At 47.1% G+C, this 142,133-nt stretch overlaps 5 protein-coding genes and 1 long non-coding RNA gene across 10 annotated transcripts; 3 read left to right on the forward strand and 3 right to left on the reverse strand.

Annotated features, from left to right (window-relative positions):
- Positions 1–15,125: 15,125 nt before the first annotated feature.
- LOC113613971 (C-reactive protein-like) lies at positions 15,126–18,210 on the reverse strand. The gene is given in 4 exon segments (XM_027095156.1): positions 15,126–17,687; positions 17,766–17,836; positions 17,839–17,958; positions 18,165–18,210. Coding segments are annotated over 4 exon segments (459 nt in total). The 3' UTR covers positions 15,126–17,465.
- Positions 18,211–52,374: 34,164 nt separating this feature from the next.
- LOC113613872 (uncharacterized) lies at positions 52,375–58,505 on the reverse strand. The gene is made up of 3 exons (XR_003430399.1): positions 58,395–58,505; positions 57,300–57,406; positions 52,375–52,418 (listed from the first exon to the last, which is right to left on the reverse strand). It is a non-coding gene; the product is annotated as an uncharacterized LOC113613872 (long non-coding RNA).
- DUSP23 (dual specificity phosphatase 23) lies at positions 58,033–59,625 on the forward strand. Its single transcript, XM_027094935.1, has 3 exons — positions 58,033–58,192; positions 58,279–58,547; positions 59,198–59,625. The coding sequence occupies exons 2-3, from the start codon at positions 58,281–58,283 to the stop codon at positions 59,381–59,383; spliced, it is 453 nt and encodes a 150-aa protein (XP_026950736.1). The 5' UTR covers positions 58,033–58,192; positions 58,279–58,280; the 3' UTR covers positions 59,384–59,625.
- An 18,424-nt stretch (positions 59,626–78,049) lies between these two features.
- Positions 78,050–93,396, forward strand: FCRL6 (Fc receptor like 6). Its single transcript, XM_027095157.1, has 10 exons — positions 78,050–78,080; positions 82,980–83,000; positions 84,627–84,958; positions 85,451–85,734; positions 85,779–85,826; positions 85,867–86,060; positions 86,459–86,558; positions 86,632–86,687; positions 90,334–90,399; positions 93,049–93,396. Exons 1-10 carry the CDS (start codon positions 78,050–78,052, stop codon positions 93,243–93,245), a joined length of 1,329 nt encoding a protein of 442 aa, XP_026950958.1. The 3' UTR covers positions 93,246–93,396.
- A 7,629-nt stretch (positions 93,397–101,025) lies between these two features.
- SLAMF8 (SLAM family member 8) lies at positions 101,026–110,331 on the forward strand. Of its 3 annotated transcripts, XM_027095260.1 has the most exons (7): positions 101,026–101,142; positions 101,472–101,648; positions 104,464–104,790; positions 107,768–108,073; positions 108,155–108,259; positions 108,948–109,083; positions 110,001–110,331. In XM_027095260.1, exons 2-7 carry the CDS (start codon positions 101,609–101,611, stop codon positions 110,029–110,031), a joined length of 945 nt encoding a protein of 314 aa, XP_026951061.1. In that variant the 5' UTR covers positions 101,026–101,142; positions 101,472–101,608; the 3' UTR covers positions 110,032–110,331. The 3 variants fall into 3 exon arrangements, with proteins under 3 accessions (XP_026951061.1, XP_026951063.1, XP_026951062.1); XM_027095262.1 differs by lacking the exon at positions 108,948–109,083 and having other exon boundaries at positions 101,028–101,142; XM_027095261.1 differs by lacking the exon at positions 101,026–101,142 and having other exon boundaries at positions 101,399–101,648.
- An 11,784-nt stretch (positions 110,332–122,115) lies between these two features.
- On the reverse strand, positions 122,116–134,542 carry VSIG8 (V-set and immunoglobulin domain containing 8). 3 transcript variants are annotated; one of them, XM_027094992.1, is made up of 8 exons: positions 134,369–134,540; positions 130,557–130,732; positions 129,799–130,000; positions 129,457–129,675; positions 128,585–128,710; positions 128,072–128,249; positions 122,793–122,892; positions 122,116–122,444 (listed from the first exon to the last, which is right to left on the reverse strand). In XM_027094992.1, the coding sequence occupies exons 1-8, from the start codon at positions 134,415–134,417 to the stop codon at positions 122,418–122,420; spliced, it is 1,077 nt and encodes a 358-aa protein (XP_026950793.1). In that variant the 5' UTR covers positions 134,418–134,540; the 3' UTR covers positions 122,116–122,417. The 3 variants fall into 3 exon arrangements, with proteins under 3 accessions (XP_026950793.1, XP_026950792.1, XP_026950791.1); XM_027094991.1 differs by having other exon boundaries at positions 122,116–122,892; positions 134,369–134,542; XM_027094990.1 differs by lacking the exons at positions 122,116–122,444; positions 122,793–122,892 and adding an exon at positions 126,719–127,171 and having other exon boundaries at positions 134,369–134,539.
- Positions 134,543–142,133: the final 7,591 nt, after the last annotated feature.

Genomic DNA, 142,133 nt, shown 5'->3' on the forward strand with positions numbered 1-142,133 from the left:
TGGGGAATCAATATTCCTAATACAATATTCATAAATTTATCCTCCTAATATTCTGAACTTAATTTTTGGCAAATCAGACTCTTCACTTGCTGTCAACCCAGACCACTTCCACCAAATTGTATTTCGGTGGTATATAATGAACCTATGTTTAGGAATATCATACAAAACAGCCTAATAATAATAATAGCAGATAACTGTTTTGAGAGCTTACTATGTGCCGGCACTACCTTAAGGGCTCTATATGCATGATCTTATTTGATCCTTTCAACAACTCTTTGAACTAATTACTATTATTTCTCCCCACTTTATAGATGAGATAACTGAGACATACAGAGGGTTATGTTACCTAAAGCCCCATAGCCAGTAGGTTGTAAAGTCAGGATTTAAACCTAGGCAAGCTGATTCCAGAACCTCTATGCTTAACTAGTCTACTATATGCCTTCCCTAAAGTAACTGCTTGATGTATAATCACAGGGAACCCCATCCTTCATACATGGATGTGACCTCTGTGGAATAACTTCAACAGCTCACTTAGTACTGAAAGGCCAAGATGAAGGACACCTCTGGAAGGAACCAGCAGCCATCATCCTTGAGGGGTCCTTTTCTACCAGGGACTCAAGCAGCCAGGAAAAGTGCATTCCAGCCATTAAACCTAAAAGCAGATTCTTGGATCTCAATGATCTTTAGTTTCTGTTCCTCAAATTGGAGTAATGATAGAGTGAGAATTCTTTTTAATTGAAATATAGTTGCAGTACAATATTATATGTTACAGGTGTATGATGTGGTGACTCACAATGTTTAAAGGTTATACTCCATTTATAGTTATTATAAAATATTGGCTACATTCCCCATGTTGTACAGTATATCTTTGTAGCTTATTTTGTATATAATAGTTTGTACCTCTTACTCTATCAAGTGAGAGTTTTAAACCCCCATAACTGACCTCACATGAATTACCAGCTATCAAAAGAGGGGCTGTGCTCGTCAGAGAGAATCCCTATAGGAGGTTAGAGGGCCATAGGTACGCTATTGCAGAAGAGGTAATGGTCATTCTGAACTCACAGGAACTTGGTTTCAGAGGATCTTTAGAAAAGTTAGTCTCCACTTCAAATGCAAGCATCAGACAACAGCTCAGACTCGCTAATATAAATAGAGGCTTTATTGGTTCGTGAACTTGGGAAGTCCAGCTATCCCCCTAGATGTCTGCATTTCAAAAAGACGGCTCCTGGGGCTTCCCTGGTGGGGCAGTGGTTGAGAGTCCGCCTGCCGATGCAGGGGACACGGGTTCGTGCCCCAGTCCGGGAAGATCCCACGTGCCGCGGAGTGGCTGGGCCCGTGAGCCATGGCCGCTGAGCCTGCGCATCCGGAGCCTGTGCTCTGCAGCGGGAGAGGCCACAACAGTGAGAGGCCCGCGTACCGCAAAAAAGAAAAAAAAAAAAAAAAAACTAGGGCAGAAGCATTAAGGCTGCAGAGAAGGGGAGAGATTTGAGAAGCAGGTCAGCAGGAAAGTTGATAGGAATGAAAAACTGATAAAATTTGAAGCTATAGAGAGCAGTGTTCAAAGATATTTAGCTAATTCTCTTATGGCAAACGCTCTGTGAATGAGGTCAAGGTGGCTTGATTGTTAGTACATGGACCAGTTGGTTTCACTTACTCAGTGGTCAAACACTACAATTTTAACCTTGGTAGGCATCTAAGAAAGATGATCCCAAGGTCAAGAAAAATTGTGCACATAGATTGGTACAGCCGCAGCATCTCTGTTAGGAAAATGAGAGAAAGTTCATACTCTATTATTTATGGGCAATGGCATCACCTTCTTGAAAGGCAGCCTATTGCAGAGCCTGACACAGAGTTGGAGCTCAGTAGTGTTGTGGGGTAATAGATGAAGAAATAATGAGGGAATGTAGGAAGGAACTGCAGGTTAAAAAGGCTAGATGCTAAATGTAATCAATGGTGGACAGAACTCAAGCACAAATATCTTCTTCCCATCTGAATTCCTACAAATGATAGAGAACATTTTTAAAAGAATAAAAGAAAGAGTTCCATGGGCAGAAAGAAATGTGGGAGATATCTGAAAGACAAAAAACAGGTAAATCACATAGATAGAAGAAAAGTATAACCCAAAATATATGCTGGGGAGGGCTGTTCTGAAAATTTGAGGTGTTTCTGAGAGCACTCCAAAGTAAAGGACAATGGAAGCAAGTGGTAGAACAAAGTAGTGGAGAGATTGGTTGAGTCACTGTCACCATCCCTTGCCTTCTTAGTCAAGCATTAAGTATCAGAGGTCATTGACCTCAACCTGGGCAATGAGAATACTTTTACCTGGGAAGTAAGGCATCCATGAGGCTGGAGACACCTACAAGGAAACTCTAAACTCCCACATCCAGAAGAGAAATTACTGGTACACCTTGACAGCACTTCTTGCTCATTCCTCAAAATCCCTGGAGACAAGCTACAGAAAACAGTAACAGCATCTACAGACAAGCTGGAAGAATTAACGCCATGAAAATGGGGCACCCCATTCCACAAGCATAGGAACACTCACCTTAGGAAACAGAATTTAAGAGCAGTTGAGAAGTTATTTGTTGAGAAATATAATTAAGACACTCAGAGCAGGGCTCCCCTGGTGGCACAGTGGTTAAGAATCCACCTGCCAATGCAAGGGACGCAGATTTGAGCCCTGGTCCAGGAAGGTCCCACATGCCATGGAGCAACTAAGCCCATGTGCTACGACTACTGAGCCTGCACTCTAGAGCCCGTGAGCCACAACTACTGAAGTCCACACACCTAGAGCCCGTGCTCCACAACAAGAGAAGCCACCACAATGAGAAGCCTGCACACCACAACAAAGAGTAGCACCCACTCGCCACAACTGGAGAAAGCCTGCACGCAGCAACGAAGACCCAACGCAGCCAAATAATAAATAAATAAGATAAATTAAAATAAAAATAAAAGTACAATTAAAAAAATATATACTCAGAGCATATAAAGCATAGATGGAAAGAAAGAAGAAAGAAAGGAAGGAAGGAAGGAAGGAAGGAAGGAAGGAAGAAACAAAGAAAGAAAGAAAGAAAGAAAGAAAGAAAGAAAGAAAGAAAGAAAAAGAAAGAAAGAAAGAAAGAAAGCAGACTGGAGGGAGGGAGGGAGGAAGGGAGAGAGGGAGGAAGGGAGAGAGGGAGGAAGGGAGAAAACTATGATGAAAAAGATAGAGAATTTTGAAGAAGAGAAAGCTACCTGACTTATTTTAACAAGTTAACATGACAACCCAAATAAAAATAGTTCAAGAAAAGAAAATGAGAAGTTAATCTCATCTATGAACATAGATGCAAAAACCTTACATAAAATTTATGCAAGCCAAATTAAACTACATAAAAAATGTTTTAGGGTTTCCCTGGTGGCACAGTGGTTAAGAATCCACCTGCCAATGCAGGGGACATGGGTTCGAACCCTGGTCTGGGAATATACCACATGCCGCAGAGCAACTAAGCCCATGTGCCACAGCTACTGAGCCTGTGCTCTAGAGCCTGCGAGCCACAATTACTGAAACCTGCGTGCCACAACTACTGAAATCTGTGCACCTAGGGCCTGTGCTCTGCAACAAGAGAAGCCACCACAATGAGAAGGCCATGCACCTCAATGAAGGGTAGACCCACTCGCCACAACTAAAAAAGCCCACACAACAACAAAGACCCAACGCAGCCAAAAATAAATAAATAAATTTTAAAAATTTAAAAGAAAGTTTTAAACATCATGACTAAGTAGAGTTGGTAAGCAAACAAGAGCAAATGGCAAATATTCCCGCTTGCTGAAGCACCATTTACTGGGGACACTCACCATCACAGCTGTGCGCTCATAAACAATCACGTTCTAGAGCAATGCTCAGAGACCTAATAGGGCAAAACACCAGACTCTAAAGAGGGACCCCCTACCCTTGGGTTGTAAGGCTGCATGATTAGAGAAGTACTGGCTTCTCCCCTGTGCAATAAGAGTCAGTGACACAATGGCAATATGGCATGACAACTGAGCATTCATGGCTGGGGTGGGCCTCGCTTTTCCCCTGGTGTGGTTGGGGGCTGAGGTCCAAGCCTTGTAGTCGTAGCTAAACAACTCTAACTCAAGCTTAGAAAGGATGAGCCATATATACATTCACGGTGAGACCATGCTGGTATGACTGAAAGGTAGGTGTTCAAGCCTTGCAGCTGACAAGGATTGGTGCCTGAGTTGTTTCCATGGGGATTTACATTGGCCAGCACCTTTTCTGGGTAGCCAGCTGCAGAGGGTCATCTTGAACACGGTAAAATAATTAACACTTACCTCTCAGAGGTTTTCTTCAGAAATTCAGGGATAGTTTGAAATTAGGACAACCAATCAATATAATTTATACCACCTTGACAGACTTAAATGATGACATCATAAGATTATTTCAATAGATACCAGAAAATTTAGAAAAAATATAATTTATCCATCATAAGTAAGAGTAAAAAGAGTAGATACTAAAAACCTAGAGCAAATATCACTCTTAAAAATGAAATTTTAGAAGCCTCCCTTTAGGGTCAGTGACATGACAAGTTGCCTACTATCAACTTACTGCACTGTCCAATACAAAGCAGCAAGACAAAAAAAAAAAAGTGATCTGATGATCAGAAAAGAAAGATGTACAGTGATTTACACATATGATTGTTTATATTTAAAATCCTGCAAAACCTGCACATAAACTATTAGAATCAATAGGAGTTCAACATTTGTGCTGATACAGGATAACCATGAAATGCATTAAAAATGGTTCCCACAGCAAAAATCAATTAGAAAATATGACTTATAAAAGACCCCGTCACAATAACAATAAAACCCATACAATAACTGGAAGTAAGCACAATGGAAATGTGCAACTCTTTTATTTAAAAAATTATAAAATATTATTCAAGGACATAAAAATGAATAAATTGATAGTTAAATTATACCCATCAATTAACCCAATACCATGATGGTGCCAATGCTCCCCAAATTACTGTATATGTTCCATTAAATATGTTCATGTACTATGACCCAATAATACTTCTAGGAACATAACCTATAAAAACTTTCTCAGAGACATGTGCAAGGAAATTTTTTGCAGCATTGCTTGTAATTGGGGAAAAAAATAGAAGGAATCCAAATGTCCACCAGTTGGGAAATGCATATTCATATGAAGAAGCGGTATACGTCAGTTAAAAAGGATGAAATAGATAAGTATACACTCTTCTCTGCAAAAAATAGAAGTGTCTGGCTGCAAATTAGGACATATATGATTGGTAACTGAAAGAACAGTGTCAGAATAATATAGAAGTTATATCCATTCGTATGCCATCTTCCCTAACAGGTTAATGTTGTGAAGCAATAAAGACCACACTTTCTCACCATTAAAGAAAATACTTAGTAAGATATGGAGATCTTAATGAAAAGGCTGCAAGTTCTTTCTAAGTGCCATTAGTGCATGCAGTAGATGGTTTAGTGGCTTCAAAAATTGCCGTGCATTTCATAGCATTAAGCTATATTGTGGTGCTGCTTGTGCTGATGAACAAGCTGCCGAGATATTTCTCTTCAACCTTTAAAAACAACCATTTTTGATGATTAAAACTACACTAGGGATCAGATTTTAAATTTTGATGAAGTCAACATCTATTGGAGGTGATTGCCCTCAAAATATGCATCTAAAAGGAGGTTGTGTGAGTACTGGGCTGAAGGCTGCAAGAGCGTGGCTAATTGTGAGACTGGTGAAAGTGTATGAAAAGCCTTCACCATGCTAATAATTTGATTGGGATTGTTACTGTTCATGTCAGTGCTCTGGTGTGTTAGTGTATAGGTTTTTCCTTTTTTTTTCTTTTTAACATCTTTGTTCTTTACAATGTTGTGTTAGTTGCTGCTGTATAACAAAGTGTATCGGCTATACATATACATATATCCCCCCATATCTCCTCCCTCTTGTGTCTCCCTCCCACCCTCCCTATCCCACCCCTCTAGGTGATCACAAAGCACCGAGCTGATCTCCCTGTGCTAGGCAGCTGCTTCCCACTACCTATCTATTTTACATCTGGTAGTGTATGTATGTCCATGCCACTCTCTCACTTCAGCCCAGCTAACCCTTCCCCCTCCCTGTGTCCTCAAGTCCATTCTCTATGTCTGTGTCTTTATTCCTGTCCTGACCCTAGGTTCTTCAGAACCATTTTTTTCTTTATTTTTTTAGAGTCCATGTATAATATGTTAGCATACAGTATTTGTTTTTCTCTTTCTGACTTATTTCACTCTGTATGACAGATTCTAGGTCCAACCACCTCACTACAAATAACTCAATTTCGTTTCTTTTTATGGCTGACTAATATTCCATTGTATATATGTGCCACATCTTCTTTAACCATTCATCTGTCGATGGACACTTAGGTTGCTTCCATGTCCTGGCTACTGCAAATAGAGCTGAAATGAACATTGTAGTACATGAGTCTTTTTGAATGGTTTTCTCATGGTATATGCCCAGTAGGGGGATTGCTGGGTCATATGGTACTTCTATTTTTACTTTTTTAAGGATTTTTTTTTGATTTTTTTGATTTTTTTTGATTTTTTTTGATTTCTCTTTGATTTCTCTCATGATCTCTTGGTTGTTTAGTAGTGTGTAGTTTAACCTCCATGTATTTGTATTTTTTACAGATTTTTTTTCCTGTAATTGATACCTAGTCTCTTAGGGTTGTGGTCAGAAAAGATACTTGATATGATTTCAGTTTTCTTAAATTTACCAAGGCTTGATTTGTGACCCACGATATGATCTATCCTGGGTAATGTTCCATAAGCACTTGAGAAGATAGTGTATTCTGTTGTTTTTGGATGGAATGTCCTATAAATATCAATTAAGTTCCTCTTGTTTAATGTATCATTTAAAGCATGTGTTTCCTTATTCATTTTCATTTTGGATGATGTGTCCATTGGTGAAAGTGGAGTGTTAAAGTCCCCTACTATGATTGTGTTACTGTCAATTTCCCCTTTTATGGCTGTTAACATTTGCCTTATGTATTGAGGTGCTCCTCTGTTGGGTGCATAAATATTTACAATTTTTATATCTTCTTCTTGGTTTGATCCCTTGATCATTATGTAGTGTCCTTCTTTGTCTCTTGTAATAGTCTTTATTTTAAAGTCTATTTTTTCTGATATGAAAATTGCTGTTCCAGCTTTCTTTTGATTTCCATATGCATGCAATATCTTTTTCCATCCTCTCACTTTTAGTCTGTTTGTGTCCCTAGGTCTGAAGTGGGTCTCTTGTGGACAGCATATATATGGGTCTTTTTTTTGTATCCATTCAGCCAGTCTATGTCTTTTGGTTGGAGCATTTAAGCCATTTACATTCAGGTAGTTATTGATATATATGTTCTTATTACCATTTTCTTAATTATTTTGGGTTTGTTATTGTAGGTCTTTTCCTTCTCTTGTGTTTCCTGCCTAGACAAGTTCCCTTAGCAGTTGTTATAAAGCTGGCTTGGTGGTCCTGAATTCTCTTAGCTTTTGCTTGTCTGCAAAGGTTATAATTTCTCTGTCAAATGTGAATGAGATCCTTGCTGGGTAGAGTAATCTTGGTTGTAGGTTTTTCCCTTTCATCACTTTAAATATGTCCTGCCACTCCCTTCTGGCTTGCAGAGTTTCTGCTGAAAGACCAGCTGTTAACCTTATGGGGATTCCCTTGTACGTTATTGGTCGTTTTTCCCTTGCTGCTTCTAATATTTTTTCTTTGTATTTAATTTTTGACAGTTTGATTAATATGTGTCTTGGCATGTTTCTCCTAGGATTTATCCAGTATGGGACTCTGCACTTCCTGGACTTGATGGACTATTTCCTTTCCCATATTAGGGAAGTTTTCAACTATAGTCTCTTCAAATATTTTCTCAGTCCCTTTCTTTTTCTCTTCTTCTTCTGGGACCCTTATAATTTGAATGTTGGTGCATTTAATATTGGCCCAGAGGTCTCTGAGACTGTCCTCAAATCTTTTCATTCTTTTTTCTTTATTCTGCTCTGTGGTAGTTATTTCCACTATTTTATATTCCAGGTCACTTATCTGCTCTTCTGCCTCAGTTATTCTGCTATTGATTCCTTCTAGAGAATTTTTAATTTCATTTATTATGTTGTTCATCATTGTTTGTTGTTCTTTAGTTCTTCTAGGTCATTGTTAAATGTTGTATTTTCTCCATTTTATTTCCAAAATTTTGGATCATCTTTATTTTTTTTTTTTTAATATCTTTATTGGAGTATAATTGCTTTACAATGGTATGTTAGTTTCAGCTTCACAACAAAATGAATCAGTTATATATATACATATGTTCCCATATCTCTTCCCGCTTGCGTCTCCCTCCCTCCCACCCTCCCTATCCCACCCCTCCAGGCGGTCACAAAGCACCGAGCTGATCTCCCTGTGCTATGCGGCTGCTTCCCACTAGCTATCTACCTTACGTTTGGTAGTGTATATATGTCCATGCCTCTTTATCGCTTTGTCACCGTTTACACTTCCCCCTCCCCATAGCCTCAAGTCCATTCTCTAGTAAGTCTGTGTCTTTATTCCTGTTTCACCCCTAGGTTTTTCATGACATTTTTTTTTTTAAATTCCATATATATGTGTTAGCATACGGTATTTGTCTCTCTCTTTCTGACTTACTTCACTCTGTATGACAGACTCTAGGTCTATCCACCTCATTACAAATATTCTTTCTGACCCACCTCCTAGAGTAATGGAAATAAAAACAAGAGTAAACAAATGGGACCTAATGAAACTTAAAAGCTTTTGCGCAGCAAAGGAAACCATAAAGAAGACCAAAAGACAACCCTCAGAATGGGAGAAAATATTTGCAAATGAAGCAACTGACAAAGGATTGATCTCCAAAATTTATAAGCAGCTCATGCAGCTTAATAACAAAAAAACGAACAACCCAATCCAAAAATGGGCAGAAGACCTAAATAGACATTTCTCCAAAGAAGATATACAGAGTGCCAACAAACACATGAGAGAATGCTCAACATCACTAATCATGAGAGAAATGCAAATCAAAACTACAATGAGATATCATCTCACACCAGTCAGAATGGCCATCATCAAAAAATCTAGAAACAATAAATGCTGGAGAGGGTGTGGAGAAAAGGGAACCCTCTTACACTGTTGGTGGGAATGTAAATTGATAACAGCCACTGTGGAGAACAGTATGGAGGTTCCTTAAAAAGCTACAAATAGAACTACCATATGACCCAGCAATCCCACTACTGGGCATATACCCTGAGAAAACCATAATTCAAAAAGAGTCATGTACCAAAATGTTCATTGCAGCTCTATTTACAATAGCCCAGAGATGGAAACAACCTAAGTGTCCATCATTGGATGAATGGATAAAGAAGATGTGGCACATATATACAATGGAATATTACTCAGCCATAAAAAGAGACGAAATTGAGCTATTTGTAATGAGGTGGATAGACCTGGATCATCTTTAGTATCATTACTCTGAATTATTTTTCAGATAGACTACCTATTTCCTCTTCTTATTGGTCTGGTGGTTTTTTACCTTGCTCCTTCATCAGCTATGTGTCTCTCTGTCTTCTCATTTTCCTTAACTTACTGTGTTTAGGGTTTCCTTTTGCAGTCTGCAGGCTTGTCATTCCCATTGTTTTTGGTGTCTTCCCCCAGTGGCTAAGGTTGGTTCAGTGAGTTGTGTAGGCTTCCTGGTGGGGCAGGCTGGTGTCTGTGTTCTGGTGGATGAGGCTGGATCTTGTCTTTCTGGTGGGCAGGACTGCATCCGGTGGTGTGTTTTGGGGTGCTGTGACCTTATTATGATTTTAGGGTGCCTCTCTGCTGATGAGTGGGGTTCTGTTCCTGTCTTGTTAGTTGTTTGGCATAGTGTGTCCAGCACTGTAGCTTGTTGGTCATTGAGTGGAGCTGGGTCTTAGCATTGAGGTGGAGATCTCTGGGAGAGCTTTTGCCATTATATATTACATGGAGCCAGGAGGTCTCTCATGGACCAGTGTCCTGAACTCGGCTCTCTCACCTCAGAGGCACAGGCCTGACACCCGGCTGGAGCACAAAGACCCTGTCAGCCACATGGCTCAGAAGAAAAGGGAGAAAGAAGAAAGAAGGAAGGAAAAAATAAGAAGATAAAATAAAGTTATTAAAATAAAAAAAAAATTAAATAAAGAGAAAAAAATGAAAAAAGAAAAGAAATAAGAGAGTAACCAAACCAAAAAACAAACCCACCAGTGATAACAAGTGCTAAAAAATATATTAAAAAAAAAAATTGGCAGACAGAACCCTAGGACAAATGGTAAAAGTAAAGCTATGCAGACAAAATCACACAAAGAAGCATACACATACACACTCACAAAAAGAGAAAAAATGAAAAAAATATATATATATATATTTACAAACAAGGAAGAGAGCAACCAAATCAATAAACAAATTTACCAATGAAAATAAACTCTAAATACTAAACTAAGATAAGCATAAGACCAGAAACAACTTAGATGCAGAAAAGAAAACCCAAGTTTACAGTTGCTCCCAATGTCCACCGCCTCAATCTTGATATGATTCGTTGTCTATTCAGCTATTCCACAGATGCAGGGTACATCAAGTTGACTGTGGAGATTTAATCCGCTGCTCCTGAGGCTGCTGGGAGACATTTCCCTTTCTCTTCCTTGTTCGCACAGCTCCTGGGGTTCAGCTTTGGATTTGGCCCTGCCTCGGCCTGTAGGTTGCCTGAGGGTGTCTGTTCTTCGCTCAGACAGGCCGGAGTTAAAGGAGCAGCTGATTCGGGGGCTCTGGCTCACTCAGGCCGGGGGGAGGGCGGGGTACGGATGTGGGACGAGCCTGCGGTGGCAGAGGCTGGTGTGATGTTGCAATAGCCTGAGGCGCACCATGTGTTCTCCTGGGGAAGTTGTCCCTGGATCACCACACAGGCTTCTTGGTGGCTGCAGCAGCAGCCTTAGCGTTTCATGACAGTCTCTGGTGTCTGTGCTGACAGCCGCAGCTCGCGTCCGTCTCTGGAGCTCATTTAGGCGGTGCTCTGAATCCCCTGTCCTCGTGCACCCCCAAACAATTGTCTCTTGCCTCTTAGGCAGTTCCATACTTTTTCCTGGACTCCCTCACAGTTAGCTGTGGCGCACTAGCCCCTTCAAGCTTTGTTCATGCAGCCAACCCCAGTCCTCTCCCTGGGATCTGACCTCCAAAGCCCAAGCCTCAGCTCCCAGTCCAACCCTGTACCGGAGGGTAGCAGACAAGCCTCTCAGGCTGGTGAGTGCTTGTCGGCACCAATCCTCTATGCGGGAATCTCTCTGCTTTGCCTTCTGTACCCCTGTTGCTGCACTCTCCTCTGTGGCTCCGAAGCTTCCCCTCCGCCACCCCCCCAACTCCGCCAGTGAAGGCGCTTAGTAGTGTGTGGAAACCTTTCCTCCTTCACAGCTCCCTCCCAGAGTTGCAGGTCCCGTCCCTATTCTTTTGTCTCTGTTTTTTCTTTTTTCTTTTGCCCTACCCAGGCACTTGGGGAGGTTCTTGCCTTTTGGGAGGTCTGAGGTCTTCTGCCAGCGTTCGGTAAGTGTTCTGTAGGAGTTGTTCCACATGTAGATGTATTTCTGATGTATTTGTGGGAAAGAAAGTGATCTCCGTGTCTTACTCCTCTGCCATCTTGAAGGTCTCCCATGCATAGGTTTTGAGTGGTCTGTCCCTAATTATCTATGGTCTAGTTATCCCACAGCCCTGCTATTTTTAGTGCACAATTATGCTGAACATGAGGATTTTCAGAAATGCACATATCACATTATAGCAAAAAAAAAGCCTGTATTTCAAAAGGGCTGACTCTTAAGACAAAGTTTAATAAAAAAGGCAAGTTATAAAAGCTACTTAAATGATATCTATTACTCAGCTTTTAGAATTCAAGATATTATATAATGTATATAAATATCTACATATGTATTGTGTTTATAAAGTATTTTTTAATAAATCATTTATGCTAAAACCCCACAACTCCAGTCTAATAAGGAGGGAAACATAAGATAACCTCAAATTGAGGGACTTCCTACGAAATACCTGACCAGTACTCTTCAGAACTGTCAAGGTTGTGAAACACAAGGAAAGACCCAGAAAATTGTCACAGACCAGTGAGGCTTAGGACACATGATGACTAAAGGTAACGTCATGTCCTGGATGGAATCCTTGAACAGAAAAAGGACATTAGTATAAAAACCAGGGAAATCTGAATGAAAACTGGAGTTCAATTTATAGTAATGGACCAATGCTGATTTTCTTAGTTTTGACAAATGTACCACTGTAATTCAAGATGTTAAAATTAGAGGAAATTGGGTAAAGGGCATAAAGGAACTCTCTGCCTTATTTTCGCAACTTATCTATAAATATAAAATTATTTCAAAATTAAAAGTTTATTTTAAAAATGTCAACTTATTGAAAAAATATGTAAGAAAGACAGCACTGGGACAGAGGGTAAAGTTTTCTTTAAATTATTTGAGTTTTAGTTTTAAAAATTCTGATGCAAATTTCCAGTTCTTGGTAAGATCATTTCTCAAAATAAAAAATATAATTTAGAAAAAAACCCAGAATATTTTTAAGTTAAAAATAACCAGTAGAAGAATGTATATACATACAACTTCCAAAAAACTCAAGAGAGAAAATGTAAGTGTTGAGGTATAAGGATGCTTATAAATTCTACTCTCCTTTCCAATGGAGTTTTGAAACAATTGAGAGAAATTAAGAAGGCAGACAGAGTTCAAAGCATTGACTTTAAAACTGAAGGGGCTGGGGGACTTGGTTGGTGAAGATGACTTAATACCAATCCCCAGATATAAAAAGCTTTACTCACCCAGTCCCAGGTGGTGCTAGACCAGACAGATTACTCTTCATAGGTGAAGAGTATTTACTGTCAAAGTCACCAAATTGCTGAGAGTAGACCCAAACAAGTCCTATTTGCAGACAGGTAGGTCCCAACACACACACACACACACACACACACACACACACACACACACACACACACACGGAGGGGAGAGAAAAGGACTGACATACATATGCTCAGTTCCTTATCCCAAAGTCAATAATAGGAGAAGTCATTCCTTTCAGAGTAAATGACAGATATACTGCTGGTAAACTGGTTATCTGGAACAAAAAGCCCTGATTTGTAGTGTTTGCTGGTTCTATGCTTTAAATACTCCCACTAGGGCTGATTTCAAACTACCAATGTGATGTCACTGAATGCAGAGTTGGGAAGAAGTGTACCAAGCCTGTGTTAGCCAGCTTCAGGACATGACTGTCTTCTCCCCTGGAGATGAATGAGGATAAGGGAAGTGAGGTCAGGGACATTCCTCTAATGCTGCTTTCATCCTGTGGAAGGAAACATCAGGAATGGGGAGCGAATATTTCATTCAAAAATACCTCTATCTTTTGTTCTTTTAATCTAAAATGGCTCAATTAATATACCTGTGACCAGCCAGAGATGTAACTATCCCCAGTGCTCCTTCATAAATTCTCCTATGACTGCTGGCAGAATAAATAGTCAGAATAATAGAATAATTAAATTAACTCTGAGGCCATGCTACAACCAAGTCTAAAATTAACTCCCTACTGTTCCCAGTTCAAATTATTTCTAGTCATATCATCCAAATATGGTTCCATCAAATGTTCTGCAATGAAATTAAATGACAGTATTAATGTGTTTCAGTAATAATTGCCCACAACATATAATGCCCCAAATCTAAATACAAAACTCTTCATCATTAAATTTCCAGGGAGAGATTAAAGTCTAAAAATTACATTCCCTCGTAAGTAAAGTCCAAAGTCAAATTTTCTCACCTTGTGAGTTAAAAATCCAAAGAAATTAGCCTTTAAATTCATTCTCCCCAGCTTCTAATTCTGCTTTGTCTCAGCCAGCATCACACTGCAGAGACATATTCCCTCAGCATCTGCAGCCTGGGCTTCTTCCACCAAGAGGAGCATGGCTCCTACAAGCCCTGCAAAGTTGAATGAGCTCTTTCTTTAAACAGTTCAAAGAGTTCAACAGAGCACACAAGATTACCACAGCATTGACTCCCACCTACAAAATGTAGAAAACAAGCTACTACCACAGCTACTAAATCAGATATCCCAGACAAAATTATTTTCTCCAAACCCAGGACTCAATGTTGCCAAAGGCAATAATAGAAACCTGTAATGGTTGAGAGAATGAAAATAGTTGAAGAAAATTTTGGTTTAGCTTCACAAGACACAAGTGAACTGATGTCGATTGTCCTGAGTCAATATATAAACTCATTTGGGAGCAATCCCTTGAGAGATTAATCTGAAGTCCATGGATTTACCCCTGCTGGGAGAGAATTCTACTTCTGCTCACTCTGACAGCAGCACTGGGGACATTGGAAACCTTTTGAACAGTTTAGTAATCTAGGATGTTGGCAATGCCCATCACCATGTCTCATTTGATACATCTTCCTTTCTGTTTCTGTGTGATCAAATACTCTTGATTCCCATCCACCCCTTTGAGTCTTATGTTTTTGACATCTCCTGTTTCTGACACCCCCTGGGAGCTCCCACCTAATTGCACAGCCTCAGAAGTACATTCAGGGCAGGAATGTTTGGTTCTGGGCCCCAGAAGCTGCTGCCATGGCCTCTTCCTGAAGAACTGTTCAGGCTGGTAAAGTACATTTGGGAAAGGTCTCTCTCCTGTCCTCCCTTTTGTTTCATCTTGGTCATCACCCTAAGCAGATCTCTGAACTGAAATGGTTGTTGATGCTTCTGAATCTCAGCCCGTGGGGCCAAATACACTACTTAAGAAATCACTTTGGGGCTTCCCTGGTGGCTCAGTGGTTAAGAATCTGCCTGCCAATGCAGGGGACACGGGTTCGATCCCTGGTCCAGGAAGATCCCACATGCCGTGGAGCAACTAAGCCCATGTGCCACAATTACTGAGCCTGTGCTCTACAGCCAGTGAGCCACGACTACTGAGCCAGCGAGCCACAACTACTGGGCCCTCATGCCACAACTACTGAAGCCCATGCACCTAGAGCCTGTGCTCTGCAACAAGAGAAGCTACGCAATGAGAAGCCCGCGCACCACAACGAAGAGTAGCCCCCGCTCGCCACAACTAGAGAAAGCCCGCGTGCAGCAGCAAAGACTCAACACAGCCAAAACTAAATAAATTTTTAAAAAATCACTTCATGAGCTTTCGATGCTCCAGGCCATCTCTGAACAGCATACTTTCTGCCACATCACTTTCTTATGTAATTAACAAAGCCAGAGCCAACTTTGGAGGGGATGATGTGACTTAGGTAAAAAATAAATAATAAAATATACTTGCTATTCAAATGTAGTTTCAATATAGTACCACCTAGTACCCCTTTTCAACCAGACTGCCACTCCTAAGCCCCTTGAATACAGAAATTCCAGCACCACCACCACTGGTCTTTAGTACACTCTGTTCAGCTACAGATCTTGCTTTGGGACAAGAACTAATTCAGGTGTGACTGGTAAGTGAGGGAATGATATCAGTGTAATATAGATGTTGCATCGTTGTTTTTTCTCAGCCAGTTACTATTTTCCACCACCAAGTAACAGCAGCTATCACAAAGTACACCAACACAAGGGAATACAGCAAACTGGAGGAATGCGGAACCAAATATTCTTCCTGGGTCCACCTGGGCATGTGCTCTGTCTTAGAAGTACCTTCTGTGCTGTCTCTCATCTTGATGCATTTTGCCTTTATCTCCACTACTCAACCTTTACTTATACACCTCTCTATCAAGTTAGATTTATCTGGGTTTTTTTAAGGTAAAGTCCACTATTTGGTTATTGTAACTTGATATATGAATGATAATAGTTTTATTGAAATAGTCACTGTTTTGGACATTGAGCCAATTACATCATTGCATAAGTTTTTGATGTTATGCCCTAAACCATATTTCCCCCCATAATCCCTATTACTTTTTAGGATATAATTCTAAAGAACAAATTTTCTCCATGATATATTGTATTACAGCATAAATGTCAACATTGAGAAATATTCACAGAGAGATTGAATATCATATGAGATCATTTATATGGGATTTTCTATTTTTAAGATTGGGCCAAATACTTAAACCAAATTCTGACAATGTAGAAAGTCTATACAGGGAAAAAAAAAAAAAAGTTTGGGCTCCTGGAAATCAGCAACAAACAGCTGTTCACCTGAAACCTGCTAATTTAAGTCTCTTGATGATAGAAAATTATGAAGAAACTGTGTAGGGGTCTTCAGTAAAGACTTTTCCAGTAGCAGGTAGCATGAATCTGAAAGGATTTACTGAAAGCACTTTTATCAGGAATAAGAACCAGGAATCCAGGAAATTCTCTCTCTCCACCTTTCAACTCTGCTCAAACTGAAGGAGAATCTCTCACTCTTAATTCAAAAGTATGAATAGAGAAATAATCCACCTAGTCCAGTTTGGGTCAGGAGATCACCATTGGTCCAAATCAAATGTAGTCAGTGATTTAAGAGCGCGTAGTGGAAACACAGTTGCCAAAACCCACCCTTGGGGGTGGAGTGGAGGCTTAGTTATGGGAAGAAAGGGGCTGAGACCAACGTCAGAATACATCTACTATGTAGGGAATCAGAAGACCTGCATTTCATTTCCACTCTGAGCTAGACTATTACTTTTGCAGCCATTCCTTTCCTCTCTAGGTCCTCAAACTCTGTGCCATAAGGGCTTTGGTCTAAAGCATCCCTTTTCAAATTGTGTTACTTGGAAAGAAGGTCTCTGGGAAAAAATTAGGGATTTCACCCACAGCTAACACCTTCCAAAAAATAGTGAAGATTTAAACAGCTTAAAAAGATATACATTGCTTCTACCAGTTTTTGTTTGTTGTTGTTGTTTATTTTTGAGGGGGGGGTGTTACCATAAAGTCTTATTTGGTCTCAAGTTTTCAAAAGAAATGTATGAAAACCATGATTCCATGTGGTCTCTAAGGTACCTCTAAGCTCAAAATCTTCCTCAGTTCTGATCCCCAGTGATTACTGCTTCAATAGGCTGCCTACTAACAAACACTCCCGTCAGGTGATGGTGCATTGAAGAGGGCCAGGGGATTCCCCGGCGGTCCAGCGGTTAGGACTCTGTGCTTTCACTGCTAAGGGTGTGGGTTCAATCCCTGGTCGGGGAATTAAGATCCCACAAGCCGTGGGGGTGTGGGGGGAGGGAGAGCAGTCCCAACACAGCTTAAGCAAGGTTCCAAAACGTTCAGCAAACAAACACTGAAGAGCCTGACACATGGGGAGAGAGAGGTTTAATCTCCGAGGTTTGCCCTTCAGGACATGAACATTGAGAGGATCTGAAAGAACCTTGGAGCCACACCCGGGGCTTGGTGAACACTTCGCCATGCACCTCAGCCATTGGTGCCCTCCAAGGTCAGGACATTAGGACTGAAAGTCTCACTATGATAGACACTGTTAATCTCCACTGGTGACAGCACAGTCCCACAAGTTCACATCTCCAACATCTCCCACCAAAGACTGATTATCAAAGTTACCGCCAAAGGAATCCTGCTTCTGCCCCTGCAAATGCTTCCCTTTGTCCCCATAGAGAATCCCTTCCTTCTCCAGACTCCTCCTCACTGTGGGATTCCCATCCTCCCAGAGCTCTGCAATCCCTGGGGCAGACTCCCAGCCCACCTAGAGGTGCTTTGGACCAGGAGAGCTCTACGGGATCTTGAAAAATGTATCAGAACCACCCACAAACCCACTACACACTTCAATCTTTTCTTTAAAGAGGAGGACCTCATTTTCTTGCTCCAGGTTGTTATATGCCTAGAGACTATATCATGGGTGAGGTTAGCATAGAATCTATCATAATCTGTGTGCCAGGCCTTGATGGGCTCCACCTCCAGTGCAGCAAAGGAATCATGTGACTCGATGGGGAACACAAAGGCTACCCTTCCCCTCTCTGTTGGAGAGAAAAGGAGATACAGGAAAGAAGTTAGACAACCTGGAACACAAAGATCTCTTCTCTCACTTCTCCATAAAATTAGGAGACCACATATCTCACTCTCTCCCTTAACCCTCCTCCATGCTAAGAGTTCCCTGGACCAGCTTTGAGCAACCTCAGTTCCCTCAGGCCAGACCACAGGCACAGCCTTCACCAAACTCTACCTTCCTGAGCAAAGAACACTGAGGGTTGATGAGCACCAGGAAACATGGCAACAGCTTCACCACGTCTGCTCACCGTGCCGGCTGAGTACAATCAGGTCTTGAGGACACGTTCATGGAGAGGATGTGGGAGGCTGATGTCCAGGGCCTTGATGACTCAGATGCCACCTCTCAAGACCTACTCCTTTCTGGGCTTATATCCACAGCATGGGGGGCCATCAATGTTGGTGTGTGAATGATTTCCCAGACTCGCCCCCTTGGGACCAGGAGTCAGGGCTCCAGGGCTAAAGGTAGCAGAATCATTCCAAAAAAGGGACATCGATTAGGGTTGCATTGTGCTGGAGTTCCAACTCAGAAAATGATTGGAAACCTGGGTAATTAGGGGAAGCCAGTTGTGTCTTCCCAGGCTTGGCTACACTCTGCCCATGTGGCCCCTCTTGGAGGCCCAGGGAGGGAAAAACTGAGCCAAAAGGAATAAAGTTTTCACTTCCATTTTATGGAATAGACATGTCTCCCTTCACCAAGGGCTGTGACAGGGGCAACCTGGATACAGACCCTGCAGAGGTGTGGAAGGGAACGATTACTAGTGCAAAGAATGCTTCAAAGCTGCATTATAGGGCCAAGATTCGAAGCTTTATCAGAAAAGGAAGGAAAATCATCCTCAGCAGGGAAGTCTATGTGGGTTACATATTAGAGATTCCTGTGACTGCAGAGGTCCTGTTCCAAGAGGTACAGATTCAAAGTCAAGGAAGGCGAAATGTATTGGGATGGGACAAAAGGATGTCTCTGTCTCCATATTATGGTCTGAGTTCCCACCCTGCTCCCCATTTCTCCACTTCTAGGTCTCCAGGGAACAACCTGAACAGAGAGCCCATGCTTCAGGGGGAAACACAATTGAACAACAGAGCTAGAAAGAACTTTAGAGATTATCCAGCCCCTACACCTCAGAGATATTGGGTGACTTGTCTGAAACCACACAGCCTGGTGTTCCTTACTGGTCCAATGCTATTGCCCTTCCCCTGTCCTACTGGGAGGACCTGGAAGGGCAGAAACCCTGTCCATATTCAGGCCAGGAGCCAGGAACGGTGGTGATGGGACCTCCTTGGGAATGTTCACTGATGAATAGCAGACTTGAAAGTACCCTTGTTGTGCAACCACCTTGCCCAAAGCTCTTCCTTTATAATTGAGGACGCTAAGGTCCCAACAGCTCTTACATCCCTCTCATGAGCTCTATGGATTCAGCTTGTTTCATCTGTTCTTTGTTGTCCTAAATCATAAATAAAACCCAGAAAAGAGTCAGGGTTGTCTTAAAGCAAAAGACAAGGTTTATTGTTTGCAAGGTTTGCAAACAGGGGATATGTGCCCAACGTACATCCCTGGAGGGTGAAAGAGGTGAGGGATTTTCAGAAGCAAAACCTGCAGAAGTCACAGCTGGGGGACTTGCAAAGGGGACTGGATGGCCCTTGCAGCCTGACTGCAAGTGCTCAGCCTGACTGCAAGTCTTCTGTGATTGGCTGTCACTGGAGCTTCTCGTTGGGGGCTTTTCCAGGTAGGACCCTTAGCGGAATCAGAAGTCCTTATAGTTGTTTGTCTGTGGTTTTTCTAAGAACACAAAGTATGTGATTGAACGCCAGATCTGTCATGACTGCCTGGTTCCATTTTACTTTGGGTCCCTGTTAGCCACACTGGGTCCATTTTCTATGTTCCTTCCACAGGGGATACCTCTTATTTCTACTTTTCCTTAGGGGATTATTTTATTTTTACTTCTTCAAAGACCTACTCAGTCTCTTGGGCTTCTCGCTTGATTTGCTACAGAATCAATGTCTCTCAACAGTTCTACTCCATTTATTTGCTATTCCTCCTCCATGTAAATTTACAGACCTTTTGCTTTAGGTTTTGTTTTTCTTTGCTACCATAAACAGTAATGAAACAGATGCAAGGAAATAAAAATAACTAACATGAGACGTTGGATGAAATCTGATAAAGCACTCATAGAAAAAGTTATCTAGATTCTTTCCAGGTTCATCCTTTGCAGGTGTTGTTCTTTAGAGTTTTATGAGTTAGTCTGCACTCACCAATAAAGTCACTTCATCTCTGGCTACAGGACTCAAGAATCATCTTACCTCTCTTCACAGGGACAGGACTACGTACCTGTGGGCCAGCTACTACAGTTTCCAGGAGATTCTTAGACCACAATGTTAAATATAAGGTACACACACACACAGATTTAGTGTTAAGTCTGTTCAGCATGAAGTTCAGGCCACACTGTTGGTAATTTCTACTGAAGGCCACAGTGGTAAATTTTGTAAACTAGTTTGTTTCACTCAAGACCCACATCCTAGCTTACCTTCCTAACCTATCCTACTTGGAAAGCTAAAAGCTACATTTCCCAGATCATTTGCTGCTAAGGTTCCCCATGTGACATAAGCTTCGCCAAGCAGTAACACTCACAATTTGGATGCACGAAGACTTTCCAAGGGAATCGACTTGCAAATCCTCAACTTCCATGTAAGTCTTTCCTGGAACCGAGCCCTCTGAGCACACATTTGTTCTTGAGGCATCTCATAGGCTGTCCTTTCCTACCTCCTGTTTCACATTTACAAATGAAAAGCACAGACTGATTGACTTTTAAGGTGTACGTCTTTCTCCTTCTTCACATGTATGCACAAAGTTTAGTCATGATGTCTAATAAAGTTAATGGAATGATTTCTGATATTAATACATGGCTCTAACTTACCTCCAAAAGCCAAACCCCAGAATTTGATACATGTGTTCACACGTATTTGCAGAAGAAATACCATGCCTTTTACGGCATTGTTTCATAAAATCTTAGCTTCACACTACATTAGGTTATTACAAATTAAGTAACGAGAACGAGCACAATTGATATGTTATCTGATTTTTATAATTTATTATATATAATTTTTATTAAAATGGATAAGCATATTCACTCTATATCATTTTAATCTGAACCTTACTGATTTGAGTAATCTATATCACAAGATTCTTTCCATAATTTATTTCTTATGTTTTTATAATAGTCTTAGGAAATATAAATCTAAGTAGTTAGATGTATTCCATGAAAATATATAATTACTCATAAACAAAAGGTACATTGTATTGACATATAAAATTAGAATTTGATTGTATATTTATTTGGTTGTATGTTCTAATGGAAAATCTTGTGATGCAAATTTTCCAATATCTGAATAAATTAATATTATTTAAACTCTGAAGTAAAATTTCACCCTTTTATATAAAAATATTTTAATTGGATGTTGTGATGGGTTGAATTGTGTCCCTCTAAAAGATAAATATTGAAGTCCTAACACCTCAGTATCTCAGAATGTGATTTTATTGGGAAATAGGGTTGTTGCAGATGTAATTAGTTACATTAGGATGGGATCATACTGAAGTAGAATGAGCCCCCATTCAATACGACTGGTGTCCTTATAGGAAGACGGCAATATGAAGATAGAGACACATAGGGAGGACGCCCTGTGACAAAACACAGAGATTGGAGGGATGCAGCTGCAAACTAAGGAACACCAAGGACTGCTGGCAAATCACCAAACTTGGGAAGAGGCAAAGGATTCCCTTGCAGGTTTCAGAGGAATCATAGCCCTGCTGACACCTTGATTTCAGATTTCTAGCCTCCAGAACTGTTAACCAGTAAATTTCTGTTGTTTTAAGCCCTCCAGGTCATGGTACTTTGTTACAGCACCCCTAGGAAGCTAATACAGATGTGTTTTATACAAATGTGATTTCCATTTTGAATTGTACTGTTGCTTTCTAGTAAAAGAAGTCTATATCATTTAAATTTTTTAAAATTTGCCAGTCTGTGGCTAAGGAAGAATCAGAGTGTTGAAGAAATCAGACTGAGGATTTCCTTGGACATATTAAACCAACAGTTTGGGGGTTTTTATAAGAGACCAAAGCTCTGACAAAACACAACAGAAGTTTTTCAATGAATATTCCAAGAACTACCAAAGATGAACTAAAAGCAAAACACCAAAACTAAACATAATAAATCTTACATATACCATGAATTTCTTCCTAAAAACAGTTCTGCATTGTGATCATCATAAAAAAAAAATTGTAAAACAATAGTATGAAAAATATCTCTAATGCAATGTGCAATAATAATTTACAGAACGTTCAGACTTTAAAATTAAACCAGTTAATTTTTTGTGAAGGAAGCTAAGGGCACTGGTAAAATTATCACTAAGCTTAACATTTAAACATGCTTGGCTTGGAGAGCATCATCAGAATTAGCATTGCTCATTAGGTCACTATTTTTCTAGTGAAAAATAGCAAATCTTACATAAACGTGGAAAAGGTTATAATACCTGGTTCACCTTTGATAGGTAGATAGATTTTACATACCAAGTCTGTCACTGCCATTAAATCAATTCCTATCTGACATTATTGTAATTTGTATAGCGAATGAAATTACTGAATAATAATAGTAATAATAATAATAGTGATAATAGAAAACAGTTCTGCAACTCTGTTCTACTATAGCTACAGTTCTACTATATGCCATACACTATTCTAAGTGCATTCCCATATTAACACAATTAGTCCTCACAATTCAGGGTAGGTACATTATCCCCATTTTACAGATGAGGAAACTGAGGCACTGAGAAATTGTTCACCGGATTATGGTAAAGATTGTGATAGACAGATTTCCCATGCCTTTCAGATAGGAAAATCCACAGGTGTTTTCAGTTAATAAATTGTGTACACTTTTACGGAGAAGAAAATGCATGCACAGGGTGACCAGTGATACTATTTTTAAAATTTAGAAACTTTTATTCACATTGATTCAGCTTATACTAGGGACATAAGGGTCTCTAAGAACAAAACTATTGTCCCAGCCAGCTTGCTGGGTCTGTGACCTGCCCTTAGAAGGGCCCCATATTATGAGAGCCAGTGCTGGCTTTAAGGCTCTGATGGTCCCATCTTGAAATATTTGATTTTTTGAACAAGGGGCCCCACATTTTCACTTTGCACTGGGCCCTGCAAATTATGTAACTGGTCCTGATTGTTACAATGACTACAAAGAAATTGTTTTATGTATTTTTTTATCCATGCTTTAAAATTTGCTTTAGCTTGAGAACATGATTTTATTAATAAACAAGTTTTGGTTGCAAAAAAATGGAGTTCTGACTTGCAGGGAGTATTGGATGTTGCTATTTAAATTGTAAATATTGTAAAATCAAGGGAGTTAAGCCTGTATCTTTTTAAATTGATGTGTGAGGAAATGGGATCATCTTATCCCCAGCTAGTCGCTGCATTTAGAAGTGAGCTGGTTGTCATGGGGATACATAATAGCATGTTTATTTGGATTGAATATGAAGTCATACTTTTTCTGACAGAAAAGAAGTTGATTCGGCTGAATGGTCTGACAATGGATCATGGCTCTGTTCATTAGATAACATAAACACATGTCTCAGTTTGCTCAGGCGGTTATTTACGCCTGTTGTCCTGGCATGATAATTAGTAGCCCACCATCATTAGGTCTGATGGCAGATCATTTCCATAAATTAACTGAGTTAAATTTCCAGAGCCAATATCTTTTACCCCCCCCCAAAAGTGCATCATAAATGTATGTTATCAAAATATTATAAAATTAATATTCAAAATATTCTAAACCTTTCTAAGTATATCAAGTAAAACAGACACTTCTAAAAGGCAATAGATAAAATGAAGTGTCATTGATAAGTCTTAATAAGTCTTTCCTGTGTAATTCAGAGAAATTGAAAATTAAGAAACAAATCCTTTTGCAAGGTAGGTTTAAATTTTTTTTTTGTTTTCAACAAACTTAAGGATAATGTAATCAGCTTATAGAGCATCGTGTGTCATTTTTATGATAGAGAATTTGTGATTTGCATATAGCTTGGAAGGAGTTCAAAGGATTAAGCCAACGTGCAAGTATAAAACTTGTTCTGAGCTCATCTATTTATGTGAACAAGATTTCTCAAAGAGTACATTTTAGAAGGTGGGCGTGGGGGGTAGAACTGATGTTGAAACCAGCTCATCATTGCTGTAAGTAATATTTATATTCAGATATATAAACTATTTGGGGGAAAAAAAGAATAAACTAGTCAGTGAACATTTGATTAGGAAAAAAATATTTACGTAGTCTTAAGTGACCTCTCCCCAAAATACTTACTATAATAATTACAAAGACTGTAAGTAACTCTACAGGGGAGATACCTGGTTGACATCACATTAGTTAAGTGATCAAAGTTTTCAGCACTAGTAATGGACAAATTCAAATTGTGTACTCATGACTACATGAAGTGAGGGGGGGAAAATGCCTATTCGGCGATATTACTGCCAAAAAAAAAATCTAATTCTAATCATGAGGAAACAAATAACAAAACCCAATAGGAGGACATTGTACGAAGTAATTAGCTTGTAACCTGCAAAAGTGCCAATGCCTTGAAAGTGCAAAGAACTCTTTCAGACTAAAGCGACCTGACAGTTAAAAGTGATGTGAGATCTAGACTGGATCCTTTTGCTATAAAAAGGACACATTTGGAACAATTGGTGAAATTTGAAGAGGCTCTGAGGATAGAATGGCAGTACAGTATCAATGCTAGTTTCTTGGTTTTGATGGCTGTATAGTTATAGAGGAGAATGTCTTTGTAGGAATTATACAGTAAAGAATGGGGGGGCAGGTAATAGGGCTTTACGTTGGCAACTTACTCTCAAATGGTTGGAAAAACAAAAAGTTCTTTGTATTAGTTTGGGGATTGGGGGAAGAACCACCTTCAATGGACCCCATGTTAACTCAGAGAAAAAACAAAGTTCTTCAAATGACCAGTAAGTCCATCCATGACCAACCCCTCTCCTCTACTTGAACCTCATCTCACACAAGGTCCCCTTTATGCACTTGGCTCCAGCCACACAGGCTTTCTTGCTTTTCCTCAAACACATCAGTCACACTCCCACCTTAAGACCTTTGCCTTGGCTGTTCCCTCTGCCTGAAATGCTCTTCCCCCAGAATTCTACCTAGCCAGCTCCTCATCTCCTTCAAGACTCCTTCAAATGTCATCTTTTCAGTGGGGCTTGCTAGAACCACCTTACATTAAAAGACAAAAAAAAAAGAGTCTAACATCCTACACTCTTAATTTCCAAGCCCTGCTCTAGTTGTTTTGGGTTTTTTGTTTTGTTTTGCTTTGTTTTGTTTTTTTCAGAGCACTATCCCCTTCTAAATATCAGGCAATATCATTGTATATTATGTTTATTATTCATTGCCCGCATCTCCCACTAGAATGTAAGCTCCATGGGAAGAGAGATTTTTGTTTTGTTTACTGATTTATCCCAAATTCTTAGGACAGTGTCTTGCACATAAATATTCATGGAATAAATGAAAGAATTTCCATTTCTGGGTGAAGATTAAGATATATTTGAAATAATACCTTGTAGTTTTTAATGGTTTTAATTTCTCAAAATAAAAAAAAAGAGATTAAAAAAAGAGGAAGTAAAGAGTAGGACTTCCATTTCCGGCAACATAACAGACTTAAAAAGCTTTAAATATAAAAGCTTTAGAAATTCTGGGTAAAATATAACAAACATACTTTAAAATGCACAGTTGAACTACAAAAAAAGCAAAGGAAGTCTGAAGAGACAAGATAAAAAGAAGAAGAAAAGTCAGAGCACAAGATACTAAGGGTGTATGGTTATCTTAGTTGCCCAAATCTTGGCTTCAGGGACAGGAGACAACACTATTTGTACACAGCTGTGGAACAGGAACTGAGACCACCCCCTCACCCTCCACCCACACCGTACACACAAGTACACATAATGCCAAGATCAACTTAGGTCTACATCTTCACTGAAATAGTTACAGAAACAGGAAAGCATAAGCCATACGTTTTTTAAAAATTTAGCCTTGGTTAGAAAAGAAAGACCAAAGGCAAAGACTGGAAGCCTCAATTAACAATTACTAATGAAGAATCTTTTAAAGGGGGACATGGCAGGGTAGGGTGTTGACCCCAGTGGTTTCAGAAGTCAGGCATAACTAGACATCACATTTCATTAGACTAGGAAAAGGAGAGTAAATCTTTATGTACTTCCTGCCATAAAATGTAATCTCCCCACTCAAAACTTGAGGTAAATGGAGTAAGCTTCTATTCCTTAAAAACCAATGGAAGGACTTCCCTGATGGTGCAGTGGTTAAGAATCCGCCTGCTAATGCAGGGGACATGGGTTCGATCCCTGGTCTGGGAAGATCCCACATGCCGCAGAGCAACTAGGCCCGTGCGCCACAACTACTTAGCCTGTGCTCTAGAGCCCGTGAGCCACAACTACTGAGCCCACGTGCCACAACTACTGAAGCCTGCATGCCTAGAGCCCATGCTCTGCAACAAGAGAAGCCACTGCAATGAGAAGCCCATGCAGTGCAACAAAGAGTAGCCCCCTCTCACCGCAACTAGAGAAAGCCCGTGCACAGCAACGAAGACCCAACGCAGGCAATAAAAAAAAAAGAAAGAAAACCAATGGAGCCCAGAAACTAAGGAAGTGCTCAAAATCAATAAATAATAACCCACAATGATAAGGGTATATCAAAGGGACACAGGAGCCAACTGAAAGCTGGAACGATTTGGCCAACAAAAGAAACTAACATTGGATTATAGTCCAAAGTATAAAATAAATATCTATGAGTCCCATATTGAGATAAGTAAATGATTGAGTAAATAAATATGCAGGAAGAAACCAAGATCTCATGCTGAAGAATTCCAAATCATTTTATATACATACTCCACCCTCAAGGAGGGGGGAGTAAGAAAGGAGGAGGAGGGTAACCCCCCCCTTAAGTGTGGGCTGCAAAAAGGGTGCAAGTGTGGAGGCAGCGTGGGGAGAGTAACTTTATGGTGGAGAAACCTGACAACCACTACCTCTGAGAGTTGGTGAAAGTCAACATCACAGCCACAGATCATGTCCATAGTTTGTACTCTTGATAGAACGTGATTTTCCCTGTCCCACTTTGCCTACTGTCTCACATGTGCTTCCTCAGTCACCTGACAAATAAACCATCTGCACCCAACCTCGTGTCTCAGGGTCTACTTTTGGAGAGAACAAAACAAGGACACCCATCATTATGAGATTGGTTAAAGAATATAAAAAAGAATGCATATATATGTATAACTGAATCACTTTGCTGTACAGTAGAAATTAACACATTATAAATCAACTATACTTCAATAAAAAAAACTTACAAAACAAAACAAAAAAATGGAGATTGGTTAAATAAACTATGGTACAGCCATATAATAACATATTATAATTTAAAATAGTGAGTTGTTAGATCTATATGTGTTGATACGAAAAATCTCAAGAAAATTTCATAAAATATTATTTTCATTCTATAAATGAATACAAATAATACATGCATATGTGCTAGCGTATGAATAATCATTTTTTGGATGTTTTACATAAGAAAATTAACAATGATTACTTCTGAATAGTGGAACTTCTCATGTGCTATTGTTGTGCTAGCAAAGTGACTCTCTGCTTTTAAAAAAAAGCCCTAATTTATAGAATTGCTGACCTCCTTGGTGTAAATATTCCCATCGTGACTGATTTCAAGTTGCCAATGACTTCACAACAGGGTCACCATAATTCCTGAATAACAGTCCATTCTCGTGAGCTAGTAGGGGTCAGCTCTAACACATCACTGGGTGAGAACATACACTATTTTATAACTTTACATGCTAGGTGAATTTATTTAAATCACATCTTGAAGTATATTTTATTTAAAAACAGAAGAAGAAAACTGCTGAACTTCATTGCTAAGTTTTCCATTTCCAGTTCTTGGTTACGCATAGCCTTGGAAATAAGCCCAGGTTCACATTCCTGGGTCGCAAGGGAAATCGGTCAGTGGAGATCAAGATGAAGGAAATGTGCCCTTCCTATTATTTTCCTTTCTGGGCTTTCGTAAATCCCATGTTAGTGAACAAAAACATAATACATTTTTTAAAAGATAAACATGCTACGTGGGCTCCTCTCGGTACCTCCCGCACCCTTTAGTTTATTAGGATAGAAGACACTAGACGTTGGGACAATAAACAGAAAGAGGAACGAAGAGTACTGGGAAGTGTGAACAGGGACATTATTGCTTATTCATGCATTTTTGTGACCCTGATAGTTTCTTAAATCTAATTCAGAGCCAGAGCCATTTTCTCTTAGAATGGCTACAACTGCCAGATAGTAAATCAAGTCATTCTTGAATCTGCCCTAACCCTCCTATTGTTATTTATCAAAAGAATGTCTTCTTCCTGATTACAAAAGATTCAGTAGAAAAGAGCATTTAATTAGAAATCAAGAAACCTGCCTTACCATCCTAACACAGAGACTATTGTGCTATAAAAGCTTGAACAAATCACTTAACTTCTCTGGGTCTCAGTATCCTCACCTATAAAATAAGAGCCTTGAATTGTAAGGTGTCTGAGACCCTCTTTGGTTTTCAAAATCCTACAATTCTATTATTTCTGGTGACCAAACACTCTTAAAGAAGCTGATTCCTCTCAAGGACTCACTAAGACCCTCTGAAGTGTTCTTGGGTCAGAGGGAGAAAAGGAAGAGCCAGCCCCTCAGTGTGGACGCCAGTGGGATGGCACCGGACCCTGAGACAGAAGTGGGAGGAGCCATTTCCAGCAGCACCAGAAGGACCCGGTCCTTTGGGAGGACCAGGGCCCAGGACCACAGCTGGGAACACTGCCGTGTATCTCCTACATCAGCGCAGGCCAGTCCAGGATGTTAGGACTAAAGTCCCCACCACCATGGCCAGTGTTAATCCCTTCAGGGACAAAAATGATTCCATCTTTGTATCTCCTTTATCTCCCTCCAAAGACTGGTTCTTAACAAAGTCCCACCAAAGGAACCCTGCTCCTGCTCTAAGATCATCTTTGCCTCTGTCTCCTCAAAATGTTCTTTCTGGGACTTCCCTGGTGGCGCAGTGGTTAAGAATCTGCCTGCCAATGCAGGGGACATGGGTTCAAGCCCTGGTCCGGGAAGATCCCACATGCTGCTGAGCAACTAAGCCTGTGAGCCACAGCTACTGAGCCTGCACTCTAGAGCCCACGAGCCACAACTACTGAGCCCACGTGCTGCAACTATTGAAGCCCGCGTGCCTTGAGCCCATGCTCCGCAACAAGAGAAGCCACCGCAACGAGAAGCCCATGCACTGCGATGAAGAGTAACACTTGCTGGCCGCAACTAGAGAAAGCCTGTGCGCAGCAGCGAAGACCCAACACAGCCAAAAATAGATAAATAAATTTATTTTTTAAAAAAATTCTGAAACAAATAATGTTCTTTCTTCAGAATCTTCCTCACTAGAGGGTTTTTATTTGTACAGAACTCAACAAAATCTGAGCTTGGCTCTGAGTCACATAGATGTAAAATAAGGACACAGGAGGGATCCTTGTGACTCTTGGCAGGGACACACACATACACACACACATTCCTTTTAGATAGTATACCTAAAAGGGATGACATTATGACCGTGGTCTCTAGAGGCAGAGGGGAGAGCTAACTCTAGCTTACAGTGAGAGCAGAGAGGACTCAGACACTGGGAAGAGCCAATGGAAGCTTCATCAACTGTAGTTTAAAACCTCATAAGTATTAGCTGACTCTTTCAAAAGCTTAAAATCCATTCCCCTGAGGTTTGTGGGAGAAACAAAACAGTGAAGGAAAGTAATTTTCTCTAAGAGCAAGGGCCTCACTCTGTCACTAGGATTATTAGGGAGACCAAATCCCTAACAATAATCACAGAGCTCTTCGTGTCGCTTCTCAGAGCATAAAATGCCTTTCAGCACATCACCTAATCTGATTTTCACAACAAGCTGGGAGTTACTGTTGTCATGGGAAAAGACATGAGGAGGAGCTTCAGGAGGCCTGGACTCTGCCACTGATTAGCTCGTGTCCTTTTTTTCTTTTTTTAATTTTTATTTTATATTGGAGTATAGTTGATTAACAATGTTGTGTTCATTTCAGGTGTAAAGCAAAGTGATCCAGTTATACATGTATCTATTCTTTTTCAAGTTCTTTTCCTATTTAGGTTATTACAGAATATTGAGCAGAGTTCCATGTGCTATACAGTAGGTTCTTGTTGGTTATCTATTCTAAATATAGCCGTGTGTCTATGTCAATCCCAAGTAATCCCAAGTGAGTTACTTGTCCTAGGGGCATGTTTTGGCCTTCATTCTACAGATGAGGAAACAGAAGCTCTGATGGGATAAGTACTTGTCCCTACCAACAAGTAACAACAGGGACAGATTGGAAAGCATGAAGGCCTGAAGCAACACCTTCTTTGTTATGTGTCATTAACATGAAAATAATATCCAGAGGTTGAGATGGGCAGGGTGGGCAGAAAGTAGGACTCCTGAGGTTGAGGAGATAGGAAATCCATCATCAAAAAATTAACCTGCAAGAGGGAAGAGATATGGGAACATATGTATATGTATAACTGATTCACTTTGTTATAAAGCAGAAACCAACACACCATTGTAAAGCAATTATACCCCAATAAAGATGTAAAAAAAAACAAATTGACATGGGTTATTTTTCTAAGAAATGACTGTGTGAATACCAGCCCCAGTGGAATCTATAAAGAGCAAAATGAGGGGGTGACCATGACTCAGAAATGCGACTACCCCGACCCCTAAATCTGAGGGATGACCTTGAGGCTTCCAAACAGTCATAGGCCTGCCAGTCACAGCCAGTTGTCAAGGGTCTCATGAAAGGGGTCTTGTAGGTGCAGCCTCTAGTCCTTCTGGGTACCTGACTAGTTAAGAACAGAGGCCTAGAAGTGTAGAGTCCAGACCCTCAATAACTACTTGTTTAAAATAATCTCTTTTCACTTTTATACTACGCATACTGCTTTAAAGTTTTAAGTCATGATTCCTAGTTCTGATGGAACAGGCAAAGGTGTAACATTATTACACCAAGGTAACCACTTCCTGTCTCGAGATTTCAATCCCACCCTCCTCAATCTTACTCTTTAGAGCCTGAAGAGTCCTTGGTGGAAAATTCATTCACCTGAATACTTGGCCTCTCAGAGGACCCCTCCCACCGCTCCACCATGCTAAAGCCTGGGGAAGGGGCTTTTGCCAAAAGAAAAAGGAGGAACGGAACCAGAGCAAGAGTTTCACCACAGCCAATCCCCAAGGACTCTGATAGTCACTGAGACAGCAGAGGTGGGAATGAGCCAGGGCCACTGTTTTGCACCCCTGCAGGGGGCACCATTCACATGGTATCCCTTTATTGGGCCGCACTGGTACAGGCCCATCCTTCTCCTTCCTGCTTTCCTCTTGTGATCTCCCTATCTTGAGTTTTATTTCTTCTGGTTTTTTAGGGGGAAAGGGGCAAGGCAAGGTAAAGAAATTAATGTGCATTTTTTCTCCAATATAGCCCTTTGGGAAGTGTAGTGGGTGTGACTCAGCTTTACGCTAGGAAATCATAAAGTTTGCCCTTGAGGGTACCACCCTAGCCTCTGTGATGCAGAAGTAAGGCTATGACATGATTTGGTGCTGACTCAGAACAGGAAGGGCCATTGATCTCAAATCTCTCTGCACCACTTAACTATTGGTGTTAGTACAACTATGTTGTACTGGTTAACCTCTCTCCATTAAGATTTATAGAAAGAGACATACATACCTCAGAGATTCTTGTCCATTCTGCTTTATGCAACTGGACAAGTCAAAAGGAAAATGCAGGGGGTCATCTAGGCATTAAAAAAAAGACAGCTGTTCCACTTATGCATCATAGTCAAATGATAATATACAGAGTACACATTGACCAAGGGGGACGGTAAGTTTATGCATAGTCAGCGTGAGCCCAGAAGAATGGTGAGGGGTTGTGTCAGTAAGAACTGCCTTCAGCAGAAGTAACAGAGACCCAGATACAGTGGTTTATGCGAAACTAAGGGTTCACTTTCTCACGTAAAAGAAATGAAAAGATAGAAGGCCCAGACATGATACTGTAGTTTCACAAAGGTATCAAGGACCCAGGTATCCTCTAACTTACAAACAAACCATTCTCATTAGATAGCTTCTATTCTCAAAGTCACAAGACAACTGATGAGATCCGACCATTATATCTGTTTTCAAAACTGGGGGAAAAAATATAAAGACTAAGGGCAAAAGATTATGCCCCAGCATTCTGTCCCCTTTCAAGAAGCCTTCCCAGGAGTCCTACCCAAAAAGTTTTGTTTAAGTCTCCCTGGTCAGACTCAGTTACGTAATCAAATGTTAACTGCAAGGGAGGCTGAGAAATGTGGTCTCCTAGCTGCACACAGCACCACCTTGAATAGAACCAGGGTTTATTTCTCGGAAAAAATGGGAATATAGGTATTGAGTGGGCAAAAAGGAAGACCTTTCACAGCAATGTATAATCTGTGTGAAGTCAGCCAGCTGTTAGTGTGATCTCATCTGATCGCAGTGTAGGGTGGATGTCAAATCACTGAGATGGTGAAGCGTGTGTGTGGTTGGTGTGAGCTTAGTAGGTCAGTGAGAAACGTACAGAGTCAGGTGTGAGATTAACAATGGGGTGAGCAGTATATAATCTGTGTGGGCTCAGCGAGATGGTGAGTGCTGTGTACAGTTGGTGTGAGTTCCGACAGTTATAGTTAACGTCTGTTTGGCCTATATTGAGGAACCATCACTAAAGTCTTTATTCCCATTTTGCAGCTTTTTGAGAGCATCAGTCCATAAAAACTACTCAGCAAGAGCAGGGAAATGTGGGAACCCTGCTGTCCTTATGGAGGCCATGCCTACCCCTCTAACTATATCAGTGGTTTGTAATCAGGGTCTGCCTTCACTGGGACAGATGTTACATTAACAGGTACAAGTGGCCCCTCTTGTCAGGTCCAAGCAGGCTCCACTTTTCTATTGTCCTTCTACAGCCAAGTCTCCTCAGGTTATTCATACATCATAGTGGGCAGGTTTACACACATTGACCCAAAGCCTGAACTGCTAACAAATTACCTTGACATGTTGATTGCTTGACTTATCTCACCCTGGAGGCCTCCAGAGTCCTCCTTCACATCACCAGAAACACTTCCAATTACTGCACTGGTTTATCAGAGACTGTTTTCTTGGTGTTCCTATTCTGCTCTCCGCTACCTTGGCTGTCTGAGTGATAGATCCTTTGAGTTTTTGCTTCATCCCTCTTAGAACGGCCCCTGCTTATCTCTGTCTCTGTTTCTGTAGGATGTGTTTTATTGCTACACGGACTTGGATTGTGGCCTCTATTGCATCATCCAGGACTAATTGTCATTCAAGCGACTCTAGAACACCTATAGGTGTCCTCTGTAAAGAAAGATTTCCAGAAACAGAATGACAAACATCATACTTTATCAAACCTCTTGAGTTACACAATAGGAGGAAATATTTACTTGGGATTTCAAAGGACAGCAGAGAATTTCAACATAAACCAGGAATAGTGCTCTGTTTTTGATCCAGTCAATGCCAGATAGATGACGGGAAAGGACAACTGATGTGTCATGGGATTGCCAAGCACTGTCCCAAATCCTTCCTGAGGTCAGCATTCCCAGCCCCACCAAACCCTACAGCTCAAAAAGCAGCTACAAGTACAGGGTAAAGTATGACATTGTGGAAAACTACTTTAAGAGACACACCCAAAATTGCTTGATTTTGGTTAGAAATGTGGTTGATAACATGCCCTTAAAATTATCATGAACTCTAAGAGATGACATTGACTCATCAACTTATCTGTCATAGTCAGTTATAATTTTAGAAATAAGCTTAATGTGAATTCTTAAAAACAGTCATCTAAAAGAATTCCTATTTGAGAGCCCATCATACCTTCATTTGCAAATGTTTCAATGTATTTCCAGAAAATGGTGAGAAATTAATCTTGGGTTCGTTTGTCCAAGAAATTACCCATGGTTATATACTCTCAATAAGCCTGCAAGACAAAATACCAGAGCTTTGCTGGGATCAGATATTAAGCTTTGTTTCCCACCCAAGGACCTTGATTTGGGTTAGTTATCTTGGATGGGAAATTCTCCTTCCTTTAACAATATCCTATTGAGATAAGTTGGGATTTTACACAGGTAAAGTTATTTCAAAAATCTAGGCTCTGTGGGGAAACTGACTTTTGTTCACTTTTAGAATGACGGAGGAGCAGTAGAAATGATCACCCATGAACTCTATCAAATATCCTGCATCACAGGAATGGATCTGGTCTTCCCTGGAGACGTGGACTGACCCTAATTTCAGGACACCTCAGGAACTCAATAAAACTTGGAACAGTATGTTACAATTTATAGAGGCACAGCTAACTCAACAACTGGAAAGAATAACAATGATTGCCCCTTGATTACAAAAGATTTCTTCTGTTCAAGTATTCTTTGAACTCTTATAACATGTAAAAGCAACCCCATGATCGAAAAGACCATGAGATTCGTGCCAGATGCTGGATGATGATGCGAGATTATCAACTCCTTCCGCCGTCCTCTTGTTCACCTGGCTGCTCAATGAGATTGAATCTCCCTACTGAGTCAGAACTGGTGCTGATGAGGATTATCAGAGCCAGGGTGGGAAGCCAGGCAGAAAACAAGTCTAAGAATCACAGGTAGGGGCTTGGGATGGGAAAAGCCAATAGGACTCAAGCCAAATGAACAGTCAGGAATCAGGTGCATATCAGGAGTCAAGATTAAGTATGTAGGTAAAAAACCAAGCCAGCAGTTAGGAATCTGGAAACCCACAGGCACTAGGGTCAGGCAATACAAGTCAAAGGACCAGAAACCAATAAAAAGTTGTGACAGCAGATTAAGGGGCATCATCACAATGGCCCTTAATCTGGAGCTGCGGCACCTGCTGTTTCAGGGAAGAAGGCTCTTACCCCAGTTCTCCGAGAGCAATCCAAGACGTGACCATTCTGGGTTGTATAGGTGGAAGCAGAGGACCCATGTGAAAAGGAACGGAGTCAAATGACAGAAGTATAGTGTTTGGAATCATACCGAAAGACACATCATGACACCTCTGTGCACTGCCTGACGAAGGTCTGAACTTGAAGGCAGTAATTAGCCACCTATGTTGTATCAGGATTTGGCAGCATACTGACCAGGAATAGCCATTAGGGGTCAGGGAAAAAGTGGAAATTGAGAAATTTCACATTGACACTTTCCCAACTCCCGGTCAGTTCTGTTTTCCCATTTCCTGGCGACCTCCCCTGCTGGTTTTCAAGTACCAAGCAATTCCACACTGCCCATCTGTGGTCCAAATCCTTCCTTGGAGGTATGGCACTCAGATTTCTCCATTTCCTCAAAGTGTTCCAAGTTTTAAAAAAAAATGCTTTTTTAAAACAAAATTTGGAAGGCATATCACAGATGCTAAAAGGAAAGCAGGTGTAAAGTAACTCTAACTGAGGTACAAATGATGACTATGCTTAGCACTCCTAAAGGTATGATAATTTGAGGGAAGAACTAATTAATACAAAAGAACTTCTACAGCTCTGTCCCTAGCACTCTAGATGAATAGGGGTTTTAAAAGACCCTGCCTCTCTTCTTTTTTTCTTTCTTTCTTTTTTTTTTTTTTTTTTTTGCGGTATGCGGGTCTCTCACTGTTGTGGCCTCTCCCGTTGCGGAGCACAGGCTCCGGACGCGCAGGCTCAGCAGCCATGGCTCACGGGCCCAGCAGCTCCGCGACACGTGGGATCTTCCCGGACCGGGGCACAAACCCGTGTCCGCTGCATCGGCAGGCGGACTCTCAACCACTGCGCCACCAGGGAAGCCCCCTGCCTCTCTTCTTAAAAAATTACTTAAGCATATGACTTGAATTACAGCTTTTTTAAAATGTCGGTTTTCCTTCACAATAAAAAAAAAAAAAACCTTATTAATCAAGACTTCTAAGAACTCTGTTTAAAAGTGATAACTGATTCATCTCCCTTATCTCACTTTTTAATCAGATATCGTTGTAGGAATAAATACAATTTGAATTTTAATGATTTTCCAAAAACAATACTTGATCATATTAAAAAGTTCAGACATTTCTGTTTTTTATGACAAGAGAGAAACTCTTACTCTGTGCGCTGCACGGTGGGAAGAACGTCAACTCAGTATTGTCTTGGCAATCCATCCTCAACCCTGGTCTCCGTCTCCTCACAGAGATAATAATATATGCTTTGCAGCGTTCTTGTGAAGATTCAAAATAATGCATGTGAAAGATCTAGCACAGAACCTGGCACATCGCTGGTGTTGGATGAATAGTAGCAATTGTTAATATTAGCTCAGTTATCTAAGGAGTGCCCAATCGTCTTTCACTGTAAACACATTTCTACCTAGTGAAAAGGAGAGAGCATGTAGGAGGAAAAGCATTCAGTTATAGCAGGAGAAATTCCTGTAAGATCCAGAAAACTGGGTACCAATCCCAGCTTTGTCACCAGTTATCTGTGTAAGTCTTTGCAAGACACTGAACTTCTCTGGGCAAGGGATTTGAACTACATCATAACTTTGGTCACTTCCAGATCTAGGGGGTCTCTAACACTAACTGATTACCTTCCCAGGCAGAGAGAAGGCTGGCAAAATTTTTCCCTGTCTGGGGACAGCATATCCCTAGATGATCAGATGTTGGCCCAAGGGACCTCTGCGTCCACTCTTCCAACTACAGTTCCCAACCTTGTCTCTCATCCTCGGACCTTTTTCCTCAAACGCACAAATAGTTTTAGATTCCTAAGACCAAATGTAAACCTTTCCACTGATACATGTTCACCCTGAGATTTAGGATAATTTGCTTAAGTTACCTGGGCCTCAGTTTTCTCTTCTGCAAAAGTAGAAGAGTGATATACACCTCATCGAGTTTTTGGGAGGATTAGATGAGATACCGTATATGAAAATGATTTATAGGCTGTACAGTTTTGTGCAAAGTCAATATGGCAACTATGATTATTGGTGGTTTAACACCTTTGGAAGCATTTTATGGAAAGCACCCCAAGAACCTGGAATCTGAGTCAGAACACTTGTGAGTCATCCACCTGGGCTGCTGTCCTTCTGGGGTTTTATAGACCCCAAAGAATCCAGCAGAATGGCATTGAATTTTGCTGTAATCAGATATTGACTTTGGTTTTCCTAATCAAGAAAAGAGGTTTGGGCCTTCCCTGGTGGCACAGTGGTTAAGAATCTGCCTGCCAATGCAGGGCACACGGGTTCGAGCCCTGGCCCGGGAAGATCCTACATGCTGCAGAGCAGCTAGGCCCGTGAGCCACAACTACTGAGCCTGTGCTCTAGAGCCCACAAGCCAAACTGCTGAGCCCGCATGCCACAACTACTGGATCTCGTGCACCTAGGGCCCGTGCTCCACAACAAGAGAAGCCACTGAAACAACAAAGAGCCGCAACTAGAGGAAGCCCGTACACAGCAACAAAGACCTAGCGCAGCCAAAAATAAATAAATAAATTCAAAAAAAAAAAGAAAAGAAAAGAGGTTTGTTTAAACTTTCACTTACAGGCAAGTGGCAGGATCTTGTTTTAATGGTCTGGAAAAGTTTTCGCCCCATTAGCAATTTCCTACCCATGTCACCTGGGATTTTCCTATTTCAAGAGGCAATTGTGGAATTTCAGGAGAGCCGCCTGTTACTAATTGTAACAAATCAATCAAACTCTGGAAAGAACTGCAGCTCTGTCCCTACAGAGATCCACTCTGTAGCTTTGCTGGGCTTACTGTCAACAGAATACCAGGCTCCTATGATCATACGAGGCTGCAAGAAATGTAAGGCAGTCTAAGAAGAAGCTGAGCATGTTTCTGGGTTCCTCCCAAGTGTCCTGAAATGCCCCTGTTTGCAGGGCTGAGCAATGGTGTAGAATCTCTTCCAGTATTTTCTCTTCCATACTGAAGTCTAAAAGCAATTTGTTGTTAAAAGGTTTTAAGCAGTTACCTCAGAACATAGTCCCAAGTGTTGAGTTTTCTAAGCAGTCAGCTACATGGAAACTTATATCAGCATTAGTCTCTCTTCCTGAGTTGATACCATCCACACGTACAGGTCACATGCCCCTGGACAGGGCTGGTACCACAAACAGAAGAGTAAGCAGGTACTCACATAGTATAATTTGAGATGTGTCACAGCCCCCTTCCAAAAATATCTTCCCCACCAAATGCCACATAGACTAGAATTCCCAGCATTGAACTCACTGCTGCTAGACTGCTCCATCTTCCACCCCATCCTCGCTCCAATGTCTGCACATATGAATCACATCCGTCTCTCCAGGCCTAGCTTAGTATCACTCTTTCGTGACACCTTCTATGAACCTCCACTTGGAAGTGATGTCTCATTCCTCTGAACATTTACAAAGTTTAATTTGTACCTCTTTTATGATGTACAGCTGACCCTTGAACAACATGGGTTTGAACTGCATGGGTCCACTTGTATGTGAATTTTTTTCAATAGTAAACACTACAGTACTACACGATCCACAGTTGGTTGAATACATGAATGTGGAACTGTGGATATAAGGGATTGTGTATGTGGAGGGCTGACTATAAATTATAAGTGGATTTTTTTGCTGTGCAGAGAGCCTGCAACCCTAATCCCCAGTTGTTCAAGGGTCAAATGTTTTTTTTTTAACTTTATTTTATTTATTTATTTATTTATTTTGGCTGCACCACCATGGCTTGCAGGATCTTAATTCCCCAATCAGAGATCAAACCTGGGTCACCTGCAGTGGAAGCGCAGCGTCCTAACCACTGGACCACCAGGGAAGTCCCCAAATGTATATCACTTTATGTTTAAACACATGTACTATCCCCACCAGGCATATCTTGAGAGTCAACCCCTGAGCAAGGTCTTACTTATCTTTGTACCACTATCCCATCCCCAGAGTAAAGAACCAACATCTGACCAGCGGGTGCCATGTGGGAGAATGGACGGTAAGATGCACCTTCACCTGGGCTGAAATTTTGCTACTCACTAGCTCTGTATCCCTCATAGCTAGAAGTTACTTTACTTCTCAGGGCCTTATTTCCTTCCTGAAAATAAGGCCATTTGAGAGTCACACAATTCCAGCACTCTTCCGGCCATCATTATCAATCTACTGGATGATCTTGTAGCTCACATTGATTCAGCAAAGACCCAACATTACTAACACTCACTTTTTTGAAGTGGTTTGATAATATATAGACTGCATTGGGGTTTTAAAAAGAAAAAAAGGTAAGGGAATAGTAGGATGAGGGCAAAGCAAAAGTACAGTCCTATTTAGTTACAAAGGTGGGGAATGAATTCAGCTTTGAGTTTCTAGCAACCAAAGCAAAAAGGTATTAAAGTAAAAGATTTTAGTTGTTCAGGAAGGTGCAGCTCTTCCTGATATTAAGATCCACGAGAAAAAAAAAATCCACGAGAAACTGATGTTGTAGACTTTGTCCTCAAAACAACCCCACAATGAGTTGTTTAAGGAGTTTAATAGAACTGTTTTCTGTTGCACTGTTTCCTACCAAGACTGTTCCAGTTACCTCTTGCCGCGCAACAACCTCAAAATAGTGACTTAAAATGATAGTGATCATTTATTACTATCTCACTGGGGACTGACTGGAGTCGGCTAAGCAGTTCTCTAAGCTGGGGGCTGGAATAGCTGGTCCTCTTCAGATAGCTGTAGGTGGTCTCTCCACGTGACTTCAGGATGGTAGCATGAGAGCAGCCAGAATCCTTATGTAGGAGCTCAGGCTGAGAAGGAGAGAGCCAGGCAGGGTGTATCGCCTATCATAAACCAGCCTCCAAAGTCATGTAGTATCAGTTCTTCCACATTCTATTTGCCAGAAGCAAGTCACCAAAGCTGGCCCACATTCAAGGGAAGGGTAATTCGTATCCATGTTCTTGGAGGAATGTCCAAGAATATGAAAACATGTTTTAAAACCACCATAAATGACAAAATAGAAATTTGTGATTCGATAAATGCTATTCTTTTGAAAGCCAAAGAATAGTCAGACTTGACCCAGGGATAAAATCTAGAATGTGTAGAGTGGTGCTGCCCAAGATGGTAGCCCTTGGCCTAAATGGCTATTTAAATAAATAAATAAATTGATTGAATTATTTAGTTATTTTAGTGAGTCATTGAGTTTATTTTGAATTTTTTGATTTTCTCAAAAAATACATCTGGAAGTTGAAATAGAAAGAAAGCAGCAAAGCGTTTAAGCAGTGCTAAAATCATTTCTGAAATCAGATACTCAAAACATGTGGTGTAATTTTACTCTTGTCAATTTTAGCCATGATTAGTGAAAAACAAATTATTTGTAAATGCTGATTGTAGTACTTCTTTAAGAGGATTATTATAAGGATTAATTGAGATAGAGCAGAGCCTGGCACATTGTAAATTCTTTTATTTTTTTTGTCAGTTTTAATTTTATGTTGCTCCCCTTAGGGTACTTTTTTTAAATCGAAGTATAGTTGATTTTCTTTTATTTATTTATTTATTTTGACCACACCGCGCGGTTTGCAGGAACTTAGTTCCCCAACCAGGGATTGAACCCACACCCTCAGCAGTGAAAGCACGCAGAGTCCTAACCAGTGGACTGCCAGGGAATTCCCAAAGTATAGATGATTTTAAATTTAAATTAATTGAAATTAAATTAAAAATTTTAAATGCCATTCTTCAGTCTTGACAGCCATATTTTAAATTTTAATAGCCACACATGGCTAGTGACTATTACATTGTACAGCACAATGATAGAACATTTCCATCATTGCAGAAAGTTCTATTGGACAGTGTTGATCTAGAATAATGAAAGAACTGTATATTCTTTAGCTGTGGATCAGAACTGCTCACCCATCTAATTAAGCTCTTGGTAGGCACTGGGCAACAGAAATGTCCAAATTTTAACATTTGACAAGAGTATGAGCTGCATGAAATCTGTCATGCTAATGAAGGAGAGTCCCATACACCTTCACAATCAACAGGGCAGGAGATATTTCACTTCCTTTAAAGTAAATAAAGACTCCTAACCAAGACCCAAATAGCTGGCTACCCCAACCTCCATGTGGGGATTTTCAGTGAAGGATCTACCAGCAAGACTAAAATTTTCCTCAAGATGGTTTCTAAAAACTGTTTCCTAAAAACTGTTGAGGGAAAGAAAGATAAAAATCAAAGTTACAAAGTTACAAAGTTACAAAGTTACAAAGTTAATTACCTCACTCTTTCATTCAACCAGAATTTACTGAACAGGCATGGACGCTACACCTTGTATCTGAAAACATTTTCAAAATAGATTTCGCCAATCTCCTGGGCCCCAGAAACAAATATCAGTAATGCAGCCAAGAAACATCTACTTTTAAGTAGCATAATTTTCTAGTGAAACCACCGGAGAAAAATGGTTGCAAAATGACCCTTAAGTAGCTGAGAAAGTTGGCTGGCAATATACAAACATTAGATATAAGGCATTTAGATTGAATATACTCTCTGCCAAAAGTGATGATTTGGGATTTAGAAAAGTTGAATTCAAGCCACTCTGTTTTCCAGTAAGATAGAGAGGCCATTTCTGGTTAGTGACAATAAAATTATATCACCAGCATAGAAAATAGTTATTTTTATACTTTTCATAATAGGGGTATATGCAGCTAGGACATGCACAAATTGTTTCAAATCATTAAGAAACAAATTAAAAAGAAAGGTTGGAGGAAGCAGAAGCAGAACACAGTCTCATTTTCTAAAGACTGAAATTATTATCTGATCTGTTAGGAGACTGTTCTCATGACTATTTGCTGTGGTCGAAAGTTCAGGTTGAACATGAACATTAGTTATCAGATCTTGCACCCCAGCTGTGTTGAATGTCTTCTGTTTCAACTTCTCCATCCCTTCTCCACACTTCTCCCCACTGCTCTGTGCTGCCAGAAGGCTGAACTGTATGGGCTGCATCAACAAGCTCCCTTTCCCTCTCACTTCTAGAGGAGTTCAGCCAATGGGAGGCACTGGCAGGAGATGAGAGGATAAGAAGATAGAAAGGTTAGCCTTATCTGTCCCCCTAGTTTCTTCCCTGCCTGGCCACCATGGGTTGGTTTCATTCCCGAAACAAAGGCTATATCTAATGTCAGGCACCCCTCTCCATATAGCTGTACTCTTCGAATTCCAGTAAGCCCTCACTTCCTTTGATCATTCAGGCTTGTGAGTTGCAATGTTTCCAAGGTACTATACCAACCTTTGTAGGTTTTCCTCAACCTTGCCCATACCTTTGCATATAGGTCCTTTCTTAACTTCTCTTTTGTTATTCGGTTTGTATGGACATCTCTTTCCTTACAAGCCCTGACTGATACACCAGTCCATTACTAGTTTTTATGGACAAAGACCAAAACAAGATCAATTACATTTATAAGCCATCTTTTCTTTTTTTTTTTCTTTCTTTTTTTTTATTTAGCGGTACGCGGGCCTCTCACTGTTGTGGCCTCTCCCATTGCGGAGCACAGGCTCCGGACGCGCAGGCTCAGCGGCCATGGCTCACAGGCCCAGCCGCTCTGCGGCATGTGGGATCCTCCCGGACCGGGGCACGAACCCGTGTCCCCTACATCGGCAGGTGGACTCTCAAGCACTGCACCACCAGGGAAGCCCTATAAGCCATCTTAAATCTATTCTTGACAGATTTTTCCAACACATGATAGCATGGTTAATAATGGAATATTTTACCTAAGCCCAACCTGTTCTTCATAGAAAATATTAGAAAAAATTCAGAACTGTAATTTATGAAAGACAAAACGAGCACAACATTTATACGAAAAGCCCACCAAAATAATTGCTCTATGATTTGATAGAGAAATACTGTCTTTTTTAAAAAAAGCAGGGGAAGGAAGACTTCAACCAGATAAAATTAATGAGAGTAAACAAATTAGCTCCCAATCAAAGCAGAATTTGAGCAGTTCTGGTAGTGAAAAGTCTTCAGAAAACACTTTGTAATTAAAGTACTACATGAGGAAGTATAACCAGAATCTAATTGGTGAAGAGACTTGCTCTCCCAAAGATTAGTGCAATCATTCTTGAGTTAAAGGCCTTGCAGCTGCCCTACCCAGCACCACCATGGTGCAGTGAATGAACAAAATCCTCACAATCAGGCAGAACTGCTTTCAAACCTTTCCAAGTCAAATCATTTATAAAGTAGGGAAAACAGTATCTCCATTGTAGGGTAGTTGGGACGATCATATAGAAAAATACATATTAAATACCTAGCACGGCGTCTGATGCATTAAAGTTGCTCAACAAATGGAAATTCAAAAACGAAACCAACAAAAGGAAACCAAAGACTTATAACCCAAGATCAGCCTGAAAATCAGCAAGTGGATCAGGAAAAAAAAAATTAAAAATGGGAAGAACTAGGTTGTTGATAATGTATCCACCCACCCACCCCCAGTCTCCCGTGTACCATGAATATTTTGAGGACCTTTGTAATGGATGAACTCCCTTCTCAAAGGGACTGTAGGGAATAGTCACCTAAGGACTATTCTCATTCCCTGTCCTGAAAGAGCTTCTACCTTTTTTCTTCTTCCACCATTTTATGTTTTGAGGTTAACTTTTTTTTTCCCAGTGTACCATAGTGATCATTTCTTGCTATCACAAACTATCCTGGAGGCCAGCAGAGTTCAAATGGGTACTAGACTGAAGTAGGCAACTCACTAGTAGTTGTGGTGCCCTTCCAATTGCCCAGGAGTTCCTCTGTTACCTTGTTTTAGAAATGTCCTAAATGTAGCACCCAACTGGGTTCTCTTCTTCAGTTTTTGAGACCATACCATCTGAGTGATGAAACATTGCCTTTGCCTGGGTTGACAACATCCTTGACCCAAAAGAAAGATCATCATTTTCTCACAAAAAGCATATCTTCCTTTGTATGCCTTGGGTTATGTCAGAGACAGGTTACTGACTCTACTTCTGGATGGAATTCATATTTTAAGAGCAATTTGTAAGACAAAGAGGTACTTCAACAGGACCCTAGGAAATGGGAGTAAGAACAGATTATTTTGACAAGTGAGAGAGGAAGAGTATTCCAAAGACTGAGCCAGTGCACAATGTGTTACAAAAATCAATGAAAGCACATATGAAAGAACCCTGAAGACAGATCAATTCAGAAATTCTGTCCTATCACTGGAGTTGGCTTACAGATCCCTAACCCTGCAATCATAGACCCAATTTTCCCAGTTTTCCTAATCCTGGAGTTGCTGTTCCATGATCCCAAGGCCAAGGTCCCAGTGAATTCCTCAGTGAAATGCTGCATGGTGAACAAAGTGAACTCAAGTAGAAAGGAATCAACATATAATGAACACCTACCATGTGCCAGGCATTGCATAGCATATTTTTATACATATTATCTCAGTTAATCCTGATAGTAATAGCATAAAATAGACAATATAATCCTATTTCACAGGTACAGAAACAAAGACTCTGAGAAGTTAGGTAACTTGCCCAAAGTTCAGTTTTAGAACCGCAATTGCACCAACTCTCCCTGTTTCAGAACCCATTCTCATTTCTCTATTCTACCACATGTTCATCAAGGACTTCATCCATTATTCAGCATCTTTACATACAGGTGAGAAGATAATGTGTTACATACCTATAACACATTATCTTCATTCCATCATCAGTTCTTCAACTTGTACACAAAGCTATCGAGAGAGCATCAATGACTTTCAGAAATCCATGTAACACAATGTCACCCTCCTTTTCTACAATTTACTAGATATAACTGGATGCTTAGTAACAGACACCTGTACTGGCCATCTATTGCTGCATAATAAACCATCCCTTGGGGCTTCCCTGGTGGCGCAGTGGTTGAGAGTCCGCCTGCCGATGCAGGGGACACGGGTTCGTGCCCCGGTCCGGCAAGATCCCACATGCCACAGAGCAGCTGGGCCCGTGAGCCATGGCCACTGAGCCTGCGCGTCCAGAGCCTGTGCTCCACAACAGGAAAGGCCACAAGAGTGAGAGGCCCGTGTACCGCAAAAAAAAAAAAAAAAAAAAAAAAAACACATCCCGAAATTAGTGGCTTAAAACAACAATTTATTATATCACATGATTCTGTGAATATTGGGACCATTCTTTATTGGTCTTGCCTGGACCCACTGATGAAGCCACATTTAGCTGATGGATTGGTTGGGTACAGGGTTAAATTGGGACAATATGAGGCGACAGGGCCACTCTCTCCATGTGGTCTTTCATCAGACTTCTTCACAGCATGGTGATCTCAGGGCAGCTTCCAACAGGACAAGGCCCAGTGCAAAAGCACTTTTCAAGCCTCTACTTGCATCACATGTGCTGATGTCCCATTGAGCAAAGCAAGTCTTATGGCCAAGCATAGAGTCATTGTATACCCAGGGGCATGGACACCATAGGACATAATATATTGAGGGTTATTACTATAACGAGGTACCACAGTCTTCTCCCTGGCCCTAGTGATTCACATTCCTCTTCTTTGAAACTATCAAGAGCCCATCCAATCATGGCATCAAACTACAAGTCCAGGATCTCCTGATCTGGCTCAGGTCCAGATGTGGTTGAGGCTCCTCAAGGGCAATTCCTCATGCAGCTTCTCAGGTGTGGTTTCTCACCATTCAGGGACTCATGGACAGAAAAAACAACTTATCTGCTCTACACATACCCAGCATACAACTGTGAGAATGGAATACCCAATAGGCACTCCCATTTATAAGGGGGAGGAACAGGGAGCCACATAGCAGCCACTGGTCCATAGCAATTCTGAAATCCAGCCAGACAAATGTTGCAGAGCCTCCTACTCTGAGTATGGGAAATGGTTCTTTGCTAGAGTCTAGTTCTATTCACTGGAAGTGGTTAGCTCTGCCCTCTGAAACGGTCTTCTTTTTCAATAAGAAATAGCCTTTGTTTGCAGCTGAGTAACTTTCTCAGCTTGCTTCCTGCATGCTTTGGTCTAAACTGGCCCAGTTCCCTTATAAACTTTGTGGACTTCCCACACACCAGGTTATAGTTCATTTCATTAGACAAAAGCTACACTAACAATTATTTTTAAGATGGGCCTCTACTTTGGTCAGCATGTCAAGGTGCTATGGGAAAAATGCCCTTAAGATTCCTAGAAGCCCTTTTATCTAGCTAAGAGAGTCTGGTAGACACCATTTAAAATCTTACTGTGGTCTTCACAGAGTCTTATAGCCACACTCCTGATTTGATCTGTATCCTGAGGCCATTTCTTACTTTGAGAATTTTTTGCATGTTGAAGAGACTGGAAATGTGAAATGGTTTCATTTCCCAGCTCAGCATATCCTGGACCCTCCATATGTACTTTAAATTCTTCTTACAAATGGAGCAGTTCTTTCTTTAGTTTCTCTCTCCTCATATTCTATTATATATAACTTTTAAAAAGTTAATTGACCCCCTCAGCATTCTAAGTGGAAATCTTAAGCCACATCCACAACTTGATTAAGTACATTTTCTGTCTTCCAATTACTGGAGGTGACAGTGTTGCCAGTTGTGTCACTATTATATACTATGCGGTGCCCTTTATCAGCCTCCAGGAACAGTTTCCTCTCAGGTCTTCCAGTCTCCACCAGCACTCTACTTGCTGTCCTTTTAACCTCTGCCAGACCCTCAGTCCCAAAGCCAATGCTACATAGTTTCGGTTTTTAATACAGCAACGTGCCACTTCTGCATATCAATTTTTATATCAGTTTTCCATCTCTGTAGCAAACTCTTCCAAAACTTACTGACCTCATGATTATCACTATTCCATGTTAGCTGGATCATTCTTCTGCTGGTCATGTCTTGGGTCACTGATGCAACTGCATTCAGCTGGGAGGGTTGCCCTTGGTTACTGGACTTAACTGGCCTCTCCTACCACATAGTATTTAATTCTGGGCTTCTTCCTTGCATGGTGGTCTCAGGGTTCTAGGAGGACAAGCCTCAATGTGCAAGTGCTTATCAAATCTCTGCCTCCATCACATTTGTTTATGTCCATTGGCCAAAGCAAGTCACGTGGCTGAGCCCAATGTCAATGCAATAGAAGAATGTATAAGGGTGTGGATACTGGTAGGTATGATTCATTGGGGTCATGGTTATAACAATCTTCTACAGCACTAAAATGTAAGTTTTGGGTTTTTCTCTGTATCTTCATTCAAGTGTATAGCCCAATATATTTTGTTTACCTAGGCATATCTGGTATATATTAGTTTAACTGAATTGAAGAGGCACAGAGTTTTAGAAACAAAAGGACCAGAAAGGCTAAGACTGCTATATCCTTGGAGATCAAAATACTATAAAACAAAGCTAACCACTAAAAGAAATTTCTTCCCACCATCTTTCCACATTCTTGTGAATCAAATATATTTCTGCCCAAAGATAGTCTTTAGAGTGTCATGAATTTCAAATAAATAACGTTCACTCATTAATTTTGTCTCTATTATGGTCATAAGCAATCCCAGAAATAAATTATATATGTATTTGAAAATTTTCTGATCCCAAACAACTGTGTGAACATCAGAATAATCACATAGTGTATATTCCTCAGTGTTTGCACAAGAGAAAAGGAATTGAAGAGAAGTATTGGCATTTCAAACCCAGTATTTGAATTTTGCTTAGATCAGACATGAAACTTGATTTGTCTTTCTCATCTGTCTTTCTCATCCCTGGGGGGATACAGGTATATTGAGTTTTTTACTAAAATAAAGAGAATCAGGAATGTGTTTTAATGGCCTCAAAAGTTCTCTTCCCATCAATCATTTTCTCCAGAAGAGGTTGGGGTTTTTCATCAATAGTAGTGGGTTGGGCTTCCCTGGTGGTGCAGTGGTTGAGAGTCCACCTGCCGATGCAGGGGACGCAGATTTGTGCCCCGGCCCGGGAGGATCCCGCGTGCCGTGGAGCGGCTGGGCCCGTGGGCCATGGCCGCTGGGCCTGCGCGTCCGGAGCCTGTGCTCCGCAGCGGGAGAGGCCACAACGGTGTGAGGATGCACTGAGACTTTTATTTGCATGTGGTGGTTTTCTGTTCTGTTTCATTTGTTTGCTTGCTGGCTTGTTACACTATTTAACCCTCTGCCTAAGTTTCCAGTCCTAGCACTGCAAATGATGTTCCTACCCCAATCTAGGGCACGGCGGGAGGAATTCTTGAGCCTATTCTTTGGGACCAGATGGGGTCACTAAAGCATTCCAAGCTGAGGGCAGAGAGGAATGGATATCCTTTTTAGTCTCCAGTTGAAACACCTACTACCAATTAGTCCTGATAAGCACATAGAGCCTACTGTGATGATGATGACAAGAGCCAGCGTTTATTGATCTCTCACTGTGCCAAGCGCTGTTCAAAGCACTTTACATGGATTAACTCATTTAATCCTCACAACCCTATGAGGTAGGTGTTATGACTATCTCTTTATAGAGGAGGGCACTGAGGTGTAAAGCAATTTATTCGGGGTTATATAGCTTTAAATGGCTGAGTCGGGATTTGAACCCACCATCAACTCTATTGCTTCAGAGAATCTGGTCTCATGCAGAGCTCAAAATTCCTTCCTGTATCTAGGACCTTGGGACTGTACCTTCAGCACCAAGTCACTGACATTTATACATGTATGATGTTAGTTGATCTATCTTTCTGATGATTCGCACAAGCTGTTAACAGAAAGGCAATTATAGAAGCCTCTGGCCAGTCATATAAGGCCAGTGAATCTCAGCCTAGGTTCTTTTATCCTTGACTGTCTGGGCATCTACATTCTCCTGGAACTTGAATGGGATTGGTACCCATACCACTATCTCTGAAGATACCTCACGGCCTCCAATCCCACAGAGCTGGAACTCTCATGAGACGTGTACCCTCCTCAGCCTCCAACACTATGTCCTGAGGACACACAGTCAATCAAAATCTGTTTCCTGAGGATCTACCACATGCCAGGTTCCATGGTAGGCACAGAATATAGACCTGCATACGAGGAGCTTTCGGCCCCCTTAGCCCTGACTTCCAATTTGAGAAACACGATTAATTTGGGGGAAATACCAACCTGGAAGTAATTAGAGGGGATGTTTTAGAAACAGTCTAACTAAACCACCTTTCTGGTCCCTTCCAACCCCACCCCCATCTTCTTGATGTCTCTCTAAGGCAAGCATTTATTAGTTTCATTTCAACACACACACTTGTACCTGTAATTACTATATAATGTCTGTTTACTTTTTTAAATGAAAATTAATTTAAATTAATCTTGTTTTGTGAATTTCAAGGCACCCCCTGAGATAAATGAAGACACTCCAGGGTGTCATCAAACCAGTGCTGGGAATCCTTGCTCTAAAAAGTAGAGAAACAAGGAGCTTCAAGGAGCCAGAGGGGAGAAATGTATATAGATATAAAGATAGAGAGCACATAGTAAAGAGAGAGTTTTATATGTATATTATTCACTTACACACACACACACACACACACACACACACACACACAAATATGTATGAAAGGTGGTGCACCAAAATGTAGTTATCTTTAGGTGAATTATCTGCTGTAAACTTAGCATCAATGCCCCTCACTATTAAGACCTCTGTACCACAGAGGAGATGCTGGGAACAATATTTCCAAAACAGAGAAGCTATTCTTTTCCAGAGATAACAAATGCATAAGCAGATGAGAGGTTCAAAACAGCCTTGGGATTCCCCACATTAGTGCTGCAGACTGAGATAATTGGTGGGAATTTTCCAGAAGTTCTTGAGCTTTACAGTGGAGTGGCTTCCAGGCAAGGTCTTTGAGAGTCTGTCACTTAGATATCATGGGCTAAAATCCCCTGGGACCCTTGCTACAACAGTCCATCTAACAGGTGTGTAAGCCTCTAATTTCTTTTATCACTTCCCTTCATACTTGAAAAACAGAGTGTCTTCTTTGAACACTAATATAAATAGGTAATAGGTAATCATTTTTTTCTTTTTGTGTGTATATATGTTAACGATTTTAAAATAAAAATATGATATTTGTATAACAAATCAATAACTGCTTTCAAATATTTTCAATATATGATGTAATAAATGTTTTCATAGAGATGCTACAGAAGCACGATACACAACATAAATTGTAAGGGCACAGGAAAGGCTTCCTAGAGAGAGTGCTGTGTTCCAAACTGAATCTTGAGGGAGGTGAGGAGTTGCTGCAGGGTAAAGGTAAGAACAGGACAGGTAACGGGAATAGCACGTGCAAGGGCATGAGAGAGGGCTCTGCTCTTTGCTTTGTGTGATGGAGACACACATTGTTGCAGAGGAATGAGGTAAGATGAGGCTGAAGAGAGAAGCAAGAGGCCTCATCCTGGAGGGCTTTTTATGCCAGTCTACAAATGTTGGGTTTTTTTTTTTTTTCTTGAAGGCAATAAGGAAGAGCTGGGAAAGTAAGGTCTGTGTTCTATGAAAGGCATCGTAGCTGCATAGAGGGGAAATGTGTAAAGGCAGGAATAATGGGGGCCAGTCCGCAGAGCCACGGAGGTGATGGGTCCTAAGGAGATTGCAGAAGGATGGGATCTGGGTGGGAGGAATTTCTGTTGGGGGGTCGAGGGGATGTGACGGGAGGCGGTCCAATGGTTCCTTCTCCTCTTCCCAAAACTGGAGGGAGGCTGGCACACTTCAATTGAAGGATGATAAATCAGGTAATTTCAGTTATGGTTGGAACGTACTTAAAGGTGGAGAGAGTGGAAAGTGATGTTTCAAGAGTTCCTCCAGAAAGGAAATCTGGGAGCCAAGCCCTTCCTTGGAACAAAAACAGGAAATTCACAACGTACATGTAAGCATATTTTTCTTGGATAGCTTCCTGACCAGCAGGTAAAGCAGTAGATTGTTCCAACCAGGGACAGTCGGGTGTTTGTAATTGACCTCAGGCATTTACCCAGGCCAGTTAGGTCTCTTTGAGGCTTCTCACTGTGCTCCTCTGCCTACAGCCCTGCTCAGCCAAAGACACCTGGAGATATCAGGCACCACCTCCTGTGATCAGGCTGTGTTTTAGGTGCTACCAATGACTGTCCAGCAAAGGGAAAACAGAGCTGCAGGACAAAGTTTTTACAGCAGGACTTCTCAGGCATAGGTGTGCATGTGAACCACCTGGGATCCCAAAGGTCTGGGATGGGGTCTGAGATTCTGCATTTCTCACAAGCTCCCAGGTGATGCGATGCTGCTCAACTGTGGACCATACTTTGAGAAGCACTGGTCTAAAGGTGGTTGGAGGATAAGCCAGGAGGTTGGGGAGGTGCCTAGAGGGAATGAGATAGTGACAATTCCTGCGCTCCATTGATTCACTGTATTTGTTGCATCTGCCCTGGAAAACGGGACCTGTGTGGTCTAGAGTTTTGAAGACTGGAAGACTTAAAGGGGAAAAGAGACAAGAAATAAGACCGCCTTTTAGAAAGCTCAAAGCTCTAGTATTGCAACCAGCATATTAAAAATAAGAAAATAAAGCAAGTAAATAAGGCATCTGTATTAGTTTTTTATTACTGTGTATTACTGTGTAACCAATTGCCACAAACTTATTGGCTACAAAAATACCCATTTATTATCTCACAGTTCTGTAGGTCAGAAGTCCAGTTACAGGTTAGCCGGATCCTCTGCTCAGGGTCTCATCAGGCTGAAATGAAGATGCCACCTAGGCTGCAACTCTCATCGGAGGCCCCAGGTCCTCCTCCAAGCTCATTCATTTGGCAGAATTCACTTCCTTGCAGTTGTAGGACTGAAGCTTCTGCTTTCTTAGTAGCTGTCAACTGGTAATCACTCTCCACTCCAAGGGCCACCTTACTGAGTGGCCCCCTTTTGCCGTGTAACATGACATAATCATGGGAGTGATAGCCCCTCATCAAAGGGTATATAGCCCCTCATCAAAGAGTATAGGTCATTTGGGCCTATCTTAGAATTCCACTAAGAGTGAAGTAAGTCAGAAAGAGAAAAACAAATACCGTATACTAATGCACATATGTGGAATCTAAGAAAACGGTACTGATGAACCTAGTGGCAGGGCAGGAATAAAGACGCAGATGTAGAGAATGGACTTGAGGACACAGGAGGGGAAGGGGAAGCTGGGATGAAGTGAGAGAGTAGAACTGACATATACACACTACCAAATGTAAAATGGATGGCTAGTGGGAAGTGGCTGCATAGCACAGGGAGATCAGCTTGTTACTTTGTGACGACCTACAGGGGTGGGATAGGGAGGGTGGGAGGGAGGCTCAAGAGGGAGGGGATATGGGGATATATGTATACATATAGCTGGTTCACTTTGTTGTACAGCAGAAACTAACACAACACTGTGAAGCAATTATACTCCAATAAAGATGTGAAAAAGAAAATTCAAAGGGAGAACTCCTAAAAAAAAAAAAAATTCCACTAACCACAGCATCCTATGATAATACTTCACATTAGAGATATATCAACATAAGTGTAATTTCTTCATTTGTTCCCATCTGGCTCTAAATCATCCTATGATGATGGTGATAGCAGAAGTAGCTTCCATTTGTGAGCACCAATTACGTGCCAGCACTTTGCTACTCACTTTACATATTCCTAGCTTATTTAACCCTATCAATAATCCTTAATAATCTATATCATTATAGACATCTGAAACAGAGACTTAGAAATTTAAAGTAACTTGGGCCAGGTCACACAGTGCAGTGACCCAGAGATATCTGATAGTGTGGATTGAGTCTTAGTCTGGACCAACTGAGTAACTCAATGAGGTGAGTTTCCTCACCCAGAAATGGAGAGGTTAAACCCGAAGATCTCTGAGGTCCTTTCCAATTTTTACAATTATGCAGTGAAAATTGCAATGCCAAGATTTTCAGTAATTTTTTTCCTTTCGGATCCAAGGCAAAGCAAAGTTTGTAGCAGCATGAATGTTAGAAGCGAGATAGTTCACCAAAACTGTTCTCATCGCAAAGGTGTCTCTTACCTAACTGAAACCAAAGCTCCCAAGTCCATCTCCAGCACCAGCTCCCCTAATCATAGCTTCCAGTATAAGGCACCACCCCCTAACATCCTAACGGGAAGTCTCAATGTGCCCCTGGAATGGTCTAAAGAAAAAACGTAATATTAAGTGCCAAGAAGGTGATAGAATTGTCAGAAGTACAAGAAATCAACTAGTAAATTGTGAGCAATCAGTCATGGTATGTTCTGTAACAGTATACAAATCACAAATACAAAAAAAAAAAAAAAAAGAGAGAGAGCGCGAGTGAAACAAGGAAAAGCTATCAGGCTGTCAGTGCCATCTTGTGGAAAGACCTATATTAAAATGTCCAAGGTAACCTGACCACACCCCAGATCATGTCAAAGCCTCTACACTTGACACCAATGTGCATCCATTAACAGCAGGATAGCATCACCATTTGTTTGTAGGCAATGGTGCTGATGGGTAGAGGGTCCATTCTGGTTGCTTGCCTCCTGTGCCATGGCCAGTTATTAAATCATTTGTATATCGTCCCTAACTACACAAATACCACATCAAACCCCGGACCTCCCACACCACTAACACCCAAAACCCACACCCAAACTATTCTGCTTGGTTCCTCTACACAGCATGGTTCTCCAGATGTGGAAACTTTGCACTGACCTATCTCAACACCTTATCCCCCAAAAACACACACGCACACTTAGACTACAACTGCTTATAACTTTTTCTTTGAAAAATAAACTTGATATTATTTCGCTTCTTAAGTTTATTAGAAATTATTTCTCTTCTTTCCTTTTATCTGAATATTCCCATCTGTATTGTTTTCCTATTTGCTGCATGAGAAATTCCCCCTAAATTTGATGGCTTAAAATAATCAATATTTATTATCTCATACTTTCCGTGGGTAAGAAATTCAAGGGAGGACTAGCTGGGTGATTCTGGCTCAGGGAACCTGTGAGGTTATTGTCAAGATGTTGGGCAGGTCATCTAAGGTCTTGATGGGGCCAGAGGATCCACTTCCAAAACAGCAAGTTCTCGTACGTGATGCTGGTATGAAGCCTCCCCCCACGGATCTCTCATTAGACTCCTTGAGTGTCCTCCTAATATGGCAGCTGGCTTCTCCCACAAAAGGGCAAGTCAAAACCATACTGTCTTTTGTGAGTTAACCTAAGAAGTCACACACCATCATGTCCACAATATTCTACTTGTTACACAAGCCAGGCCTATCAATGTGGAAAAGACATGAGGTGGTCTTTGAGGTTGGCTACCACACCATCCCTTCTGTAACCCAATTTCCAGATCATTAGGTCCCAGGTGTGAAATGTGTTTAGACAAAAGATCCTAACATTTAAGACACTGAGAGCTCTGACTACAGTCCAAGGGCCACAGGAACCCAAACCCAAGCAATCCTCTGCCTTGGTGGGACACAGGGACCTACTTGGAGAAAGGAATCTCTGTCTCTGGTTTCACCTCCAACTGCCACTAGCATCAAGCCCTCAAGGAACTGGGGGCCTCAACATCAAAGAGAATTAGGTCAAAACAGTCTTATCAGCTGGGGAAGGGGAGCTCAGTATTTCACAATATGGGCCGAGAACAAAAGGGAACGAAGACCACTGTCCTCATAAGACTTTTCCGGTGGTTCCAACCCGAGCTTATCTTTCCCCCACTGACTTCTCTTGTGCTTATTATTTTTACTGCACAATTAACTTTTCAATATATATGATCTGATTGTCTTTGATGAGTAATTTAGTACTTTACTATATATTATGAGAACAATTACTTTTGAGTCTAAATCCGCCCCCAGCATGTTGTAAATTCCTTGAAGTCAGGGAAATTAAGCTTATCACTCAGCCCACTGTCAGTGTCAACAGATTGTTCTCCAGGAAAATATCTCCCTCAACACACTTACATACACACAAGATCAAACACACGCACACAACAGGAGCAGGGCTCTGCAAAGAGCAAGGCTTATTTTTCCCTTTTTACAAAACAGTAATTAGACTTAGCCAGAATCATACTGACACAGTCATTCTCTCCTTAAAAGCACACACATGTAAAAAGTACATCTCAAGAAGGTGCTACACCACACTCAAATAGTCCTCAAACTCATGCAATTAAAAAGACACACAGGGCTTCCCTGGTGGCACAGTGGTTGAGAGTCCGCCTGCCGATGCAGGGGACACGGGTTCGTGCCCTGGTCCGGGAAGATCCCACATGCCGCGGAGCGGCTGGGCCTGTGAGCCATGGCCGCTGAGCCTGCGGGTCCGGAGCCTGTGCTCCACAGCGGGAGAGGCCACAACAGTGAGAGGCCCGCGTACCGCAAAAAAAAAAAAAAAAAAGACACTCAAACACCCCAGAAGGAAGAAAGATTTCCTTCTGGCCCATCAACAACAAGAGGCCACCGGCTGCAGCCAATGAAGAACCGTCACAGCCCTCCTCAATTCTTCCTTTCCTCTATAAAAGCAAGCCCCTCTCCTCTGTTCCCAGAACCTGTTTATGGTTTGCCATAGTTTGCTTGTCCCGAATTGCAATTCTCTACTATTCCTGAGTAAACTCACCTTGCTGGTGGAAAAAAAAAAAAAAAAAGACACATAAACACACATTGTCACATAGTCCTGGAGACTCTCCTACACTCCCAGAAATGTACCTTCACAGTCTGGCCTATGCATTCTACTTATTTTTTCATTCATTTAACAATTTTGAGCACTGGGTATCAGTCTCTGTATTAGATGTGTGAAATCTGAAGATGGAATGATGCCTTCTTGGCTCTGACACAGATAACCCCAATCCAATAAACTAACTGCTATACTACGAGTACATATTTATATAAAATGAGATGGGAGTACGGAGATTAAATCTTACTGAAGGTCAGGTAACACGGAAGAGAAAGGAAAAGAAGCTCAGTGTTGCATGAGGTTGAGGGCTACGTGCGGGGAGCTGACATTGTTTAGTTGCCGGGATCCTAGCCAGGAAACCATCAGAAAGGAATTTTTCTTTCAACGTGAGGCCCCCTGGGCCCAAGACAGAAAATTAAATAATATTCTTGACAATGGGACACAGACCAAGGCAGGGACCCCTTCACCTGGGACCTGTTGGAAGCCAGAGGCAGAGCAGTAAAGAGGGAGGAATTCCTACAAAGGAAGCCCAGGTGGGTTGATGGATGCACTTCAACCCCTGCAGAGACCCACACGGGAATCTCTGTCTCCCCCCGCGAAACGTCTTCTTTCTGAAGAAGATGGGCTTTGAACTGGATCTCAAGGAGGCAAGGAAGGGGCATAGGGTAGTGGAGAGAGATGTGGGAAGTTTTCCCCTTATGAGTGAGGGAGCAAAGAAAGGACAGCAAGGAAAAGGGACTGAGAAAAATTCAACCTGAAAGGAGCAAGTGCTGGAGTCTTGTCTCCAGAGGCAGTGCAGCCAGAAATCCTGAGCAAGGGATCGAGAGGAGTTGCTGGGAGGGGAGAAGGGGTGACTGGTGGCTGAAGGGCACAACAGAAATAAATTGGGATGGGCTAGAAAGAGTCATAGGGAGTTGTGTGGGAAATGGGAGTGCAGACAGGAAGGGCTTAATCAGGGCTGTGATTGTACAGAAGAAAGGGAAAGGGTAGATTTGGCAGCTCCTGGAACCTGGGGAGAGTAGGCAGAGGCGATGCTTCAGAGCTGCCTGGGTAAACGGTAAGTGCATTTTCCACAGGGTCAGAACAGGCTTTGATCTTTGGAGGAAGAAAAATTCCTTTTCATTTTGCTGGAACCAAATGTGTGTGTCAGGGGTAGATGGGAACAGAAGGAGGGAAGTACATCTTCATGACTAGGTACCCCGGGCTTGGTATGAGAGAGACCTTGGCTCAACCAGCCCAGCTACTTACTAGCTATGTGTGCTTGGCTAAGTTAACCAACTTCTTTAAGCCTCAGATTACGCATGTGCAAAAGAGATATAAAAATACCTTCCCAATGTGGCTCTTCCAGAAAGCACCTGGCACAGGGCCTGGTACATAAGCAAATTCAATAAGGGTTAACTATTTCATAATTATAATTAGTCTGATCACTAGAAGCACATTGTTCAAATGAGGATATGAACCAGTCAGATCACAGTTAAGACACTGTATTCAGATCTAGTTCCCCACCTGCTATGAATGACACAGAGAAACTCTAGCCTCCCCAGGGAAGGGTGACTCACAGAACCTGAGAATCAGGAAATATGAAGAAAAATTAACAAATCCTGCAACTGTTTAACCCAGCTGAGGGACATGAGGATGGCTAGGTAAAAAGGCAGTAACCTTCTATTTAACTTTAGAATACAATACCGTTTTGTTAAAGATTCTGGAGCCAGGCTGTTTGGTTTCAAACCCCCCTGCCATCAGTCATCTCTTGGTCAAGTTCCTGAACCTCTCCAGAGCTTCAGTTTTCTCATCTATAAGATAGTTATATAGATTACCCACCTCGTAAGATTATTGTGGCAATTAAATCAGTTTGAAAAATACCTGGCACATAGTAAATGCTCAATTTGTTAATTCTTATATTGTTGTTGGTGGTGGTGCTTTTGTTGTTGTTATTATTATTACATTATTACTCCCCCGGGTACGATTTCAGGGCACCAGATGGCAGAAACGCTGGGGTTTTTTTTAATAATTTCAGCAGTGGAAAAACAAGAATAGTCCCCTGTACAGTGGCGATTCCCACTTACTGGATGAGTTCAAAAAGTCACTGATAATGACTTAGAGTTATTGTAGAGAAGATCCCTCCCCCAAGCCGTATGTAGATTTGCCATCTCTTAAACCCTTGGGCATCCATTGTGAAGAAAGTTAAGACAAGGCCAGGCCCTTGGGCAGCAGGGGCAGTTGGCCAGTGATGCAATAACTCCCACCGACCGCCAGGGAGCAGCAGAGCTCGACCCGGGGTTGCTTCAGCCACAGAAAAGAATTTTTAATTCCTTCTAGGTGTTCTGTCTTGGCTGTTTGCGTGGTCCACCAATCCCCGTGCACACGGCTGCAGTAATCCCGCCCATTATTGACTATCCAACCAATCAACGAGTGTTCTGCTTGGGGCCGGACCAGAACGCTCCGACGGTCACTAGGAGCCGGGAGTTGGGTGTTCTAGCCCCGCCCCCAGGCGGCTCGGCCAATCCCCTGAGGCGGAGCAGGATGACACCCAGGATGTGTCCCGAAGACCAAGTGGCTCCAGGAGGCGCCAGTGCTAGGTAGGTGGAAGGTTACCCGGCCCGGGGGCGGAGCGGGACGGGCCGGCCTCGCCCCCGGTGACCCGCTGTTCTGTGCCCTCCGTCAGCCATGGGCGTGCAGCCCCCCAACTTCTCGTGGGTGCTCCCCGGCCGGCTGGCGGGGTTGGCCCTGCCCCGGCTCCCCGCCCACTACCAGTTCCTGCTGGACCAGGGTGTGCGGCACCTGGTGTCACTGACGGAGCGCGGGCCCCCGCACAGCGACAGCTGCCCCGGCCTCACTCTGCACCGACTGCGCATCCCAGACTTCTGCTCGCCGGGCCCAGAGCAGATCGACCGCTTCGTGAAGATTGTCGACGAGGCCAACGCCAGGGGAGAGGTCAGTGGGCGGGGTTAGCCCCGGGGGGGTGGGACTTGGGAGGGGTCAGCGGGGACACGCGGAGCTGGGGAGGGCGGGGCCAGGAATAACTTAGCTGGGTTCCGGGAGAAAGACTGGGGGAAGAGGGTGGGGCCAGGAGACCATCTCAACCAGAACAGAAAGCCAAAGCGGGGCGGAGGCGGTGGGGTGGGGGGTGGGGGGGGCGGAGGCGGGGGGGCGGGCGGAGGCGGGGGGCAAGGGGGAGGAGTATGAAGAGGGCCCAGCAGTGTGAATTGGGCTCGAGGAAAGGCAACGAAGAACCAGCTGATGTTGAGTTGAAAAGGAGAAAGGGTGAACGTACTTGGGAGAGATGGGGGTTGAAGTCAGGGGGTACTGAGCAGTCTCCAGAGCAAGGTTCTGTCCAAATGTAATGGAGCCACATTTTAAAAAGGTAAACAAGAAGCAGGAGAAATTCATCTTGATAATATAATTTAACCCAGTAACTCCAAAATATCATTTCAACATATAAGCAATATAAAATAAATTCTTAACCAGATATTTATATTTTTCATTGTCCTACATCTTTAAAACCTGGTTGTATTTTACAAGTGAGGGTCAGGAGAGTGTTGGGAGGGCGTTGAGCTCCTCCCCACCAAGCTCCCCCTTCGCAGGCGGTGGGAGTGCACTGTGCCCTGGGCTTTGGCCGCACGGGTACCATGCTGGCTTGTTACCTGGTGAAGGAGCGGGGCCTGGCTGCAGGGGACGCCATCGCTGAGATCCGGCGCCTTCGACCCGGCTCCATCGAGACGTATGAGCAAGAGAAGGCGGTCTTCCAGTTCTACCAGCAAAGGAAATAAGGGACCTCAGCACTCTTCTGCCAGGCCCCCCACCGCCCTGACCTGTGTATTAGATGGGGCCAGAGATGCGAAAGTGAACTCAAAGTGCTAAGCCCTCCAGCGGTCAAAAGACAGAAGTAGCCCTTCCCTGCAGGCAGGTCCTGGTAGGAGGATGGCTGGAGCAGCACCAATGTGGGGTGTCCCTCTGCCACTGCCTTGAATAAATAAAGAACCAGCTCACATTGCATAGCACTTTAAGTTTACAAAGTGCTCCCACACTTCGTGACTTCTTTTGCGCCTCACAATAGCCCCATAATAAAGGGAAGGCAGAAGGGCCATCCCTTCTTTGGATGAGGCGGCCAAGGCTCAGAAAGGCGCAAGGTTACACTTCCGGAAAGTGGAAGTATGGGCTAGGACTACAGCACACATTTTCAGCCTTTTAAAGATGCTGAAACTCTTATGTATCTGATCTCTGATAATATTTGATGTGTCTTCTGGGGAGCTGGTCAATGAAAAGGAAACAAATCCCTGGCAGCCCAAGGTCTCTGATGCTCGCAGGCCAGGAGGGCCCCTGTGGACACAGCCCCTCAGTCCAGGCCCGCATGCCCCACGTGTGTCATCCCTTTAGCCCTCTTACGACAGAGGCGGCCTGGATGCTGTGCTCACAGATAATCACTGTCTCCATCTCCCAGGGGCTGGGTGCCTTTCCCCAGCCTCAGGCTGCTCCGCTCACCTGTGACCTCCAGCCCATTATGCTGCCCCACAGCATGAGGCTGAGGAATGCCAGAACCCAGCCTCTCTGGGCAGGTATGCAGAGGATATTTGATGATTAAATGAAGACATTCAGGGCTTCGAACCTTGGCCATGTTTCTCAGATGTTACCTTCACTTCCCCATTGGATGCCATGCCACCAGCACCACCACCACACCTGCAGCTTCGAGAGATAGGATGAATGGGATAGACTAGCCAGGTGGACTCTTTTTGCTATAACTCCTGCCTGAATTCCTGTCCGCTCTTCTGTAATGGCAGGCCAGGATGGATAAGGTAGAAATTCATCATGAAATGTGTACTGAATGCCGGTATACCAGGCTTTGTTAGACGCAGAGGCCCTGCAGCTGAAGGGGACATGATTCACAGCCTTCTGGAGGCGGGGAGCCCGACAGAGTCCAACCACATAGAATAGGTACCATGGCAGACATGCATTCCACATCCAATGGAGACATGGAGGGAGGAGGCAAGGGTCCCCCTGCAGACCCCAGCCTTTGTAGCCCAGGCCACCACCAGCTCCAGGCCACCCACTCCTCACTGCATCTTCCTTCCTCTGCCGCCCACGCAACTCAACCTCCCTCCGACCCTCTTAGACAAAAGGAGTATGAGCCAGAGTCTTGCCATTCTAGCAGCGAGAGAAAGACTGTAAAGTGCCCTTGCCGCCCCCGCCTCCTTTCCTCTGTGTGTTGAATCTGGATAATCAGTTCCTTCATTCTGTTCCCTTGGTCCCCACCCAGTTTACCCAGGTGAGGGCATCTCTCAAAGAGAAGAACCTACAGTTCCAAGCATTCAGGCTAAAACAGAGGAGTGAGAAGTAGCAGAAGAGGGGAAGCACTGAAGCCCTTACCCTCTGCTCATCAAAGTCCCCTCTGCCCTGCCCACCCACCCACTCCTCCCACAACAGCATGACCCATTCTGTTTCCTGATGCAAACCAGAGCCTCTTCCAAAGGAGTATTTTGATTGTGTGTGTGTGTGTGTGTGTGTGCGTGTTTGTGTGTACACGCGAAGGTGGTGGGGCAGGAAGGGTATGAACAGCCCACTTCCTGGATCCCTTCCCTCCAATTACCAGGATGCGGGGAGAGAAGAGGCAGGCTTGAAGCTGCACCCCGGAGTTCTGTCTCTGATCCCAACCCGCTGGGGTCACACAACCGTTCGTCACGTTGTCTGACCCTCCATTCCTATCTTAACTCCATCCCCCCACATCCTCTGCCCTGCAGGAGAGGAACCTGCCCTTCTCTTTCTCCCAACCGTCTTTCAAAGGAGAGGAAAAATTTTTCTAACTCCATTAAAACCCTGTGTGCAGCCTCCATCCCCCTAATTTCAGCAGGTCTCCTCTGCCTCAAGAGTTCCTCAGGGAAATAAACATACAATTATGTGCTTAAGGAAATTGGTTTGTTTGGGGTTTTTTTTGCGGTACGCGGGCCTCTGACTGTTGTGGCCTCTCCCGTTGCGGAGCACAGGCTCCAGACGCGCAGGCTCAGCGGCCATGGCTCAGGGGCCCAACCGCTCCACGGCATGTGGGACCCTCCCGGACCGGGGCACGACCCCGCGTCCCCTGCATCGGCAGGCGGTCTCTCAACCACTGCGCCACCAGGGAAGCCCAGGAAATTGGTTTTTAAATAAGTAAGAGTTGACTTGAAATGAAAAACTCTGCGCTTGGCCTTCCATCTACTTTGAGAGGTTAGCCTGAGTCTCTCTTTGGGCTCATTCCCACCCCACCCCCAATTTTTTGCCTTCGCACCACACCCTCTTCTGTATATGGCCACCAAAGAGGGATTGCAGGCTAGCTGTGACCCTTCCCCATTCTACCCCACACTGAGATGACAGGTGAGAGGAGCAAGCCGCTTCCATTGACAGAGAACCTCCGCATCGCATCAGACCAGGCTTGCTCAACGCCAGCACTACTGACACTAGGGTCTGGGTAGCTCTGCTGTGGGGGCCATTCTGTGCTCTGTAAGGTAGTTAGCAGGATCCCTGACATCTACCCATTAGATGCCAGTAGCATACCCCCCCAAAAAATGTGACAACCAAAAGTGTCCTGGGACATTGCCAGACATCCCCTGGGAGGACAAAATTGGTCCCAGTTGAAAACCACTTCATCAGACCAACAAGCGCCACATGCGACCATAGGCTTTCATTTCCTATGGGAGTAGAGGTGGGAGCATACGTGGGGATTTCTCCTGTGGACGCACACATCCTCATAGGGGAGAAAGGGCCAATCGAACCCCATCACACACCGTTACCTTTTCAAGCAGTGTCTGGTACCTGTCCCCAGTCCCTCTCCTCTCCCCAGGCTGGGTTTCCAAGAGGGTGATAGACACCATTAACTTTCTACACGCAGGAGGGCTTTATTCTCAGTGAGTTGCTGGTGGGCATAGCTGTAATGTCAGCTTCCACCCCCATGTTTTTAAAGTTTCATTCATGTTTATTCTCTGACATGTGACCTGAGTTCCCTGCTGAATAGAGGCTTTTCTGTGTTTAAAACATCCCCTTATCACTTGGGTTCTGCCCTCGTCACCTCTTGGGTCCCTCTCCCAGAAAACTGTTCTGATGCGGAAGCAACTGGAGTCAGGATAGGAGGAGCCCTTCTTTGAGACCATGCCTCCCTGGCCTGGTTCCCCACCTCCACTTCAGCGGCAGCACGCCTGGACTGGGGTCCGCTTGCTCTCTGGGCTGCAAGCTCCGTGACTGCCTCCCGGGCCACGTGTCCCAGCACACAGCTTCCCGCCGCAGAGATAGGGCTACATCCTGCGCACTCCCTGTGGCTCCTCGCACCTCTCTTGGAGCTGTGCTTTGTCATCACCCTTATAGGGCGGCTCGTCACTGGCTAAGAGGTCTGGTCCTCATGCAGACCCTCTCCATCTGTCCCCCATGATCCCCCAGATCAGGTCTTCCCAGGGCCGTGATGAACATGTCACCCGGGGCAGGGATTTGATCCAAACCATAAGCCATTTCCCAGAATGAACTGCCCTCAGCTGCCAAGCTTCACATCAAACCTGCTATCTGTATCTTGCCGTTCTTTCTAAGAAACTAATTTGGTCTCACAGGATCGCCTTGTCACAAGACAATATCAGTTACCACTAATGCATTTCATGCTTTGCTGTGACTGTACTTTGCTTGCTTATATCATCATTTATGAAGTGCCTACCATATAGCAGGTGTTTTACATACATTGCACTGTATCAGTTTATCCTTAGAGTCACTCTGCAAGTCAAGTCTTTTCCCCTTTGTGCAGATGAAGGGACTGAGGTTTAGAGACCAGTAACTTGCCCAACACCTCACACTTGCAGTGTACGAGCTTCATACGCTTGTAGTAAAGGAGCTGGGATCAAACCCAAGTGGTGACTCCAGACTCATTCTCCTTCCACCAGACGTCGCACCTGCCAAGACCTCCCCCTAGTTCCAGTTACACGGGGGTCTGTCTTCATGATCAGAGCTTTACCTCGAGGGCCATTTTATCAGCACAGCCTCCGCCATCCATTCTCTTCATCATCTTAGGAAGCCAAAGAACAGCGCTGCATCTGACCCTGAAGCCGGCAGCACCTGAGTTACGGGCTGCCGTTTAAAATGCCGCCCAAGCATTGAAGGCCAACGTAGTAAAGCTGATTCCTTAGGGCACGTCTGTCACATCCACTAGTACCTAATTCAGAGCACGTGGATGTCCTCACCCAGCCTGACAATCTTGAGGCACATGTGACTGGCATCGAGCCCTCGAAAATGTCTTTTTATGTCAGAGGACTTACTAAACACCTTAACGTCCTTTCTGGTTGTGTTGTTGTTGTTTGAGCCCTTAATGCATGCCAGGCACTGTGCCAAGCGCTTTATAGGCATTACCTCATCGAGTCTTCAACCCTATGAACAAGGTCTTCTTATAATGACCAGTGCACAGATGAGTAAACTGAGGCCCAGAGAGTTTAAATAACACCCAAAGTTACATAGCTAGAACAGGATTCAAACTTAGGTCTGTGTTTGAGTATAAACTGCCTTCCCTCTTGGGAACAGAAAGAAGAGAGTTCGTTGTAATTAGAAATTGCATAACAGCATCTTGTGTTCTCCAGAATCGAGGCACTTGGCTTACGGGGCCATCAGTGTGGCTCTGAGATCACACGGCTACCCCACCCCCTGCTGCTGCCCCAGGCCTCGGGAGCACCGCTCTGACTTGGGAGTGTTGGGCCGCAGGTACAGCCATCATCCCTAACAGGCTTCTGCCGCAAGCCTCCTGCACCATCAAAAATATAGGCCCCTGTGGATTTAGAAATGAGTTACATAAGTACTTCTTCCATTACTTTAAAAGTTTTCTCCGGCTATTAAGGATTCAAGGCACACTCTTGAGAAGGCAGCATGCTTGTCCAAGCAAGCAGAAATTTGAGAAACACTTTGGTGCCCGTCCATGCCTGAAGCTGATGACTTATTTGCAACCTTGATAACTGAGTCCTTTGTGCCAACAAATGGCTTAACTCGCTTCAACCACTCTCTCACCCTATTTTTCCCTTGACTTATTCTGTCACCATGGATATGTGATCATGAAACAGATGGGTGATGTCACCTCTGAGTTTTCATTATGTGGGATTCAGTATGGAAAACAGTTCTGGTTTTTTTTTTTCCCCCAAGCTGTTATAATAAACACACCACTGTTTCTTCTTTACCAATATATATTGAGTGGTAACTGCTCCGAACCCAAGGTGGGTCATACAGGAGATAATGGGTGCAGCCATCCGGACAGGTGACACTGCTCATCTCCTCCAGTAGGTTTAATGTGCCCTTGGGCTCACCCCAACCCCACACCAAGCAAATTCACTGATTGGCATGTTTTCTGTAGGTACCTTTTGTGAGATCTAGCCAGGGCTGGATGCAGCCTAGGGCCATGGAATAGAATGAAATAAAGTAACCACGTTGGAATCAAGCCCACAGGCAGAACCATGTCATTCTCCATCATGATCTATAGGTTCTGAGGAATCCAGTCTCTTTCTCCATCTCTTTCATCACCTCAGTTGTTCCCCTCCGCCCACAGCCTTTGTTCTCTCTGCTCTACCTGTGTTGGGAGTCCCCAGGACCACCCTTGGTTGTGATGATTTGCTAGAGGGACTCACAGAAAAGCTGGTATCCTCTCCATTATGGTTTAATGCAGTGAAAGGATACAAATTACAGTCCGCAAAGGAGAAAGGCACATGGGGCAGAGTCCAGGAGAAACCAGGTGGGAGCTTCCGGTTACGCACTCTGAGTGGAGTTGCATGGACAGTGCTTAATTCTCCCAGCGGCAATGTGTGACAACACGTAAGAAATATTGCCAACCAGGGTAGTTCACCTGGGCTGTGGTGTCCAGGGTGTTTGTTGAGGGTCATCATGTATCATGTAGTCAACACCTGTATAACTGACCTTATCTCCTCAGTCTCCAGCCCCAACAGAGGTCAAATTGATATGGAAGGCCCCAAACAGCCTCAGCATATAAAAACAAGGATTCACTATGTCCCTCTGTTAGCATAGACTATCTGACCTGGCCCAAGGTCTCAGATATACAAAGGCATTCTTATCAGGCAGGATATTCCAAGAGCTCGGAGGTCATCTTGCAGGAGTTGGTCCAGGGGCAGTCCTGAAGACCTTCGGAATGTATAAGTTTGGGGCAACCCACGCCAGCTGAATTAACCCTTTCCTGCATGTTACCAGATGCTTTGTGCTCTCTCTGCATGACAGTCTGGACCCATCCTATTCCCTTTGCCTGAAATGATTTGTTCCCCAGCTCTGCCTAGCTCCCAACTTCTACCCCTACTATTGGTCTCAGTTTAACATCATTTCCTGGGGAATGGCGTCCAAACATCTCCACATATACTCATACATATTACCAAAGCATCTGTCCTTCTACTTTGCTGCCCTCTGCTCACTTATAATAATTCACGCAGTTGTTTAATTTTTCTCTTTCCTACTAGAGTCTAAGGACTGTGCCCATACCCACAGCGTCCAGCACAATGCTTGGCACGTGGGTGCTCAATAAGCATGTGGCAACTGACTAGTTGACATGCCGTCACCTGCCTGGGTATCTGCACATAGATGAAGAAATGGGAAGAAAAGAATAAACTTCGGAGTTGTATAATATACTGGGGAATACATTACACATGTACACCCCTAAGTGTGCGTGCAAAGATGGACACATACAATTAGAAAAGGTGCACTGTATAAATAGTTAATGATGGAGTGATTAAAGAGATAAGAGGAGTGCACCTAGTAGAATTCACAAAGTCGAACCTTCAGTGAGATGTGGAGGGTGTGGTCAGATAGCCTAAAGGGATATACAAATTTGGATGTTATTAAAAATACGAATGTTATACGTCAGGTCCACATAGGGAGGCTTAGAGAGAGAGACGGGCAAGATGAATGGGTGGCAGTGAGGGAGAGGGAAATATGTAGGGAGTCAGCTGGCATGGAGGAGGGCAAAACCTCATCCAGTGGTAGCAGAAAACACATGGTCAGATTAAGGCAGCGAAAGGGCAGCAGAACCTCACACCAATGGGATCGTATCTGGTTCAAAGTGTGGAGTCACCACTGGCTTCTGAGCAGAAGACATGTCACTAGATTCCATTTTTCTTAAGTTACACAGTGACAGATTGGCCCCATTACTTAGCAGCAGTACAGTGCTTTATGGTTTAACATTGCCAGTGAGAGACAAGGTCTTACCGTGGCTGATTTTTAAGACTTCTCAGAAGAGAAGGGTTAAGTAAGAACCTGTCCCTGCTTGCTGGAAGTTAATGACTTTAATGCTTTGCAAAAGAAAGTAAAAGGGTTGTTAAGTCAGAGTGCTCATTCTCTGGGCCTGCAGGTTATGATTTTTTAATGCTTTTCAAATGGGAAAGGATCTCAAGTGCGTGTCATCCCTACATGCTAGAAATATGGGCCTTTCCAACGGCAGCTGGCAGTGGCTCCTGCACACCCACTGTTCTAGCTGATCCACTGGTGTCACATGTTACATCTTGGGCTGTTGATCCAATTCAAAGGCCTACAGGGGTGGTGACTCCCGGTGCTACATTCAGCCCAGCGGCCCAGTATTTTTCCCTATTGTCCCAAGGCCAAGGGGTACCCTGTGAGTTCAAACTTTCCTCCTCAGTTGCACCCCTGCTCCCCAGCCCTCTCTCCCATTACATCTTTCCCCTTACCTCTGAACTTGTCTTCTTTTCTCCAAATAGTGGTCAATTTGTCAAATACAGAGGAGCCAAACAGACCCAAAGGCATATTCTCCTGTAAGTGGAGGGCATGGTGTGTGCGCAGGAGGGGTAGTGCCAGGGACGCCAAAGACAGCTCCCACCACGGGAACATGCAGGGTCCTCAGAGGCGTCAAGGCTGCTACAAATGCCAGAGCACCCTGGGTCCCAGGCTCTCCTGGCTGGCACTCTCCAGCTGCAGACCTGGAGAATAACAGACCCACGTGGGCGCCCAGAGAGCCCTCTCCCACCCCTCACAGGAGGCTTCAGAGCTCAAGGTGGGACTGGGTGGGGAGGGTGCCCTGGGTCTCCAACGTTGCTCTTCAGTCCCGAGGTCCTGGATCTGGCACGTGTATTCAAAACCTTCCAGGACAGGAAGGAGGCTGGAAATACGTGGAGAGGTCCAGACCCATTCAGGAGTCAGGCTGCCCCCTTGAGAGCTTAAGAGTGACCCTCAACCCACCCCAACCTACTTCTGCTAATCTGATAACCTGGAAGCCACAAAGGAAGTCAATTGATGGCGGAAGGTGAGGGGATAGTCAGAAAGGAATTAGGGCAATGCAAATTAGCACAAGAAGATATGATTTGATATACATCAGGTGGGACGCACATATACACCAAATCTCAAGACACCAAGGTTGGCGAAGCTAAGGGGAAATGAAAACTCTCAAATTTGCTGAGGGATGTATAAAATGGAACAATAGCCTTAGAGAGTAATATGCTGAGCTCACCTGAAAATTCAGCCACTTCACTTTTATATGTATATTCTGGGCAAAGTCTGCATGTGAGCAACCTAGAAACGTGTATGAGGCTGTTCATTTATTCATTAACTCAACACAAGTTTACTGAGCAACTTGTTTGTGCCAGGCATACTTCTAGGGACTCAAAAGTAAGCATGAACAAAACAAAAATCTCTTGTGAAGTGTGTATGCAGCATTGCTTAAATAGCCAAAAGCTGAAAACAACCTAAAAATATATTGTTAGGAGAACAGATAAACACTGAACCAGATAGACAGGCATCAGGGTAGATTTATCTTGGAAACAATGTTGTGTGCGTAGGAAAGAAACCTGCAGGAGTATTAGGTACAGAATAGCATTTGTGTAAATGAAAACAAACAATACTATACATTGTTTATGGATACATACGTTATACAAATAAATGGTTTGGATATCAACCAAACTCAGGATCTTAACTGCCACCTGGAAGGCAGGGAGGTGAAAGAATAGGAGAATTTCAAGTGTAACTGGAATGTTTTGTTTCTTAAAAAGAAAACATCTGAAGCAAACATATAGGTTAAAATGTTAGCATTCTATATTTTCCATGTTAGGTATACAGATGTTTCTTTTAACAACCTAGGTCCTTTTTTGGTTTTAATTCAAGATGGAGAAGTTTTTGTTTTGTACTGCTTTCAAATTTTGGAAAAGATTTGGAGGAGAGGAGTATTAAGGCCACATCTCCCAGCGACCCAGGGGCTGGAGCCTGCCCTAAATGCACCTCTGGGATCTCATCCTCAACAATGACTACCTGCGGGGCCAAGGGACCACGAACTAGCGAAAAGAAGAACTGCGTCCAGCAGCTCTCGGCACGGCCGCCCAGAATCACAGCGAGCTGCGCGGCGCCCCCTGGAGGCCCGTCCGAGCTCGGCACCTCTGTAGGTGAGAATAAGGAGCTCCGGAAATGCCCCCGCTGCGGTGGGAGTGGAAACTCTTCAACCTCTTTGAAGAGCAATCTGGCACTATCTAGTACAGTTGGAGAGACAAGTACGCTATTATTCAGAAATTCCGATTTTAAGGTTTCACCTTAGAGAAACTCTCAAATATGTGTCCAAGGAGACGTGTACAGATGTTCTTTGCAGCAGTGTTTATGATGGTCAAAAATTGAAAACGGCACCGTTATCGATCTTGAGGAGAATAACTCAAGTTAGATGTACGTATCCAGTGAAATACTATGCCACCGTGGACATGACAGCCAGAGCCACCTGTGTGAGTGTGGATCCATCCATCTCACAAAGCATGCTGAGGAACTGGGTGAGTTACAGAATCCTCCCACAATAAAACTACTGGCATAAAACGTAACTATGCAAACAATGCTATGTATTGTTGGTGGATACACACACATGTAATGAAAGTATAAAAACAACATGGGAATGACAAATACCAAATTCAGGAATTACTTCTGGGAAAGAAGGGAGGAAAATAGAATTGGGAAGGAATCCAGAGGTGGGGTGTCTTCATTGTGTACTACTTTATTCCTTTAAGAAAGACAATAGCTGAAGCAAATATGACATTTTAGAATTAAATAGAGCTGAGTGGTGGGTACCCAGGTGTTTCTTATGTTATCTGTTATGCATTCCTTTCTTTCTTTCTTTCTTTCTTTCTTTCTCTTGATAATCAGGTGTACTGAGGTATAATTTACATACAATAAAATTTTACTTTTCTGAATGTTTAATATTATACACACACACACACACACACACACACACACACACACACACACACCAGAGAGAGTGAAGGCAGAGGTGGGGTGGGGTCAGAGTCTCTGAGGCAAAGGAAACAGCAGAGGAAGGCTGCATGGAGGGAGGAGCTGTGGTCGTTAGCAGAACTGAAGGATCATCCACAGCAATGTGAGAGAAGTGGGTGGTTTCAAAGGAAGCCGGAAAGAGAGGTAGGGCGCCCCCTGCTGGGCATTATAAAAAGGGCTATGTTTTATTCTCAGCGCAATGGAGAGAGACATTGGAAGTTTTAAGCCAAGGAGTGTTTACGCTGGGTCTGTTTATCTTCTGTGTAGGTCATATCTCTGTGTCAAATGCATGGGAGGGCAAGAGCAGAGGTGGGGAAAAGAATTAAGAGGCTTCCACAGTAATGGAGGCAAAAGATATCAGAAGATCCACTATAATGGTGGCAGTAAAGATGGGGAGAATCAGGTGGATTCGAGATATATTTTGGAAAGGAACCAATAGAATTGGGTAATAGATTAGCTGTGAGGAATGACTCTGAAGTTTCTATCTGAGTAGCTAGTGGTGATGCTTATTGAGATGAGAAAACATGGGGAGGAGGGGAGGGACAGTGGAAGGGTAGTTTGTTCCCACCAAGGAGAAGGATGAAGGATTTTATTTGGGTACGTTAAGTCTGAGATATTTGTGAATTACCCCAGTGGAGGAGGACAGCCAACGGTTGTATATTCCAGGTCGAAGTCTACCAGAGAGGTCGGGTCAGGTCAGGATTTCGTGTTGCTCTCCACTATTTAAAGCCGTGGGACTAGGGAGACAGTGTAACCAGTGAAGAGAAGTGATGGGAAGGGGAAGGGAGGGGACCCCAGGACTGAACTCTGAGGACCCCTATGTTCAGTGTCAGGTTGAAGAGAAGGACCCAGCAAACAGACTAAGAAGGAGAGGCCAGAGAGGTAGGAGGATGATCCAGGAGAGGGGGATGAGATGGATGCCAAGAAAGAAAAGTTGCTTCAAGAGGGAAGCAGCTCGACTGTTGGAAATGCTGCTGAGTAGCCAGATGACCAGAGGGCAAGGAACGGTCTTTGGGGCTGGCCACACAGGAGTCATTGTGACTGTGACAGAAGTAGGTCAGTGGTACAGTGGTGGCCGAAGCCAGATCATCGGAGACTGAGGAGTGAGTAGGGATTGCAGAAGAGGAGACGGGGAGTGTGGGCGACTCTTTTGACAAGCTTGGCAGTAAAGGGAGGAGACAACTGGGTGGAAGCTGAAGGAGACGCAGAAGACAGAGGGCAATGTTTGTTTGTTTTGAGATGATATTTGCACATGTCCATATGCAGATGAAAAGAACCCAGTGGAGAGAGAAATTGGTGGTGGGAGGACCGCATGGAGTGAATGCAGGGAAGACAGGAACGAGAGTGAAATCCAAGCTGCACAGTGAATGCAGCTGAGCCAGGATCCTAACTCAGATCTGTCCGACTCCAAACACCATGCTCTTTCCCAGATACCTCATTGCCTCTTTTTAGTTTTTATTTGCTCACGGGCATCCAATTCCCAGGGTCCAGTGCACTGAATCCTTTACCACCACCTTCTCTAAGTACACAAGTCAACAGTCTTCCCATTTCCATCTGGGCTCTGTGTCTACGCAGGGAACTGGAGGAGAAAATAAGCAAACTGAAGAAAATGTAATCTGACCTATCTTATGCATTCTGGTTAAATCCATGAAATAGATTATATTTGACAGTGGTAAACAGACAACCCCAAAAACCCAATTTATTGCTTTAATTATATATGCTTTTCTTCTTCAATCTCCAGGGAAGAAGGTGCCTCCTTCCATTTTCAGCCACTTCTATGGAGCCATTGCCTAATTCTAAGACTGCTTTTGGTGACCACAGGCTTCTAGGCTGCCCTATCTGAACCACAGCTGAAAAAAACTTTAACATGTTACTTAGGAAAATATATGCAAGGAGGAATGTAATGGGTGTGTATACAATCAAAAGGAAGGAAATACAGAGGGGATGCAGCAGTGATTCAAAGAAACACAGATTAAATGGAAGCCCCCCCACCAAAGAAATTGACGATCTCCCATTGCCAGGAAGGAAGGAATAGAAGTACTGAATTATTTGGATACTAGGCTAACTCAGAGACAGCCAAGCACCTTAGGTAGGGCAATCCCACCCTAAGACCCACTTATTTATGAATAAGAGAATGGAAGCGGGGGTGAGAGGACCTGAAGAAGGGCAGATCAGGTGACAATTCAGCAGCCCTCCAGCTGGGCTATTACTGGGCATAAGCAGGACCAGTAAGAGGGGAGCCTCTGCTGTATCTCAGTCTCCATCCCACACATGTCTGTTGAACCAGGCACTGAATGCACAGCAAAGAACAAGACAAACTTGCCCCATGCCCTCTGAGAGCTTGCAGTCCTGTGGAGGGAATGCACACAAGAGGCGTTTACAATGCCGGATGGGCGTGCTAAATGCTGAGACAGATGTATGTGCCCCTCAGCCGGCCTGGGCTGGGGGATGGGGAGTGGTCAGGAAAAAGCGTCCATAGGAATGGTTATGTAAACTGAAATCTAAGACACAACTGGGATTCAGGCAGACTGGCAGTGGGGAAATGATAAACAACAGAAATACAAAGCATGCACACATGCACGATACCAGTTATCCAAAAGGGTCATAGCATGGGAAAGTTTGGGGCAAATCAGAGTCGTGACACCCAGCAGGGTGTCTTGCACAGCGGGGTGGTGAGTGGCGTTGCCAGCTAACACAGGAAACACCAGAAGAGGACCAGGTTCGAAGGCAGGGGCTGGGTTCAGTCTCGACAGTTGAGCTTATGAAGCCTCTGAGACCTTACCAGAGCTCTCTGGTAAGCAGTTTCATATCTTTTTAAAAAAAATTTTATTGGAGTATAGTTGACCTACAATGTTGTGTTAGTTTCAGGCATACAGCAAAGTGAATCAATTATACTTATACATATATCCCCTCTTTTTAGCTTCTTTTCCCACATAGGCCATTACAGAGTATTGAGTACTGTTCCCTGTGCTATACAGTAGGTCCTTATTGGTTATCTATTTTATATATAGTAGTGTTTATATGTCCATCCCAATCTCCCAATGTATCCCTCCCCCAGCAGTTTCATATCTTAAATGCAAGCTTATGACCTTCATTAGAATGACAAATATGGGAGTCTGCGTTAGAAGTGATCATTTAAACCGTGGGCACAGATGAGACTATTGAGTGAGAGACTGTAAAGTGAACAGAGAACAGGGCTTGGGACTGAGGTCAGAAGGACTTCTTCAAAGACCCTGGGGGAGGGAGCAGAGCCTGCTGAGAGTGGGGAGGAAAAACAGGAGAGGTTTCCTGGTGTCCCAGTGTTTAGGGAAGGAGGGAGTAATCAGCAGTAACAATGTGAGCATGAAATCAAACAGAGTGTGAACAAAACCCCACCCACTGGATATGCTGCAGACATGAAGGAGGCAGAAGCCAAATTGGAGCGGGTTGAGGGGTGATTGAGAGGGGAGCAAATGGAGACTGGGGGATGGCAGAATGCACGTCAGTGCTTCCCAAACCCTTTCACTTTGTGGACATATAGAAAATTATATATTTTTTATATTTATTTTATTTATTTATTTTTGGCCGTGTTGGGTCTTCGTTGCTGCGCGAGGGCTTTCTCTAGTTGCAGCGAGCGGGGGCTACTCTTCATTGTGGTGCGTAAGCTTCTCATTGCGGTGGCTTCTCTTGTTGCGGAGCACGAGCTCTAGGCACGGGGGCTTCAGTCGCAGGCTCTAGAGCACAGGCTCAGTAGTTGTGGCGCACGGGCTTAGTTGCTCCGCAGCATTTAGGACCTTCCTGGACCAGAGCTTGAACCCATGTCCCCTGCATTGGCAGGCGGATTCTTAACCACTGCGCCACCAGGAAAGACCTAGAAAATTATATTTAAATGGAACTTTGGATAATTGAGCAAGGCTGCTCCCCGCTGGAAGTGTGGCCCCACCCAGCTGCCCTGAGGGCTGAGAAGATCAATGTAACACCTGTAACCATTTGAGATACACCAGTGAGTCTTAGAACACCAACTGGGAAGCACCGCCATATTCTACTCTTTGAAGTAGAGTGACTGTAAATGGGGCTTATGGTGAGTGTGGAGTCAAGAGAAGGGCTGCTGGCATGGTTTGGTTTGGTTTGGTTTGAAGACAAAAGAGACTTGAGCATCTTCCAGAAAGATCCAGTTGAGATGGTGTGACCGTACTCACAGGAGAGAAAAGTTCACGTAACATTGGTGGTACAAGGCTCCTGAGAAGATATAAGTGTAGACCCCAATTTCAGGTGGAAGGATGAGTGTACAAGATATTGTGTGCGCAGAAGTGTAATCCTCTCCACAATACTAGAAATCAAGGTCATTATTACCTTGTTAGAGATTTAAAATCTGTGATTAAGCGACCCCTCCCACCCCCCATCCTCCACTTATTAGGCAGCAGAGCCAGAATTAGAACCCAACTCTTTGACTCCAGAACTCCTAACAATTATACTTTGCTGTATCTTGAAGCTCTTACTATGCTAGGCCTGGAGACACAACGATAAATTAGACTTGGCTCTTGGCTTTGGGGAGATCACAAACTGGAATTAGAGAAAGACAATAAAACAAATACAATATAGTGTGATGAAATAGGATAATGGAGGCATGAAAAAAAATGGTTTAAAAGGCACAAAGATGGGCTTCCCTGGTGGCGCAGTGGTTGAGAGTCCACCTGCCGATGCAGGGGACACGGGTTTGTGCCCCGGTCCAGGAAGATCCCACATGCCTGCAGAGTGGCTGGGCCCATGAGCCATGGCCGCTGAGCCTGCGCGTACTGAGCCTGTGCTCCGCAAGGGGAGAGGCCACAACAGTGAGAGGCCCGTGTACCGCAAAAAAAAAAAAAAACCACAAAGACCATACTGAGTGTATGCCTGTCTCCTCCTAAGCTCCTAGGGGCACAGATGGACTGGGCATTGAGCAAGAGCTAAAAAATAAAAAATAAAGCTTGATGGATAAGTGGGTAGGTGGACAGAGAATGACCTTTCGCTATTGATAAAGATGATCTCACTAGGCAATTGTCCATGTAACCACAGGGGATTGCTGCAGACCTGACACAAACTTTCCCATTGGCCCTTCCAAGTTCTCTCCAGGTCTCTAGGAGGGAGAGGAGAGGAGGTTGATCAGATGCCTCATAGTACAGCCAGGCCCAGAGCTTCATTCCCAGTCTGGCTCCATCTTCACTGGACTCCTGGTCTTTACAGCTCCTGTCCTAAATTCTAGGCTTTTGATAAATCTCCTCAGTTCTCTCTTTCGAACCTAATTCAGAGAAATAATGTCAAGTCTTTCCCTAGGCCTCCAGTCCCAGCTAGGGATGTGGCTCCAATCCCAGCAGGCTTCATGGCCGAGTACTTTATACAATTTACTTCACCTCTTTGGGCCTTTCCAGTACAAACTAAGGTTGAGAGGAAGGCTCTGGTAGCTCAAGGCTTCCGCACTCTTTTCCTTACAACAGTAGCTAATCATCAAGCGCTTCCCACTTGCCAGTCATTATGCTACGCTTGCGATATTCAAGGCATCCACGAGCCACATGTAGCTATTTAAATTTATTTTTACTTTTTAATTTAATTTTTATTTTATATTGGAGTATAGTTGATTTACTAGCTATTTAAATTGAAATTAAGTAAAATTAAAAACAAAATTTCAGTCTCACTAGGCAACCACAGGTAGCTACGTGTGGCTAGTAACTACTGAACTGGACAGCCCAGAGAACATCACCACCATCGCAGAAAGTTCTAGACAGCATTGTCTAAGTGTTTCTCAAGGTTTTATCTCCTTTAAACTTCCTAACACCCCTATGACGCAGGAGTAATTGTTTGTCCACTTTAGAACTAAGGATTCTGCGGTACAGAGAGGTTAAAAACTTCACCAAGCTCTCAGCCTATTAGTACCCAGAGCAAGGATTTAAGCTCAGGTGGGTGGTTCTGGGGCCCACCATGCTGTCTCCACACCCAGAGCTGCCCCTAACCCCTGCTATCTACCCTGCCCTTCCTTCTTACCTCCTAGGGGTGGGGCTGAATCTTCCCATTCCCCAGAAGCCATTGTCCCTTACCACTGCTCTCCTGCCAGCTCACCCTGAGGAATGAGGGGCCCTGGGCTTCAAGCCCCTTCTGGCTGAGAACCCCCCCCTCTGTTACCCTCCCCACCCCCTTTTAGCCTCTTATTTCCCTTAAAGTATTAGTATTATGGGTTTTAATCCCGCCAGCCCATCCCCGCCTTGATTCAAGGTGAGCCTGGGTCTGGGAAGAATCCTAACCTGGGAGCAGCCCTACTTCCCTCGGGTGACCTTCGTCCCCAAGAAATGATGTGCAGCCATTTCAGCTCAGAGAACCAACTTCACTAACACCTCTGAAGGTACAACCAAATCTTACTCTGCAGGGGTACAGCGAGAAGTGGGGGAGGCTTCATGCACTCAAGCTGCCGGAACCCAGTGAAAGCGGAAGCAGCCAGGGGCCGAGGCTTCAAGGGTTCTGCCTGCAAAGCACCTCGAGTGCTTGCAAGCTAGACTGTTTGTGGTTGCCCCATCTCCTACCTTAGCTGTAGCCCACGTTACCCTCTAGACCTGCAGCTGAACAAAGTTAAAGACAACTAGAGTCAGGAGATCTGTTGGAAAGAGAACAAGAGAGGAAAATGTATAAGTGTTAACATTGAGCTGAGCCAACAAGATATTCGATTCCTACTTTACTTCCTCACTCCTTTTACCTCACTCCCAATCAACGGAGTCTCAAAAGAATTGCCTGGCAGTGCCAGATTGGTTTCCCATTTCCACTGAATCAGAGAATCTCGGGCAAGAAAACTTAGAAAATTCACCCTGTCTGTTCCTGCTTTCAGCAGTAAGCACAGCAAATTCCAGACTACAGTATATGAAACTTCTCACCCAAAGACTTCCAGGAGCAACCTTACTGTCAGAAAGTGCTTCCTGGTATGTTACCCACCTCTCCATGCTTCACCTTAAATTCACATGTTCAGTCCTCAGAGGATGTGTGGGTTGGGGAGATGGCCTCCTTCTTTGTTGAGAGACCAGTAGTTTCCAGTTTTCAATCTGATGCTGCTATGAACATTCTTGCACCTGTCTTTTGGTGCCCACACGCGTGCATATACGTAGCAGTGAAAACGCTCAGTCATCAGGCATCTATATGTTCAGTTTTAGTAGATTCTGCCACACAGTTCTCCAAAGTGGTTGTACCAGTTTATGTTCCCTGTGGAAGTGTACGCAAGTTCTAGTTGCTTCACATCCTCACCAGCACTTGGTTGTCTATAGTTTTGGCCATTCTTATGGGGGTTGTGGTGGTATCTCACTGCAGTTTAAGTTTGCATTTCCACAGTGATTTATGAAGTCAAGTTCCTTATCCTGTGTTTATTGGGTGCTTGGATATCTGCTTTTGTAAAGTACCTATCCAAAATATTGCCCATTTTTCTAGTGGGTGGTCTGTCTTTTTCTAACTGACTTGTAGAAATTCTTATATTCTGGGTACGAGTCCTTTGTCAGCCATATGTATTGAAAATACCTTGCCACCCTGTGGCTTGTCTGTTCACTCTCCTAATGGTGTCTTTTAATGAATGGTTCTTCTCAAAATAATAACCTGACAGTCTTAAAGCCTCAGATTCAGAACCTCCAGCCCCATTCTACCCCAACCTCATCAATCCCTGATTCTCTCCTGAGCTCACAGTCCTGTGAACTCTTTTCACGATTCCACTTCTCTGCCTCATTGCAGTGTCCAGACACATTTCTCCTTGAAGAAGAGGGTACCTTGGAGAACTAGAGGTCACTCGGGGTGGGGAGTGGATGATCTTAGTGTTTCTAGAGCTGTGCTACCTTCCAGACTAAGTGATGCTGAGGCCAAGCAAATCCTGGCAGTGTCTGGGTCTTTCCACAGCCCTGTCCCACCCTAGTTCCTAGCATAAGCTTTTTCAAACCACAGAGAGAGCATCCAAAAGTGCTTGCTTGTCGCTTACCTGACTCCTTTATGCCTTACGGTCAAGAAAATTCATTGGTTGTAACACTCCTTCTACCAAAGAAGAAATACCATTTGAGCTTTTAAAGTTTCTTCCCCACTTCCCGTATTTAGATTATCAAGCACTAACACCACCCATGTCAGAGGGGGTCACCCACCCACCCCTGTGCCTGTGGCCTAGATGCTGTCCCTCCCAGTCTCACCCCGGCCTTCAGTCTGCCCCGGGTTCCCTCCTCCACACCAGGCCAGGCCCCATGCTGCTCTGGACAGTTGCGCTGCTCTTCAGTAAGTCACCAAGCGCCAGCATCCTCTTCTGGGCACCAAAGACTGTGAGTCGTTCCTAAGACGCGAAGTTCCTTATTTCACCTTTCCTAGTTCAAGTGGGTTTATGGCTGGAGCTTGAGACAAGTGCGTGCACATGGGCATGGCTGAGAGTGATGGGGATGAGAGTGATGGGCATGGAGACGTAGGGGAGTCCTGGTGTTTCCTATCCCATTTTCCTGGCTCCTGGAAGGGCAACCCTTCGATGTATCAGAGCTAATTTAGGGAGGCAGAAAATCACATGCTGAGACCCAATGACACTTTTACCCTGTGAAATCGGGTTAAAATATCCATCAGGGCTATTCTGAAAGGAAAACGATATTATAGAAGGGAAGGAGGCTGCCAGAATGTAAGAGAAGAGATCGGGGAAATGGGAAAAAAGCAATTCCGTGCATTTCTGTCAGCAACAGGAGCAAAACATGGGGTTTTATAAGGAGATACGTTTTTATGAAGCCTCAGCTTTTTTTTTTTTTTTTTTTGCGGTACGCGAGCCTCTCACTGTCGTGCCCTCTCCCGTTGCGGAGCACAGGCTCCGGACGCGCAGGCTCAGCAACCATGGCTCACGGGCCCAGCCGCTCCGCGGCATGTGGGATCTTCCCAGACCAGGGCACGAACCCGTGTCCCCTGCATCGGCAGGCAGACTCTCAACCACAGCCCCGAAGCCTCAGCTTTTTCTTAGAACCAGTCACCAGTGACTGGGTTTCACACCTGGTCAAGAGGTTTATGCTCTAAGTGTCCAAAGCCCCCTTCAAACTGACCATTCTTCTTCTGCCTACACCCTCTCTCTATTGTGGAGGGTGGCGGGGGTGTTCTGATTTGGGTCTGACTGGTCCATGGGGACCGATATGAAGGTTCAATTCCATTCTTCTGAATCTATACCACTCTCCTTGCTCTGAGCACCCCCGGGCCAGTCGCCCCTGCCAGTGACTGCAGGGACTGGTCTCCAGGCAGAGGATTGTTGTGGGGTGAGTTCCTCGGCTCCCCCAGGCTCAGCCCAGGCTCGGCCCGGGCTCAGCTCAGGCTCAGCTCAGGCTCAGCTCAGGCTCCCCCAGGCTCAGCCCAGGCTCAGCTCAGGCTCTGCCCAGGCTCGGCTCAGGCTCAGCTCAGGCTCGGCCCAGGCTCGGCTCAGGTTCCTCCAGGCTCGGCTCAGGCTCGGCTCAGGCTCAGCCCAGGCTCGGCCCAGGCTCGGTTCAGGCTCATCTACTGTCCCCCTGCTACACTTAAAAGGAACAAGTCTGAGCACATAGTGCTTTACGGTTTCTGAGTTGATTCACTTTTTGTTTTAAACTTGGTCCCAGAAGTTTGTTTGTTTTCATTGAACCAGAAAAGCAAAACCATTCCTAAATACACTTGCTTCCTAGACAGAGTTTGTGGGCATTTATCCCCTGGGAAGAAAATACCTGTTTCACTCAGGGCTCTTCCTTCCCCAACATCACCGTGTTGCCCTGTGTGTTCTATGAATGGCCGTTTGGACAAGTGAGAAGGTCAGTGCTCACGTTAGTGCAGGGACAGGATGGCCTTGTGCCCGGATACACCCCAGAGGAGAGGTTGCCAAGGGCAAATCACTTCCTTGTGGAAGGAACAGCCCTTGGACTTGACTAGATAAAGTCTAAGAGTTTCCCAGCGTGTACCCCAGGATCTGGATGGGAGAGAGCAAAGGAAGAGGGAGGGAGAGTCAGTGACGGGCTGACTAGTGGACAGAGTATGGGGAACCCAGGCAGGACTGAGTCACACCTGAGGCTCAGGACCCCAGAAAGCCAGCCTAAGATTCAGACCCCACGGCTAAGTGTGTAGGAACGGAGTTACCGTAAAGGTAAAGCTGCTATTTCCTCTCAGATGTGGACAGAGAGACAGAGAAAACAAGACACTGAATACCTGCTTTGTAGTACATACATTATCTCATCTAACCTTCAGGACGTTATAGGGCAGGTTTTTTTTTTTTTATCTCTATTAAACAGTTGAGGAAACTGAGGTTCAAAAATGTTTAAGAAACTTGCCTAGAATTACGCTGCTAACAAGAGCACAATTACCCTGGTAACAATGCAAACCCAAGTTCATATGATGTCAAACCCCGTGCTTTCTCCATTCTACCTCACTACCTCTAGTCTGGGTATAGTTGGATTCTAATCAGGTAAAACTAGAAGATAAAATTCATGTAAAGTGCCTGGCAGGACATGGTCACACAATAAATGGTGCCTATTATTAGTATTGGCTATCAGGGATTCAAGAGGCTAGAAGGCCTGACATTGAACATGCTGGTACATGGCTGTACGCTAAAGATGTATTTAAAGTTTAGGAGATGAACCTTGATCTTCCGCTGAGCTGGGCATTAGCCAGTTTCACTCTCAATACTGGAACCCGCCCCCCATGTGCAAACACAGCATCTGTGACGCACGACCCTCCCAGCTGCATGGCAGCCACAGCTTGGCAAAGCAACATGTTCCAACATGGTAGAACTCGACTGTGACATAGTTCCTCATGTTGAACTGAAACCTGCCTCTCTGATCTAACTTCCGTGAATTGGTTCCACTTCTGCCCTATGAAGTAACAAGTCTCTCCCTTCTTTTAAGCTTAGCCCATCAAGTATTTGAAGGCCACTGTGTATCCCTGTGTACTCTCTCCCGTCTTTCTCGGATAAATATCTCCCAATCCCTCTAATAGGAAATGATTTCTAGACTCTGGTCATTGTCCTAGTCTGCTTGATCTTGAGGGCTTTGTCAGTGGGCCAGGAGCTGGGCTTTCTCATCCCTCCCATAGTGGCCTGAGTGCCGAGCTCAGTGGGGCTGCTCCCTGCATCATTCGGGACTCTGTTGTGCGACTTAGCGTGACAATAGCTCTCAGCTATCTCATCACGCTGTCACATCTTCAGCCTGCAGCTCACTGAGGCCCTCGGGTCTTCTTTATAGGAACTGCTGTAGGGAGGTGTCGCCCACTCTGTCCCCAGTTGGCGGCTGTCTTGATTATACACTGTGGTCCTGCAGTCACAGCCGCAAGGTCTTGCAGTGCCCTGGACTGCAAGTCATCAGGATCTGGGGACACGAGCTCATTTGAAGTGCCTATGCTCCCTGGATGCCTTCTCTCTTGTTATAGGCGTCAGTCCCCTCAACCCTGTCTGTTCATCGCTTTGTAGCTGCAAAATCGTTTTCCGGGGGAGAATAGAAAGGAAGGGGAGGCATCACTACCCAGTAAGGTCTTACTTAGTCACTCTGAGGTCAGGCCTTCTTTCTGCTTTCAGTTAATGTAGTAACCACCTTCCCAGGCAGAGGGTTGATACAATCTATGTAACTACTCTGTAAGGGAAAAATGACTATTATCTTTTCTGTTATACAGACAGAACCAGGAACTGGAGGCTCTTGAACTGTAAACAACTTGTCCAAGGTCACACAGAAAGAGACAGATTCATGAGTCCAGTCCAGGTCGTCTGGTTCCAAAGCCTGCATGCTCTCCACTACACCAAGCTCATAGAAGATGTGTTTAGACATGGAGGGATGGAGGGATGGTAAGAAAAAGATTCTGCACACACTGAGAACCTGCAGGTGAGCTAACCTGAGTAGGTAGAGAATGTGTCCCAGGTCACGTGGACAGCAAGGATGACAGCCTGTGAATGAACATGCCAAACATCTGCTGAGGGGGTCTTCACCCACCCCCTCCAAGGCCATTCTTGCATTTCTCAGTGTTCTGCACAGCACCCAACAATGAAGGGCACAGGTAAATGCCTGGGGACAGGCTGGACTGACTGCACTCAGCCCCACACCATTCATCCTTTCACCGCTTGCCCCAAAGCCCAGAATACGCTCCACTGCTTTATATGCAACTGTGCCCCTCAATTTAGGGTCCTCCATCCCTTGGACTGATCACACCTGCCTCACTTCATCTGTCATCATTTTGTGGTTTGGCTTCTCTTTCCTGGCCACCTGTTCTCCTCAAACATTGGTTCCTCTAGAAGCATTAGTGCAATGTATACAAGGTGCGACACGGTGTGTGATGCGCTGGCCCGCTGATGCTTCTCTTATCCGTCCGAGCTGCCCGTCCACGTCCCACGACCTTTTAATGATTACTCCTCCAGGGAAATCTCACCCCTTTCCTCTGATCACTCCCATACTCTATTCCCCAGAGCTCTGTGGACAGATGGACCACAGGAATCAGGTCCTGCCTTTGCTGTCTGAGTTCTTCTGGAGGTGTAAATTGGACCCTCGGCACATTAGAGTAAGAATCTAGTCCTATGTTTTCTATTTTTGTTCCCTGCCCCGCATGAGTGGGCACAAAGGAAAGCATTCATGCATTTATTCAGTATATGCTTGTTAAACACAGACCACGATCCAGGCACAGGCACTAGGCATAGGTAACACCGCAGTGAACAAGACAGGCAGAGTACCTGGTCTCATGGGACTTACATTCTAGACAGAGGGAGACAGGTGATAACAAGTAGGCAATTTAATGATAAGATAATTTCAAACGGTGATAAGTGCTCTGATGGTAATACAATAGGGTATTGTGATAGTGATGGAAGAGAATTCTTTTGACTGGGGGCCCCCAGCAAGACCTGTTTAAGGAGGTGGCATTTGAACTGAGATAAGGTAAAGGATTCTGGGCAGCAGGTCCACCGTAAAAGTTGAGTGGCTGAGTGGCTGGGTGGCTGGATGTCTGGGTGACTGGGTGGTTAAGTGGTTAGATAGTTGGGTGGCTGGGTGTTGAGTGGCTGGGTGACTGAGCGGTTGGGCAGCTTAGATAGTTAGGTGCTTAGGGGGCTGGGTGGTTGACTGGTTGAATGGATGTTAGCACCCATTTATAAGGTGACAGTCCTCCTTGTCAGAAAGCTTTTTCTGCTACTTAATCGAATTCTATCACTTTGTTCTCTTGCAGTTCCCTGCGTAGGGAAAACTGGTGAGTCTTGTCTATGTCTCTTTCATTTCCAAGTGTGTCTCTGGGCCAAAACTTAATGGACGGGGAAAAGTCAGGGCCATTGGGTCCCCCAGAAACATCTTCAGAGCAGCACCTGCCTAGGCTTCTTCCTCAGGAGTCTTCACTAATGCCCAGGAAGAGGAAAAACCCAGCACTCTACTCTCTCAGGCCGAGGATAGTTATAGGGTGACTCAAGTCCCAGAAGAATGGCTCTCGGCCACTGTCCGGCTCCCTTACAAGTAGCAATGGCTTCAATCTCCTCCTCTCAGTGTGGCTCTGGAGCTCCTGTAACCTCCATTCATCAAGGCTCTGGACTCCCTTCCATCCCTCTAATGTTCAAAGAAGCAGGCATCTTTCTCTGGGGATCTTCCTTCTTTCTCTCTTGGCTACCTTTGCCCTCCCGCCCATCCTGTCCCACTGAACTCCATGGAGCCTCTGTCAAGTAGGTGGAAACTCTGGCCTAGAAACCTCTTGACCTCCAAGGACATGTTCTGTGTACGCCAGGGAGGGAAATCTAAACCAGTAGTTAGTGCTGCTAGAAAGAGCAGCCAGGGAAGCAAGACCCATTATTCAGCTGGGCTGTGAGCATCATTCCCTAGTCTAGAGGGAGGGGAATGGGGTCTAGGGATCCAGGTGGATCCAGACAAAGGCAGGATGTTCTGGGACTCTCCTCAGGGCTCCCTGTCTGATTACTCATCACTACTCCCAGGCTTCTGAGGCTGTCTGGGATCAAAGGAGTATGTCCTGGGGCCAGGCCAGCCTGGGATTGCCCTGCAGGTGATGCTGGGTCCCCAGGAGCTCTTTTCTTGTCCATGTCAGGACATAAAATGCATTTTAGAAATGAGGACAGAAATGACAGCTCCTGCACCATGACTGTGGTGGAAATGAACCTCACTGCTGGGAGTGCCAATGGAGGCTGGGCCTGGGGAAACCTGATGAGGGAAGCAGGAGGGAGCGAGCCCAGGCCGTGGCACGTCCAACACCCACCCCTCCAGCTCCTCTCTGGTGGACAGGGGTGCAGCTCCCATCAGAGGTGGACGCTGAAGAAAGAGCTGCACTGGAGTCACCAGAGGAAAAGAAACCCATCTAGGGGAGTGAGAATCTAATAAGGAGGAATGAAGCAGAACAATAGATGGAAGGAATCCAACTTGACTCAGGCTTGTCAAGGTGGCGGAGGAAAATGCAGTATAAAAGGAGACAAGGAGGGGGACTTCCCTGGAGGTCCAGCGGTTAAGGCTCCACACTTCCACCGCAGGGGGCACGGGTTAGATCTCTGGTCACAGCCAAAAAAAAAAAAAAAAGAGACAAGGAGGGAAAGAGGCCAGAGAGAAGGCACAGGGAGAGGAGGGGAGGGGAGGGGGGAATAGAGGAGAAGGGCAGAGGAAGGAGAGAGGAAGGAGGGGTGCAGGAAAGCAGAAGCCCGGGCCGTGGGCTGGCGTGAAGGCCTGGGAGACAGTGGCAGCTGTGAAGGAGCTGACCAGGAGCCTCCATCCCAGGGAGGGCTGCGGGAGGCATTAGGCTGCGGGAGGCATTAGGCTGCGGGAGGCATTAGGCTGGGGGACTGAGGGACCTGCAGCTCCAGGGTGACCCTGCTTCTGTGTCTCACAGCCTGGCTCAGCCTCCAAGTGCAGCCAGACCCCGTGTTTGAAGGGGATATCCTGACTCTGCGCTGCTGGGGAAGGAGGAACGCAGCACTGTCCCAGGTGAAATTCTACAGGGACGGAAAATTCCTCCATCTCTCTAAGGACAGCCAGACTCTGTCCACGGGAACAGCAACAGTGAACAGCAGTGGCCGGTACAGCTGCACTGGACAGGTGACATACATGCAATATGTGGGCAGACGAACCTCAAGGACTGTCACAGTTCAAGTCCAAGGTGAGTCACAACTTGGGGGAGTGGGGGGAGCGGGAAGGGTGCTGCTCAGCGGTCTGGTCTTACAGGTCAGCAGCGCTCTGGGCAACGCCCCTCTCTCTGGCTTCCCCTGATGCTGGGCCAATCTGCAGGGCCCTGAGGTGTCCAGGATGCTGTCCACATGCCCTGCCCCCCCCATGGGGCATGTCTGGAGCCAGGGAAGCGGGGGAAGATGCCCTGTGGGGAAAGGGAAGAACCAGCCCTGATGCTGCCCCCCTTGAGACCCTGAGCCAGACCCTTCTCCTCTGGGCACTAGGTGACCTTTAAGGCCCTTCTGTCTCTGGCCTTCTGGGACCCCAGAGGGGCTCAGGGCTGTGGGAGTCGGTTCAGAGCTGGTGTGTGGGATGAGAGGCCAGGTGCTGGGAGACAGTGACAGCACTTCCCACAGGCACAGGGCAGGGCCCGGGATGTGCCGAAGCTCAGACCTCACCTCAGACTCCAGGGGCCTCGATGTCCAGGGCTCCCCTCCTGAGCTGCGGGCTGCCTCTTCCCAGAGCTCTTCCTGCCTCCTGTGCTGAGAGCCCACCCCTCTCGTGAGCTCCGTGGGGGGAGCCCGGAGCCCACTCCCCCGTGAGGGGAGCCAGAGGTCAGCCTGGCAGCTCCTCTTCTCCTTGCACAAGGAGGGCCACACCCTGCAGGACAGGGGCCTCCACCCAGAACTCTGCATCCCAGCAGCCGAGGAGGGAGACTCTGGGCTTTACTGGTGCGAGGCGGCCCTTGAGGGTGGCTGGGTCCAGAAACAGAGTCCCCAGCTGGAGGTCAGGGTGAGGGGAGGACGGGGAGATCCTCCCCAGGGGCCTAGGCAGTGGGGCCCCCTGGGAATGTGGGGAGGGGTTCCTAAGGGAGGAGCCCGGGGGGTCCCGCTGACCTTTCCAACTGTGTGCTGCCCCGGTTCCTGTGTCCCGTCCTCTGCTCACCTTGAGACCCACCAGCCGAGTTGTGGAGCTCCTCCCCTCCGATCCTCATTCTACCTCAATGGGGACACCCTGCGGAACCACGTGGCTCCCCATGGTGGAGCCGTCTCCTTCCTCTTCCCGGTGATGTCAGAGCAGGATGCTGGGGACTGCACCTGCGAGGCTGAGAACAGTGTCTCCAAAGAGACAAGCAAGCCTGAGACACTCTCCGTGGATGGTAAGTCTTGTCCCCCAACTGGGCTGTGAGCCCCAGCAAGGTGGCCAGGGTCAGATCTCACTCCTCTGTGTTCCTCCCGCCATGCTGGGTACAGAGCAGGCACTGCATGACTGACTGAGCATGGACCCCGCTTGGAGCACCTGTCCACTGAACCTGGCAGGGAAAGAATGAAGTCCACAGAGAGCGAGGGGCACCATGGAGGGAGGGCCACATGGTCTTCCGTGGAATTGCCCATCCATGTGGACATCCTTTGATCCACCCCTCATTCCCACTGGCAAGGCTCCTTCAGGCCAGGGGGTTCCCACTAATGCCAACCACTCTGCCTCTCCTGTGCCAGTCTGGGGTGCATTTGTTAATTTCATCCTCAATGCTCATGGTCACCCCTACTCACCCCCCAGGTCCTCGGGTCTTATCTGTCCCCACTAGCAACAACTGGCTGGTTCCCTGGTTGCCTGCAAGCCTGCCTGTCATGATGGTCGTTGCTGCTGCACTTCTAGGGTATTTCAGACCCTGAAGAAAAACTGGTCAGTAACTCTTTCTGGCTTTCTTGACTGCCGAATCCCTATGCCAGGTACAGCCCAGCCACTGGAAAGCCAGAGGCTGACAGGACCAACTGCTTACTTCTGGGTATTGGGAGGAGGAGGGACTTTTCTTCACATGTCATACAAAGGGGCCCCAGGAGGGACACTTACAGCTTCCAGAGCTCGCACACACAGACACAGTGTCTCACACGCCCAATCACCCAAAGAGCGCACAGACACACTCCTGCCCACTGGGGCATGAATAAAGGCACAAACAGGATTTCTTACAAGCCAAACGAGGTGTAGATCAACGTCCTTCACATTTGGAAGACAGTCTGTGGCTGTGAATGTACTGAACAAACCCAAGGCCTCCAGTTCTCTTGTTAAAGTCAGCAGAGCTCCGGCCTGCTTAGCGGAGGAGAAAGAAGACGTGAGAACTCCAGTGCACGTGCATGCTCACGCATACACACTTCTGTGCCGTGGTGTGCCCTGGGTGAGAGTCCATGGCTGTCAACTCATCAGGAAGGAAGTGTGGTGGAGAGCACTGGGGAATAGCCCGGTCCCAGCACTGCTATTTGCTAATTCAGTAACCTTGGGCCAGCTCCTTTCAAGTTTCACTAAATGTCTCCCTCTTGGGATGTTGTACGGTCTGAGTTAGTGAGGTGACATCTGTCTCATACCTGATGTATTAGCCTGGCACTGAGTGGGTGCTCAGTACATTCTCATTCTGTTCTGAGCGCATCACCCCGGCAGGTTCCCAAACTGCCTTTGCTCCTGTTATCCATTCTGTAATTCCTCTGATCAGAGTCATAAAAAGTTTAGCTAAGGGCTTCCCTGGTGGCACAGTGGTTGAGAGTCCGCCTGCCGATGCAGGGGACACGGGTTCGTGCCCCGGTCCGGGAAGATCCCGCATGCCGCGGAGCAGCTGGGCCCGTGAGCCATGGCCGCTGAGCCTGCGCGTCCGGAGCCTGTGCTCCACAACGGGAGAGGCCACAGCAGCGAAAGGCCAAAAGTTTAGCTAAAATTCAGATGAGAGAAATTCTATAGGGAGAGAATTCTATAGGGAGAAATAAGTGAAAATAATCAGATAAATGGCATTTCTAGGTCACCTATTGGTTTTGAAATCCCAGACTCTCCTCTTCTTCCTGTCATGGTCATGATAATTAAGCACGAATGTTGGCTTTCAAAGCAATCACCTTTGGTGGCTACAAGTTTATTCTACTCCTTGTTTGCCTGGGGCTATGTTGAAGGGAATGGCTCCCAGTGCCAAAGCTATCTGGTGCCAGTTTATTCCTAGGGCTTCAAATCCACCTGCTTCTTCCTCCCTGGGGGCAATATTTTTATTTTCCACTTGCCAAGGGCAAAAGTAATTGTTCTTATAGACCTCCAGCTAGATTTGCTTTTTCAAGTTGGCAGCTCCCTCAGTTAAGGAATTTGTGATGAGTTCTGAGAGCTAAGCCAGACTGTTCTTTGAGGAAGACCACCCAGTCCTGCAATCCAAGTAGTCTTCCCTGACCATCAGCCAGGATACCTGAAAGCATCTCTCCCCAGCCCTAGACCCACTACCTCACCAGGCACCCCAGTTAGGGCTTGAGCCAGGCTCCGACTTCCTCTCCCCTTTTTAATTTAGCAGCCTTTGTCCATCTAACTTCTCATCTCTCCTTTCCTTTAGTCTTGAGTCTAGATTTCATGAAGGCAGGCCAGATTTGCTTTAAGGTATACCTGTGCAGTGGGAGAAAGATGGAGCCAGGCCCAGAGTTAGATGAGGAAGCAGCTGGAGTAGGGGACCATGAACTGAAGATCTGTGAATTCTACCGTCTCTGCACCTGTCATAAAGCCAGCCTGGTCTCAATAGCATGGGTGTTTCTGCCCACTCACCTCTGGGTCAGAGAGTTAAAGGCAAAGCAACACAGTACAGCCATCTCCCTCCCAGGCCCAAACAAGATGGTGGAGGAACAGTCACTGGTGAAAGATCTTCAAGAGGAAGATGCCTTTCACAGGGAACAAAGGAGCGTCCCTCTTCATGTGGCGATTTTGCCTCCCCACCCATTCCCACTCCCCTACCCCACCCCTACTGCCAGTCTGGGAGCACCTGGGCTCCATTTTGTTAAGGAACCTGTCTCTCATGAAAATAAATTTCCTGGTGGTGGGCCTATCATCTCAGAAGCTCAGGGGCACACAACCTTCCTTAGAATGTCACTCAGAAAACCACCTTCAGGCCCAATTCCATAGCCACACAAGAAACACAGTCCAACAGCTTTTTTCTTCATGCCCAGCTTTAGAAGACCTTTAACCATTTCCAGACAGCATATCCATTCCTCAGCAAACACAAATGTGCCACCACTGAAGATATTCCACAGACTGTATCTCTGAAGGCAAGGTTCAAGACATTTTGACCAATTATGGAATTACTAGGACAAGGATGTGGTCATACAGGAGGTCTACTTCGAAGTAGCAGTTACCTAAGTGTGCAAGTTCTGGTTGTTTGCTTAAAAGTGTTCATCTCATTTCCCACTGTCACACCTCCCATAAAACACAGCTCCATCAAAGTCACAGAGCTCTTCGCGAATGGAGACTCAGAAACACAGCCTTGACAAACGAGCATCAGAGGCCTCTCTGAGTCTCCACAAATGCCCTCTTGGTTTCACAGGAGGAGCCATGTCCAAAGGTGCTACCTGGCAACTCTGATGCTTTCTTGCTGTTAGAGCTAATGAATATTTCTTGGACACCAGGCATGAGCCAGGTGACCCAACATCCACCTGTGACCCAATTCCTATCCCAAGAGCTAATTTTTAAAGTTCTGGGAATGCCTGCTTTCACAGAGGTAGCATGCTCGTGGAGAAGAAGTGTACACACTGGATTAAGGTTCTGTCTCCACCACTTTCTGTGTGACCTCGAAGAAGTCACCTCTGCCAACCTCAGTCACCTCATCTAAAACATGGAAATCACAGTATCAACCTTTGCAAGGTGGTTGTGAAGAACATCGGACACCAAAGATTTAGGTAGGGGGGCTTTTGTGACACCCAGCTCTGTGCTTGTCCCTGGGTAAGGAGGTTTGCTATTAAGTAGACGCTGTATTTGAATTCCCTGGCCCTGTTTCTGGCACATGGTATGTTGTCAAAGTTATTAGCTTTTCCTCCTTCTGAAAAGCAGCCTGACTGGTGGGTATGAGCCCTTTCGATGCAAGGATGTGACCCATCCTTTCTGACCCTGCTTCCTCCCAGTTTGTGATTCCCATGGAGCCATCCTCCCCTCTGGGGTATTTTTCAAAGGAAACATCCCATAAAAGTTAACCGTGTCCAGGGCTTCCCTGGTGGCGCAGTGGTTGAGAGTCCACCTGCCGATGCAGGGGACGCGGGTTCGTGCCCTGATCCGGGAAGATCCCACATGCCGCGGAGCGGCTGGGCCCGTGAGCCATGGTCGCTGAGCCTGCGCGTCCGGAGCCTGTGCTCCGCAACGGGAGAGGCCACAACAGTGAGAGGCCCGCGTACCGCAAAAAAAAAAAAAAAAAAAAAAGTTAACCATGTCCAGACCTGTGAATTAACCCTCATTAACAAACCAGCCTCAGACCTCCAGCAACCTCTGCTGGCATTCTTTTTTTTTTTTTTAGTTTAATTTTTTATACAATTTTTAAAGGTAATTTTATACAATTTTTTAAAGGTAACTGACATTCTTTCTCTCAGCCTCTCTGTCCCCACTGTCCACTCTGCTCTCTGAGGGCGTTCAGTGAATTGTGCCTTTGCATCTCCTAGGGCCCCTTCCACCCCAGAATCTGCCCCCAGCCACAGGTGGAGAGGAACACCTACTGTATGTCAATGGTAAGGACTTGCAGTAGCACCAGTGTCTGTCCATAAAGGCAGAGAAAGGCCTCTTAAGGGGAGTCATGAGAAAGAAGGCCTCATGAACCCGAGTCTCAGGAATCAGAGTCATCTGGGGAAGGAAACAGATGGCTTCTGGGGAGAGCTTAAGGGGCCAGTGCATGGAGCTGGTGGTGGGAGAGGGAAGCAGGAAGGGATCCCAGCCCCCAAGAGGGAGGTGGAGACCCAGGGTTAGCAAATTTGACCATGGGTCAAGTCTGGTCCACCAAGTATTTTTGTAAAGAGCATTGTGTATGTGTCATGTGTGGCTGCTATCACACTACAGAGCCAGGTATTTGCAAAACCTAAAATATTCACTACCTTTTTTACAGAAAAAGATTGCCAACCTCTAGTTTAAACAATGTCAGGGCTGGGGAAGCTGCTAGAATCTGCTTCAGGGGTCAGGCACCTCCTACCAAGATGGATATCCCACAGTAATAACTGCTTCCCACTGCCAGTTATCTATCACCATAACAGCCCCTAATTAGCTTCCCTCCATAAGTGTTTCTAGGTCTTGAGGTGGGAGAGCAGGTGGGTCCTATTCAAGCTGCAGCTGCGTTCCTTCTTTCAGTTCATTGCCAGAATGAGAACGATGAAGGGGTTATCTGCTCTGTGGTACGTACGATCCCAAAGGAGAGTGAAAGGTGAGTGATCTCGGGTCAAACTTGACATCTTTGCTAATGTAAAGGGGAAGTTTGGGGCCTAGGGTGAGGTATCACTACCACCATCATCACCATGACAACTGTCATCACCCTGGCCACCATCATGCCCCTGACCACCAACATCACCCTGACCACCAACATCACCATGACCACCAACAACACCCTGACCACGGCCACCTTCACCACCACCACCATCATCTCCTCCTTCACTACCACCATCACCACAAACAGCGCTATGTCCACCATAATCACCATCATCTACATCATCTCCACCACACCTCCACTGTTACCATCCCAACTAGGGAGGAATTTTTTTTTTTTTTTTTGCCCTTTTCTGAGCATTGTGGAGCAACAAAGGAAAAACAGAAAAAGAATGATACAGTTTGTCTTTGACCCTGAGTGTAAGTCTAAACAGGGCAGCCTCAGCTCTAAGAGGAAGCCATAAAGACCATGAACCCCGGCCACCGATACCAGAGTCAAGACGGCAGGCACGGGGAAGGCTAGTCCACGCTCTAACAGACAAACAGGCAACGTGGAATCATGAGAGGAATGTGGGAGTCAGTCAGAATTGAGTTCTGTGGAATGTGGAGTCAGTCAGACTTGAGTTCAAAACTTGACTCTCTGTACTCACTGTGTGCCTGTGGGCAAGTTATTTAAGCTCTCCGAGCCTAATCTATAAAGTGTAGATAATACCTACTTTGTAAGATTATTATGAATGGCTAGGAATAGAACCTGGGTTCTAGAATCCATAAAGATTGTCTGGTATGCAATAGGTGTTCAAAAATAGGGAGCTTGTTTTATGTCTCACCTGTGCTGAGATTTCAATTCCTGGTCTGTCAAATGGATCTGAGTCAGTCTAGGGACTCTGCTCCCACCCATAAAGGGCACTAGGGAAAGTGGACAGCCAGGAAGTCTCTTGGACTCAGGGCGCTTCTCCCAGGACCTGACCGGTTGCTGGCCAGAGCATTGCCAAGCAGATGGGAAAGCACACGTGGGTCCAGTTCCTTCCTGAGAAGAGTCACAATGAGGACTTAAACATAAGAAAGGAAAAATGAAGCCAACCTCAGACTCTATGGTTTTCATTAGCAAAATAAGGAAAATAAGAAAATGTGATCCTTTTAATCCTAGCAGGCAACAAGGGTGAAGGCATGATGCGGGGCAGGGGTGGGGTCTGGGACAGTCTGCTTGCAGCTGTCTGCAGCTGCTCTGAGCAGGCTTTCCCTGTTGGGTGGGTGCAGGGATCTGAAACCCAGAGTAAGGAGAGCCGTTATGTTCCAAGATGCATAGAAGAGGGGATACTGGATCTTCTATCAGTGGGAGAATGCTTCACGTTCACAAAGATTCAATATTTGCCTACGGTTCCACTCCTTATGGAAGTGACTGTGGAGAGTTATTCACCTCGCTGAGCCTCAGTTTTCTCTTCCCACTGTGAGAAGGCATCAATACCCCGTACTTGGCAAGACTGATGTGAGATTGGATATACAGAATTATAGTTCTGTTAGCAGTATACTAGATAGATCAGCTATATAATTTTCACAGCTAAATGGTTGCCTGGTGCAGAGTGGCTGTCTAATGGAGGAGTTATTCTAGAAGTATCTTGGGCATCTTCTTATCTCTTGCTTCACACCGTAATCCTGCAAGGCAGTCACTGTCAACACCACCACCCTTTCCTGGTTGAAGCAGCTGAGACTCAGAGGCCAAGTGACTGGCCTCCGGTCACACAGCTGGGGTCTCCTGATTCCCAGGCCCACCTACTTTCAGCTTGAGGGTGAGAAGCCCTGAGAAGTAAAAGAGGGAGCAGCCCCCCACCCTGGCTGGCCCGTGCTCTCTGGAGGAAGGTGCCACGAGGAGGCGGGAAGGGGACACCCCGTGAACCCAGTGCCCTAACCTTACTGCTGCTCTTCCCCACAGCCAGGCCTGCCCAGTCAGCCCGGTGGGAAACGGTGAGATGGGACCCCTGCTCTTTGCTCATTTTCTGTGCGACGTCTGCTTCCTCACCCTGACCTGACTCTCCCACAGGACATTTCTGTCATCTACGCTGAGGTGAGATGCCCTCAGCTCAGTGAGGTTCCAGCCAAGGGGCTGAAGAGAAGAAGCAGGACCCAGCAAGATCCCATTGGTGACTGCGAGGGGGTCCTCTGCTAGTGATGGCATCTCCTTCCCCCAAGACACACAGCCATCTGCAGCCCCCAGCGCTCCCCAGGAGACCAGGGGACCCCAGCCTCTTCTGTGGTCCTCCAGTTCCCCAGCCCAGCAGCCAGAAGCCCCGTTTGTGGAGCACATCAGAAAACTCTGTTACCCCTTACATGTTTAAAAAGATACATGGTTGTAGAATCTATCTGTTAATAAAGGTGTATCGATTTGTTTCATATTATTCATCAGTAGTGATCATTTGGGCTGCCTGATCATTTGGTCTGGTTTATTCAAGGAGAATGGACTCCCTGTGGACCTGACTGGTGATGAGGGAGATGAGAGGGCGAGGAAGGGGTAGAGTTGCCGGGACAGGGGGTGGGAAGGGAGGGGAGTCCAGTCCACGGCCAGAGTGCTCAGTGAGGGATTTATGTGTTTGCTCCTGTGAGGCCCTGGCCCCAGCTTGCAGGCCTCTGCACTGGAATCATGGGGAGTGAGGTCCGAGTTAGCAACTCTGGTACCCTCCTCCCCTAGCAAGAAGTCTGCTTGTTCAGAGCACTCTTGGCCCCTCAGAGCTGCAAACATCTTGCATTTCCCCTTGAGCTTATTAGAAATGCAGATGCCCAGATCTGCTGAATCAGAATCTGCATTTCGATAAGATCTCCAGGCGATTTGCAACTACATGAAAGGTTTTTTTTTTTAGTCATCTTTATTGGAGTATAATTGCTTTACAATGTTGTTAGTTTCTGCTGTATAACAAAGTGAATCAGCTATATGTATACATATATCCCCATATCCCCTCCCTCTTGCATCTCCCTCCCTTCCTCCCTATCCCACCCCTCTAGGTGGTCACAAACCATGAGCTGATCTCCCTGTGCTATGCGGCTGCTTCTCACTAGCTATCTATTACATGAAAGTTCTAAAAGCCTGGTCTACCTCCAAAATACAAACGTCATGGAAGTTAATCAGTCCACTTGCCTTCGGGAGCTTAATTACCTGTGGTTCTGCTCTGGGTAAAGACAGTGGATAAGGCAACCCATGCTAGCCTTTTTTCTCACTTGTCTTCTACTCCGTTTTCTCCCTTCCCTCCTCCCAACCCAACCCTTCGTCTTCCTCATCCTCCTGTCTCTGTCATCACCAGTCAAAATCCACAGTCAGAATACACCAGGGTCCCCTCCCCTTTGCCTCCTTGGTTCTGCCAGGATGACTGAGAGGCACACACCATCTAGAAGCACAGGGTCTTCACTGGTCAATCAGGAAGCACCCCCGACCCTAAGCCCCCGCCACGCCCTCTGTAAATGAGTCGCCCCCTTCTAAAAAGTGAAAACATCTCCAGTCGTCCCCACAGGCCACCTGCTTCCTGAGCTTTCATACCTCTCTCCTCCCTGCCCTACACCCGAGAACTCAACGCCTGGTCCATGGACTGGGGGCTGTCTGTGAATTGGATTTACCAGTCCAGGCAAGATAATAGAAGAATCGCAAGCAAAAATTTAGGAAGTTTTATAGCAATCTGACAGAGTAATTTTATGTTTGTTTAATATAATCATAAAAATTAGGGCTCATATTTGGTACCTCTCTTTTAATTTTTAATATTTATTTTTGGTAATGTGTTTTTATTATAATTTACAAAGTATAGCTCCACAGTGGATTGGAAATAAAAAAGAAAAACAGCTCCTTCAACACAGGAAGGTGAGAAGTCCTATCTTACACACACACACACATACACACACACTCTCACACACCACTGGCCTGGTCTCTCAGACACTTTGCTCTCTCCTCAGACCCTTAATTTATAAAAGAATGAGCTGGGATTTTCCAAAATGAACAATTACTAGGAAAATTAAAGGAAACGAGAATTCCCAAAAGAACATAGAGAAAACAGAGGAAACCCACACTCTTCAGCCCAGACTCTCTCTGTTTTGCCTGATATCAGCACACCCAGCCCCAAATCCCATCTCCAGTCCTCAGAGCAGGCAGCTACTTCTGTTCCTAGAGGATGCTGGCGGGCAGGAGAGGAAGGGCCACAGCCAAGGGAGGATGGGACCCTCACAGTTCTTCAGGGCCAGACCCTGCAGACACAGAAAAAGGATGCCACATTGCCCAGCCTGCCACTGTGCTGCTCCCCACAGGAATGCACACAAGCTGCCTCCACACTTGATCAAGGCTCTGAGCTATGAAACCTTATTTTTCTCTCCAAGTCAGAGCTAAATGCAGACACATATCCAGCAGAGGCGAGTTGGCTGTGCCTCATCTAGGGACCTGTGCTCTGTGGGGTCGTATCACTTACATAGTAAGAAGAAAAGAAAGAACTTCTTAGCTGGGATGAGGATGGAGAGGCAGCCTGGAGCTGCCCCCTTAAGGTAGAGAGTAAGAGGACAGCCAGCAGCCTCAAGGCTGCCCTCTGGTGGCCCTCTTGGGTAGTCAGGGACCTGAGCACCAGCCTGCGCTGTGGTCTGATCCGTTCATCGGACAGCTTCTTTGTAAGATATCATTAGACACCCCATCTTTGCCTTGTATGTGGCTACACCATTTAGATACAAACAATAAAAATGGAGCATGGCCTTTTCCTGAACCAGGCAGGTTGCACATACTGGAATTTCTTTCAGTTCCAGGTTTGTTATTTTTAATTTGGCTAGGAAATAGACCTCCTACCTTTTTATTTAAATAAGCATCCACTAAACATCTCTGTGTCCTTCATCTTTGTATCACCTGTGATGACGGTAAGTACAGACAAGGTGCACGGCACGGGAAAGACCCAGGCTTTCCCATATCGTATCTCCGTCTACACGGCCGGAAGGAGCTGCACCCAGCAGACCTGGAGCATCGCTAAGGCGGCTCACTCAGCACGCACCACTCTCTGTGAGTGAAGAGCCTATGTTGTACTCGTTTCTGGAATTCTCTCCCATGTGACGTACAGATGAATAGTGACTGTTCCTTTCATGGTCAGGAGCGTGGTCACTGTCCTCATCTGCATGTGTTCCTGACCTCATGGGGCTTACACAGGCTAGGTGTTCAATAAACGTTTGCTCGGTGCACAAGATGGGAATCCAACAAATGCTGGGTAAGTGAGTGAATGAAGAAATGAGTTTCCAGCCTCCGTTCTCTACCTCAACACAACACAGTTGTGGCTTTGTTTCTTTTTTGTGCAGCCTTCCTTTGAGTCTCTGGGAAGGTATGTCTTTGCCTCAAAAGCAGACCCTACCAAAGCCTCAGATGCCTCCCACCCAGTCTCCCACGAGCCATCTCATAGGCTCCTTCTTTTTCCCCTCTCCTCAGTTTCCCCCCTTGCAACTGTGAGCACCATGCCCCTGGTCCATCGAAGGTTCCATTCCCTCTAACTACTCCCAGCAGGGCCAAGATGAGGGTGAGGCAAGAGAAGTGCCCCGGGCACAAATACTGAAGAGGGAGTTATCTTCGGGGCTGTGCATACATGAGAGTGCCCTCTGGGGCAGGTAAAGTACTTCCATTTCACACATGCATGCACTGCCTCAAACCCAGTCTTCATCCACATGGCAGAGCCACTGCCCAAGCTGGCTGCCAAGGGAGGGGCGCACATGGGCTCCCCTGCCCAGGGCAGCCTTTGGGGCTGGCATGGTGTCGGCTGGCAGATGGTGCAGGCAGCTGGTCCACTCTATGGGAACTGCGCCGGTGAAGGTAGACACAAAGACAGGGCTCAGGTGGGGGCCTACCTGCTCCCTCAGCCCCATCCTGCACAGCCCCCTGGAAGTGGCACCCAGAGGCCCACCCACCCTCCAGCAACACTCTGCCCTCTTCCCTCACCCCTGCCTTCCAAAAGCCTGCTGAAGGCCCCTCCTTCCTGCCCGGCGTCGTTCCTCTGCCTCCTTCTCTGCCAGCTCCCTTCTCTCTCCAAACATCTCACCTTTTCTTTTCCCTTCTCCACTTCCCCCCATCCCAGGAGAAGCAAGGCCCCATTCTGCCCTCAGGCCAGTCCAAGGAACAAGGACGAGTGTGAGTGGACAGGGACAGGGCATCACTTGGACCACCCTTCACACCCCATCAAATTCCACCCAGCCCTGAATCTCTGCACTACGCTGCTCTCAGGGCTAAGGGTTGAGCTCAGATGCTGGTTTGGCCAAATTTTACACCTGTTCCCCCACTACCCCCACCCCAGCCCACAGCGCAGGTGGGCTAATGGCAGGTGCAGCCCACGCTGCCTGGCAGATGGCGCTACCACTGCACCTGCCTGGGCTGCGGCAGAGGCTCCCGGCTTCCCAGAAAGGCCCCAGGGAGGTTGAGCGCAGCCCCGGCTGCCAGCTTCTCTCTTAATTAAAGAAGGTGGGGAGTGGCCCCTTTGAACTTACTAGCTAATTTACTCCATGCACTCCCCCTGTGGCTGGGTTATTAATGTGGTCTGAACCAGTAATTAGCACTGGAAGGAGGGGAACCTGCCACCGCAGACTTAACCCTTCCTATGCCTCCATCAGTCCATTCTTCTCCAGCTGTCGCAGGGCTGCTGGAAGTTTTTCTTTTGGGGGAGGTGGGTGGGATACTTTCAGGTCCTCACCCAACCTCCCCCTTCCCACTTTCTCAGCCTCCCTGAAATTCCCCTAAAGGAAAAGGCCTGGGGTGGTGCATAGAAGATTGCAACTCATTCGCTGCTTGGATGGACCACTATGGACCACCCCTTCTGCTGAGAGGGAGTGTGGCTGCCCACTGTCTCCTCCAAAGGAACTCAGCATCCGTATTGCCAGCATTCACACACCAGCCAGACTCCTGCATTCCACGGCCACCCCAGACCTGGCCTTGACATTTCAGAATCATTCAATCCATTTCAACACATGCTTGAAGGGTACCACCTCATGGAAATCCTGTCCTTGGCGATATACAGGGTGCGGAAATGAAGGGGGTCTGATCCCCGCCCTCAGGAACAGGGGGAAGAGAGTTGAAGCAGGGCGGCTGGTACCTCAACACTCCTTTACCTGCATTTGCCCAGCTTTCCCTTCTTCCCTCTCTCTGGCCACTTAGTAACAATGGTTAATTTTTTTGAGAGCTGATTGTCAACTGAAATTAAAATGCACAACGTGAGTTTCCTTTTTATTTGGGGACTTACGGAGGACTAGAGCCCGGGAGACAGCCTCTCAGATAGCTCTGAGGAACTGCTCTGAAGAGGTAGAGGGGGAGGTCTGCATAGACGTGATTTTGGAGAAAGAGTACGTGCAATTAAGCACACATTTTGGTAGAAGGTTACTGCTTGTCACGAGGCACAGCTATCTTAGTTAATGATTTTAGTGCTTTTATAAGTATGGGAAGATGCAAGAAATTGGCTTCATAAAATATCTGAGGGTCTGTTCTGCCTGTTTTCCCAGAGCACAGAATGGCTCATCTTGACTGTCCCCCTGAATTCCTTTCAAGGTGTGTTGTAGGTCAGCAACTGCAGTAGCCAGTAACTTGTAGAACTGGATGGTGGGCCACATTCTTTATTTGACCTGACTATGCACCAGACCCTATTTTAAGTGGCTTCACCCTTACGGCACCACGAAGAGGTAGATACTGTTATTAATCCCCGTTTCGTGAATGAAGATGCCGAACGCAGAGCAGCCACTTTGCTCGAGGTTTCACGGCCAAGACCTGAACCCAAGAAGCTTGACCCCAGAGCTTGAGTTCTTAAGTCCTACCCTCACCCTCATCTGTTTATATCCTAAGGCTCACCTCAAACACTACCCACTCCATGAGGCCCACCTGGCCTTCTAGCCCCCCAGCCGGCTCCCACCCATCCACCCTCGGGCTCCCATAGCATCCCATGCACGCAGCTGGCATTGCTCTGACCACACTGATTGTAATTACTGGGTTACACGTCTGTCTTCTCATCTAAACTGCAGACTCCTTGAGGGCAGAGGCTGTGCCTTTCATCTTTGTGTCCCCAGCACCTGACATGTAAGTAGATGCTCAATAAATAGCTGACACATGGATGATGGAATTGACAGTGGAGTCACAGATCAGTCCTCTCCCTTGGCCTCTGTGTCCCATAGGCGGGTGGTGTCCGAGTTCTGTCACAACTCCAGCTCTGCCCCTTTCTCTCTAGAGAGTTCTTTTCTACTCCAGTCAGGACAATCACAATAGTTGCTACTCAGACCTCCCTGCCTCTTTTTTCTCCCCCAATCAGCCCTGCACGCTGTCCTCCCACTAGCAAGTTAGCCCCAAATGGACAGCAGCCCCCTCCCTCCAAGCAGTGCTTCTCAGAGCCCTCCCTCCATTCACTAGCTCAGAATCACCTGGAGTGCAGTGTTTGTTAAAACTACAGGTTCCTGAGCCCCAGCCCAGCCCTACTGAACCAGAATCCCTGAGAATCCAAGTTTTCAGCACGGGTGAAAGTTGCTGGCCTCCAGAGTAAATGCCTAAACTTAACCCAGTACTCAAGGACCCCATAATGTGACCCCCAGCGTCCCTTTCCATGTTACCCAAGACAGCCCTAAAGGATCCCTCCCTCTGCTCCTTCACTGTCTCTGGAGCCCACACGGGACCTCCCCACTGCCAAGCTTTCCCCTCATGCTCAGAGCCCACCCCCAACCTCTGGCCCTCCCTGTTTTCTAAGCCTATCCAAATCACGTCTATCTTCAAGATGCAGCTCAAATTCCACCTTTTAAGGAAGTGTCCCCTGCCCACATCCACAGAGACCTCTTCCCATGCCCTCTTGCAGCGTGGACTGTCTGTGCTGCTTTTTTTTTTTATATATAAATTTATTTATTTAGTTTTGGCTGTGTTGGGTCTTTGTTTCTGTGCGAGGGCTTTCTCTAGTTGTGGCAAGCGGGGGCCACTCTTCATCGCGGTGCGTGGGCCTCTCACTGTCACGGCCTCTCTTGCTGCGGAGCACAGGCTCCGGACGCGCAGACTCAGTAGCTGTGGCTCACGGGCCCAGCCGCTCCGCAGCATGTGGGATCTTCCCAGACCGGGGCACGAACCCGTGTCCGCTGCATCGGCAGGCGGACTCTCAACCACTGCGCCACCAGGGAAGCCCTGTGCTGCTCTTTTGCACAGAGCCGTGTCTGTCTGTTGTGGGCCTTCCCTTCCCAGGCATATCTTGTTCCTACAATTTGGTGGTGAGTAACTGGAGGGCAGGAACCCTGTTCTGGAATCCTCCTGCCCACGTGCCACCACGTCTGCCTCGTTCCCAGCTGGGTCCAGAGCAGAGCGTTCAGTTTGACCGACAGGTCAGAAGCTCTGCAGGACTAGATACCACAAGCCACACTCAGGAAGCTCGGAGATTTTCCTTATCTTCTCGCAAAGCCTTCCCTGACTAAAGAAACCAAGTTACCGCCGCAAGTGAGAAGAGACGCGGAGTTAGGATGGAGCGACTGGCAAAAGGGACCACACTTGGAAGGCTGAAGCTCAGCTCATAACTCTGCTCCTCTGTGACCTCCGAAAGGTGCTAACCTCACTCTGGTTTTCCACCTCCCCCATCTCTAACAGGGTGATAATCCGATCCTCTCAGAGGAGAGTTGTAGGGCTTCCAGGAAGCAAAATAGGCAGCAATCTCTAGAACTCACACCCCGGTTTAACAAATGTCCATTAAGCGTCCATGACACGCCCAGCACCGAGGGGTACACAGAAATGAACATGAGGCCTCGGCAACAAACAGTCTGTGGAGATGAGAAAACTGTTGCGAAACAGTGTGCTAAGAGTTATGGCAGGAACGGGCAGGCCCTGGGCACCCAGAAAGGAAGCTTCCTCAGGCTGCCTGTGGTCAGGAAGCCTGGAACGGGAGTCCAGCCAGCTGCATAGCCTGCATAGCCAGGCCACATCCAGAAGGATGAACGGAACAAGTACAACGAACGGAAGTGTGGAGTTGGCAGTTCTGAGAAGAGGCAGTCCTGGCTTGGCGTGGCTGGAGAGCGGAATGGACGTGGGACGGCAGGCTGGAGAAGCAGGCTGGGGTTGGACTTAGGAGAACCTTGTACGCTAGCCAAGAGTTTAGTCTTTATCCTGAGGGCGGTGGGAGGCTGCGGGAGAATTTTAAGCAGAGAGGTGATGATGGGAATCGCAGTTAAGAGGGTTCTCTGCGGTGACAACAGGAAGGGCAGGGGGCAGCCGGGCAGAGTGGGATGCGGGGATGCCTGGCGGAAGTCAGCGAGGAGGATGTGGGCTTGTGCGGGGGGGACTTGCCGTCTGCATTGGCCAACCATAGGCATTTGAAAGAGGCTGACTTACAAGAATCAGCTCCTGAAAGAGCCCAGCTGGACCTGAGGCCAACTTCCACTTTCCTCTGGATATTTTCACTTTCAGGGCGTCCTGTTCTGAGTCAACATTCCTCCTTCTAACCATGGGACTTTCCAGAAGGACCACAGCTCCTTCCATGCATCCACTTGACCTGGGATGTCCTGGATTTGGCTCTCGAGCGACTTTGCCTGCCTCTCCGGAGTATGGCCGTGTGGTCCCTGTGGAGTCTGCTTCTCTGGGAAGGTAAGTGGGGCAGGCGGGTGGCCTGGCCTCAGAGAGCTGAAGTCCCTTCCCCAGACATCCGGGCAGGATCCTCTCCCCAACCCGAGTGAGAACCCAGGAGCTGTGGAGGGGCAGGGAAGACTGAAGCAAGTTCTTGGGCGACCTTAAACGCTAGGCAGAGGCAAAGAGATGCAGGATCCTGGGTAGAAGGATGGCAGCACAAGGAACCTCCATGTCCCTGAGACACAAGCTGTTTTGTGGCCCAGGGAGGTTAAAACTGAGGCTGGTGGTACCATTGTTGTTTTTTGTTGTTTTTTTTGTTTGTTTGTTTTTGCGGTACGCGGGCCTCTCACTGTTGTGGCCTCTCCCGTTGCGGAGCACAGGCTCCGGACGCGCAGGTTCAGCGGCCATGGCCCACAGGCGCAGTTGCTCCGCGGCACGTGGGATCCTCCCGGACCGGGTCACGAACCCGCGCCCCCTGCACTGGCAGGCGGACTCCCAACCACTGCGCCACCAGGGAAGCCCCCCATTGGTTTTGAAAGAGATGGTCGTGAGAATGTGAGGGTCTGGCAGTGTTAACGCATGCAAATTCTAAATGTGGTCTGGGGAGAGCAGGGGAGGGCAGGGCCCTTACAATCTGAGGATGTCTTTCCAACAGCCTGTGGGAGAGCTGAGACTCCTCCCTGCAGGTCTGTGGAAGTGGACATTCAGGAGGGATGAGAGACAAAAGCAAGTTAATATATTGCCTGTGGACTTGGGGTGGTCGATAGCGGTGTGATGTCAGAAGAGACAAATCAGGTCTCTTCAACACTGGGCGACACCACCCCCCCCCCATCCTGTCCGATGCCTGACTTCCCTCCCTTGGTTAACAAGTGGTCAGTATGACAAGGGCCAGCGCTGCTAGGCCAGGGGATGGGAGCCATGGGGCGTGGCAAGTACTCAGACACTTTTGTTTGTGTCAGAAGCTCACAGGGACTTCAAGATGATTTTGTCTGATGTCCCCACCTGAGTTCCTGGCTCCAAAAGTCCGCAGATTTCAACATTTCTAAACATGTGAAGGAAATCCTGCCAAAAAGAGGGAATCTGTTTGGTTCACCAATCTTTCAAACCCGTGGACATGGGAAGCAAAAAGAATTTTTCTGAGTGGTGAAAGAGATGAGTACCACTGGTTGAAGGCACCCCCTGCTTTACGAATGGGACAACGGAAGCCTTTAGAGGGAAGAGGTATGCTGAAGCTTGCACAGCTTGTTAGTGGCAGAGCCAGGGCAGGATAGAGCAGGAGTCTGGATTGACATCCAGTGCTATGCTCTCTTTGTGTGACGTCTCCACTGTGCCTTAACCCTGAAGCCATCCCCAGTTAGGACTGAGATGGCTGGGGCTGGCAGGGCAGTGAGACGGACAGGAGACTGGAGTTACCAACGTCTGGCTGAGTGGTCATCCAGAACACGGCTCCCTAACTAAACTCCCAGCACTTGGGTGTGTTCTCCATCTGCTTTTATTCTGCTCTGAACCCTCGCGCCCACCACTGTGCTGGGTATGAGGGAAGTCCTCAGCCAATTTCGTCATGCATTCAGTATATCTTCCGAGGTTCTCCTACATCCCACTCCTAAACTGTGTTGGGCACAGGAAGTACAAACATGAGAAGAGGAACTCACAGTCTCATGGGACTCATAAACAAGTGGTCACAATAGAGGGATAGGAGCGTTAGTAGTGGTGATCCCAGCCCGCTGTGGGAGCACAGAGTTTGTAACCTGCAGTGACAGATGGCAGAGGCCAGGGGAGGCAGTAATGCTTCAAGGAGGAGCAGAAATCAGTCAGCAGAGGAGTCAGAGGGGCACTTCAAGCAGAAGTGTCACCCACACAAGTCACACTGACTATGTTCCCAGCAAAACAGCCTCTTGACATCTCACCCCCATTCTGTTTCTCCTCCTGTTCTGGATCACAGAGAATGGCATCCAGTGGGTCCCAAGGACCTGGGAGCCATCCTTGACTCCTGGCTCCCTCACTCCCCAGATCTAATCTGTTACCAGACCCCACACAATAATCTCTCCATTCCTCCCACTTCTGCCTGTCTCATCTGCTCACTTCCTCAGTACAAGTTTCCATAGTACCTCCAGTACCAGTACAACCCCACTCTCCTTGGGATTAATAGACGCAGCCTCAGTCTTGCCCCACCTCCCGTGCAGCCTGCACACCGCTGCTGGAGTTGTCTTTCTAACCATGGATCTAATCACGTCACTCTCTTACTTAAAGACTATCCAAGGCCCCCCCATCGCTCTAAGGATAAAGGCCAAACTCCAAAGTTGCTTTTAGGGCCCTGCAGGATCGGGCTCCCACAGACTCTGCAGTGCTATTTCTTACTCCCTCTGCAGAGAACTACTTTCAGTTCCCCACAGTGCACCAAGCTCTCTCACCGTCCGGGCCTTTGTGTGTGCTGCCCACTTGGTCTCTAACACTTCCCCATCCCCACTCCAGGCCGCCCTCTGCGTGACCTGGCTGATTCCCATTCCTCTTTCCGGTCTCAGCTTAACCTTTTCTTCTCTGAGTCCCTCAAGGCCTGGCAAGGTCACCCTATCAGCCTACCTGTGTTCTCCCGGGGCACCCATTTTTGCCACCATGGTAAATTGCTGTCTTAAGAGTCTGAGCTCCATGAGCACAGGGACTGGATTCCCTTCCTCACTGTTTTATTCCCAGTCCCTGGCGCAGTGCGCTCTCAGCTTGGGTGGAGGGAGTGTGGAGAGAAGGGCCCTCACTTGCTCCGCAGCAGCTCAGCTGCACGCAGGAGAGAGATGAGGACGTTTGGGGCAGGCAGAGTGATGGGGTTCTGTCCTTTCAGCACTACTTCCCTTCATTGTAACCAGTGCCCAAGTTCAGGGCCAGGTGGGGGGCTCCGCGCTGCTGGTGGCAGAGCACCCTCCCGGCTTCCAAATCCGAGAGGCCATCTGGAGATCCCTCTGGCCTTCAGAGGAGCTCCTGGCCACGTTCTTCCGGGGGTCTCTGGAGACGCTGTACCACTCCCGCTTCCTGGGCCGAGCCCAGCTGCACAGCAACCTCAGCTTGGAGCTGCGGCCACTGAAGTCTGGAGACAGCGGCAACTTCTCCGTGCTGCTGGTGGACAAGGAAGGTCGAGCCTGGACCCAGACCCTGCAGCTCAAGGTGTATGGTGAGTGCACCTGACTCAGGCTCTCTGCCCCACCTCCTCCCACAAAGCTCCGGAAAGGCATCCTGGGTCCTGGAAACTGGGGAGAACTGGGGTCTAGAAACCTCTGGCCTCTGACCTCATGGCTGATTCAGGGAACAGCTGCTTCCCCACAGGCACAGGTAAGAAAACTCCTCGGGTTCTCGCAGGTGAGCTTCTGGCTGGGGCAGCCAGGCTTTTCCGCCCTATTGTCCTGGTCTGAACTCTAGCTTGGTCTTTTCTTATCTCAGTGGCCTTGGACACAATACTTACTCCCTGACATTGACCTTTCTCACTTGTAAAACCAGTATAGTAATATTACCATGAAAATCCCAATAAACGTAAAATCAGTGGCATTTGGGAAAGCATCTGGGATAGAGGCTGGCCTAGGCATCATCAATTCTAAGATAACAGGTTATAAGACGTGCCATTATTTTATGCACCACCAAAAAGAAAAATAAGGATACACAATGTTTTTAATTTAAAAATTCATTTTAACTAAAGTATAGATTTTTTTTTTTTTTTTTTTTGCGGTACGCGGGCCTCTCACTGTTGTGGCCTCTCCCGTTGCGGAACACAGGCTCCAGACGCGCAGGCTCAGCGGCCATGGCCCACGGGCCCAGCCGCTCCGCGGCACGTGGGATCCTCCCGGACCGGGGCACGAACCTGCATCCCCCGCATCAGCAGGCGGACTCTCAACCACTGCGCCACCAGGGAAACCCCCTAAAGTATAGAATTTTTATGTCATATTTCTTAAAAGAGCTCTTTTAGATGTATTGAGAGATTTTAAATTTACATCATTCATGGGTATTCTCTGTTATTTGTTATTGCAAAATAAACCATCCCCAAACTTGCTGGTTAAAAACAACAAATATTTTTGTTTCTCACAAGTCTGACTTTGCAGGGCTCAGCTGAGGTGATCCTCTGTTCTGCGTAGGTGTGTTAGGGTCATTCATAGAGCTGCTCTCAGCACCTCAGCTGCGGTGACTGAATTCACTGGAGGCTGGATGGGTCTTTCTTTCCAGCAACTTCACCTCCACCTCTGTCACAACCAGCATCTCCACAACCACCACCACCATGCCCTCCATCACCTGCACCACCATCACCACCTCCACCTCCACCACCCCCACCATCACCTGCACCACCATCACCACCTACACTTCTACCACGGCCACCGTATTTCTGCTGGTAAAGATAAAATGGCCTTTGAGCTCCTATTCATGTATCTAGTGGCTTGGAAAAGATATGTCAGTGACCCCTATTTCAGTAAAACCTCAGAAATTGAGATAGAATAAGGGGAGGAAAAGGTCCAAATTTAAGAATGGAGAGTCGAGGTGATAGCTGGGCAGAGCGAAACACTGAGGGAGAGAAAGGCAGTAGCAAACTGGAAAGAGAGAGACCCTCCCCCACCTAGAGGAAGATCACTGGCTCATCACTTAGGTGAGCCACACGGGCTGCCAGTGTACAATTAAATGTGTGTCCTATTCGATGCACACGACCCTGATCCATGTTGCACCATGTTGGCAAGCAGAGGGCTGGCTGGAATTCAGCACCCCGCCCTCACCCGTTACCCCCTGAGCCCAGCGCCCTTGCACAGTGAACAGCCTTCATAGCCATCCAGGCAGCCAGGGAGGCTCTCCCCCGTTCTGGGTCTCAGCTGTCACATATGTGAAATGAGGACGTTGAATGGGATAATACAGGCAGCACCCACACCACTAAGCTCTAAAATGCCTTGTTCTCAGCATCTGAATTACAGATTTTAAGGAAATTGCTGTTTTATTGCTTCCAAATACGTAGCGTGATCAGAACTAATTGCACAAAGCTGCCAGGCAGCCGTCCTTAGGAGCTCTGCTTTGACAATAGATAAGAATGATTTGAATTAGCAGATCAGTTACTAGAAATGTCAATGGGTGTTTCTACTGTGCCTGATCGTGTTTGGAAGCAGCTTGTCCTCTGAAGTAGTGTAAATATCTCCCTCCCCTGTAATCTTTGTTTATACTATTAGGGCGCCCAGCAAATCTTTTCTTTTTTCATATCACAAATCCCACCAGATCGAGCTGGCATTCATGAGGTTTTACTCAGCTTAACTTTGGAATGCTCTCAGAGACTGAGCCCTCCCACTGTTGCCAGAATGCTCTCCCGCTGGCCCCCTTCGCCATGAGACTCGTGATCTACTCATCAACCGATGTAGGAAGGGGCAGCCATGGCCTGGGATGCCAGGACACCAATTTGTCCAATGGCCCAGGTAGCTGAGCACCTTGAGAGCAAGGGTTATGGAGACAAAAAGGTAGAGCCCCTACCCCCTGGCCCGCTCCTTCACAGAATTTTGCATCCTTGTGATAATTTTCTTAGTTATTCATAATCACTTGTTAGTACGTCTTCTTCACCAAACTCCAAAATCTCCAAAAGTCCAGGAATGTGTTTGTTGTTTTTGTGCCTACCTTAACAAACGTTTATTGTCTCTCTGACTGATGTATCATGTATGGGGGAAATTTGATGACAAGGGATACAGAGAGTTCTCAGAGGGCTCAGAGCCGTACCTGGAATATCAGAGAAGGCTTCATAATCAGAGCAGTAAGGAGTGTGTCCAAGCTGGGCCTTGGAGGATGAGTAGGAGTTTTCTAGGAGGGTGAGACGAGAAAAGCATATGTGTACAGCTGAGCCACATGAAAGATATGAAGCATGACACGTTTGGGAGAACAGGAAATTAATTAAGATGGGTGGAGAGGGTCAGCAGGAGGTACAGCTGGAGAGGTTGACATCAACCATTTAATGAAGGATTTTGAATACCAGACTTAGAAATTCAGCTTCTGTCCTGTGGGCAATGGGAGACTGATGAGGCTTTAGAGCCAGAGTGGCCTAGTCAGAGGTGGCACCTAGCCCTGCATGGATCCCAGAGCTGGAGCTATGGGCCCCACTCAGCATCCCTAAAACCCACACTGGTTCTGCTGTCCTTGCTCAGGTGCAGTGCCCAGGCCCGTGGTGCAAGTGTTCACTGCTGTATCAGGGGATGCTCAGCCCCCCAAGACCTGCCAAGTGTTCCTGTCCTGTTGGGCTCCCAACATCAGCGACATAACCTATAGCTGGCGACGGGAGGGAACCATTGACCTTGATATCAAGCCAGGCGGCCTCTTCATGGACGGACAGGTGCTGAGTGTGTCACTGGGACCAGGTGACAAAGGTGTGGCCTATTCCTGCATTGTCTCAAACCCTGTCAGCTGGGACTTGGCCACAGTCACCCCCTGGGAGAGCTGCCATCACCAGGCAGGTATGCCGAGGGCTGGGGATCAGTGGTTGAGGGATTGTGAAGCCTCCAGTCCACCTGTGACCCTGCCCCCTCCATGTCCAGCTCCAGGGATGGCCTCCTACAAAGATGTGCTACTGGTGGTGGTGCCTGTCTTGCTGCTTGTGATCCTGGCTGGTCTCTCTGCCTGGCACTGGGGCCCCTGCTCAGGTAGGAGTCCTGCAGGGGCTAGGGGTGGCTGGAGGAGGTAGGTCTTCTGGGAAGGAGGGCCAAGTTTGGACGGCCTCCTATTTAGGCTTCCCTCTCCCGTGTCATCTCTTGGCCCTCTCCATCTAATATTCTGGTCTCCAGTCAGACTGAACTACCTGAAGTTCCTTTAGCAGTTTTCAAATGAGCTACTCTCTTGCATGCCTCTGCAGGCATTTGCACATTCTACTCTTTCTGTCTGGAACACATTTTCCATAACTTCCACCCAACTCGCCTTCTTCATTTGGCTGTCACCTCCACCATCTTCAAGGTGTGCCCCCTGCAGGAAGCCTTCCCGACCTTCTCTCCCACACCCAGGCTGGGTTTGTGTCCTGCCTTGACTCTCCAGTGCTCATCTCAGTCACAGCACTTACTGCCCTCACTCTCCCACGGAGTTCTCAGGTCTTGAAAGATAAAGGCTGAGTCACCACCCCCTGACATCTAGCAAGGGTTCCTGGAACATAACTGGTATCAATAAAGGTGTGTTGAGTGAAAATCTAGATGAATCCCAACTCCCTCTTGCCAATCATCCTAGGAAAGGCTTCCTGAGAGAAGCACCTCTCTGGCCAGGGACTGATAGGGCCTCCTTCCCCCAGGAGAAGAGGGAAGGGGACACTCAGAGTTTAAGCTGGGTTCTGTGCTCTCCATCCAGCTCCTGAAAGAACTACCCCAGCTGACCTGGGCTTCGTGGACATGTCCATCCTAGGCTGTCTGGCTGGTCCCAGGATGGAGAAAGTGGGTCAGCAAGGAGAAGGAGGCATAAGACTTCAGTGGATGTGTCCTAAAAGGCAAGAGTCTTGGCCCAGCCACTGAGCATGCAGCTGGGCTGGCTGGCTGGCTCCTGTATGTTCTTTCCACAGGCAAGGGAGGGAAGAGGGAGCAGCAGGGGTCACACTCCACCTAGGGCCCTGTCTGCTCCTGAGAGGGTCTGACCTGGCCCTTTGCCTCAGACAGCCCCCAGGATTTGTGGTAAGAAGGTAGAAGCCAGGAAGCAAGCAGCTTTTTGTTTTAACAGCTTTATTGGACTATACTGCACATACCGTGTAATTCATGCATTTCAAGTGTAAAACTCAATGGCTTTTATTACAGTCACAGAGTTGTTCATCCATCACCACACTCAATTTGAGAACATCCTCATTACCCCAAAAGGAAATTCCCAAGCCCCTTAGCCATCACTCCCTAGTGCCCCTTTCCCTTCCAGCCCCAGGCAACCACTAATCTCCTTTCTGTCCCTAGACTGTCTCTTCTGGACAGTCTATCCTGTAAATGGAGTCATGCACTGTGTGATCCTTTGTGACTGACTTCTTTCACTTCGCCTAATGTTTTCAAGGCTCAGAAAAGAGCAGCGTTGGACACTGAGAAGGGTAGAGAGAATCCAACTACCGGGGATAGTGGAAAGGCTCTACCCAGGGCATCTGGAGGCTGACCCTTGGTTCTGACACGTGGCTTCTGCCTAGTCATTTAACTGGGTCCATCCCAGCTCTAAGTTTCTATACCTTCTACAGCTAAATGCGTGCCATAATTGCAGAGAAAGTCTAGACATTAGGAAGAACTTCCTGTCCTTGAAGCATCTCCTTTTCCAGGGTCTTGGAAAACCAGGAGAGCTATTCCTTGCCTGAGGTGATCTTGAACTAGGACCATCAGGATTCAGAGGCCTTAGGTACAAACTTTGGAGGGGTAACCTTCGTTCTGATCTCCTTGCCAGGGACAAAGAAGAAGGATGTCGGTGCTGGTGAAGTGGCTCCAGAGACAGAGAACCCCCTCGTTTAGGGTCTACCGTGAGCAATGCCTGGATCACGAGGAAACCCACTGCCTAGCCACATGATGCTCTGGGATGTAGCTGGTACCTGGAAACCACCATGGACCTCGTACCTCCTGTGAGATTCCTGTACCACCGCTCAGGAGCAGCCTGGGCAGCCATCACACTGGGAGGAGAGGAAACACCGGCACAACCTTCCACACCTTCCCCCTTCCCTCTCCCCTGGTTGCATGTCCTGGCTGTGCTCTGGGAAATATGGGCCCAGCAGGACATCCCCTCAAGGACACTGGAAGTTCTCCAGGATCCATAGATTGATTGTCCAGGGCACTCAGTCCTCCACCATTGTTCATGAAGTATTGTTATGGATTGAATTTGTCCCCTTTAAATTCACATGTTGAAATCCTAACCCCCAATATCTCAGGATATGACTGTGTTTGGAGATAGGGTCTTCAAAGAGATAATTAAGGTTAAATGAGGTCATTGAGATGGCCCTAATCCGATATGACTGGTGTCCTTATAAGAAGAGGGAGAGGCACCAGGAATGCACACACAGAGAGAAAAAGCCATGGAAGGACACAGAGAGAAGGAAGCCCTCTGCAAGCCAAGGAGAGGCCTTGGGAGAAACCAAACCTGCTAACATCTTGGTCTTGGACTTCTAGTCTCCAAGACTGAGAAAATAAATTTCTGTCGTGTAAGCCACCCATTCTATCGTATCTTGTTATGGCAGCCCTAGCAGACTAACACAACTATTAACCAACCAGCATCAAAGGATTACTTCCAGCCTGGGTCCTGCCCTCTAAAAGACATTGGACAATCACCCACTTTCAGTCCTAACCCCAGCCCCTGTCATTTGAGACCCTGATGTTTCCCACAACCAAGGAATTATAAGAAAAGGTCTAGAACCTGATGAAGAAGAGACATGGGGGTCAAGGGTTTCTCTTTCCGGCTTGAAGGACTTGCAAGTTCACGGTCCTCAAAGGTAATTTACAGCTCTAGACAATCAAGGGATGGTTGATATCTCATGGTTGGGATGGGTGCCATTTTGCTGGTAACATCTTTTTAATTGACATCTTCACCCTCAGCACTGACCGTCATACCTCCCACAGGAGCTGGAGTTGGGTTTGAGATTCTCTCCTCACTGTCTAGCACAGTGACCAGAAAAAGAGAGATTAAATTCCTCAGCCAACAGGAAGTTCTTGCACAACTTCAAGAAGATCAGCTCAGCTCAGGATGAGAGTCTCTGCCTGAGACTGAGAGAGGGAGGAGCCAGGAAAAACTAAACAGAAGGGAAATTATGGAGGGAAAGGAGCTGAGGCATCCTAATATCTGCCACACTCATTTTCAGATGCAAGTGCAGAAGATCCACCCAAGTTCAAGGGACCCACCACTCAATGGGAAGATGTTCAAGGTCACTTTGAAAGGAGCACATGTGAGATGGAAGGTGTTATTATTGTGGCCATCTCTGCAAAACACAATCTGTCACTGAGCGATTTTGTCTTAAAAAGCTCTGGAATATTGCCACTGGAAAAAATAATTGATGAGCTAAACTTACACTTAAGAATTAGTAGATGATATGGTCCAACATTACTCCCTCCCAAGTGTAACCAGATTTTTTTCTGGGACCTCACTCAAGTCTTGATGATAGAGGAAGGAGGCATTGAAGAAACAGGGGTAGGTTTTGAAGTATTTTCCTAGGACGGCTTCAATCCCTCCACCCAGGATGTCAGCCCTGTGCAAGGGGCTTCCCTCTTCTCCCCAGTTCCTGGGCAGTCACTTCACCTTGGACAAATGGTCAGCTCAGCTGGCCTCCAGATTCATATGGCCACTCCTGCACACGACTAGTCCTGGAATTTCCCTGCCTGCTGGCTCTGCTCAGAGGTCCCCTGCTGGCCACCTGACTTCACCTAGTCCTTATGCCTCCCCTGCATCCACTTCTCTCCCATCACCTTCTTCCAAGTCCACCTGAACAGTGCACATGGCCACAGTAGCTAATGCTGCCGCCACCTGTCATCAGAGGCATTCCCCAGGCCTGGTCAATGAACCAGGCAAAACTGGCCTTAGTCTTTAAAACTGATGTGAAAGAGAAAGCCCAGGGTCTAGCAAATGAGCCATGGTGGTTGAATGAGGGAAACACACACACACACACCACTCCCCTTCTCTCTTCCCTTCATCTCCAGGGCCCCGCCTCAGATCAGAGCAGTTCTGGATGGGATGGGACCCACAGTTTTCCTTCACGCGGTAACCCCTGGTGACGTCATGTAGACGGTGGTTTTGTTGTGTGGTATGCCAGGGCCTTTTGAACGTATTCACGCTGCTCAAATCAACTGAGGTTCCCATCCCCAATGACTCATTTGTCCACTAGTGGAATAATTAACCCACCACAGTGTTCGTGTTGAAAAGCATCGGGATTGATGCTTCAAAAGTCACCCAGTCACAAATACTGTCACAAATACTGATTGAGTGTGCGGCATGCACTGGGTACACTTCAGGGCACTGGGGACTCAGTAGTGAGTAAAGCATACACTTCAGGGCACTGGGGACTCAGTCGTGAGTAAAGCAATGTCCTTCCTTCGTGGAGTTTATATTCTAGATAATATAAGTAAGCAAGTAAGCACATGTCACATGTGGATAAGTTCTATTAAGAAAGCTAAGGTGGAGTCAATGGCAAGAGAATGGTGTGTTGGGGAGAAGGGGTCTGTCTTAGATAAGGGGATCAGAGGACACCTCCTCCTGATGAGGTGACATGCGAACAGAAGCCTAGGGCAGTGGAGTGAGCCATGCAGTGGCTGGGCAAAGAGCGTTCCAGAGAACAGAGGATGCAAAGGCCCTGAGGGAGAGCATAGTTGGGGTTTATGAAGAAGAGAGCGGAGACCAGGACAACTGGGCCAAAACAAAGGGGGTGGGGAAGGAAAGGGGAGGACCATAGTGATGGTCTGGGGCCACAGCACTTGGGACCTTGTGATCTGCAGAACACCCCGTTCCTGGGGTTAGGGAAGCCAGGAGCGACCCCTTCTGTTTGAGTGTCAGATTCCTCCCATAATGACCTTGGCACCATTAACTCCAGTGGGGTCATGGTCAGACCAGAATCCACTCCAAATCTGTGTTTGCTTTTCCTTGTTTTCATTATATCTCCTTTGAGCAAGAGCCTTTGTATCTGTCCTCTGTAAATACAAGAGCTGCTCGAGCAAAGGAGTCATGTGCCACGATGTCAGAAGGAATGGAGCGGGGAGGGTATCGCAAGAGAGAAGGGTTAGAGACACATTTTCTCACCAGTGGAGCTATGAGCACCCAATGCCTCATTTCAAAAAACAAAAAAACATTGGGGAAAGGAAAGGAGGATGGGGCAAGATAGGGGTAGGGGATTAAGAAGTACAAACTACAGTGCATAAAATAAATAAGCTATAATGATATACTGTATGGCACAGGGAATTATAGCCATTATTTTAGAATAACTTTAAATGGAGTATAATCTATGAAATATTGAATTACTATTTTGTACACTTGAAACTAATATAACATTGTAAATCAACTATACTTCAATTTTAAAATTGATAAATAAAAAAATAACTGCTGCAAACATGAATGATATCTCTGGCAAATCTTCTTTCCATGTTTATTAAGAAGTAGCACCTATTCAGTTCATCAGCACTTGGTTATGTACTGGTCTTCAGAGGAAGCACCATCTCCTTCCAGACTTGACTCCATGGCTCCCTGCATCCGTTCTGCATGCAGGTTGAAGGAGGGCCTCTAAAATATACAATATATCCCTAGATTCAGGAAAGTTTTAGTGGGCTGTGCACTGGTCAGCACAGGTCCCATCGGCCAGGAGGGCCAGGCTGATCACATGGGTAAAGAGTGGGGATAGGGGACTTCCTTGGTGGTCCAGTGGTTAAGATTTCGCCTTCCAGTGCAGGGGGTGTGGGTTCGATCCCTGGTCGGGGAGCTAAGATCCCACATGCCTTGCGGCAAAAAACCAAAACATAAAACAGAAGCAATATTGTAACAAATTCAATAAAGACTTTAAAAGTGGTCCACATCAAAAAAAATTAAAGAGTGGGGATACCCCCACTGCACAACTAGCCCAGGTCCAGTTCTGGGAGCCACACCTCCAGGGAGACATTGGAAAACTCAAGTGTCCAGAAAAGAATGACCAGATGGTGAAAAGTCTGGAAACCTCATCATATGAGAAATGATTAAAGAAACTGGGCATGTTTAGCTGATAACAAAAAGCTCAGAAGGCCATTAGTTCTCCAATATTTGAAGGGCTCTCACGTAAGCCCTACTGTGTAAGTGGGGCCAATGGAACATGTCTCTGTGAGGCGAATACTGACTCACATGAATAATAGGATCTTCAAGCTGGAAGGAAACTTTGTGGTTACTCAGTTCAAGTTTTTCATTTCTCAGGTGGAAGACTGAGGCCCGAAGAGACTGTTACTCCCTAGAATCACATACCTAGTCAGTGGCAGTCAATCAGAATTAGCTTTAGGTTACCTAAATCAACCCAGCCCCTTACTCTGCCCCATACTCCCAGGGAAGAACTTCATAACAAAAGGAGAAATCCAAATATGAAGTGAGCTGTTCCAATGAAGGTGCTTAATCAGAAACCATCTCAGAGCAATGCTATAGATCAGAGAATTTTCAGACTAGGTGGGAAGTTGCATTAGATCAGGAATGACAAATATGTGGTACATATATCCAGACTTCCACCTTCCATGACCATGTCGAACGTGGAGAACTAATTATGACACAATTTTCCCACTGAGTTCACAACACTCAAGTAACTCTGACCAATTGATTGAAGCGGGAAGCCAAGATGCTATTCCTGCCCTAGACAATCCGTAAGATCCTTCCAACGTTAAGAACGGATTATAGGGCTTCCCTGGTGGCGCAGTGGTTGAGAGTCTGCCTGCCAATGCAGGGGACACGGGTTCGTGCCCCGGTCTGGGAAGATCCCACATGCTGTGGAGCAGCTGGGCCCGTGAGCCATGGCCGCTGAGCCTGCGCGTCCGGGGCCTGTGCTCCGCAACAGGAGAGGCCACAACAGTGAGAGGCCCGCGTACCAAAAAAAAAAAAAAATATATATATATATATATATATATATATATATATATATATATATATATATTTAAGAACAATGGGAAACTATTTTTGGATGCAAGCAACAGAAACCAACTCTGGTTCTAACTAAAGTGGGAGAAAGAATTTATTAGAAATTCGTGGGTAGCTCAGTGTCGTAGTCAGCTTAAGCTGCTATAAAAGAATATGATATTCTAGGTGGCTTACAAACACCAGAAATTGATTTCTCATGTTTCTGGAGGCTGGGAAGTGCAAGATCAAGGCAACAGCAGATTCGGTGTCTGGTGAGAGCCAGACTTCCTGGTTCATAGACAGCTGTCTTCTTGCTGTGTCCTCACATGGCAGAAGGGGCAAGGGAGCTCTCTGGGGTCTGTTTTTAGGGGCACTAATTCTATTCCTGAGGACTCCATCCTCAGGACCTAATCACCTCCCAAAGATCTCACCTCCAAATATCATCACACTGGGAATTAGGGTTCAGCATATGAATTTTGGGGAACATAAATATTCAGTCTGTAGCACTTAGAGAACCAAAGAAAACCCTGACCAACCAGGCCTTGGGAAGAACAAAGCCTGGTGGCCCTGGGGAATGCAAGCCTCAGGCCCCTTCCTTAGGGGCCACTGTGGGATAAATCTCTGTTTTCTGTTCCCATGTTACTCACTGAAGATTAAAACTCTCAACAAAAGATTGAGCTGGCCTTAGCTCTGGGGCAAAGGGCCAGTTACTCCTATGCTACCAAGTTCTGGTATGAAACTCGAATAGTGGGCTTCCCTGGTGGCGCAGTGGTTAAGAATCTGCCTGCCAATGCAAGGGACACAGATTCGAGCCCTGGCCCAGGAAGATCCCACATGCCGCGGAGCAACTAAGCCCGTGCGCCACAGCTACTGAGCCTGAGCTCTAGAGCCCGCAAGCCACAACTACTGAGCCCACGTGCCACAACTACTGAAGCCTATGCACCTAGAGCCCGTGCTCCCCAGCAAGAGAAGCCACGACAATGAGAAGCCCGCACACCGCAACAAAGAGTAGCCTCTGCTCACCCCAACTAAAGAAAGCCCGCACACAGCAACGAAGACCCAACGCAGCCAATAAATAAATAAATAAATAAAATTTATATTAAAAAAAAGAAACTCCAATAGTCCAAAATTTCTGAATCCAAATCTAGACTTCCAGGCCATTTGGAAGGTATATGTGTCAAAGTAGGAGGACAGGACATGTTTTATGTAACAGTTTGTTAGCCTGATTTATCATTACAAAAGTTAAGGGCAGGCCTGAATATGGGGACCCCTCTCCCTGGACTTTTTTCTGTCATGATTCCCATCCACCTCCTGAACCTGAGACCCTCCCCCTGCCGTCCCATGATGAAGAGCAAGCCCCCAGCTCACACTGCAGACCAGAATCAAACTGTTCTGGAATCAAACGGGGGACAACAGCCCCCTGATTCCCTGCAGGACTGAGCCGTGCATCTCCAGCGTTCATCATTCAGCGTGTCTCTTGCAGGCAGCTACCGTGGCCAGAGACACAGGGAATACAGCTGTGAGTAGGGCAGATGGAGCTCTGCACCCAGGAAGCTTGCCATCTAGTTGGAGAGAGCAGCATGAAACAAATACACAAAACGATGTAATTAAAATTATGCTAAGCTCTAGAGAGGAAAAGGACTGAAAATTGTGAGCAAGAATAATGAGGGAGCAGAATATAGCTGGTGCAGGGCAACCCCAATGGCTCCTCTGAGGAGGGATGTTCCCGCTGAGACTAGCAGGGACAGTAGTTAGTAAAGCAAAGTAGGGAGGCATGCTACGCTGAGGATGAGCGTGCTGGGAAGACCTTCCGGAAAGACCTTGGCATATACGAACGTCTGAAGGAAGATCCCCATGGTCAGAGTTTAATGAGCAAGGCGGGCCCTGGGAGGAGAAAACAGCAGAGGTCAGATCATGCAGGGTCTGGTAGGACATGGTAAGATTTAAATTTTAATTCTAAATGTAAACGGAGGCCACTGAAGAGTTTTAAGAAGGGAAATGATATGATCAGACTTGCACTTTTGAAAGCTCGCTCTGGGGGCTGTGTGGAGAATGGATTGATGTGAGGAGAGTGTGAAAGCAGGAAGATGAAGTTAGTGCAGGGATCCTGGCAAGACACGGTGATAGCTTTGAACTGAGGTGCGCGAGGGCGGGGGCGGGGTGAAGAAGTGGATGATTCGAGAAATACCTAGGAGCTAGACTAGACAGGACTTTTAGTTATGGGAAGGGGGGTCTGGGCGGGGTCAGGAATGACACTGGGGCGTCTGACCTGAGTAACTAAGCAGGTGGATGTGCCGCTTACCCAAACTGGAAATACAGAAAGAAGGGCAAGTTTTAGGAGGAAGTTAAAAGTTAATTGGCCCTTAATTATCAGGGAACGGGACTTTAAAAGGAACAAGACATTTGGAGGCTGAACAATGTATTGGGTGGCATCATATGAAAATGGTCATTATTATACGTTAAAAAATGCTCAAATATAGGCGATTTCATACGACCCAAACTAATAATTTAAATGTAAATCGATTTAAGGAAGAGAAGCCATCGATCCCTCTGCCCCAGTCCACTCCCACCCAGGACAGCTGTTTCATGCCTGTAACCAGTTAAGTTTTTACATTCAGCTCCAGAATTACATTCTAGACCCCCCAACATGAACCTGAGGTTGAAAGGGCTGCAAGACAGCTCGGGGAGAGGGGTCCTCCCACAGCACCCTCAGCGCCAACTGCCCCGGCAGATCCTGTCCTGGTCAGTTTCTCAGCCACCTGGCCTGAATCCTGCCTAGTCACCCCAGAGAGCCCCTAAACATTCAGGACCCGAGGTTAATAATGGTGGGGCACACTAGAGCTGCCTCTCTGGCCATGAGGGGCCATCCTTGACCCCAACACCCTCTGAATGCAACCCACACCCTCAGCATTCAGAGTCCCACCTAGTTGTCCAGGTGGAGCCCCGATGCTGTCTCAGGAGAGCCTTTCCAAGCAGAGGCCGTGTCATGGTCAGACAGAGAAGAGCAGCACATCAGTCACTCGAAAGGAGTCATCGTCAGACACCATGATTGTCCCATAGAGATAGGTCTCACCAGCCAGGTCAGAGGCCCTGGGCCTCTCTCTGAGGCATCCTTTCGTGGGGGGACTTCAAGAGGAGCCGCCTCAGGGTCAGGCTGGCTGGGGAAAGGAGAGTCGTCGGCTATGCCTTGCTGGACGGTAAGGAGGGTGCAGCTTCCTGGGAATGGAAACCCGTGCCTGCCAGCAGGGGGCTCTCAGCCACAGAGCTGGAGGAGCGCTAAAGCAGAGACTATCTGGCTACTCAGTGCTCTGGACTGGGAATGTTTCTTATTCTTCCAAAGTGCCAATGGGTACTTAGGGGAGGGGAGGGCAGGGCTGAGAGTCAGAGGCAGTGAGGCAGCATGAATCAGGGCCTTGGGGTGGCGGTGTTCTCAGGCCAGCAGAGGAGTGTACTAGTGGTCTTCTGTGTCCCATCCCTTGAAGCTGTGGTCATCTAGCCATCACTGACTGCAGTGAACATCCTCTCCACTGACACACAGCCTCCTGTGAGACAGTCCAAGCACCCGGTTTGAGGGACACCCAAACATCCCATCACCAAGTTCCCTCTTTGCCTCGGGGACCAACATAGCTTAAAGGCTGCCCTCAGAGCACAGCCTCATTTCTGGAGGACTGAGTCATCTGAGTCCCTTACGCTAAAGAGAAGAGGAGGGTCAGGTAAGTCCCGGGAAGATGGAGAGGAAGTTGGAGTTCCGGAAAGATGAGGCTTCATGGTCACTTTCAGTGAAAGAAATAAGGGCCCTCAGACTGGACCGTGGAGAAGGACACACCTCCCTTCACGCTCACCCCTACCCCTTAGTGGGGAGCATACCAGCTGACACACACACCTCACCTCCCCTCTCTCCCAACCCCACCCTGGGAGGCCTTAAGATGGAGGTGACTCAGCAATTAGCAGCCCCATCTCACACCCTCCATTCCAGACAGGCCCAGATTTTGTCTGTCCCTGAACCTAACAAGCTCATGCACTTTGCCCCTTTTTGCAGGCTCTTCCCCTACCTCTTAGCCTAAAATATACTCTTTATCCACCTTGTTCTCCAATCAAATTTTCAAAGCCCAACCCTAGGCACTCCTCCTCCCAGAAGACTTCCCTCAAGGAATCTCATAGCATCACCTCTCCTAGCCTTGCATGAAGCTGAATCAGCAGTCATGCGAATCATTCTTTAATTTTTCCAAATGGATTAATGGGCTCCCTAGGGAGGCTGGGAGCTCCTGGAAGGATCAGGTTTAATCCTGCAGTCCTACCACAGACACGCAGGAAGTGCATCGCCAAACATACTTGTGAACTAAATGGTTGATGCAGAAGTTGGGGACATAGAGGTGGAAGACACGTGACCATGGTTCAGACATCCCCTCAGTGAGGAAGCCAAAAGTCTCCGGTTGGGAGATTCTATATCACCCCGGCTTCTCTGTTGAGACAAAGTGTAGGTGAACAAGGGAGGAAACAGGGAGATCCGTTGAGACACTGCTGCTGTAATCCATGCAAAAGATGATGGTGGCTGGGAGCCATTAGGTGACAGTGGTGGAGGAGCGGATGTTCAGATTCTGGATCTAAGCAAGGTATAGCCAACAGGACTTCCTAACAGATTGGATGTTGTGGGGAGAGTGGTGAGAGAAAGAAAGGTATTAAAGAAGGACAGAGTGGCCATCAACTGCAGTGGGCAAGGCAGTGGGGGCAGTAGCTTTGGGGAAGACCAGGGGCAGGGTTTGCTGAGTTTGAGGTGTCTGTTACACATCGAAGCAGTTATGGGAGTGTGCAATGTGGGAGAGAGGCCTGGCCTGGGTGCATAAATTCGGATTTTGTAGGCATATCCATTTTATTTACTTATTTATGTATTTGGGGGTACACTATTTTTTTTTTTTTTTTTTTTGCGGTATGCAGGCCTCTCACTGCAGTGGCCTCTCCCATGGTGGAGCACAGGCTCCGGATGCACAGGCTCAGCAGCCATGGCTCACGGGCCCAGCCGCTCCACGGCACGTGGGATCTTCCCGGACCAGGGCACGAACCCGCGTCCCCTGCATCGGCAGGCGGACTCTCAACCACAGCACCACCAGGGAAGCCCAATTTTTTTTATTAACATTTAAATTTCAAACAATGAGCTCAAGCTTATACTGGCCTTACATTTAGATTTGATATAAAGATCAGTGGACAGGCAGCTTTGAGGGTACAATGTATTCAACAACTAGAGACAACCTAGGGTGTGGTATAACTATATATACTCAGGAGCACAAGTATAGGGACAAGCCATGTAATTGAAGGGAAAACCTCAGCCATTCAGGACTAAACAGAGGTCCTTGGGCATATCGATTTTAGCTGGGTGGATAGATAGAAAGGTGGGGGGCCAGGTAGGAGATGATTCCCATCCTCATTCCTCACTTTTTCTGACTGAGTGTTCCATTCCTGGAACAGCTGATGGGTATTGAAAGGAAGGAATCCGATTTCCCCACAGAAACAATGTTATCATAGCAGATTAGGCTCCTGACCAAGAACCTGTTGCTCAGTTTTTTAATGGCAGTAATCAGAAGATGGTATTTCCACAAGTCCTTAATATACCAAATGGAAAGCCTTCATGCTATACAGGAAAGAGCTTCCTAAGGAGCCTGCTAGTCAAAGGAACAGGGGCACCTGGGGGGATATGTGTGTCTTTGTCCATCATGTACCACTGAAGTCATTACGGGTATTGGCTATTGTCACCCTAAGTTAGGAGAGGAGTATTTAGTCCAATCTTTATCCATCACACTAAGTTTAGGGAAGGTCAGCTCATGAAGAGATTCTGAACTCTCGAAGGGAGTAGGTGTTGAGAAAAGAGGTGACACAGCCCTGCCCTCAGTGGAAGCCTAGTCTGATGGATATAAGAGGACGACAGGACATTCCCAGGACAGGGCAAAGATCACAAAGTAAACACCACTTCCCCTTATCTGGGAGCAGGGTAGAGACTAATCATGAAACAGGATACGGCCAGGCCACCTTTCTGAAGAACGGATGCTGGGTGAGAAAGAGGATGTGAGAGGGGGAGAGAGAGTTACAGGCAAGGAAAACAGCCTTGAGCAAGGGACTGAGTCCCGCTGGGGGCTGGGTCTGGAGTCGGGGTTGGGAGCTGAATTGAATCCCAGCATCTGCGGAGCCAAGGAGATGAGCAAGTTCAGGCGAGTCAGGGCAGGAAGGGGAGGGGCCACAGGCTGCAGGTGGCATCCAGGCAGAAGAACGGGAGGTGCCCTGACCAAGGGCATCTGTAGGGCCTGATAGGCAGCAAGTGGGGCCTGTCGTCACTGAAGGAGCTCAGTTCCAAGGTGGAACTGATTCCCCCAAAAACGTTGAAGAAAATCTCTGTGCCCTCAGCTGGGAGGGTCTCTCCTCAGCTTTGGGAGAGCTGTGTGGAGACCCTGCTGGAGGGGCTGTCAGGTCAGTGCTCCATGGGGTGCTGCAGTGGGCACTGGGCCCAGTGGGCACACCCTGGTCCAAGGAGGGGCCTTGAGAATTCTCGCAGCTCATCCTCATGCCTGGCTCCGGACCCTGCCGAGCTTGTGTTTCAGGTGCTTCCTGTTATTATTAGTATCACCATTACTAAAGAGGACTGTCATCAATATTAATACATGCACGTGCCTCCCAGGATTCAGAAGCAAGGCCTGGTTCTCCTACTTTTCTAGTTGCTGCTTCCTGGGCTGCTTGACTCATCCCCCAGGTGGTGAGCCATCCCCAAATTCAATCCTAAGGCTTCATTCTCCTCACTCCCTCCCTGCCTTGGACCTCCCACTGCCTCAGCCTCCACCCCCCACCCCTGTGTGGTTAGATCTCTGCCTCCAGGCCTGCCCTCCTCTGGGAGATGAAATTACATTGAAGACTAGGGACTTGGGATCAACCATTCGCAGAGCCCCTACTATGTACCAGGCTCTGTAATAAGCACGTCACACAAAACAGCCCTATTACTATTCCATTTTAAAGATGAAGAAATTAAGGCTTTGGGAGCTTAATAATAACAAGGAATCTAGGTTTGTCTGAATCCAAAACTGAGGACTTTTCTTTTGCATATGTGGGCATGACTAAATCACAAATATTTAGTACAAGTTTTCTTCCTCCCTCTTTTCCTTCTTTTCTCCCCAAGACACCCAGCATGGGCCCACCATCACCTCAAACTCAGCCACTATAAAAATGAGCTCGAAAGCTTCACTCCATCCTCCTCTGCTCAATGACCTGCCTTTGTCAAGGGCTTCAGTCTCCTCCTTAACAGTGTCCCATCCTGCTGTCCTTCTAAAATATAACCGGAAAAAATAAATTAATAAAAATATAAATTAAAAAAAATAAATAAAATAAAATACACCTGGGAAGACTGCTGAGGGCAATGGCCACAGAAGGGTGGCAGAAGACTATGTTGTCCTCTTCTCACTGGCAGGCACAAAGACCATGCCCATGCTTTTCCACCATCTCCCTGCCTGTACAGTTCCACATCTCTCAACGTTCTTTCCCTTTGCCATGTTTTTCCTCATCTAACTGAAAGGAACTGAATGGAGACAATTTTGTTCCCGTACACCAGGAATAAATGAAATGATTCCTCCAGGTGGGCTGGATAGACAAAGAGCGTAAACTCCAGAGACTCACCTGAGGCTCCCTTGGAGCAGAGGCTACAGGGATAAACCTCCAGACAGGTTGCTGCTTAAGTTGTGACTCTGGGTAATGAATTCTCAAAACTCCTTTGTTTCTAGTGAAGCATGGAAAAAAAAAAAAAAATTAATCCCTCCCCAGAGTCACACAATGTGACTGGGCCTAGAGTAACTGAAAGGTAACAGGGCAGCAAGGATAGTTATTCTACTAGGAGCACAGAAGAAAAATCACCGGGATTCCATACAGTCATGCTCTTGAGAATTTCAGGTTTAAGAGAAGATGACTAGAGAATTACTTCCTAAAACCTAAGCAAGAGGATTAGAGAAGGAACTGAGTCAAGAAGGACTCCGAATGTCCCTTGAGTAGATTTTCCAGGGTTGGATGCCCCGGGAGACCCATTCACGGAAATTCTGTGGATGCCAAGTTAGGTTTCTGATGGTTACCAAAGACATATAAATTATCTGAATAAGTTTTCATCGACCAGAGGAACTAGGATTCAGTTTCCGCAAGGCTGGGACACAAAAAGGCAGAACTAGGAAGTGGGATGAAGACAACTGACTTGGTGCTGTCTGTGTCTCTCTGGAAAAATGAGAAAAATCAAGACTGAACTTAAGATTCCCTCTCTATTTATTTATTTATTTTTGGCCGTGTTGGGTCTTTGCTGCTGCGCGCAGGTTTTCTCTAGTTGCAGCGAGCTGGGGCTACTCTTCGTTGCAGTGTGCGGGCTTCTCATTGCAGTGGCTTCTCTCGTTGCGGAGCATGGGCTCTAGGCGTGCAGGCTTCAGTAGCTGTGGCATGTGGGCTCAGTAGTTGTGGCTTGTGGGCTTAGTAGTTGTGGCTTGTGGGCTCTAGAGCACAGGCTCAGTAATTGTGGCGCACGGGCTTGGTTGCTCCGCGGCAGGTGGGATCTTCCCTGACCAGGGCTCGAACCCGTGTCCCCTGCATTGGTAGGTGGATTCTTAACCACTGCGCCACCAGGGAAGCCCCAAGATTCCCTCTCTTGAAGCAACATTTGTGTACACAGCCTTCTGCCTGCCTGGGGACGTGGTCTGCCTAAGTTTTGCAAGCCAATCATTAAATGCTGCCATTATTAAAATTTAAACTATATCAATTTACAATTAAGTGAATTCTTCTGAGACACAGGAGATAAGTACTCAAAATTCATCCCTTCCTAATTAGTTTCTATAGTTCATGATTGTCTCAGGTCTTGAGGTTATTTACTTCGGCAGGGATGGTGTGTTACTGCACATTTCTCACGATTCCACACCAGGACATCATGCTGGTAGCCTGAAAGCAGCCATGATAGGAGAATTTTATTCAGGGAAATAGCACATGATACACATCAGGGCTTCCCAGCCCCCTATACCCTCAACCTCGCTCCCAAAGCCACTGGTAAACATTTACCACCAGAAATTGTTCTCCTCTAACACTGACAAGATTTCACGCAGGAGAAATGAAAAAAGGTCAAGGTGTCCCTGAAGCAAAACCTTAGAAGCAGAAACTTCCCTCCCTCCTCACCCAGAGGTGATAAGTGCAGTGATAATTTATTTAGGGATTCGGGAACTCCCCTGGCTTCTCTGTTGAGTCACCCTGCCAAAAGTTGTTTGCAGAGTCTCTCTAAAATCTCTTACGGCTCTTTAATGAGCTTTTCTTGCCAGAGCCTCGCTGTTCTCACCTTTCAAAGGAAGGCTAAGTCTGAGCCCAGCTCCCTGGTTGCTAGAATGGGGAAGATGATGTCATTCAACACAACCTGTACAGCTGACTGACTCTGTCCCTCACCTCCTTGCAGAAAGCTGAGCTGGAGGCTCCTCAGACTGGGAGAGCCCTCCCCAAGTCACCCTATTCAATCCCCTGCCTTAGGGCAAAAGTGTGCCAGGCCCAGCGCCCTGCTTGAAGCTCTAACTATTTTTTTTTTTTTTTTTTTTTGCGGTACGCGGGCCTCTCACTATTGTGGCTTCTCCAGTTGCAGGGCACAGGCTCTGGATGCGCAGGCCCAGCGGCCATGGCTCACGGGCCCAGCCGCTCCGCGGTATGTGGGATCTTCCCAGATCGGGGCACGAACCCAGGTCCCCTGCATCAGCAGGTGGACTCTCAACCACTGCGCCACCAGGGAAGCCCAAAAGCTCTAACTATTTACGAACAAATCATCCTATAGGTGCTCATAAATGTTTCCAAATAAATGAGGGGATGGATGGTTCCTGCAGTTCTGTTCCCCTCACTGCTTAATCCCTTTACCCGCTGTATCCCCATCCATCCTCAATAATCCCCACCTCCCCGCCCTCACTCCAAGACGTTTGTTCCTGGCTCCCTCTGTCCCATCATCATCTCCACTTTCTCTTCCCAAGCTCTATCAAGGCAGAACCAGAGATGCCATCACGCTTTTGCAAATAACCAAGCCAACCAGAAGGGTTTCCTAGTTATGTACAACCAAGCATGGTTTGGGGGCTTCCTCTGTCAACAAACTCTGAGGTCCATCCATACCCCACACTTCACCTGGCCACAGGGTAGAAGCAGAAAGAATTAGGAAGCCCGGCTTCTCCTCAAGAGAAGAAGAGGCAAAAAGAAAAGGAAATGCCTGGGCTCTCAACAGGCAGATGGCAACAGGGCAGAGGCAGGTAGAACAGAGTGACCTTCAAGTACTATGCTCTTCAGAAGACCCTCAACCCCTAGACTAGGCATCGGTCCATTTTTTTGCCTGTTGCAGTCATCCTGTATGGAATACAGCCACTTGGTCCACTAGAGGCAGCTGAATTGGAAATGTGACGCTTAGGGCTCCCTAAGAGTAGAACTTGGACCAAGGGATAAAAACTATGTGGGGTCCAAAATTGGGTTGAAAAGGAGGAATATGGATATATCTCTGACCCAAATGGACTGCTTTGGGAGGTAGTGAGATGCCACTGCAGGTATTCAAGAAGAGGTCTTTTGTCAAGAAAATATCTTTTGTCAGGCATGCAGTAGAAGGAATCCAAATGTCAAAGAAAAAGCCTGATGTCCCAGAGTCAGACATGCCTGGATCAAAACCTGTTATTACATTTGTGGCCTTGGTTAAGATAACTAGATCCTCTGAGCCTCAGTTTCTTCATCTGTATAATGGATACTGCACCTCACAGGATTAAAGTAAGGATTAAATTAGACAAAATATGGGAAAGTACCTGGAATTCAGAGGGTACCCAATAAATGTCAATCTCCCTTCCATTAAAAAAGGGACTAGGTTAGATGGATTTGGTCTTTCTACCCCCAGAGTATGACTCTGAAACCCTTCCCGGTTTTTGAGAAGGACGGCATACATCTGGGAGAGATAAGGAAGTCAAGATTTCGTAGGTAAGGAGAGAAGGAAGGACGATGCTGAGAATGGTCAGGGAATATTCAGAGAGGTCATCCCTGCCAGTACCTTGTTTCCTTTCTTTTGATTTCTGGAATAAAAGAGAAAAGTGGGATTCTGGATTTAAAATCAAGCCTGAGGAGTCTCAGTTTCCCCATCTGCATAGGGAAGGAATAGGATTAGACGGCCCCTTCCAGCTCTAACTGTTCCCGATCTAAGGAGGGGGAGGGGGGAAATGGTGCAGAAATGATGCGGGACGACAGAGGGAGCAACGCCCCCCCACATCCCTGAGCAGGGCCCACCACCCTGACCCCATGCCCAACCCTCCGTGGAACCACAGTCACCTCAGTCTCGAGTCTTACATTTTCTTTATTGTGCTAACACTGCCGCCTCGGAGCTCAGGCCTCACACGCACAGTTCAGTCCAGACCCCCACCCACCCGGCCCCCGGGTCTCTCTGCCTTGGCTGGGGACACCTGGTCTCCGGCCTCCAGCGCTCTCGGACACTTCCTCCTCCCTCCCTCTGCCCGAGCCTCAGGGCCGCGGGGATGCGGAGAGGGCCGAGATGGTCTCTATTCCCTCCCCCTCCCCCTCCCACTTTAGGGGAGGAGGCGCAGCCGCCCAACTCCGCTCCCGAGGGAAACTCTTCCAGGCCCCCTGCCGCCAGGCGGCCCTAGGCAGGCGAGGTCGGCGCCGGCCCGAGCGCGTCCCCAGGTGCAGGCAAAGAGCCCGCACCCTCCCCCTGGCCGGGCAGGAGCCGGGCGCCGCGCGCTCACACCAGGAGGCCATCCTTGCACGGCAGCGGCCCCTCGGCGGCGCAGGCGGCTGGCTCTGCACTCTGGACCTTGACGTAGACCCGGGACTGGTCCGCTTTGCAGTCTAGAGCGGCGGCGGCGGCGCTGGACGCCAGGGCCAAGTCCTCGGAGCCTTCGCAGTGAGGAGGCGCGTATTTGAGGCTCAGAGAGTGCCTGATCTTCTGCATCGGGTACCCCAAGATGTGGGTAACGCTGCTGCCGCGCCTTTTGGCCTTGCACCCGGGCGCCACGTCGTCCTCTCTGTGGAAAACAGCAGGCGCGCGGGTGAGCGGGCTCCTCCGCCGCGCGGCGTGGGCACGGCCTGGGCAGAGCCAGGGGCTCTTGGCAACCTCTCCTCTCCCGCGCCTCCCTCCGCCTGCCCTCGCCTCTCAACCTCAGCCTCGACCTACTCTTTTCTCTGCCTCTTCCTGGGCCAGCGACCCCGCAGGACTCCCGGGGGCACCATCCCCACCCTCCAGACAGGGCTTGTCCACACGTGTCCGGACAGCCCACGGTAGGCAGGCAGCCCCATCCAGGCGCCCTCCACTCCCCTTCTGAGCTTTTCGCAGGACCACCGGCTCGGATAGAGAGGTCACCTTGGAGATCCAGAAGGAGCTGCTTTCCCTGTCCTTTCCTTAACTAACCTTGACCTTGCCCACCCCCCTTCTCCTCACCTGCCTCTTAATCTTCTCCCTCTTTTCCTCCATACCCAGGGCATTGCAATCATTAGCACTGCTAGTCTTGTTCTATTTTTATTTCTAGTTTGTTTCTAATATAAGTTATTAGCGCTATTATTTATATTACTTAACTCTTCTTAAGTAAGCATGTCCAAGAGTTCTCACCGGTGCAATACAGGGGAAAAGTGAGAAAATACATACAGGCCCTGCCCTGCAGGAGCTTACAGTCTAGATAAGACAGACAGACAGGTGCAAAGACGGGAGGGAGATGGAGGGCAGGGAAGCAGAAGTGAAGACTGGACATGGGAAGGGGGAGAGAGAAAAAACATACGACGAGTGGCCGGTCAACATGCTGGGGTCCCAGCACTCCATGGCGATGGCAGGCAGGGTTGGGGTGGGGATCCCAGCCAGCCGGTGGCAGGCAGGGGTGAGAAGGGGCAGGGCGCCAGCCCCCTGCAGCACAGCAACAGGCATCAGATTTTACCTGATATCATTAGGCAAGTCGCAGCAGGCATTTCTGCGGACCTGGCTACGGCAGCAGAAGGCACCGCGGGGCCCTCTGCAGCAGCAGCGGACGAGCCCCCAGATGCCCAACATCAGGCAGCCCAGCAAGAGTAAACAGCCCAGCACTATGCCAATGAGTATTCCTATGTGCGCGACTCCTGGGGAGAGAAATAAAGATTAGTCAGGCTTTCTGCAGACTGACAGATGCCTGGCTAACCAGGAGTTGCAGGGGCAGGGTGTCTGTGGGAAAGAGGATGGGGGACCCAGGGGATCTCAGGGTCCCTGGACACACAGGGAGGAATATATGGAGAGATGCAAGTTAACCCCTCATGTCTGCATGTTTTTCCTAGGGCTTCCCAGCTGCCCCTGGCAGAGCTATGCACTGATGGCAGTGGGAAGGCAGAGCCAGCTGAGGCTCCAATATACAGCACAAGTTTCTCCAGTCCAACCCTCCCAGCCACGGGGCCTCCAGGGCCACTGCCCCTGCACCCACCTGAGACCTTCACCTCCACCACACATACGCTGTGGCCTGCATGGTTGGCCACTGTGCACTGGTACAGCCCATCATCCTTGTGGGAGAGATGCACCAACACCAGCTCACCGTGGCTCATGCCTGAAACTGAAGGAGCATCAGAGAGCTATGGTGAGTCCGAGGGGCCTGGTCTCTGAGAGCTTCACCCCAGCCTAGACCACTGCAGGGTGGGGCATGGAAGGAGGAAAGGGTGTGCGCACACACACAGGTCCACCCCACTCTCCAGGTGAGTCACCTTCTCCCTGCTGAAACAGAGAGGCAAGGAAGGGACCCTTTCCCAGCAACAGGAGAGAAACCATGAATTCACTCTGTGACCTTAGGGAAATATGTCCCCTCCCTGAGCCCTGGTCTCCTCATTTGTACAGCGAGTACAGGGTTACACCAGAGGAAGTCTAAGGTCTCTTCCAGCTCTGCTAGTCTTTGATTGTGAGTACTAGGCAGCTTCTGCCTGTGCCAGAAGCTTTATACACCTCATCCATTTAATCCGTACCTGCCCCTGGAAGATAGACATTATCATTCCCTTTTCATATACTGTAGAATGAAACTAAGGCACAGAGAGGTGAAGCCACTTGCCTGGGTCTTGTAGCCAGTTATGGTCCAGCCAGGATTCAAGCCCAGCTCTACCTCAGACCATGCTCTTTCCAAATTAACCATACTGCTTTCAACGGACTCTCCCCTTTTGCCTCCTCTTCCCTCCATAGCAGCTTCTGGCACAGGCTCACAGGAGGGGTCTCCCACAGCGGTTTTATGTTTGACTTGGCGCCACTGATGAACCAGGGAAGCCCCAGCGGGACCCAGCGTCCCAATCTTCCCCTCTCCCCGGGTCCCCTCACCTTGACTTATGGAGCTGAAGGACTCGTCGTAGGAGAACTCAGACTGGAAGGTGTCCTGGGACTGGTAGGAACTGGCACGGTAGGGGTGGGCGCTCCCCCTGATCCTGTTCCACTTGTAGGTGAAAGGCGGGCTGCCCCCACTGACGAAGCACTTCAGCACCACGTCATGGCCATATGACATGTGGCCCTCAAACCAGCACTTGGGCCCCACAGGCCGTGCTGCAGGGGAGGGGGCAGTTGTGAGCCAGGGTCCAGCCAAGAGGCAGAGCCAGGCTCAGGGTGGCCAAGCCGCCCTTGGCTCTGACGTCTGGGGAAGAGGAGCTCAGAGGAGTTTGGTCATACCTGTGACAGTGATGATGACCGTCCGGGTGGCCACGGTGGTCTTCTTCACCCGGCACTCATAGGTAGCTGAGTCGGATATCTGCAGGTTCGAGAGGTTGATAGAGGCATCGTACTGGCTGGGATCTGGGGCTGCAAAGTGGACCCTCTGCTGCAGATCGGGGAGGTCGCCATGGTTGGCCCTCTTGTCCCCGTAACTAAGGAACTGTGAAGAGAAGAAAACAGAGATGGTGAGACAGGGAGAGGCAAGGAAGGCCCTGTGGTTTGGCTGTCTTGGGCAATGCACTGAACTTTTCTGAGACTCCGCTTTCTCAGCTGAAAAATGGGAACAATGATGCCTGATCCACTGACTTTTAACAGAATGTGTGAGATCAGATGAGATCAAGCACTCTCTGCCTAACGTCTACCTTCCAGGGGCCTGTGAGGATTAAATGGGATGAGATGTATAAAGCTGCTGGCACACAGAGCAGCTGACTGGTACTCAAAATCAAAGACTATCATCGGAGCTGGAAGTACATTGTCTGGGCCAGGACAGTGCCTCGTCTTCCCTTTGGAGTGGGGTGGGAGGAAGCTGACTCACTGGCTGACTTGATCGGTGATTACAGAGCTCCTCCCTGTTCCCTCATTCTCTGAGAAGTCTTGGGGGAAGTTCAAGGCCTCGGTTTTCTTATCTGCCCTGCTTTTCCCCTCAGGGTGCTGGCTGCCCAACAGGTAGACGCCATGAAGTGTAGAGTAAGGGGAATCCTGTGCCCAGCACCTACCACTTTCTCCCGACGTGAGGGTTCTGGGTTGACCTGCATCCACTCAATGCCCAGCGCATCAGAACCAGAGTCCTCAGGGTCCAGGATGTAGGGGCAGTTCAGTCTCACGCTGTCACCTTCTGCCAGGTTCAGGACTTCTTTTGCATTCCCACCGATCCGCACAGCGGGCAGCAGTGCTAGGACACAGGCAGGGCAGATGGGGTAAGGGGAGCAGGACCAGGGCTTGGGTGGCCAGCTTCAGCCCCCCTCCCTCCACCATTCCTGTCAGTGGCGACCCAGGGCTCAGTGAGGGTTCCACAACGAGGAGGGGCTGCTCTGAGCGTGTGCATAGGTGTGTGCGTGAATTGATAGACGCATGTCTATGCAGACTTGTGTAAGCATGTCTCTATTGTACGATTGTGTAGGGTTGCATCTATACAGTTTGTATATATATATAGCTGTTAAGAATGCTTGTATGGGGGACTTCCCTGGTGGTCCAGTGGTTAAGACTTCGCCTTTCAATGCATTGGGTTCGGGTTTGATCCCTGGTCGGGGAGCTGAGATCCCACGTGTCTCGCGGCCAAGGAACCGTGACATAAACATAAAACAGAGTGATATTGTAACAAATTCAATAAAGACTTTAAAAACAGTCCACATCAAAAAAATCTTAAAAAAAAAAAAGAATGCTTGTATGTTTGCACGATTGTGTATCCATGTATGGGTGTATACACATATGTACGTTGCATGTTTACGAGTGTTTGTGGCTGCTTATGTGTACTGTAGGGAGATTCACACACATGACCAGGTAGAGTGTCTGCTTATATATTTACGTGACAGCGCATGTGTGTGCATGTGTGTGCGTGTGTGTGTGCGTGTGTGTGTGTGTGTACAGGCACATGGAGCACATAGAGTTGTTAAGTGCTCTGATGGAAGAGGCTCGTTGGTTAAAAGCCACCTCTGTCTGGGCCAAGTGAGGTGATCGTGTCTAGAGGCAGGAGGATGGACACCGTGGCCCCTGGAGTCCCTTTCCAGCCCAAGGAGCAGGAGAATGCGTATGTCTCTGTGTGTCTGTGTATGACAGCGTGTGTCTCTGGCTGTATGCCCGTGTGACAGTGAGTGCCTGGCTGTGTAAGTGCTCTGAGTGATAGTGCGTGCCTGTGCGTGACTGTGACCGGGAGCCTAGCTGGGTCTGTGTGTGATAGTGAACGATGGTGCTGGGACCATGGCCACACGCATCTGTAGGACTGGTGAGCCTCGCGTGAAGGCGTGTGGCATTGTGCGCTTTGCGTCCTTCCCCTTGTGTGATCGTGTGGCCACCTCCACGTGCTCGCTCCAGTTGGGGCCCCTCCCGCTACTGCCAGCCTCAGTCGCACTGAGTCAGCCTGGGATGAAGAGCCAGGATCTGGAAGCTCAGGAGTGATCTCTCCCTCCCTAACCTGAAGCCCCAGGCAAGTGCTAGCCCCAACCGGTTGGACCCAGAGAGGAATATGAAGGTGGAGGTGTGCCCAGGGCCCCAACCCTGGCTGGGCCGGCAGCATGCCACCTCCCAGCCTCCTGCAATCCTCCCTCTGCCGGCCCCTCCCCCAGCCTGGCTCACTCTCCTCCTGTGAGAGGCAGCAAGTCCTTTGGAGCCCCAGCCCTTGGTCTCAGCAACTCATCGTGCTCTGCCCTTCTCTGGCTCTCTCCTGGGACCACCTTCACACTTGGAGAGCATCTCACACACACAGTTGCACACTGTCACAGCCAAAGAGATCAACACATAGACACACTCTTATAAGCCTTCAAAATGCAGATACCTACCTATGCAGTCCCACCTTCTCACACACACACACACTGTCGAATCCATACAGACACACATCTACACACAAACACAAGTGCGCATTAATCCAGAAGACACACCCGCTGTGCACACTTAGAGCCCCGCATGTGTATTCATGCAAGACCAGACATACCTGCAGAAGCTTAGTCTGGTTCTAGAGAGCCAGCAGGCACCCTTTCAACACCCCTAACAACTCAGGCATCACTGAACCTGCCCCTCGGAATCCTGGCTGGGCCGTCAGCCATGTCCTAACCCCCGCTAGGCTCCAGGTTAACCCAGAGCAGGCAGGCTAGCTGCTGGGGGCTTTAACGGGACCTGGTGATGCCTCCTCCAGCGCCAGGCCAAGCTAACACCAGCCCACTCCTGAGATAAGGATCCTGATGCCATCTGCCAGGTCCTGGGCTGTCACAAGGCAAACCACGAATGAGCCAGAGCTCAGCAGAGAGCAGAGGCCCCACCCTGGGGAAGGACTGCCGAAAGCAACCCACAACAAGAGAATGGTCTCCATGCCCTGGGAGCCAGCCGGACAGGAAGGTAAGTATTCCGGGAAGGGGGCTTGAGAAGGAAGGACAGGCTGGAAGAGGGTGCCTCCACCCTGCACTAGGCAGAGTGTCTGCCCTTGTCCCAGGCCAGGGAGCCTCACCCTAGCCTTTCCGACTCCCTAAAAGCTTTCTCAACCTCCTGCCAAGGGTTCCAGCCTTTCTGCACCCCTCGCTCTCCTGAGGAAGTCGTCCCTGGTGTCTCACCTTCATTCCTCTTGCTGTGGCACTGAGGAAGTATTTCCAGGGCATGTGAGAGAAGAGAGAGGCTGGAGGGAGGGAAGAAGACCAGAGTGGGAGAGAGAGGTGGGCGTAGAGACTCGGAGGGAGGGAAGGAAATCACAACAGGCTCGCCGGGGAAGAGGAGACACCTCAATAGTCATGTCTACTCTAAGTTTGTAAGTCCTTTGTGAATTTTTCAGCTTCCTCCAGAGCTCCTAACCCTCCCTCTGCAGATGAGGGAGGGGAAGAGAAGGGAGGGGAAGAAAAGGGAGGGGAGAAAAGGTGGCTCCCACAGAAGGGATTGGTGCATTATAACATTAAGACACACTATACACAGAGATGTCCCAGGTCCCCACAGCACAGCTCCTGAGTGAGCTCTGCCCGGCCAGCTCTTGCCAGACAGAGAGGGTGTTGCAGGCATCCTGCTAGAAATGCAGTCATTCACACATACTCGTACTCTCACACCAAGGCTGAAAATGCTCCTCCCTTCCTGAGCTCCTCCCCCAGGCCCCTTTAGCCTGAACCCAGACCCCCAGGAGGGTCTCAGAGCCATTTCCAGCAATGCCCACCCAGATGGGCCCTTGCTGGGACTTGCCCCATCCCAGGCAGGCAGCCATGATATCCAATCCTGAGCCCTGCCCTCCAGACGTGCCCCAGGGAGGGGGCTCTGGGAGTTACCCTCCACACCCTCCCAGGCTTATTCGAGAGGGGGTGGGTGCTACCCTGGAACTCTCACAGCACAGGGGCCCTGAGCAGAGGTCTCAGGCCCCGGCTCTCCCTGGCCCACTCACACTCCACCAGCCTGAGGCTCTGCCCTCTCAAGGCAAGCAGGGTTGGGGGAGAGGCCCTCCTGCTGGAAGCACAGAGACCCATGGAAAGGGAATCTTTCCCAGGCTCTTCCTCAACCCCCAGCCAGCTTTGCTGCTCACCTGCCCCTCCTACCCCACCCCCAGATCCCCCAGTAACTCTGGGCGAGCCCTATGCTCCCATTCACAACATGTGCGTACACGTATGAGCCCCACATGTTCACAGACACCGTGAAGAACCATACAAGAACACATGCCCCAAACCTTCAGGTGCAGGGCTCTCCTGGGGAGAGGCCCCCTTGACAACAGACAAACCCCGGTAGCAGCAGGGCGAGGGTGAGAAGACATCTCAGTCCACCTTCCAGGTTCCTCTGTGAGCCCTTCGCTGCCCTTTTCCTGCCCATCCGGCATCATGCAGGCCCCCCCTGCCACTCCCCAGCCCCATACCTGGGCTCAGGCACACGAGCAGAAGGTGGAATGCTCCATGGACTCTCATGTCTCTAGGCTCAGCGTTTCGTCCTCCTGGGCTGGGATCCCTGGGGCCAGGGGTGTTGTAGGGACCAGTAGACGAGGGAGAGCTGAGGGCCCAGATGCTACCCGGAGTGGCAGGAAGGTGCAGTGAGGGCCCGGCTGGGGAGCGGCCAGTTATTACTATGGGGGGGGGGGGCCTGGTCCCCGCCTTGGGGAGGAGTCCCAGGAGCCCTAATTAGCAGGGTGACACAGTGGCTTACACAGGAGTTACCCAGCCCTCCCCACACTCTTCCCTATGCTGACAGTAGTGCAAGACAGCCAACGGGACATGTAACTAGGCACCTGTTAAACATCCACTTCCTCCTGGCCCCAGCCTCAGGGTGACGACAGTTGCCCAATTTTACAGTGTCCACGGGGCTCCCCTCACCACACATTTACTGCCTCCTTCCCCAGGGGAAATGGAGAAGAGGAAGGAGAAGCCAAGCTGGGGATAGAAGGGTGGTCAGGCCTTGAAGGGCTCACACTGACCCCAGGACACTGGTGTCTGACATGCCTGCCCAGCGCAGGCTCCAGCATTTCAAACTGCGGTCCCCTCCTCCTATCCCTGACCCTCCAGACCCCCTCCCACCCAGGTCAAAGTCTGTGGGAAAGGGCACCAGGGAAGGGGTCACTGGGGCTGGAAGGGAGGTCCCGGATGATGAAAGGGCCCCAAGACTTCAAAGGGAGTCAGGCCTCCTGATCTGAAAGAAGGAAGGAAGGGGTGTGTAGGGGAACAGGGTCTTCCCCTGGCTGCCCCCTCTGGAGCTGTGCCCCCCACCCATACGTGACGTGAGGTCACCTCCAGGTGCAGGGAATCCCTGGGATCTGGGGGTGTTACAGGGGATCCACACCCCCATCTCCCACACAGATCTAAAACCAGTTCAGTGAGGCCTGAGAGGAGAGGGCCCAGGGTGTGTGGAGTGAGTGAGGTGAGTGGACAGGTGGGTGAAGGGCTGCTAGGAGAATAGCGCCAGGAGGGCCAGGAAAGGGGTGTGCCTGAGTGCCCGTATACCCCCTCACCAGGATGTGTCCTTGCATCTTTGTTGAGGAACGCCAAGCCCCTCTACGTGCCCCTCTTTTAGGAATCGCTTGGTGCCCTGGCTTCTATGCACAGGAAGGGAAACCAAGAACCTCATAACCTGGACTGGTATCAGGTGACTAAGCCATCACAGTTCTGGGCAGGTTGGAGCTGGGGTGGGGAGGTCCTGCTGGGCAGAGGGAGAAGATGGAGGGCCAGCCCTTGCTCATTGGTCCAGGGGGTCCCAGAACAGGCCTTGGGCCTCCCCTGGATTCCAGGACTGCCCCGTAAACAGTGGTAGGGGTCTGGTCATGAGTTGCCTTGTTCAACAGCTCAGCCCTCTCAAAGGAATCAAGGGCCTGCCCTCGTCGCAGACAGATGCACAAGAAGGGTGGGGGGGCTCAGGATGCTGCCAGGGCCCACCCCCGGGGAAAAATAAGACAGAACAATAAGGAAGCACAAGGACTCCGTGCATCTCTGCATTCCAGCCCCCCAGCTGCACTCCCAACAATAACAGGGTGCTCTGGGACCCACAAAATGTACACAATGAAGATCCTTATTTCCTAATTTATTTTGAGGATTATGGGGCTGCCCTGCGCACTCTGGAGAGCAGGGATCATTATCCCCACTTCACAGATGGGGAAACAGAAGCCTGGAGAAACATGAGGATTCAGCACAGGTGATGCTGCTGGGGCCTAAGTGGGGGGTATGCAGGCGTCCTGACTCTCAATCCAGAGTACACCAGGAAAAGGGCATGGTGACCCTGTGTGTTACCAGACCCACCCATGGGGAAAGTCAGTGATGGGTGGAGGGGTGAACAGGTGGGACCAGGAAGAGGGAGTCTGAAAAGAGAGGAGTGAGTTCGTGGTTCCATTACTCTGAAGTATAAGGCTGGAGTTTAACTGGGTTCTGGATTTTAGCTGATGTTAGAGTTGGAGTGAAGCCTGGAGCTGGGATTAAGGTTGGGATTAGTTAGGTGGAATGATGCGTGAGGTTGAGGTCAGATTTGAGGTTGGGACGAGAGTTAACACTGAGATTAAGCCTAGAACAACCGCTAGAACTGAGGCTACGGTTTATGGCTGGGATTCCTGTTATGATAAGGAATAGTGTTTTAGCTTCATTGCGAGTTTTTCCTGGGAATACATTTAGAGCTAAACTGAAGGCTGGGGAGATTGATTTAGGATTGGATTTATAACTGTGTTAGACTTTAGTTTGGGATTTGAGTTAGAATAGGCTGTGGTTAGGGTTAGAACTTGGGTTAAAGTTTTATGGACAGAGGATTCATGGGGATCAAAACTTAGGTTTTATTTATGATATAGAAAGACCTTAGCCTCCGTTCACTAAATCGAAGTTTGGTTAGAATTTTCATCCCTTTGCTCTGGGAGAATACCAATGGCACATGTTGATTGGAGTCCCAAGATTTTGGCAAGAGTTCCAGATACACATGAGCCCATCTCAGAGGTATGAAGCAACTGAATCCCACAACAAATGGAACCTCTGAAATTCTGCTCCACGACCTAAGCTCACCACCTGGTCAAGCTCCCAGAAGGATATTTGGGGAGGGGATGCAGGAACGTACAGCAGTGAGTGGGGCTCTGACACCAAATTGAATTGGAAGATGGGGTCCATCAGAGGCAGTTTTACTAGGGAGGAGGGGAGTCCTGGTTTTGGAGTCTAGGAGACGGGAGTTGGGGAAGACTGAGGGCCTAGATGCTCTCGGAAGAACAGCCATTTTTGAGGGCTCCATACAGGGACCCCTCGAAGCCTCAAAAGGCAGGGCACGTTGTTGCTCTCCTTTGATCCACCTACGTCTAAGTGCCACCTCCTTGCAATCTGGGGCCCGTTAAAGAAACTGTCAGCATTCCTGCCCTGTGCCCTGACCCTTGCAAGGGTTTTGAGGGGGCAGTGTTGGAGTGAGGGCACTGGGGCATCAGCTCAGTTTTCATAGCACAAGTCCAGCCCATGGCCCCTCCCCTGGGACCAGCCCACAACTCACATTACTCTGTGGGCTTCATCCTCAGCAGAGGAAAAGGGCCCATTCCTGGGAGGCCACCGCCCCCAACTCCTCCCTCTCTTCTTCCCCACCAGTCTCAGCCCCAAACATCCCATTGCCCCATCCACTTCCTTTTCAGGTCCCATAAAGGTCTGGACAGATCTCGGAGACTATTGGGATTGCCTCTGTGCCCCCAGGGAGAAAGAGATTGGGAGAGGCAGTGGTTAGAAAAGGAGCAGAGAAACACATGTGCCATCCGAATGGCCCAACGAGAGGCTGAGAGAGAGACAGGAGGCAGAGGGCCCAGGCTACAGTCAGGGTCCCAGCACACCAATTTCCAAAAGGGCCCCTTGCTTTTCCCTGAGTAATCCATAGCTCCCCGGGGGGGGGGGGGCAGAATGGCCCCTCTTTTCTGCATACCCCCCCAAGATTGGGTTGTATTAGCTTCTGTTCTAAGGCAGAAGCAGAAACACAAAGACAGAAGCTTGGAAAGGAGTGAACAGAGGTACAGAAGCAGAGAGAAGAGGTGAGATAAGGACCCAGAGAAGACCAGAGATTGCTTCTGAGAGGAGGTACAGCCCAACCCCATAACATCGCAGGGAGGGACAGGCCAGGGATGTGGCCCGTCTACTCTTCCTCCAAAGTGCCCTTCACAGCAACTCTGCACAACGCCTGTAGGCTCTCCCCTCACCTGCCTGGACCTACCCCCAACCCCTCTCCCCAGGCCTCCCAGGCTCAGGTTCAAGCTCCCCATTTCCCCTCCAGGGCCCCGGATCTGCAGCTTGACCCTTTCTAAGCCCTCACACACAGAGTCAGCAGGCTCCCGAGCCCCTCTCCCAAGTCCCCCTGTAGACCCAGGCTCACCCCTGCAACATCCATGGAGTGAGAAGCAGCCCTTGGAGTGGCCATGTAGAGAAAACCTCAGAGGAAATGGTCTGGGAGTAGGAGGGCCATGGGATTGACAATGCCATGCTTAGAGAGGACAGACAGAGGCACAGGGCACACACAATCACAGAGAAGTCGGGGAGCCCCAGCAGCTGCTGCCCTTCCACCAGCTCTCAGCGAAGGTTTGGGGTTGGAGGACCCCCAGGTGAGGCCCTGGCTTGGACGACAAGAGTGGTGGAGCTTAGAGGTGGTACAGGTGGTGTGATGGGAGCAATTGCGTTGAGACGACGAAGGGTTACAGTTAGCTGGAGAGAGAAAGACAAGATCCACGTGTGGGGTTCAGTTTCAGGAATGGGATTGGGGTTTAAGGACTGAGGCCCAGATCAAGGCTAGTGGACAGAGCTTCTGACACGTGAGACCCAGGGATTCCCTGGGTCTTGGCTTAGGCTTCCCAAGCCTCAGTGATTCCTGCTGGTCCACTTCAGAAGAAGGGGGACCCTAGGAGGGAGCCTGGATATGCCCAGCTCTCTCCCAGCGGGCGATGATATCCTGGAGCTGACCCAGACTCCTAGGAGCAAACAGCCCCGAAATGGTTCCCATCCCTAAAAGGAGTGGCCTAACCTACTTTATCAGCAAAGCATCTTAGCAGAGGGCGGCTGATTAAATGTTATAAACTGAACTGTTATCAAGGGAACAGTGGAGGAAAGAAGAATTTGCTTTTAAAGAGTATGCGAATCCCTGAAGAAGAATTAAGAGACCCTGAAGATAAAAGGTATTGCACCTGGCTGAGATCAACCATATCCTTCAGTCATTCAACAAACCAACGGGGCCTTGTGCTAGGCCCTGGGGAAGCAGCGGTTAACAAAACTCTATCTTCTAGAGCACCCAGTCTGGAGGGGAAGACAGACGAGGGAAGGGGCACCAACCCCTCGTCACAGGCTGCTGAGCTATGGTGATATTTGGCAAGACCCCCTGGCCTGGTGGAAATGACCTTTAAACGGCGATCTGAAGGATAACTAAGGATGTGTCGGGCAGGACTGAGAGTGGAGAGAGGTGACCGGAAGAGTGTCTCAGTCCTTGAAAAATAAACCAGGGCCCTGCCAGACACAGCAGAGAAGAGAGTGAAGTCAGGATAGACAGCTGATGGGTATTTTTGGACTGAGGAGGGAAGATCCTTGAGAACTGAACCTCTGGGCCCTCCTGAGTGCTCACTGGGGTCAGAGACAGACCCTCAGGATAGACTAGGCGGCTACGATTGATCATCCTGAACCGTGTATGTTTGGGTGTGGCTTTGACTTCGTCAAAGTCATCAAAGGGCAGGGAGGTGATGACTACCCCGCTCCCAAAAGGACATGGAAAATGCAGGAAGAAATGCAGAGCTGGGAGGCTCGGAGCTTTGGGAGCTAAGGCAGAGGGAAAGTCTAAGCTATTTAAAGCCAGTCAAATCAAGAATAACTTAGCCCTTTCTGGGACTCTAGACTTCTGTGATGTTGGACATGAGCTTCTTCCGGGTAACCTTGGTGTGATTTGCCAGGATATCTCTCAGAGTGTGGGAAGGGGAGGGAAAGGGGGGCAGGTCACCTTGGCAGCAGCCTAGAATTGGGGAGAGACCTCTGGTCTGGAGTGACCCATCCCCTCCCCAGCAGTCCTGTCCGAGGCCCCAAGCTCCCCAGAAGCAGCAGTGGGGTCGGATGAGTGAGAAAACAGTGAGGCGCTCCATGGCCTCAACACCCAGACTTCTTGTCTGAGACTAAAGCGTCTCCCCTCCACTGTCACCTCAACAGCTGCCACTCTTCCTCACCCCAGAAGCCCTGATTGGCTTTGAAATCTCCTGAGCCCCTTTCATTGGAGCTTAATCAGAGAGATTTTACTGAAACCAGTTAATGCCCAGTGGGGGGCCCGAGTCATTGACAGGGATGTTGAGGCTTTCAGGGGTATTGGAGGATATCCCAGGCCCCCACTGAGGCAGGGACAGCCTGGCTGGGCCACCAGTGTGGGCTGCTGAGTCATGCCCAACTGGTGCTGCTTCTGCAGCAGGTGCAAAGGTTCTGAGACCGCCTCCAAGCCCCAGTGCAGCGTGACTCAGGCAACACGTACACATGGGCAGGGAGAGCATGGAGCCCAGCCAGGAGCTGGGACATACATTCCCAGGAGGCAGCTGCCTGCAGACCTGACTCAGCGCTCCAAGGTGGCACCCAGCCACTGGATAGACCAGGCTGCACCAGCCCAGTCTGACACTAAAAGGACCGGAAGAGCCAAGGAACTGGGAAGGGAGCTGGGAAGTCAATGAGGTACACATACGACAAAGTTAGTAGCTTGGGCCCTTTTTTTTTTTTTTTTTTTTTTGCAAGCTTCTAATATCCTTACATCAACAGACACAATGCACTAAACAGCACCTCTTACTTATCTCCAGATTTCCCCAGCGCTGCTCTCCAGCTCGGAATCTCGCAGCTTCCTAGATACCCCGAAGATGATTCAGCAGCTTGGAGGGGTGCAGAGTTTATTTCTACCCTTGAGCCCTAGGAGGGAAAGTTGAAGACATCCCTAGGAGAAAACACTGCCCACCCAAAAGTCCAACCTCTAGCAACAAGTCTGAGGCTGGTTGTTCCTGAGCAGGGCAGGTGGGGGCAGCTGGGGGGAGGTCCACTTCTTGGCCCGTACTCCAAGGGAGCTTGTTCCTCTCAGCCCCGAGATGGAAGAGATCAGTAGCGAGCTGGGCAAGCTCCAGGCCCCTGAGGTCCTTTCTGGCTTTCCTGGGAAGAGGGTCCCCTGAAACAAGTCAAGTCTCACTCTTTGGTCCCTGCAGGTATTCTTAATCATGCAATAGGAATGCTTAGAGAGAACCTAAGCAAGTATGCCAGCTGCCTCAGTGGCATTGCCATGTCTTCTCTCCCATCCCAGGCTGGGTACCACATCTTCCCAAGACCCCTAGGGAGGAAGGGATTAACTTCTTTAGGTAGGAGGTATGCGCTTAGGGGTATGGAGCAGGGAAGGTGAGAAAGCCTCTTCCCCTAGCAGCTGGTGGGGCTGCCCACCTGGTTTGGGGGAAAAGGGGGCTGCAGTCTTCTGTGGTGGGGAAGGTGAGGAAGGTGCCTGGGGAAGCTGCAGTTGTCCTGAGGCAGAGGAAGCACAGGAAGCAGCTTGCCCACTCTCCCTGGGCCCTGTGAAAAGAGGACTCTTGCCGGAGGTCCTTGTAACCTGGCATTGTAAACACTGGGGACACGCCCAGCAGCTATCTTCTGCCTCCTCTTAGTGCAGGACCCACCGAAGGAGACAAGACTCGGCTCTGGATTTGAGAAATGAAACCGAGGGGGAAGGAGGCTGCCATAGTGATGGGAGCCGGACGGAGGCCCTCTCCCCTCAAAGGCATACAAAAATGGGGGAAATGGCTTCATCCCGGAAAGTTAGCACACAGCCTCCTCCAGATCCTCCAGGTCCTTCCAAATAGGGGGAGACCCTTCTAAAGCTACAAGAAATTTTGTGGGAAGCAGCACGGGGGCAGTGGGAAGCAAGAGCAGACTGACTGACACAGACGAGAAGCTTCTGTGGAGATGGAAACAGGTCTGCTGATTCACTGAGAACTGACTTCACTAGAATGTACCCAGCACATGGTAGGCACTCAGCGGTACCTGGATGAGTAAATGAATGAATGAAGAATATCTGGGGGAAAAGCGAGGCCAGCGAACACGGATCTTTATCTTTGGGGATAAAGCTTTGGGGAGCCTCACTTGTTGGAGAGAGGTGGACTAAGGAGAGCCGGCCACTTGAGTGGGGCGGGGGGCTGTGTTTGGGCGAGGGGACCAGGC

Source organism: Aethalodelphis obliquidens, unplaced genomic scaffold (genome assembly GCF_003676395.1).
Source record: "Aethalodelphis obliquidens isolate GAN/ISIS:26980383/991018 unplaced genomic scaffold, ASM367639v1 scaffold90, whole genome shotgun sequence".
Classification (NCBI taxonomy): Eukaryota; Metazoa; Chordata; class Mammalia; order Artiodactyla; family Delphinidae; genus Aethalodelphis; species Aethalodelphis obliquidens.

What these genes read in the sequence shown, in the direction of transcription:
- VSIG8 (XM_027094990.1), bottom strand. Translation starts at nt 134,417, where the DNA reads ATGAGAGTCCATGGAGCATTCCACCTTCTGCTCGTGTGCCTGAGCCCA. An exon ending in GCTCGTGTGCCTGAGCCCAG is followed by an intron (nt 130,733 to 134,368) that starts GTATGGGGCTGG and finishes CCTGTGTCCTAG; the next exon opens with CACTGCTGCCCGCTGTGCGG. An exon ending in CTTCAGCTCCATAAGTCAAG is followed by an intron (nt 128,711 to 129,456) that starts GTGAGGGGACCC and finishes ATGCTCCTTCAG; the next exon opens with TTTCAGGCATGAGCCACGGT.
- DUSP23 (XM_027094935.1), top strand. Translation starts at nt 58,281, where the DNA reads ATGGGCGTGCAGCCCCCCAACTTCTCGTGGGTGCTCCCCGGCCGGCTG. An exon ending in AGGCCAACGCCAGGGGAGAG is followed by an intron (nt 58,548 to 59,197) that starts GTCAGTGGGCGG and finishes CCCCCTTCGCAG; the next exon opens with GCGGTGGGAGTGCACTGTGC.
- SLAMF8 (XM_027095260.1), top strand. Translation starts at nt 101,609, where the DNA reads ATGGCCGTGTGGTCCCTGTGGAGTCTGCTTCTCTGGGAAG. An exon ending in CCTGCAGCTCAAGGTGTATG is followed by an intron (nt 104,791 to 107,767) that starts GTGAGTGCACCT and finishes GTCCTTGCTCAG; the next exon opens with GTGCAGTGCCCAGGCCCGTG. An exon ending in GCACTGGGGCCCCTGCTCAG is followed by an intron (nt 108,260 to 108,947) that starts GTAGGAGTCCTG and finishes CTCTCCATCCAG; the next exon opens with CTCCTGAAAGAACTACCCCA.
- FCRL6 (XM_027095157.1), top strand. Translation starts at nt 78,050, where the DNA reads ATGCTGCTCTGGACAGTTGCGCTGCTCTTCA. An exon ending in TCAGCGGTCTGGTCTTACAG is followed by an intron (nt 84,959 to 85,450) that starts GTCAGCAGCGCT and finishes CTGTGCTGAGAG; the next exon opens with CCCACCCCTCTCGTGAGCTC. An exon ending in GACCAACTGCTTACTTCTGG is followed by an intron (nt 86,688 to 90,333) that starts GTATTGGGAGGA and finishes TGCATCTCCTAG; the next exon opens with GGCCCCTTCCACCCCAGAAT.